The sequence below is a fragment of the Haliotis cracherodii genome, unplaced genomic scaffold (genome assembly GCF_022045235.1).
Source record: "Haliotis cracherodii isolate W230 unplaced genomic scaffold, xgHalCrac1.p SCAF_16, whole genome shotgun sequence".
In the NCBI taxonomy this organism is placed as follows: Eukaryota; Metazoa; Mollusca; class Gastropoda; order Lepetellida; family Haliotidae; genus Haliotis; species Haliotis cracherodii.
The window spans coordinates 576978-720473 of record NW_027266271.1 but is presented as its reverse complement, the minus strand read 5'-3'; the positions used below and the strand labels follow the sequence as shown (position 1 = coordinate 720473).

Genomic DNA, 143496 nt, shown 5'->3' with positions numbered 1-143496 from the left:
CCACGGGCTAATACAAAAACTTTAAAAAAGGACTAAAAGGCCAAATAATAAACTTCATCCAAGATTTCCTAAACAATCGCAAAATAACCGTGGGTATAGACCACACGCTATCGGACCAGTGTCCCCTAGAAAATGGCACTCCCCAGGGCAGCATCCTCAGCCCAACCTCTTCAATATAATGATAAACGATCTATTTGAGGGCTTATCCCCTAAACTAAACACTTCAAAATTCGCGGATGACGAAGCCCTATGGATCCGCACTAAAAGCATTAAAAAGGCAGAAAACTTATACCAAAAATCTCTAAATAAAAGACAACAATGGGCAGACAAACGGGGCTTCTCCCTTCACTCAGATAAAACAACAGGAGTAGTATTCAAACATAAAAACATGAAACCTGCCTTCCCAATCCCCCAGCTAAACAATCAAACAATCAAATTCCAAAAACAAACCAAATTCTTAGGACTCATTTTCGATCAACACTTCACCTGGGAGGCTCATGTCCCAAACCTAAAAACTAAATGTAGCAAAAACCTTAACACACTAAGATGTCTCACCGGCTCTAACTGGGGAGCCTCCAATGCAAAGATACCCTCCTCTCACTCTATACAGCACTAATTAGATCAAAACTAGACTACGGCTGCGCCATATACAATACCCTAAACAACTCTCTATCTAAAAAACTTGACTCAATACAATACCAAGCCCTTAAACTAATTACACGCACCCAACATGGCACCTCTCACACCTCACTTCAGGCACTTACAGGGAAAATGCAACTAAATCTACGCAGGGAACATCTAAGCCTTAATTTCTGGGCCGCGCCCCAAACAAACCCTCTCATCCAAAACTTAATTAACCAAAACATTAGCCCAAGAAACCAAGCTCTAGCTCGTAAACACCCCTTACTCACCCCAATATCCCAAAGAATAACTAACTACCTCAATGAACACCAAACTCAAAAATCTTAAACAAAACTGCAAAAAATCAAATATCTTCACCCCTAAACTCAAAATACCCAAAATAGACACAACGCTAGCAAACCAAATAAATAAACAAACCGACCCAAACACAGCTAAAACCACCACACTCGCATACATACACGAAAATTGGCCAAATTGGTGTCACATATACACTGACGGATCTTCAGACCCGATCTCCAACCACACAGGCTTCGGAGTCCATACCACACAACCAGTTATATCCACACAATCTTACCGACTCCCTAACAACCAATCTATATTCACGACCGAACTTATGGGCATGGCCTCAGCCCTGCATAACCAGCAATCTAAAAACAACAATAAAATCCTAATTCTCACCGATTCCCTTAGTGGACTACAAGCCCTCCAAAACAAAAATACCAAAAAAAACGACCTAAATTAATAAACCAAATACTTAAAAGCTCCAACGACCTAACAAAAGCAGGCAAACAAATAACCTTCTTGTGGATCCCCGCCCACGTAGGAATTTACGGCAACGAAAGCGCCGATAAAGCAGCTAAATTATCTCTCAAAATACCAGAAGTAAGCCTAAACCTACCCATCTCAAAATCAGAAATTAAAAGTGTTAACAAACAAAAAATAACCAAAAAATGGCATAATCAATATCAAAACACAAATAGCCAAATCAAAAAACTGCTCAGAAAACCACTAGCCAAACCTAAAATCCTACACCCCTCAAAAAAAATTTGACAGATCAATTACAAAACTCCAAACAGGACACACTAACCTAAATAACCTCCTAAAAAAACTTAAAAGGCACACCACAGACAACTGGCCCCACTGCAAACAACCCGAAACCACAGAACACGCACTCATCCACTGCACCCACTACAAAACACACAGAACCACACTACAAACCACCCTCAATCTAAATAAGGTTCCTACTTTAGATGAAATACTAAACCCTCAAAATAAACTAGAAAACTTCAAGGCCCTAGGCGTATTCCTAATCAAAACAGACCTAATTAAGCGCATCTAAAAACTAATTAATCTACCAATCCAAAATCCAATAAACATACAAACACCCACCTCTTAGTTCCCTCCTCCACCCACCTCGGCATTTATTCCAAATTTAAAAATTCCAAAAAATTCAGTATAATTAAGCAACCCCTAAAAGCCCCCTCTTGGCTTGCACATACCACTTTCACCCTTTTCGGAATACACTAAATGGTCTGGCCAGGCCCGTGTGCGAAATAAGCTACAGTCGGAAAGCGCACGTTAAATCTTCTATATCAGTCAGTCAGTCAGTCAAAGATTGAATGATACATAACTGTTGTTGTTGTTGCATTAGGTGTTTAAGAGGTCGCCTTCTGCCTAGGCAATTTCGGCTGACCTGTCCCTCTTTGGGACTCCTGTGTGTGAGAAGGGTTCACATATCTATTGTGAGTTCGGTGTTCACATCATTTCTGTCTTTGCATTGATATGATTTCTTTTTTCTTATATTGATATGATTTCATTTTTATCCGTGGCTGCTCTGTTTATATACGTTCGAGTAGCTGGCCATCTCTCAGAAATGGAGTTAGTTTGGCCTTCGCTATTGCATCTCTTGGCTTTAGGAGATCTATGACAGATAGCGGATCTAACTGCAATTCTTGTTTTAACCTAGCCCGGGCTGGGGCATGGTCTTGACATTCTAGTAACAGGTGGTCAATGGTTTCAGCCTGATTGCAAGATGAACAAACCTTGTCATAGTGCTTTTTGTGACCAAGTCTGAGGCGTGAGATAGCAGTTTCAATTTTCCTTTCATTTGAGTATGAGTTTGGCTTTTGTTGGACCTTGGGTTGAATTTTGTATAGCCATCTGCCGATCTTACTTGCGTCCCATTGGGCTTGCCATCTTTTTGCTATGGAGGCTTTGATTTTGCTTTTTATCTCTAGTTTACTAAAGGGAATAGGCTCTATATCCGCTTTGTCTAGAGCTAGCTTCGCCAGTGAGTCTGCTTTTTCATTTCCATGAATATCTACGTGAGAGGGGATCCAACACAGCTCCACCTGTTGCCCTTGGTCCGATAGTTTTGTATATTCGTATAGAATATTGTTGACTGTGTTTGGCCTGGAGTTTGAGTTTCTCCCACTGATGGCCTGAAGTGCACTTAGCGAGTCTGATAGGACGACTGCCTTTGCTTCCGGGAGTTCCGGTATGAGTTTGAGTGCATGATGAATTGCCTCCAATTCAGCCGTGAATACTGACTGACCATCAGGCAAGAGAACTGAATGTGCTTGGGGTTTGGAGCTGTGGATATGGATCCCGTAACCAGCACTGTTGTTGATAGGATTCTTGGATCCATCAGTGTATATATGGGCCCAGCTGTCCCAGGTAGTTTGAATTTTAGTGATAGCTACTGATCGTAGTAGGGTTGGGTTTTCTCTTTTAGTGACTTCTGATGTTAAAGCAGTGTCAACTTTGGGAGTTTGTAAAGTCCAGGGAGGGTGTAACCCTTTGTAATGACTTTCTGGAGGCTGAATGTCATCGCAATTGTGACTTCAAATGAGTTCACGCACTAATATCCCAGATGGCTTTAGTGAGGGATTTTTTCGAGCTAGGGCTTCATCTCGAGCGTTTTTGTCTTGCCATATCTTTTTAACCAAAGGGTTTGATGTTCGTCCCCAGAACGATAATATTGCCTGCTCTCTTCTTAGTTTCAATGGGAGTTCTCCCGTTTCTACTTGTAGTGCTTCTAGTGAGGTGCCTGTCGCTGCGCCTGTGGCCAGCATTAGGGCTTTGTATTGTATTCTGTCTAGGCGCCTCAAGACAGTATTTGATGCTGAGTGAAAAGCCTCACAACCATAGTCAATTTTTGATCTGATAAGAGCTTTGTAGAGGTCCAGCTGAGTGTCCCTCGATGTGCCCCAAGATGTGCCTGAAATTGCCCGTAATACGTTCAGGTCTTTTTGACATATGTTTTCCACATATTCTATATGCTTGCGCCAAGTGAGGTGTTGATCAAGGATAACTCCAAGAAATATTGCAGATTTTTCGAATTTGATGGGTTTGCATTTTATGGAGGCACGGGGTATCATAGCATCTTTCCCCCGGCGTTTGAATAGAACTCCAACCGTTTTTTCACTTGAAAGGGTAAATCCCCATTTATTGCACCATTGATCTACTCCGTCCAGGGCTGACTGGAGTTTTTTTCTGATTTGTGAGATATCTCTGTGCTTTACCCATATTGCTCTGTCATCAGCGAACTTAGAAGTTTGGGTAGGAGAGTTGACATGGTCAAAAAGATCATTGATCATGATATTAAACAGGGTTGGGCTTATGATGCTGCCTTGTGGCGTGCCATTGTCCAGTGCCATAGGATCTGATCGATTGTTCCCTATTTTAACTGATAGCGACCTGTCTTGCAGGAAGCTGTCTATGAAGTTTGCCATGTTCCCTTCAACTCCATTTTGTGATAGTTTTGAGAGGAGTCCGTCATGCCATACCATATCGAAGGCTTTGCTGAAGTCCAGAAATACTGCGGCTAGGTATTGTCTGTTTAATTGGGCTTTTTTTATTTCATTTTCTAGTCTTAGAATATGATCTAGACACGAGTGTCCCTTCCTGAAGCCACTTTGGTCAGGTTTTATGTGATTGCCAGTTTCAAGATGATGCATGAGCCTTTTTGTAACCATGGCTTCCATGGCTTTGCACATGTTTGAGGTGAGTGAGATCGGTCGATAGGAGTTTGGTAGGGCTTCTTCTTTCCCTTGCTTTAGCAGCGGGATAACCGCAGCATGTTTCCATGCTTTTGGGACTTCTCCTTCGGACCATATCGTGTTATACAACTCAGTGAGTAAGCCTTTGGTTTGATCAGGTAGGTTTTTCAATATCTCGTAGCTGGTTGTGTCAAGACCAGGTGCTGTGCCTTTTCTATGTTGTAGTATCGCATCATCAAACTCTGTCACCGTAAATGGTATATTGTATACCAGATGCTTTGCGGCCGTTTTGAGATCTTAGGCATAAGCATTTTTTCCTGTTTGAATTCTTCGCTGCAATTTGTGTTGCTGCTGACAGATGAGAAGTGCTCAGCTAGAATGTTGGCCTTTTCTTTGACTGTATGGGCGTTGGCTAACTTGGGAATTTTTGTGGGTTTCCGCTTACCCCTGATTGCGTGTATTTTGCTCCAGACTGTTTTAGCATTTGTTTTCTCATTAAGGGATTTGCAGAAGGTCTGCCAAGACTCTTTCTTAGAATCGTCTATGAGTTGTCTTACTTTCGTCCTGGCTGCTCGGACTTGGGCAAAGGCTGATTTATCCCTTTTTGACCTATTTAGGGCTTTCTTTCTCACTCTCCTAGCTTTTGCTATTTCCCTGTTCCACCATGGTACCGGCGTTTTGCCAGTTTTGTGGGTTTTTTTTTGGAATTGATTTTTCAGCTGCGGCAATAATTGCTGAGGTGAGATTTTGGCAAAAAAGATCAGGATCATCCGAGGCAATTTCTGAGGACTTGAATGATATACATTCCTTCCTGAATTTAGGCCAGTCAGCCTTTGCATAGTCCCATGTGGGCTGAGGATCAGGCTGTTCCTCTAATTGTGGTGGGCTACCTATGTAGGTGAGTATAGGAAGGTGATCGCTTCCCCAAGTGTCGTCATGGACTTGCCATTGGCAATGTGAGGCGAGGTGTTTGGTGGCAATTGTAAGATCAATTGAACTCCATGTGTTGTGGACTTGGTCATAACGTGTGTGACTGCCGTTGTTCAGAGTTAAGAGATTGTCGTCCTCAACCCATTAGTCTTTTTCTGTCTTTTCTATATTGGGTGTACCCAGGTAGTGTGAATTTGGCTTTTTCACTGAGTTTAGTCTCCTGTATTAGAATGACATGAGGCTTGATCACCTTTTTTTTGACGAGTGCAGTCAGTTACTTACTTACTTACTTACTTACTTTGGAGATTTAACGTGCGCTTTCCGACTGACGCGTATTTCGCACACGGGCCCGGCCAGGCCATTTAATGTGTTTCCGAAAGGGGCGAGGGTGGTCTGTGCAACCCAAGAGGGGGCTTTAGGGGTTGCTTATATAGAATTTGGGAATTTTGAGATTTGGAATAGATGCCGATGGGGTTGGGGAGGAGAACTAAGGGAGCTGGGTATGGTGGATGATTGTTTGTTTTTGTGATTTTGATTTGGTAGGTTATTATGGTTTTAGATGCGTTTTATTAGTTCCGTTTTTATTAAGAATACGCCTAAGGCCTTGAAGTTTTCTAGTTTATTTTGTGGGTTTAGTATTGCTTCTAGAGTGAGAGCCTTGTTTAGATTGAGGGTGGTTTGTAATGCGGTTCGATGTGTTAGGTAGTGTGTGCAGTGGATGAGTGCGTGTTCTGGGGTTTCTGGTTGTTTGCAGTGTGGGCAGTTACCTGTAGTGTGTTTTTTAATTTTTTTTAGGTGGTTATTTAGGTTGGTGTGTCCTGTTTGGAGTTTAGTGATTACTCTGTCGATTTTTTTGGATGGATGGAGAATTTTTGGTTTGGTTAGTGGTTTGCTGAGCACTCTTTTGATTTGGCTATTTGAGTTTAGATATAGGTTATGCCATTTTTTTGTGATTTTTTGTTTGTTTACACTTTTAATTTCTGATTTTGAGATGGGTAAGTTTAAGCTTATTTCTGGGATTTTGAGGGATAGTTTAGCTGCTTTATCGGCGTTTTCATTACCGTATATTCCTACGTGGGCGGGTATCCACAAGAAGGTTATTTGTTTGCCTGCTTTTGTTAGGTCGTTGGAGCTTTTAAGTATTTGATTTATTAATTTAGGTCGGTTTTTGGTATTTTTGTTTTGGAGGGCTTGCAGTCCACTTAGGGAGTCGGTAAGTATTAGGATTTTTTGGTTGTTTTTGGATTCTTGATTGTGGAGGGCTGAGGCCATGCCCATTAGTTCTGCCGTGAATATTGATTGGTTATTTGGGAGTCGGAAGGATTGTGTGGTTTTAGTTGGTTGTGTGGTATGGACTCCGAAACCTGTGTGTTTGGAGGTCGGATCTGAGGATCCGTCCGTGTAAATGTGACACCAATTTGGCCAATTTTTGTGTATGTATGCTAGTGTGGTAGTTTTAGCTATGTTTGGGTCGGTTTGTTTATTTATTTGGCTAGCTAGTGTTGTGTCTATTTTGGGTATTTTAAGTTTAGGGGTGAAGATATTTGATTGTTTGCAGTTTTGTTTAAGATTTTTAATTTGGTGTTCATTTAGGTAGTTTGTTATTCTTTGGGATATTGGGGTAAGTAAGGGGTGTTTACGAGCTAGAGCTTGGTTTTTAGGGCTGATGTTTTGGTTTATTAAGTTTTGGATGAGAGGGTTTGATTGGGACGCGGCCCAGAAATTTAAGCTTAGCTGTTCCCTGCGTAGACTTAGTGGCATTTCTCCTGTTAAGGCCTGAAGTGAGGTGTAGGAGGTGCCATGTTGGGTGCGTGTAATGAGTTTGAGAGCAGTCAGTTCATTGCCGTGGCTCTTAAGGCCATTTGCGTTCCACTGTAGTAAAAGCAAGTCCATGATAATTTATAGATGAGCGCTTATTGAGTTTTAGGGCATACCCTATTTAGGAACTGTTTCTTTGTTCCTTTGTATTTCATTATTTTGGAAGCCAGTTTGAGGATGCAGGTGGCTTTGGCTTTGACACTCATTTTTCTGCTTGTAATTTGGATCAATGCCGTTGCAATGAACTCTACAACTTTGTTTGTGTTCTGAGCCTTTTGTTTACCATGAGCTGGTGTTTTCTTTGCCTGACTGATTCGTTTGCTGTGTTCCTCAGTTTGAGGATTAGAAGGCATGGGGTTTGATTGGGGAGCTTGGGTCTTTTTCCCCTTGCGTTTGGCAGTGGCTTTGTGCCTGTGAGCAGGCGGATCAGTGCTCACAGATTCGATTGTTTGCTCAGTGCCCACAGATTCGATTGTTTGCTCAGTAGAGTGATCAGTAGTCGCTTGGGTTTTTTCGACCTCAATGGGTTGAATAGATTTGGATTCAGATTGCTGAGTAGATATTTTATTTATACGTTTGCTGATGAGCAAGCGTTTAGGACATTTCGGCGCCAAGGATGAATGACCCTCTTTCCTGCAGTTTGTACACCATGTGTTGCAGTTTTCTTTGCAAGAAACTCGGGAACAGTTTTTGCACTTGGGAGGCTGGTTACATGATGTTTTCGTATGTCCATAGAGCATACAGTTTGTGCATTGGGTTGGCCTTTTCCTGTATGGCATTGTTTCTATGTCCTTACCACCTAGATTAAGGTGGCCGGGGACTGACTGTCCAAGTAATGTGAGTATTACTACTCGTGTGTTGTTTGTGCCCATTGATTTGATCCTGAATGCCGACAGGATTGTAGGTTGGGTGACTTTCTTTTGAGCTTGACAGACAATTTGATAAAGCTCGTCGTCATTAATTTTTTTGTCAAGATGAACCGCACATCTGACATTGCTAAGCCACTTTGGGGTATCCCATTTTAGTTTGATCCCGTTTATGCTTTTGGGCATATCAATTGACTCTGTGAGGTTGTCCCCGACAACAACATACCCTCTTCCACACTTATTTATTCGAATAATATTTTTGTGCTTCAGCTCTTTGGCAATATCTTGAGCTGTTAGGATCTTATTAAGATCTTGGGAGAAGTCTGCGCTAAAGACTACTTTTTCCCATTTGGTTTGTGGTCTTCTATTTTGTTGTGTCTTTGATTCTGATGAGACCATTTTTTGTCTTTTCTGTACCATTTTAGCCTTAGGTGGGCTAGATTGAGGCTGTTTGTGTTTAAGCATGCCTTGAGCCCATAGGGCACTATAATCAATATTTTCTTTGTTTTTAGTTCCTGAGAACGTGAATCTGTCCTGAAAACGGTCAGGGACATTTAGCGCGGCTTGACTATAAGTCAAGTTGGCTGTTTTTTTGGCAGTTTTTCTGGTGACCAGAGTGAAGGGATTCCCTTCATTTGGGTTGGGCTGATCCTTTCGAGAACTGGGCTGGTTCTCTTGAGAGTTGGGCGAACTCTCAACAATTGTAATTTCTGGACATAAGTCCGCCATCTCCATTTCCAAGTTCATATTTGTCAGTCCCAGGGGCCTGGGTGATTGACAACCGTGCAGTTTAAGCTGGTGAGCGAACCGAGCTTGGTAGGCGCGGAGGGTTGTGTACAGTACGGGACCTGTGACACAACTCAACACAAGAGAGAGAGATATTTGGAGATTTTACGAGCGCTTCAGCCTCTGGCTATTTCGCACTCGGGGCAGACGGTTCTTATAAAATATGGAATAGTGGGAATAAATGTAAACGTCTAGCCCAAAAAACTGTAAGTGAAGGGGGATAAAGTAATGAGAAGAGCGGTTGGGGTTTTAGTGGCCATAGAGAGCCGAAGAGGTATAAAAGTTCTACGTTAGCCAGGTTTATTTGGGGTATGATAACTAGGATAGATAGAGTGATAGAAGTAATCAGTTAAGCTGATGTATAACTACTACTAATAAACGTATTAATTTATTAAGGGAAAAAGATAATGGATAATGTAGGTAACCTAAGTTAAAAACAGGGGCCTAGCGCGGGGGGTGGGTGGTAGGGGCAAGGCTGTGTGTCAGCGTGATTGGTGGTAAGCTTGTTTTGTCGGCTATGGGTGGATGGCTGGTTAAACGGCTATAAAGGTACTATGTATGGATATGTGGGTTTGAAGCGCGGACGTCGGAGTAGACAATCCGCGCTTCGGGTTGAGTGCGCGGACGTCACTGGGGACAACCCGCTATAGAATTTTGAGGCGCGGACGTCGTAGAAGACAGCCCGCGCTGAGAATTTCGATCCCGATCCGAATCTAGAGTTTTGCTATTAATGTTAGAGTTACCAGCTGAGTTTGTTTGGGAGGGTCTAAATTTTTTCTATTAAGTTGGTGTCCTTGAGAAAGGTGGCTATTTGTAGGTAAATGGGTGGTGGATTGTCGGGTTTGAATAGCATAGTGATATTGTTGTTGTATTTGGGTGGGAGTGAGTTATATAGTGTTAGCTGTTGTTGTTTATATTTAATGCAGGTGGTGAATATGTGTTTTATGTCTTCTATAGTGTTGCAGTGGATGCAGTTTGGGCTTGTGTGTCTGTTTTGCTTAAATAGTGTTACGTTTAAATTGGTTTGATTACTTTGTATTCTGTTTATTACTTTGTCTGCTAAAATGGAGTTTGTGTAGTTTTTGTTTTTTGTTGTTGGTTTAGTGAATAGTATTTTGATCCATTGAGACTTACATTTTTGGATGTTAATGTTAAAGTTTTGTTGTATTATATTGTGTTTTATTAATGTTTTTGTTTCGGTTTTGCTTTTGTGAAATTGTAAAGTGGGTATTTGGTCAGTTGTAGCTATTTTTGCTGTTTGGTCTGCAATTTGGTTACCTGGTATGCCTGTATGACTGGGTATCCATACTAATATTATTGTTTTGTTTGCTGTTTTGAGTTTTTTGTGGGTATTTATTATTTGTTTGATTAAGTCGGGTCTGCATTTGGAGGATTTGTCAGCTATTTGTTTTATTGAGTTTAGTGAGTCAGATATGATGATGTTTTTGTTGTGGTCTGATGTTTCTGTTTGTTTATAAGCTTGGAGAATGGCTAGCAGCTCTGCTGTGTTTGTATGTGTATAGTTTGCATATTGGTATTTCTTTGTACTTTGTGTGGGCTGTGTTGTATGGATACCCAGCCCTGTTTTTTGGTTTTTATTGTTGTATGATGCATCTGTATAGATGTGTGTATGTTCCGGCCAGTTGTCTTGGATATAATTAAGTGATATTGTTCCCTTTTCTATGTTTGTGAGTTTGTTATGCTTGTTGAATATTTTGGTTAGTGATGTGTCTGTTTCGGGGGGGGGGGGGGAGGTAAAAAATGTATGAGTTGTCTGGGGGTGAGTGAGTTATGTGTTCTAGATGATGTGTTTTAATGAGATTTTGTAGGTGGGTTATGAAGGGTGCTATGTTTGTCTTGTTTTTGAACTTTTTAAGGGTAGCTGGTCTTGAGTTTTGGTATTTATGGAGTATTTCGTTGTAAATGGGGTTTTGTTGTGCCCCAGCCCAGTAATTAAGTATAGATTGATGTCGTCTAAGTTGTATCGATGTAGTGCCTGTCATGATTTGGAGTGTATTGAGGGGGGTGCCATTTCTAGTCCCCAGGGCTATCTTGAGGGCCTTATATTGTAGTGAATTGAGCTTTTTTTCCAGTTTATCTGTTAAAGAGTGGAGAACCGGAGCGGCATAATCTATTTTTGCTTGAATAAGAGTTTTGTATATGTTTAATAGTGTTTGTTTGTCAGCTCCCCAGTGAGTGCCGCTGATGGCTCTCATTAGATTTATATCTTTTTGGCAGGAGTTGACCACGTTATTTATGTGGGGAGCCCATGTGAGATGTTGGTCAAATGTGACTCCTAGGAATTTTGCTTCTTTTTGGAATTTAATGTTTTCTTTAAGGAGTGTGAGTTTGGGTGTTAAATTTGGCATATAGGGTTTTTTGAAAACAATTCCGATGGTTTTCTTGGTATTAATTTTGAATCCCCATTGGGAAGCCCAGTTTTCTAATTTCAAAAGAGTTGGTTTTATTCTGTTTTCAATTTGTTTTATGGATGTTGATGACGACCAAAATGATATATCATCAGCGAATTTTGCTGTGGTGGTATTTTTAGGGGTAGATGGGAATATGTCGTCAATCATTAGATTAAATAGGGTGGGGGACAGGATACTTCCCAGGGGGGTGCCGTTCTCAAGGGTGTGAGGGTCTGATAGGGTGTTGCTTGATTTTACTGTTATGTTTCTGTTATTTAAGAAAGAGTGAATGAAATTTAGGATTCTCCCATCAATTGCTTTATCTTTTAATTTTTGAATTAGGCCTTGATGCCAAACCATATCAAATGCTTTAGAAAAATCTATAAAAATGGCCACAGTGTATTGTTTTTGTGCTTGAGCTGTCCTAACATCATGTTCCAAATTTAAAATATGATCTAGAGTCTGTCTGTTTGCTGTGAAGCCACTCTGGTCCTCTTTTATAAGGCTATTGTTTTGTATTTTATGCTTTAGTCTGTTGTTTATTACTGTTTCCATTATTTTACATAGATGAGATGTGAGAGAGATGGGGCGATAGGAGTCAGGGTCATTTGGAGATTTCCCTGGTTTTAGGATTGGCACCACTAAAGCATTTTTCCATGTTTTGGGGAGGTGGCCAGAAGTCCAAATTTGATTGTATAGTTGAAGTATTAATTTTTGAATTTTGATGGGGACATGATTGAGAATTTTGTAGCTTATATTGTCTAGTCCAGTGGCTGGGGCACAACGGGCCGTGCCTGCATTATATAGCCTGCAAGAATCGTCACTGTAAACTAATAGAGGATTAATTTCAATTTTACAGAATATTCAACTGCTAAGTATATGATAAAGTGTTGAAGTAGCATTGGATATGTTTGAGATTACAGTTTTCAATTGAGAGAGTCAGTGTCTGTAGAGCGGGCTTGGTCTAATTGGTATTCAGTCCCTGGGACACACATATTGTTTACTAGCATTGTATTGTGAGCAGCCGGATGCGTAAATAATATATATGTAATATATTTCCGTATTATATTTTATAGTACTTGTTGTTTTAATATTGTTAACAACAAAGAAAACGAAGATTTTTTGAAAAACCACAACAGCATGCATATGTTCTAGCAAAAGGAAACTTGATAAATATTCATTTTGTTTAATTTCTACTTTGGAAAACTTATTTGGCGCTCTGAAAGCTTGACGCTGTATAATTTGGCACGCGCATGGTTGGATGCAAACCAAATGTTTAATTCTCGCAAATTAAGACACCAGCGGCGGTATAGGAGCATATATCTGATGTCATTCAATACAGAATGATACATCAAGATGACAGTTTCAATGTTAAGATTAAGTATTTCTAAAGATATGGAAATTAAATCTTGATAGCTGTTTTTAATCTTTGATCTTTTGGGAAAATAATAGTGGAACTGGTTGAGTGACTGACGTATTCTACATTAAAAGTGACAGATACGTGAGTTACATCATGAAAATTTAAAGTGATACAGTGATACAATTATAAGTGAGGGTTGTCATTTATTTAGGAACGAAGTCAGTATTTGGGGATTTAACTTGCGCTTTCCGACATTATGCGTATCTCGCACACGATTAAGAAAATAATTTACTTCATTTATTTATACGAAGTACAAATGCATCAATCCTAAATCACCAGACTAAGTACATAGTTTGTTGAATGTTATTTCGTGAATACACAAATTGCATAACACATTCCCTGAGGACAAACCCAAATGGCCCGTCCCTTTGTGACAGGTGTTAATTAGAGAATGTATTGCCACCACATTATGTCCCGGCACTTTTATGACATGTAATGAACCTAGTCGGTCCCTTGGTCTGTAACAACATTGGTCTTATAAAATCAAAGTAGCATAAATGTTACGTAATTCGTATTCAAAAATTGACTGGAAAAATATAACATGAATGTAATTGCCCTTTTGGGGATAATATAATATTGGGAAAATATAATTAAAAGTACATGATTTAAGAATTTCAGAATCAACTGTTTCTTGTATTTATGACCGACTTCACACAAACTGAATAATCAAACATATGTTTATATAGCTATAATTACATGCATGACACCTACATTGTCCTGAAATAATAATGTTGGTCATGTTTGTTAATTTGTACATTTCGTTGTTATTGGTATCCTGAGGATGTATACACGTGTTCTGATCTTATTTGACGTAGAATACATGAACTTGTTGAGTGACTTTCGTCTATCAGTGTGAAAGGATTTCCCACACATAAACCCTTATATATCCTTTGTCAAACAGAAAGAAGTCATATAGATATCATATCTAACTGGTACTAAAAGTTCGCTATCAATCTCCTCTGATAACAAACTGTTACATTTAATATCCCCAAGCACCCATACCCAGTATGCTCAAGGAGTAATTATCACAAACCCGGATAATATCCTGTCTACATGGTCACACCCGGAGATGGTTAAGACATTCAGACAATATGGCAGTCTGTATTCATTTCTTATATCCCAAAAGTCCCCACCAAGCTTCCTATATACAAATTGTATTAAATAATACATATATACATTAAAACAGAACAAAAACGATTGGTCAACAGTTTGGTGCGGTCGATGGAAAGGTGTTCAATTACTAAGAAAAGCTATTTAACTGTTTAATACTTAATACGTGTAAAATATGAATTAATTCTTAAGTTATAACATTAGTGCAAATTCACCCGAACATAGGATGTACATGGACTGATTTCAAAATAGCTAAATTGACAAATTGTTTCCCATAAACCACTGAATATAAACCCACTTAGCCTTTGGAATAGAAAGGCGAATCGTTTCTTAATATATTGTCTTTTAAGCCGATGGAAGTTTAAATCACTACAACCGAGTCCGAGGCGATAAAGGATTATGTGACAAAATCTGGTATCATGGCTTAACTGTATATAAGTAACACTGTCCAAGTTTAATAATCCTCTATATCAGATGACTATTCCAATTATTAATGTTATCAGGTACGAATAACTTGGCATAGCATTCTGTTCTACAACATATAGCCTGTATATTGGTTCGATTTCTATAAATATAATTACTAACAGCAAAGATATTTTCCATCTTGTAAAAAGGTGTAATGGCTGTATTAGTTTTTCTATAAATTTTCTCGTGGCCTGTACCCCTTATCGCCCCACAAATAGTCCGTATAGTCCGTATTGAGTGAGTGAGTTAAAATTTAACGTCTCATCGGCATTATTTCAGCGTCCGAAATGAATCTTAGTGTAAACATTCTAGGATTAATTCTTGTTCTTGGTACAATTATCCCAAATATGGGCATTATATGCTTGTTCATAACTTCTAACGATTTATGTGAAAGGAGTTATTTAACTGAATGAGTGAGTATGGTTCCTCATTTCCTTTCCTTTCATTTTAAGATTAGGGTTTGCACTAGGGAAGACTTTAATTTAACGTGAAATAGAAAAGTTTCTCTTTTCTCTGGATTCAATTTTTACTTGCTTTCATCCGTTTGGTAATTTTCTCCAAATCAGCATTAATATTTTACGCAGTAGTGTTTGGAATTGTCCATTTGGGGAACTGTCTGGACCCCACCACAAACACAGTAAACAGAATTTCCAATGTGAATAATATGTACAATAGTTTGTTGGCTCGACATGCAAGACTCCATAATTTTAGTTATAATGTAAAAGTCATAGTAATATTAAATTATATCTAAAACAAATCATTAATGTATTTGACATGGAACACGAAGCGACACACATTGTATTTTATAATAATGCACAATTTTGAATGCTTTAAACCTGTTGCATTAAACAAATACTGGATTTGATGTTGTCATATAGTGAATCCATATGTGTCTAGTCTTCCAAATGTTCTATTGCGAACACATATAGTGTCAGCGCTCATGATCGCCATATCTATGAATGAATGAAAATATCATCATTAATAAACTCACCTGAGCTCACTGTGTGTTCTGAAGACAAATCGCTGTTAGGCATCCTGCACGGCTTCGTTCACGTTCACCCTCAAATGTACGATAGAAATCTGCGATTGTCTTACTTACTTACTTACTTTGGAGATTTAACGTGCGCTTTCCGACTGATGGGTATTTCGCACACAGGCCCGGCCAGGCCATTTAATGTGTTTCCGAAAGGGGCGAAAGTGGTCTATGCAACCCAAGAGGGGGGTTTAGGGGTTGCTTATATAGAATTTGGGAATTTTGAGATTTGGAATAGATGCCGATGGGGTTGGGGAGGAGAACTAAGGGAGCTGGGTATGGTGGATGTTTGTTTGTTTATTTGATTTTGATTTGGTATGTTATTGTGTTTTTAGATGCGTTTTATTAGTTCCGTTTTTATTAAGAATACGCCTAAGGCCTTGAAGTTTTCTAGTTTATTTTGTGGGTTTAGTATTGCTTCTAGAGTGAGAGCCTTGTTTAGATTGAGGGTGGTTTGTAATGCGGTTCGATGTGTTAGGTGTTCGATGTGTGCAGTGGATGAGTGCGTGTTCTGGGGTTTCTGGTCGTTTGCAGTGTGGGCAGTTACCTGTAGTGTGTTTTTTAATTTTTTTAAGATGGTTATTTAGGTTGGTGTGTCCTGTTTGGAGTTTAGTGATTACTCTGTCGATTTTTTTTGATGGATGGAGAATTTTTGGTTTGGTTAGTGGTTTGCTGAGCACTTTTTTGATTTGGCTATTTGAGTTTAGATATAGGTTATGCCATTTTTTGTGATTTTTTGCTTGTTTACACTTTTAATTTCTGATTTTGAGATGGGTAAGTTTAAGCTTATTTCTGGGATTTTGAGGGATAGTTTAGCTGCTTTATCGGCGTTTTCATTACCGTATATTCCTACGTGGGCGGGTATCCACAAGAAGGTTATTTGTTTTCCTGCCTTAGTTATGTCGTTGGAGCTTTTAAGTATTTGATTTATTAATTTAGGTCGGTTTTTGGTATTTTTGTTTTGGAGGGCTTGCAGTCCACTTAGGGAGTCGGTAAGTATTAGGATTTTTTGTGTGTGTTTTTTGGATTCTTGATTATGGAGGGCTGAGGCCATGCCCATTAGTTCTGCCGTGAATATTGATTGGTTGTTTGGGAGTCGGAAGGATTGTGTGGTTTTAGTTGCTTGTGTGGTATGGACTCCAAAACCTGTGTGTTTGGAGGTCGGATCTGAGGATCCGTCCGTGTAAATGTGACACCAATTTGGCCAATTTTCGTGTATGTATGCTAGTGTTGTGGTTTTAGCTATGTTTGGGTCGGTTTGTTTATTTATTTGGCTAGCTAGTGTTGTGTCTATTTTGGGTATTTTAAGTTTAGGGGTGAAGATATTTGATTGTTTGCAGTTTTGTTTAAGATTTTTAATTTGGTGTTCATTTAGGTAGTTTGTTATTCTTTGGGATATTGGGGTAAGTAAGGTGTGTTTGCGAGCTAGGGCTTGGTTTTTGGGGCTGATGTTTCGGTTTATTCAGTTTTGGATGAGAGGGTTTGATTGGGACGCGGCCCAGAAATTTAAGCTTAGCTGTTCCCTGCGTAGACTTAGTGGCATTTCTCCTGTTAAGGCCTGAAGTGAGGTGTAGGAGGTGCCATGTTGGATGCGTGTAATTAGTTTGAGAGCCTGATATTGTATTGAGTCAAGTTTTTTAGATAGAGAGTTGTTTAGGGTGTTGTATATGGCGCAGCCGTAGTCTAGTTTTGATCTAATTAGTGATATGTAGAGAGAGGAGGGTATCTTTGGAGGCTCCCCAGTTAGAGCCAGTTAGGCATCTTAGTGTGTTTAGGTCTTTACTGCATTTAGTTGTTAGGTTTTGGATGTGAGCATCCCAGGTGAGATGTTTATCGAAAATAAGTCCTAAGAATTTGGTTTGTTTTTGAAATTTGATTGGTTGATTGTTTAGCTAGAGGATTGGGGAGGCGGGTTTCATGTTTTTATGTTTGAATACTATTCCTGTTGTTTTTTTCTGAGTTAAGGGAGAAGCCCCATTTGTCAGTCCATTGTTGTATTTTATTAAGAGATTTTTGGAGTAAATTTTGGACCATTTTCATGCTTTTAGTGCGGATCCAGATGGCTCCATCATCCGCGAATTTTGATGTGTTTACTTTAGGGGATAGGTCCTCGAATAGATCGTTTATCATTATATTGAAGAGGGTGGGGCTGAGGATACTGCCCCGTGGAGTGCCATTTTCTAGGGGACATTGGTCCGATAGAGTTTGGTCTATACCCACGGTTATTTTACGATTGTTTAGGAAGTCCTGGATGTAGTTTATTATCTGACCTTTGAGTCCTATTTTTTAAAGTTTTTGTAATCTATTTTTAGCCATTGATTCCATTACTTTACATAAGTTTGAAGTTATATTGGTCTATATGAGTTAGCTTGATTAGCTGGTTTATTAGGTTTAGGGATTGGCATGACTAGGGCCTGTTTCCAGGGAGTAGGAACCTGTCCGTTTAGGTAGATGAGATTGTATAGTTTGAGTAGTGCCTGGAGTAGTTTTAGGGGGAGTTTTTTAATTATTTGGTAAGAAGTGCCCTTTTTCCTGTTTTGGATTACGTACAGGAGCTCCTCCATTGTGTAGGGTTGATTTATTTCTAGATTGTTATTGTTTGGTTCTTTTGTGGGTTTGTTTTCTGTTTTAAGTTTATCTTGGAATTTTTGACTGAAGTTGGTGTTACTGCTAACGGCCGAAAAGTGGTTGGCGAGATTATTTGCTTTTTGGGCGGGGTTGGTTGAGTTGTCAATGCTAGGTGTTTTTTATGTCGTTTTAAACCTCTGATGGCGTGGATTTTGCGCCAGACCATTCTGGCATCTGTACGGTTATTTATACCTTCGCAGAATTTTTTCCAGTCTCTACTTTTGGCTATTTGGACTAGTTTTTGAACCTGGTGGTTTAGTTCGTGGGCTATGTTTAAATATTTGTAGTCGCGTTTTGCTTTATTGAAAGCTGATTTACGTTTTCGTGTAGTCTGTTCTATTTCCTCATTCCACCATGGTACGTTCGGTTTGCCTGTCTTAGATGTTTTGAAGGGGATGGAGGTTTTGGCTGCGTTTATTATATAGTCTGTTAGGTTTTTACAATAGGTTTCTGGATCATTATTTTCTATTTCGTTTAAGTTAGCTTCGTTGCAGATATCTTGGAATTGGTCCCAGTTAGCTTTATTGTAATGGAATTTTGGTTCTTGGTTTTCTGTTTGGATTGGTACGTTTGTATTTCCTATGGTTATATTTATTGGGAAGTGGTCACTACCTAGCGGGACGTCGTGCACTTCCCATTGGGTACTTTGAGCTAGATCTGCGGTGCATATGGTTAAGTCGATAGCCGACATTTTTTGGTTTATCTTATCGTACCTCGTGGGTTGGTTGCTATTTAGGAGTACTAGATCGTTTGTTTCTATCCATTCGGAGATTAATTTGCCATGATTATCTATTTTATCATCTATGCTCCATGTAGGATGGTGAGCGTTAAAGTCTCCTAGGAATATAGTAGATTTATCGCTTATTTGGAGTAGTTTGTTTAGATCCTCAGGTTGGACTTTTTGTTCCGTCCAGTGGTAAATATTTATAATGTTTATGTTTCGGTTATTTAATGTGATTTTAATGCCGTTGGCTTCTAGGTTTGGCGTGTCTATTTTTATTTCTTCGTCATTTATATCTTCCCTGATATATATGATTAGTCCTCCTGCGGCTCTTCTTGTTTTCGGTTTAGCTCTGTCAGTTCTAACTGAGTTGTAGTTAGGTAGTGTGAAATTGGATTTTTTTGAGAATTTGGTTTCCTGTATACAAGCAATGTGAGGGCTTTTATTAAGTTTAAATTTAGTTTTTAGTTCATGGCCGTGGGAGGTGAGTCCGTTGGCTTTCCACTGAAAAATATTTAGTCCTTCCATTATTGGGTTCGGGTGATTGGTGATTTAGTTTTTAGTTTTTAGTTTATTCGGTGACTTCTTTTAGACGGAGGTTAAAGAGGAAGAAGGGTAGATTGGTTAAGTTTAGATTGAAAGCTACTTTGTGGAATGATTTCATGCTAACTTTTGGGGAGTTTTGACTATGCATGTATGCTAGGAGTAAGGTGAGGTTATTTAGGTTTTGGGTGTTGTCTTGCTGGGAAGTTTGGTTTGTTTTAGTTGGAGTAGTTTCTATTGTTTCCTCAGTAGTGGAGAAATCTTCGTCATCGGTTAGATTAGGTTTAGCTGATTGAGTTTCCATGGGGGAGGCATGTGATGTGGAGGATTGTGAAGGTGTTTGCGGGATGGGTGTATCCTCAGCCCCACCCTCTTCAATATAATGATAAACGATCTATTCGAGGGCCAATCCCCTAAAGTAAACACATCGAAATTCGCGGATGACGGAGCCCTCTGGATCCGCACTAAAAGCATTAAAATGGTCCAAAATTTACTCCAAAAATCTCTTAATAAAATACAACAATGGGCTGACAAATGGGGCTTCTCCCTTAACTCAGAAAAAAACAACAGGAATAGTATTCAAACATAAAAACATGAAACCTGCCTCCCCAATCCTCCAGCTAAACAACCAAACAATCGAACAATCAAAAACAAACCAAATTCTTAGGACTTATTTTCGATGAACATCTCACCTGGGATGCTCACATCCAAAACCTAACAACTAAATGCAGTAAAGACCTAAACACACTAAGATGCCTAACTAGCTCTAACTGGGGAGCCTCCAAAGATACCCTCCTCTCTCTCTACATATCACTAATTAGATCAAAACTAGACTACGGCTGCGCCATATACAACACCCTAAACAACTCTCTATCTAAAAAACTTGACTCAATACAATATCAGGCTCTCAAACTAATTACACGCACCCAACATGGCACCTCCTACGCGTCCCAATCAAACCCTCTCATCCAAAACTGAATAAACCGAAACATCAGCCCCAAAAACCAAGCCCTAGCTCGTAAACACCCCTTACTTACCCCAATATCCCAAAGAATAACAAACTACCTAAATGAACACCATATTAAAAATCTTAAACAAAACTGCAAACAATCAAATATCTTCACCCCTAAACTTAAAATACCCAAAATAGACACAACACTAGATAGCCAAATAAATAAACAAACCGACCCAAACATAGCTAAAACCACCACACTAGCATACATACACGAAAATTGGCCAAACTGGTGTCACATTTACACGGACGGATCCTCAGATCCGACCTCCAAACACACAGGTTTCGGAGTCCATACCACACAAGCAACTAAAACCACACAATCCTTCTGACTCCCAAACAACCAATCAATATTCACGGCAGAACTAATGGGCATGGCCTCAGCCCTCCATAATCAAGAATAAAAAACACACACAAAAAATCCTAATACTTACCGACTCCCTAAGTGGACTGCAAGCCCTCCAAAACAAAAATACCAAAAACCGACCTGAATTAATAAATCAATTACTTAAAAGCTCCAACGACCTGACTAAGGCAGGAAAACAAATAACCTTCTTGTGGATACCCGCCCACGTAGGAATATACGGTAATGAAAACGCCGATAAAGCAGCTAAACTATCCCTCAAAATCCCAGAAATAAGCTTAAACTTACCCATCTCAAAATCAGAAATTAAAAGCGTAAACAAGCAAAAAATGGCATAACCTTTATCTAAACTCAAATAGCCAAATCAAAAATGTACTCAGCAAACCACTAACCAAACCAAAAATTCTCCATCCATCAAAAAAAATCGACAGAGTAATCACTAAACTCCAAACAGGACACACCAACCTAAATAACCATTTAATTTTTTTTAAAAAACATACTACAGGTAACTGCCCACACTGCAAACAACCAGAAACCCCAGAACACGCACTCACCCACTGCACACACTACCTAACACATCGAACCGCATTACAAACCACCCTCAATCTAAACAAGGCTCTCACTCTAGAAGCAATACTAAACCCACAAAATAAACTAGAAAACTTCAAGGCCTTAGGCGTATTCTTAATAAAAACGGAACTAATAAAACGCATCTAAAAACACTATAATCTACCAAATAAAAATTACATAAACAAACAAACATCCACCATACCCAGCTCCCTTAGTTCTCCTCCCCAACCCCATCGGCATCTATTCCAAATCTCAAAATTCCCAAATTCTATATAAGCAACCCCTAAACCCCCCTCTTGGGTTGCACACACCACTTTCGCCCCTTTCGAAAACACATTAAATGGCCTGGCCGGGCCTGTGTGCGAAATACCCATCAGTCGGAAAGCGCACGTTAAATCTTCAAAGTAAGTAAGTGAGTGAGTGAGTGAGTGAGTGAGTGAGTGAGTGAGTGAGTGAGTGAGTGAGTGAGTGAGTGAGTGAGTGAGTGAGTGAGTGAGTGAGTAAGTAAGTAAGTAAGTAAGTAAGTAAGTAAGTAAGTCGCTTTTCACAGTATTAAAGAAGTTGTTATCCATAAAAATTGTGTCTATATTGTCTTCCGTCAACTTCTAAGTAATGCCTATCAAACAATGTGAAATGTCATTGTTCTTCTTTCATCTTTGTGGCCTCATTGTAGTTTGAGTGAATATGCTGCATGTTTCCCATATTGACTGCCTGTCCAAATAACAATCAGCTTCTGTTCCTTAAATCATCCAGTTGCTTGTACCTTGTAGTAAAACAAGTAACAGAAGCTTTTGTTGTTGAGTATTTGTTTAGTCCTGCTACTGAATAAAGATGTACCAAATTCCGATACGTTTACATGGCTGCCGTGACAGCTATATTGAAAATAAAATTCGAACATCTTGAACTAATTTCATAATTCTGGAGACATGTATGTGAGGTTAAATGGTTTTCGACTAGATGATGTTTACAGTATAATGTAGTTTGAATCTAAGTGCGTGAGGTAAAAGTTTACATAGTATCGGCAAAATTACAACCATGTAGCGCTAGAATTTAATCAAATGTTTATTGTATGATAGGCCATATAGACCCAAATACATGAAGTGAATACAATACAGTTAGGATAATTTTACAAATAGAATCACATGTTTTATTTCTGTACATGTCTTGAAGGCATATTTGAATTATAACATAACCGATTTTAAATCTTGATGATTTTACGTTGCCATAAGGCGAATTAATTGTTGGTCTGACGGTCGAATTACATATTTATTTGGTATGTATTGCTTTTAAGGATGGACATATAAGAGCATAGTCAAAGTACAAAGGTGAAATCAAAGACAACACTTAATTTAACACACACAAAAACGGAAAATATGTGTTCAGCCCGACTACTGACTACTATAAATAAAAGACATAATAACATTTTTAGTAAATATGGCTGAGTAACAGGCATAAAGTGGATTGCAATATGGCTCTTGTGGCGGTCATATTGAAAATCGGATTGGATCCTCTTTAACAAATTCAGGTGTCATCATTAGTTAGAATAAGCATGTGAAGTATTATCTTATGTGGTACAGTGGTTTCCTGAGGAGATGATATGTACAGTGTGAGGAAATGCATTTGGACTTCAAGACATGGTCAAAGCATAAATGTTAAATCTAGTCAAATTTCAATTTCAAAACTTGCCGAAAGGGGAACATGTGTATTAAGCCCGCCTAATATCAATTCATATATACAGCTCACAGTTTCAAAAGAAGAAAAGGCTGTAATACTTAATTTGAACTAAGTGAATTGGTGCTGCATCGTCAAACACCAGTGTTATATAGTCCTCAGAATGTCCATATTATTACAGTTATGAAAAAATGAGGGTTTAACGTCGCATGAAATAATTAGGGAACAAAAGAAGAGAAACACATATTACACTTTGTACTTTGTAACATATACTTTTACAGAAACTCACGTGAAACTTTCGAGGATCTAAATTATTTCATGTTTCACTGCTTTGTGAACAATAAACCTGCATGGTACTTTTTACTGATAAAAGTATCACAAAACGCTTTTATTGTTTTTGATAGAGTATGACCTTTGACATTTGCATGAGATCGTTTTATTGGTTACAGCAATACTTTAGACTGACAAGGGAAAAGTTGCCTAGGCCAGCCGTACGGATCACCCGCTACATGTGCCGATTGAAACTAGCCGCATCCTCTTCCGGAAGGGCTTTGTAGAGGTGACTTGTATTTCACTGTTAACAAGACAAATACAGAGAAAGAGGCTTTTACTTTCACATATTGCATTGAATGCAATGTTGAAATTAAATGTAACAATACCTCTGAATTGAGGAATAAGAACCAATTGTGAACAAAATAATGATTTTTCGCAATTTACCTGCCACTTAGGTTACCAAAACACATATGCACTATTAGAATCGCTCCCAATATTTATCATATTTTGTGATCAAACCGCACCGCACATGTAACCGGAGTAGCAACAGTACCCGATAAAAGGAATCTTATGGTAAGATCTTAATCCCTTTCGTGAAACCCACAAACATAGATCAAACCCAAAATAATTAGGACGAATCTGGAATCGAACTCACGAGCATATGATTTTGGCTCGTCGAAGGCCGAAACTTTACACAGCGAATTTTGGTGGTGCCTTAGACGACCAGCTGGTATTCAACCTGTTGAGCTAACATTATGTATGGACAACAGAATAAGGCACTGGAAACAGGACATCGTAATGGTATATTTAGCAGTGCAAATGTGGTATTTGCCTGTCTAGACATGGATTTCAATCTTGTAAAGGGCTCAACAGCAAAAGTAGAACATGATTGAAATATGATACTGTGAAAAACAAGATGGCTTAAAGAAAGGTGATATGTTGGGGAGAATCATTCAAACCCTAGGAACCGGCTTAGGTGCCACACCATGATGTTGTTGTCATAGCCCACGCTGTAGATAGCGCCACGGGAAACCTGCAATACAAAGTTCATATCATGGTTTACAGTCAGATAACAGCAAATGTATTTACTTCAATTCATTCTTTTCAAACATGGTACAAACACAACTGACAGTGTGTGGTAGGTCCAGTGGTTTGCTGCAAAGCTTGTCAGTTTTCGTAGCAGGAATAGTGGATTGCGAATCTGAAAATTGGTGTCATTACGATTCTTAGTTTTGTCAGCAGAATACTTGTGGTCTTGATATGTGTCCCGCATAAAACCAAGCTATGAGTTAACTGAAACACTGTCCCAGCAGCATTAAACGTTTACACACATTTTTAAAGTCGTATTCAAAAGGTCAATATACCTACTACATAAATTGGGATGTCCTGGAACTGTTTATTGTGAATGCATATATTATTCCCAATTTACAGCGTGGAAATGTTTTACAAATTGATTCCATACCCATGGAAGGTTCAAGAATTTCCAAAACGAAACGCCAAACCTGTTGTCCTTTGCTGTCTTAATCATGTCAATGTTGAGTGTTATTGATAAGCAAGCCTTCATAGTCTATAAGGTTTGTTTACAACATATCTTATTCCCACGACTTCGACAATACAAAAGTGACACACTCCTGAACAAACTATGGTTTATTTCTCCTGACCTTAATATGTTGCATCTTACCGAAGCAAGGGAGTTAATTGACCACCATTGCCGAACTAGCCTAGAGTTTTGTGGCTCGGTCGTTGCGTCACTAGTGGCTATTACGAGTTATGTCCCTTCTATGTACCTCCTATTGACCAATCAGATCCCAACTATCATATGGCAGCACCCACTCATGACAATCTGATCAATAATTAAGATATTTTTTTTTGCAATATAACGGGTCTTACCCCGAGAAGTGATATTCTGCTAATTATATAAAAAATCATTTATTTTGTACAAAACATATGAATCAAAATTTATGCAACAGTTCTATTTCCTTTAAAAACCAATAATTTAACGAGAATTATTATTATTAAAAAGACCCTGAATAGAGGATGATTTGAAATATTGATCCCTTGTGATGGAAAAATCAACACAGTCAGACAGGACATGCCTGACCGCGATTCTTTCATCACAATGGATACAGAATAGAATGGAAGATCTTCACCAGTCAATAAATATTCATGAGTGTAGCGTGAATGGCCAATACGACATCGTCGCCTTATGACCTCTTAAAATATGGACTGACAACTCCAGTAGGTGTAACCGATAGTTAGTTTCATTTCATGTAACTTATTGATACCTACTTGGGTGTCCCACTTCTTTTGCATTAGAGGTAACGAATGTAACATCTAATTACAGGTTTATAAACCCAAGGATAAGAAGTGGCGTCACTGATTTGCTGAGTGCTGTTTTTGCAGCATTAGTCATTGTGTTATCAATGATACCAACACGGCTGGGTAGTCAACGAAAGACGATAACATATTGCCCAGTAGCAAGATCATTAAATAAATTTAGAATTTCGATTAAAAGAGGATGTTTATATGACATATTTTTAATAGTCTGCAGGCACGTAAAGGAATCTGAAAAAATAATGATTTGTTTATGATTAGATTGGTTGTAAATATATTTTAATCTGTTAAAATGGCATTTGCTACTGCTGTGAATATTGAACTGTTATCTGGTAATCTTGAAGGTGAGGATGAAATTGGGTTAAACGTCGCGTCCAAAATTATTGCACTTATATAGCGACGTGCATGCACACGTGTGTGTGGCTGCTTGTCCGGACTGCAGTTTTACAGTCACAATCCTTGTTTTAGCCCCTTAATGCCGAGCCACAGACAGTGTTACAAGTACCATCTTTTAACGTCTTTTGGTATGACGTGGCCGTGGATCGAGCCCCGGACGTTCTGCTGCCCGAGCAGACGCTCTACCACTAGACCACGGAGGCGGTAGGTAATCTTGAAGATATTGTTCTGGATCCAAAGATAGTGGCACTAGCAACTGCGCCACCATCCTTTGTTCCATCTGTAGATATAGACTTAGAAGTGATTGTATACTTGTGGGTAAATTAGTTGGTTAGTCATCTGATTTCTTTAGTGTTGATAATGTAAGTTCTGCTTCTGACCATTTGCCAAGGAGGCGATGAAAAACGTTGATAGTAAATGTTTTAGTTTCTGATAAGTATCTGCACCTGTACCATAACCTTGCCCTAAAGCGGTATGCAACTCATGAATGGGAACGATTCCATTATTATCCTCACCAATGTTTTTCCTCTTTTCTTTTTATTCTTTAAATCTATGATATTTCTGTGTTCACGTTATAGAGGAGAAATGTTTTGCAATAGTTTCACTTCATTTGCGATGACAATCCAAACAGAAACGTTACTACAAGGATGACAAACGTCGAAGGTATTTTTCATCACATTAAACGATGTTATATACACACGGCTGTGCAGCAAGGGAGATATGTCCAGTTGAATTATTTTTTTTGTTTTCGCAACCATCAAATGTATTCTTACATATGATTATGTACACATAGTGTATGGGTGTATGATGCGTCGTCTACGTGATGAACACATGTGGACGAATGGCAGGCTCCAAACTGAGAGAACTAAGCGAGATGCAGCCAATATGTGCAATGTGTCTCAATCTGTGATTTGCAGACTTTGGACTGGCATTTGCACACTAAACATGTCAATGATCGGCCCCACACCAGTTGACTTAAGTTAACTACACAAGCCCAGAAACCAAGCTTTAAGAAATCGAGCTCAAAACCGATCAAACTGCTGTTCACTTGCACATAGTCACCCTAGTTAGAAATCGTCCGCGTGCAGTTAATCTGCAAGATCGGAGACCAGGTGTTGTACCACCATTAACAGACGACACATTGTAGACTGACGCCAATGAAGGTTAGAGCGTAGAAACGGGATAGAATAGCCGATGTTCTTGTGTAATGTTGTCAGATAAGTCCAGATTGACTCTGGGCAAGGCTTTCCCTATGGGGCTAAATGTTACCTCATATATTGACCCTGATGTTGACCCCGATTCCATCACAGGGGGAATCACCCCGTCTAAGCATGCATAAACTAGGTCGGCGAATACTCTTCAAAATGTTACATACAGGGATACACATACATTCATTCTCATACTAAAAGTAGGAGATAGTAGTATCCGGAAATAACTTTTAAAAATTCAAAATTGTAAGAGCTATTAGTTTCCAATAATAGTTGTATTATAATAGTATGAACAAATTACAAACACAGTTCAACCGGAAGTGAAGTATGACAGTAGATGTTATGACAACGTACGATTTTGAAGAACGATAGGTGTAAGATGTGAAATTTTTGAATCACGATTTGTTAAACATCCATTCACTCGACGAGGCATACTGTGGATGAGTCTCCCAATGGCAATTTGAGTGAGTCCTCCTCTAGCAGCGCCTGGCCAAGTTCAGGCACCGTGGTCGGTGGCCTATGACGTTGACACACACGTCTCCCTTTCATGCCCCAGACGTATTCAGTGGGGAAAAGGTATGGCTCATTGACGGCCATGGCAGTCTATGGATATTGTGCTGCTGTGGGTGAGCATTCACGATTCGTACACGATGAGCATGGGCGTTGGGATCCTGCAAGACAATAGTCAATTCATACACTTTGCAGACCAGACATCAAAGCGTGTCAGTAGGTTGTCCCGATAGTACTGCCCAGTGATCCATCCTTCCTTGCAGATGAAGTTGGGTTCAGTCATAGCGATGCAAACCCACACCATAACCGATCAACCGCCAAATCTGTCACGAGGTCTCAGTTTGACATTGGCTTGACCTTTATTTCGACGTTGCCAGACACGACTACGCCCATCACGTTAGACACGTGTCCAGCGACGATGACCCCAGCTTCGACGTGTACACCATTGACATCTGTCGGCAAAATGACGATTTCTAATGGCGGTCAGACTCGCTGACTTGATTGATGCATGTTATCGTATCCCAATTGAGTGGTTCGATTTTCATGACATCAATCATTGGATTGTCTGGTGTAGACTCGATTATTTACAGCCAGGAATATTGACGATTGTGGCGTTAACAAACCAACCAACTAACCAGCAAACACACATTTGTAAGGGGCGGCACAATACGTGGCCGATGAGCACGGAGATGAGCTGCATGTAGACGATTTCTGATCATCTGACCCGTAACTCGTTCTCCAGTAGCCTGATGCGTGCTTGCAATTTGATTCGCCGTTTCTGCTCGATGTCTTCGAGCCTGGTTTTGGTTCAATCGATCCTGTACTTATGTCATTGACCTGGGATGCACTGAACAGGGTCGATCATCAACATTTTGGGTTTGTTGGTACCTGGCCATAGTCTGCTAATCACAGACCGTGAAACATTGAAGCTGATGGCCACTGCACGCTGACTTACGCCAGGTTCCAACTAGCCAATAGGCCAAAGACGCTGTATCGCTAGTTTATACACAAACAATGAATGAAATAAAATAATGGTCCACTGAGACCTTACCACATGGTAAGTGTGGTAGCAATTCCCATGGCATTGGGTCCTGCTTTCGTGGTAATGGGGTCCAACAGACCCCACACAAGCCCAACCGATCATTCCTGGACAGCAAACCAGTCACCAAGAAAGTTAAATTCAATGGCCCACTCCCCCGTAGGAGTCAAAGGAATGGCTATACCAAAAAGCTAAGGTCAATTCAAAAGATGCAAATTAGTTGTTAGTAGGTTTAAGACACCCTCTACGAAACTTGCAATCAGCCACCCAGCTAGACCATGTGGATGAACCTAACAAAAGCTACAAAAAGATTTGGATGTGGGGCCCCTTTGAGGATATCCCACTGGACAACCTCCAAGTATCTCAAAAAGCCTGGTGCCAAAGAAACATCCAGGCCACTTTTAACATAAAGGTAAGCATGGTGATGATCTCCATCTTATTCATTCATTTATCTTTTCCAAGGGCAAATCTGTTAACGACAATATATACCTGCTCAGTTTTGTATGACAGATTTGATGAAGCTATTCATATGGTTCAACAACTGCGAAAGTGGCATTACTAGTAAAATTCAACTTTAAGTTGCCCTTTAGAATTTTAACAGTTCATCCTTTCCACTTGGAGCTACTAGGCATTTGAAGGGTTCTATTTTGATAAATGTTTATCATTCGGCTGCTCCATATCTTGTGCCATATTTGAAACATTTAGAACCTTCATGCAATGGTGCATGCAATCCCACCTCCCAACGTGCCAGATTTTGCATTACCTGGACCACTTCCTAACGAAGGGTCACGTTGGGCACTAACCAGTGCATAGACAACCTCAATGGGTGTGTAGATACATTGGAACAATTTGTGGTCACTATTGCACACAACAAGACCTGCCTCATTACGCAACTGACTTTCTTCGGGTTGGAGATGAACACCAACCATATGCATATCAGAATCACAGAGTCCAAGATCATGGAGGTGACAGCACAAATCCAAGACATCCTGTCGACAGGTAACGCAAAAGTGACTAAAAGGGCCATTCAGTCCCTCATAGGCAAGCTTAACGCTATGTGCACAGCGATACCAATGGCAAGCGATTTCAGGCGTAGGCTTATCGACCTGCTAAGCAAAGGTAAGCAACCATTTCACCACATTAGGATTTCCACCTGTGTCCAGGAATATCCAATTTTGGGGCAAGTAACCCGCTAAGAAAAAGGTCCTCTTGTACTGCAAAAATCAAGACGTGTTTGCAATCATCAACAAAGCATCTACCAAGCCCCCCAGAGTGATGAGTCTACTCAGCCACTAAATCTAGCAGCACCTCCGGTATAATATTTTGCTTACGTCAAATTATGTTTGTCCACTGCTAACACTTTTGCAATTGATCTCCTGAGGTTGCAGCTCTAACGCTTCCGGTTGGCAGCAACAGACGTGCATCAGAATCCCATACCTAACCCGTGCAATGTATGGCTGATCTGAGGCCGAAAGCTGGTATACTCCTACCACAATTTCTTTCTGTGAACACATGATCCACACACCAAACATGTATCAATGCCTTACAACAGTCCCTGTCCACACATCATCTACAGGGTGTCTGGCCTGTTCCCCTGGATCAGGATGTAAACTTTATTGATTACCTGTCAGTCACACACCATTCCCCTAAGTCAAGACTATCATTTCAGTGCTGTCCTCACAACACAAATTCCGTGAGCTCACCAATTGTACAAATCATTTCCTGGTTGGTGAGCTATTAACAGACTTACACAAATAGGCGGGCCGACCAGAGAGCGAAAACCTCTTGGTCTGCTTCAGGTAGTAACCAACAATCTGCCAAACGTATGTTCGTCTGCATATGGAGCCACCATTCACATTGTAAGTTTCTCTGGAAAACCCCAACAGCTATAAATCCGTCTCCCATGCTCAAAGCATGATCAGTACAACACAGGGGTAACAGTTACAATATCACCTACACTAGTTAATCCATAATGTCCATAGTCGCCATCAAGCACTATCTTGGTCCCCCCTGGTCTGCAACAGGTTCGGTTTTCGTCTAGTACACACCGTATATAATCACCCGCCCCTCTCCTCCTTCCACAATTCACCCTGCATTTGTGCATTTCATTTTCAATTATTTTATTTTTTTCTTCAGTGAGCGTTTATTTCAGGTACCACCAGAGCAGCTTCTACATATGCCATTAAAATGGTTTCAACAATGCTAGTATATATGTGAATGAATATGTCTTAATGATGTTAATATATATATGTGAAGGCCTGTCTAAAAAATAAACAATGCCGAGGTGTGCGTGGTTCTTGTAGGCTACCCTGCTGGTACCAAAGTTACTTGCTTCCAAATTACTACTCGTGTTTAAGGCTACCTGTTTTGGGGTTCAGCCTTTCTGGGGTTACCTGCTTGTTTTGAAATTTAGGTAAAGAAATATAATTTTGGATGTTGATTTGCAGCATATGTTGAAAACAAAAGTGAGTAGAATTAACAAAAGTGTTAATTGTTATAACAGGGACTAAAATTATATACAGGGAATATATGTATTAATATTAATGTTAGTCATATAAAAACAAAGAAGGTCGGAAAGGTTGAAATATATTAAGGACATTGAAAAGGACCCGGGGTAGAATTGTTGCATCCCCGTGTTGGAGGACGGCTCAGGGCACAGCTATAGTGTTCCTGTCCCGAATACCTACTTCGACCCCTCCTGTACCCATAATGGTTGAAGGATGACCCTATCTACGTGGGTTTTTGACTAAAGTGGTTAACGTCTAAATAATGCATCATTTTGGGCTTTCCTCCCGCATTAGGCTGACATGCCGGGATATAACTTTAATTCTGTTACAATTAGAAATAAACCCATCTCGCTCACTCCACCACTTGTCATTCGCATCCCACCTCATATCAAATACTTATTAAAATCTTTCTGTTAATACCGAGTTTAAAATAACACCATAGCCTCCCTGGCACCTACTCTTTCATTTGTAGTTATGGTGTCTTTAGTTGATGTATACAGTCATACAAAGTTAGCAGAAAAATATTAGGCCCATTCCATTTTTATGCTCACACCTTATACGTCAACTAAAGACACCATAACGAATTTTGTGTTATCCCTATCCGGCTGACTTCAAGGTTCAAAGAGAGACTACTGTTCAATCCTTAGAGGCCAACCTTGTTGAACTTTTTAACTATAATCTTTATCAACAAAGTCACGGACGTGATTTTCCATGTGAAATATGGGAGGTGGGTGTTGCAAAATCCAAGATGGCTGTTACTGACAGTATATGGTCTCATATTAGGTCAGTAACAACCATCTTGGAATTTTTACTGACCATACGTGGGCTCATATGGGGTTAGTAGTTCTGCTCTATGATTTGTCAATCTCACCGTGAGGCAAAATATAACCTGATGCAACCTGAAGCTAAAACAATTTAAGGTGCCATATCAGTTTATCCTAAGCGTGAAAAAGATATAGATTTGGTGGCTGCCCGCTTAGGTAGTATGGGAATCAACATTGGCAACAAAGTTTGAATACACAGGTTTTTAGTAAGCTGTATACCATCAAGCCACTACTATCTGTGAATTAACTAATTGAATTGTTAGTTAAATACTAGCTGGCAATGACGAAACTTGTATTTGCCCCCATCATATCCCTTGATGACAGAACAATTTCACGACAAACGTGTGTCGCCAGCAGGATTTGAAACTGTGAAGTCCGCACAGAAGTCTTCTGCCACGCCGACATGAACGAAATGCTATTAAATTACCAACTAAATATTTACTTTCATAAGGACAAATAGTTTATCCGTTTATGAGCCGTGAAATATGAGTTTTACATGCAGTTCGTTTATAATGTTACTGAATGCATTGTACGTAGGAGTTAGTTGGTAGCATTTCGTTTAAAGAAACGAACAGATAGAAAACAAATTACTCTTATCGCGATCAGGACTGTTTTCTTGACCCAGGAACGTGGCAACGTAATTTTCAACTGATGGATACAAATGCTCAAGTTGGTCCTATATGAATTGAGTACTTGGCCTGGCACATGCATTTCACAACATAACATAAACAAAACCTGTGCTAATCAATCAGTTCATAGTTCTTTATTCAAATCGGAAACCCACTCATAACTTTGGACTCAACCAATGACGAATCATTTTCTATCTTTGCTGACACCGTATGTTTAGTTTTATTTTGGAATGGGACAACGGCGAACTGCTTTAATTTGTCAATTATTCTGCGCACTTGATTTCAAATTCCTTGAAGCGCGGTTAAATCCTCATTTAGCACACCTCTACATTGGAAACACAGAATGTTTATCCAACCAAATGTTTCTCCATACCTGGAATGCTGTGACCGGTCCCTCATGCGCCACTTCTTTCACAAGTTTACACCCATCGTCCTCAAAACACCGGATTGAGTCATCTCCACTGGCTGTGATTACTACAATAACATATATGAATATTTTAGCAATACTGCACATAAATTATGGACTATTTGACTTATAATGTTCATGTAGTTCTTTATCTTTATCTATAAAGTAGTGGAGGCCATAGGCCCATTCCACAGTTGCTTGAGAGAGTAACAGCATATATACATTGGTACATTGATATACATTGTTCATCCAAATGATTGTCTTAGTTGCACTGATTTATATACAAACGTTGCAAGTACTTTAACTGTTTCTGGATTGTTTGAAGACATTAGTAAGTTAAATTTATGTAATGTTGGATATAAGTAGTATTTGGGAGGTACATGCAAACTCCTGAGAGTGCTTGCATGCCCACCCTGTTAGTAGGATGATTTCAATCTATATACAAACTCAGATATTAATCTAGATACATTATGTATATGTTCATGTTGCCAGGCATATTCGAAACCAAACCTGTATGAAATATCTTTAATTTGTAAGCCCAGTTAGTCCTTCCATCCACACAATCTTGTGACAGTTATGTGAATATTCATGTATATTAAATGCATGTTTCTTATCTTCAATATAAAAGCATATCGCGAAACTGGAAAGGTGTTGCCTCATGAAGCATTTTAACTTTACAACAGGTGACAGTTGACAAAACACATTCGGATGCCCTACTGTCAGTCCTCTATTTCCAGATGAACCAAGCTGGGTGACACAGTTACTGCTGAATCCCCACTTTAAACGGTCAAACGTCAAATTGTGTGCATCTGTTGAATTTGATTGTTGGTTTGTTGTTTGACGCCGCACTCAGCAATATTCCAGCTATATGACGTCGGTCTGTAAATAATCGAGTCTGGGCCAGACAATCCAGTGCTTGACATCACGAGCATCGATCTTCCCAATTGGGATACGATAACATGCACCAATCAAGTCAGCGAGTCTGACCACCCGATCGCGTTACTCGCCTCTTACGAATTCTAACCCGTAGTCTTCATGGGACACATCTGTTGAAATAGCAAACGACAATATTGCGTGAAGGCATGTTTAATTATCAGAGACATGATAATATACCTTAGCTGCTGCAGCTAGTTTTTCAATTGCTACTTAACACTTTCAATATCCTTGCGGTCCATAGTAAATCCTTACGAATATTTCCATCTAGAATAAATGTTCACATAACTGTATCAACATGAACAATTACAAACCAACAAAAGAAGAACTTGAAAAGCTAACTAAGTATTTATGCTCCAAGATGAAATTATCAAATGACGAGAATTACCACAAGGCGTATCTCTTATCATGGATGTCAACAAATCCAAATATAGTAATCAATTGTTTCTTTCCAATTGCCAAGAAGAGTTTCATCCACACATGACGATCATCGGATCGTCATCACATAATTCACATACATTTAAGACCCCCACAGAAGCACTGTTAGGACCTGGGCCTCGTCCAGGGGGAGTGGCTACAGCACAATCAGTCTTTGAAATTAAATGTTCATTCATACAAAGACTGTCCCAAATCGGTCGCTATGACACTTGTAATGGAGATAGATGACTACTGGTATTTCATATATTCCACCAGAGTATTCACCATATTACGAAACATTTTCAAAATCCCATGTAAGTTATCAGTAGATTGCGACAATAATATTTTTATCATTGGTGACCTCAATGCTAGGACACGTACCACGTCCGATTTCATATCAACGAAGATATATTCCCTAATGATTTGGTTGATTATATGAATGACTAAAATATGGTAATACATTGTCGGAAAGTCAAGTCAGGTTTTGGGGAATCAAATCTCACATGGTTATAAGCTAGTTGATTTATATAAAACCAATAATAAATACATTGTCAATGACCGAGTTGGACATGGCAAAGGTGTTGGCAAAGTTACATGTGAAGGAGTTAGCTTGGTTGAATATGCTGATTGACTATGTTGACCATGATTACACCCGGCTGTGGAAAAAAAAAAAAAAAAAAAAGACTTTCGAAGAAATTTAGAATCATATTCCGAATCGTGGAGTACTTAAAAGAAAAACTGTCCTCCATGATACCATAGTAGTTTACAAAAACGTATTCGGCAAAGAAACCGACAACATACAATTGCTAAGCAAAGAAATGTACCTTTTCTTTTGGCGAAATTGCGCCAGTTAAGAAATAAAGTGATTGCCCCTGTTCATCTGGTTAAAGAGCTTTATATACAAAACAAACCCAACCCCAGGGATGAAATTGTGGTGTCAACTTGTTAAATATCACCTAAAAGAAAAAAAAATCAAAATATAACGTTTCCTACAATTCTGTACAATTTATCAGTTAATAACATGTCACCCTCCTTTAGTGAACAAACATTTGGAGCCTTTACCTTTTTATCATTTGCCATATTCCAAATCTAAGACAAAAGTGTTGGTGAATTTATTTTAGAAACATAGTTTTGCCAATATGGGAGTTTATTTTGTTTCAGATTACGTCGAGCTTTTGCATTTAACATTATAAATTTAAGTTATAGGCAGTTGAGTGGAAGCAGACATATTTTTCTGCCTCTCCCCTAGCTTTATAATTTTCTAGCTAGTTTTCACTCAGTGTTTTACATGTTGATTTGAAGGGGACTTCGGTTTATATTTATAAAAGATTTAATTCGTCTGGAAAAACTGAATAGGATCAGCAACATTACTGAGACATTCGGATTAAAATTTATGTGTGCAAAGGTTTGAAATAAAGACCAGTTTGCCTTTGTAAAATCCCAACTTGTTGAAGGTTGAATATCAGACGCATTTACTGTTGAAAGATAGGAAATGGCCACTTCCATTCCAAACAGGTTGCGCAATTTGGCCGTCTCTTACGACCAGCAATGGGGTGCTGCGTACACATTCTACCGCAAGGCCTAAACACATTCTGAATAGCTTATGGACAAAATTATATGAGTGGACCATTGAAAATCAATGATAAACCAGGTATTCGCAAAAAGGGTAAACATATCCTGCCCTACCGGTAGCACTTGTCATCCACAAAATGTGCCTAAAGAGTAAGTAATTGACAATCCTTAGCTGTACCAGTCTCTGCTGCTATTGAGTTCCTGTTATATAACTGAAATACTTTTTGCCGTGGGTTCCAGTTTCAGACTGACTGATCAATTGCTAACACAAATGCGGCAATGAATATATCCACTGTTCTGAACTGACAACCATTGCATGAGCTCAAATAAGAAAATGTTTCAGAAGGAAATAGTCATAATAGCCATGATATTTGATTTTCTGTACTCACCGAACTTTTCGTCACCGTATCGGATGACCTTAAGAGAACTTAAAGATCTCGTTGTTTCACCATCGTATCTGCCTATTTCACGACCTTTGTGGACACTCCATTTTCGTGTAGTGCAGTCCGCACTTCCGGTGTACAACGTTGAACCCACGACCTGCATTTGATCCGCAGAATTAGTAACATTTCACAACAGGTTTATTTTCTTCTGTTTTGTTTTGTATCACCACGTGAAGACAACTATACATGCCCATGTCAACAACATTGAAATACAATGAACACAGTGATTGAGTGAATGAGTTCAAATTTAAAGTCACATCGGCAGTATTAGAACATTTTACACATTAACTATAATTAAAGCCTGTCAACGATGGAAAGTAATACAAATTTACGAATGGAAAAAGAAGAGATGTTCATTAGGAGGAGGGAGGAGGAGGTGGTGGGTTCTTTGTTTTGGTGTTTTTCTCTGGGGTGTGCATGGCGATTCCCATCCTAAAAAAAAGACAACGCAACACTTATTTTTTCGGTTCAACTTTTTAATCCCCCGCTCACATGAACCAACACAACAAAACAAACGCCACAGGATTAGGGGCGTCCCTGTGATTTTGGTGAACATGAACGTATGTACACGTATGTGAACGTATGTACACTCCTAAAATGCAGTGAACAGGAACTTTTGCCACTTTGATAGTGAACGTATGTACATTCCTAAAACGCAGTGAACGTATGTGTCAGGTCAATAAGGGCAGAAAGGTTGGTTCTTTTGATGTAGGGTATGCGTCTGGGCACTCAGTCGAAAAGCAGGCATCTGATCCACAGGAACGGAGGTAGACACTTTGGTATGAAACCATGCTAATACGGTGGCATCATTCTTGGCGGTGTCCTTCCAGTCCAACGTATCTCACACGCGATAGGTCAGCATGTAGAGACAGTACTGTATCCATGTTGTAAGGGGTGTGTATTCCATCATTGTTACATTACCTTTCCTTGATCTCGATACTAGATGATAATACAACCTTTCCTTGATCTCGATACTAGATAATAATATGGACCACCCCAACGGTCCGGGACGTCAACTCCGCGTTGTATAGCTTGTTGTAATGCTGCAATAGCCTCAGACTTGTTCTTAAACCAATGTGGGCTCTGCGATAGGATCGTCTCCAATTCACCCCGTGGGTAGGGCACTATTGTCACGAATAGACTTTACTCATCCACGGACATTGTTGACTGTTGTTCTGACATGTCATACAGCTGTATCGAGATGACATGGTTGATCTCTCCTTCACTGCTACGACTGTGATGGTGTGCATGGCTTCGCTCATGAAGCCCACCATGTTGCAAGACCATGGCGTACGCGCCCGCCTGTTTTCGAGATCCGAATCACCCCTCGTGTATGTGCCGATCTTATGAGATGTAGAAACTTTCATAAAAGCAGGTGAACCCCCAGACCTTCCTTCTGTTGGCCTACATCCATCATGGGGCAAAGACGGAAACAGGTTCATCCTACGAAGGGAAAGAACAAAGACAAAGAGATGATGAATGATGTCTATGACAGTATGGTCTCCCCCTCATCGCTACAGGGACTTGTGACCTCTGTATTTCACAAGACTCTTTCACCACCAGGATCGTCTCCCTCTTCAATGGTACCCATGAACATGCATCGTCAGCAGCAGCCACCACCATGTCCTTCAACATCATCAGCACCCTTGCCACCACATGATCTTCAATGCTTTCAACCTCTGCAGCAGCAGCAGCAGCAGCAGCAGCAGCAGAAGTCCATGACAGGCCGGTCTTACTCCTCGCTGGTACCCTTGAACAAGCATCGTCAGGAACAATGCCCTTCTTCATAAGCACCCTTGCCACCACTCGATCTTCAACGCTTTCAATGTCTGCAGCAGCAGAAGTCCCCATGAAAGAAGAAAAAAGACAAGAGAGCGTCTATTTTTCCGACAAGGGATGCGACAACCCTTGCCCTCAAAGGAAGAAATCGGCTTTTGCAGTGGTTTGCGATTGTCATGTGGAACCTGAGATCAGCACACATCCCATTGAAAGCTCAACATAAGACGTGGTTGCAGAGACATAATGATACCCTGACTAAAATTGTCCATCCTATGGATGAATGTCTTGGCTACCTGATGCAACGCAGTGGTAGTGGAACACTTGCAGGGGTCTTGACACGCATTCTGTTGCAATGGCAACATTATCTTCAAGCACCAATCCTCAAACACCAGGCGCCACCGACATACAACAACAACAACAACGATGACTACCAAGCCAAAAGTAAAGGCTCATGAAAATGTCATGAAAGCGTATCAAGCTGATGCTCTCAGACGATTGGCGCACATGCGGACCCAAAGAAAGTCCAAGAAGACAGATCAACATTTACAACTCCCTCCTGCCACTGCCTGATAAAAGAGAGAAGCTGCAGATCAGGTGCCTCATTCAGGCTAACACCTCCATGCAGGAAAGATGTCTCGGTGCCTCAGGAAACAGAAACATGCTCTGTGTCATTTGTGTGCTGCCGCTTCAGCGATGCGTAAAGCCATACTCAAACATGCTCCTACCGATCTCATCCGTGCCCTTTGTGAATGTGTGGTGAACTTGTATGCAGGCAATATTCCCATGACCATGACTCAACCTCAAAACTTGCAACGACATGGTAAAGTCTTGAATACGCTCATGAAAAAACAAGTACCTCTAAGCAAGAAACGTAAACTTCTACAACATGGAGGAGGATTATTAGGAGGACTCATTCCTCTCATTGGTTCTGCCCTAGCCACTTTGTTTGGAGGAAAGTAATAAATGGTCTGACACCAGGAAGGTTGGGTTCACTGTGTGGTGTGCCACCATGAAGTACGCAGGCAAGATGGTGTTGGTGCCTGAAGACACATGGCAAAGTCTACAGGCCACCAAACAATGTCATCGTCAGACACTTCACACCCCTCTCATGGCAAAGAAACGTCTCAAAAATTTGGAAGAGATGGACGCGTTGATGCAGAGGTCACAGCAGCCTTTTCACATGTGGGAACAAGAATACAACCAACTGTTGCAAGGCATGCTAGAGTTGCAACGCCAAATCAAGCTTTGGTTGCAAACCCAAAGTACCTACACCTTGCACAAACCAGCCAGACATTCCTTTCCGAGAGACCACTATCGTGTGGGAGGCGTCGAGCAAGCAGACTTGAGTGACATGATTGCCTTTCAAGACGACAACCAAGGATTCAAATATCTGTGGTGCGTGATCGATGTGTTTTCAAAGATGGCATGGGTGCAACCCCTGAAGGCCAAGAGCAGTTCTGCTTTGACCGAAGGTTTTCAAACCTTGCTGATGCAACAAGCCAAATGCCGACTTCCTGCTCAATTGCAAACAGACAAAGGCATAGAATTTGTCAACCGCCCTTTCCAGGCTCTCATGACCGAAGCATGGCATTCATTTCTACACCAGTCAAAATCCTGAAATGAAAGCAGCCGTGGTGGACCGGTTTCAAAGGACTCTGAAAAATAAAATGTGGCGATACTTTACACAGCATGGGACCAGACACTATTTGAAAGTCTTACCCCAGTTGGTCAAGTCGTACAACCATCGTCTGCATCAGACCATTGGTCAGCGTCGTGTGGATGTTCTTCCAGGAGATCCCCTGTCAGAAATTCGGGTGTTAGACTACATGGAGGAACAAAAACAACTGCAGCAGCGCAAAAAGAAAATAACAACACAAAGACTGTCGTTCCCCAAGACGAGATCCCCCTCTCTTTTAATGCCGGGCACCCGTGTACGCCTGAACAAAACCAAAGGCAACTTTGAGAAAGGTTATCTCCCCAACTGGACCACTGAACTGTTTACGGTGGACCGATTGGTGACAGGGAGAACACCTCCTGTGTATTGGATCAAAGATGATCATGGTGAAGTCCTCCAAGGAACCTTTTACCCTGAAGAAATACAACCCATCTTGAAAACAGACGATGTGTATGCCATGGATTGCGTGCTGTAAAGACGTCCAGGACCAAAAACAGGGTCAAGAAGAGGTCTTGGTGAAATGGACTGGGTACCCTGCCAGTTTTAATTCATGGATCCCTGCAGATCATTTTCAGATAAAATAAGGAGCATGCTGTCACTCAGACTCATTCAGAGGGTGGACACACGCGATGACAGAACCGCCACCACCACTGCCACCCCTGCAGAGAAGCCTCTCAGCATACGTGGGTACCAATGAACCTCCCCTTGCTGCTGCACCACGTCATCACCAGCGCCGACACTCACCTTGGTGTTGTTTTGGCATGACTTTACCACGCAGTGAAGTCGTGTTTTTTGATCAGATCATTGTGATATATGGTGTGATCATCATGAGCATGGTACAGTTGTCCTTGGATCACGGAGAGAAACAGTTGTGGCCCTGCTTTCCAGTTTGGGATACATATTTCCACCACCCACCTTGGCCGCCTCACCAGGAATACCCACGAGACTTCAACTTGATACCTCATCCACCCAGTGATGCCTTGATGGACATCTATCCAAACAACACTGTCATGGCATATGAAATCAAGTTGCCTTATCCTCTGCATTTGGATCGCCAACAGTGGGAGGTGGGCGTCAGCGAAATTCACTTTCTGATGACATGGTACAACGTCGCCCCATCCTTTGACTGGTTTGCGCTGAACCTCAAACTGAAAAAAGACACCTTTGTTTATGAAAGTGCAGGGAGCGCTATACCACAGCCACAGTATGGTGTCGTCCATTACGAAAGCAAGAAGATTCCTATCGAGAAAGGCATCTATTCATCTGAAGATTTGGTGAAATCCCTCTTCCGTTTGATTCAGGAACATATTACAGGTGCCTTGAAACAACAGACCTCAGACAGAGTCCAAAGTGATGGCAGACGGTTTGTCGTTGATGTCAAGTATCCCCAAGATAGTCGTCGATTTGACATGATTGAAGATGGAAAGGTGCGATTCCAAGCCCCTGAAGAAGTAGCAATCAATCATCCTCTCATGGGAAAAATTGGTGGACCACTCTATTCCACAGAAGTGATAATGCCAAGTCCACTCTCGAGAATGCTCGGATTTGTTCAACTACCACTCCTCGGTGAGGAGGACTATAAAACCTACACAGAGACGCCTGTTCCTTTGAGTGCCTTGGCCAAGTGGCAAGCGGGTGTTTCTACTCCCCTGGTAGGTGGCTATGTGGGACACAATCATTTGGAGATCACACCCTCCATGGGCACTTACCTTTACAGAGCCTACTTGGAAACCCTTCTGAGTTATGGTACAGGAGCCAAAACATCTCACCTTTGATGTCCTGGATGGTTTGACGACGATGCTGGTAAAGTGGACGCCTTCAATCCTGATGCAGATGCAAACGTAAGAAACACAGGCGTAAGAACGTGACGTGATCTTATTGTGCCCACCAAAGAAGTGGAACTGACAGGACGTCTACACTGTGACCTGTTTCTTCAAGATCGTTATCTGCTGGATGGCGTCCCTATGAAACTGGAATTGCTACGAAGTCCCGATGAGTTCTTCTTCATGTGTGCTGCTGATGGCGTTTACAAACTAGCCCTGACCAAAGCCAAATTTTATGTCCGTCATCTCAACATCGATCCCGATTATGACGAACCACTTCAAGCCATCTATCGAGGCACCCTGGCCAGAGATGACTTTGCCAGACTGGGATGGCAACAGGATGACCCCTTTTACCCCAAAGTCTACGTGTTCAACACAGATTCAAGCGATCAACCTGGCGCACACTGGGTCAGCATCTATCGTCCAGCTCCTGGATCCGTGGAAATGATGGATAGCTATGGACTGTATTCATTACCCCTGATTAAAGAGACTTTGAATCGCATGGGTCAGATTCAACAACGATGGAATACACACCCCTTACAACGTGGATACAGCACATTGTGTGGCTTGTACTGTCTCTACATGCTGACCTATCGCGTGCGTGGGTGGACTTTTAATCAAGTGTTAGATACGTTGGACTGGAAGGACACCGCCAAGAATGATGCCATGGTATTAGCATGGTTTCATACCAAAGTGTCTACCTCCGCTGTGCGCAGACGCATACCCTACATCAAAAGAACCAACCTTTCTGCCCTTATTGACCTGACACTTGTTCACTGAACCTACGATCACCTGACTGTCAACGTTCCTGTTTGAGGAGTGTACATACGTTCACTGCGTTTTAGGAATGTACATACGTTCACTATCAAAGTGGCAAAAGTTCCTGTTCACTGCATTTTAGGAGTGTACATACGTTCACATACGTGAACATACGTTCATGCTCACCAAAATCACAGGGACGCCCCTAATCCTGTGGCGTTTGTTTTGTTGTGTTGGTTCATGTGAGCAGGGGATTAAAAAGTTGAACAAAAAAAATAAGTGTTGTGTTGTCTTTTTTAGGATGGAAATCGCCATGCACGCCCCAGAGAAAAACGCTAAAACAAAGAACCCATGCCACCACCTCTTCCTCCCTCCCCCTCCGCCGCCGCCGCTGCCGCCGCCCTCCCCTACCCCTCCGCCGCCGAAGCGTCCCTCCCCTCCCCCTCCCCCTCCGCCGCCGTCGCCGCCGCCACCGCCGCCGCCACCCCCCTCCACCACCACCACCACCACCACCACCACCCCTTCTTTTTTCTTTAAAAAAATAAATAAAAAAAATAAATAAATATCAAGGATTTTACACGCGCTTCTTTCAATTTTGATCTTTTCATATTGTACGAACGCTTCTTAGGGTTCTCCATCCTCCCCGGAAACGGATGTCCCGTCCTTTTTGAAGTGCGCATGCCTCCCGGGAACGGACGTGGCTCCATCTTGGATGCGCATGCCACCGGAAACGGATGTTTAGCCATATTGGATGCACAGAACCCAAAGTGGTCCTATAGTACCGTCCACAACTACTCGGGGTACATGGCATGGGTTTTATTTTTTTAACTTTTTACAATTTCTGGAGAAATAAAATAAACAGTTTAATATCCCGTGATCACAATATTGAAAACAGAATGAACCCATTGATTATATAATGCAAAACGAGAGGAATAATTCGTAAATTGTTTGTGGCTTACAAGCACCTGGCGAATCGTTAGATATCATTGTTCTGCGTTTTAAACGACATAAAAAACAATTCCAAGACCAAGACAATTCTTTCAGGATTTGCGTGCATATATTTTAACGAAAAATATTATCCTTTTTGTTAATGTAATATATTCAGTTTTAGTTATAAAATAAAATGGAACGGCTATTCGTGGGACATTGGTTATATGAACTTATAATATTGACTATTACACATCCCCAGAAATACGTACATACTGCACTTTACATTTACATTTCATCTTGTAACACATGTCCAAGGAAAGGAATACAGTATTCGACCCTATAAACCTATCAATTGTTATGTAAACAATGTTCAAACAAACAGGATATTATCAAAGGTTCAGTCATACATGTTGTGTCCTATATTTAGGGTATGATATCATTTTGAACATTGACAAATATCCAAAGTGAAATTAATATTGTGAAAAAATGTATAAAAGATATGCAAAATCTACATCATAACTGAAATGATACAATGATCGTGTGTACTTTCATTCAAGGACCTTCACCTCAAAGAAATTACCAAATATGTACAACAATGTTGACGTATGACATCACTACCAGTGACCGACTTTTACAAAATGGCGTGTTCACTGTCAACAGTACGCGGGATTTTACGAGGGACTTTCGTTGATTCAGAGATCGTATATACATAAATGTGACATGTAAGTGTAGTAGTACGTAATTATGTACATATCATCAAGTGTATTTTAAGGTCACCTCTTATTTTAATACCTAAGTTTTAGTCTACCCTTCAATCTAACCTGCTTCACTAATACAATACCACCTAACTGCACATGTATGAATGTATGTCTGTATGATGAGGTGAGAGATTAAAATATATATTTTAGGGTTATTGTATATATCTAAGGCTGTAAACATATAGATATAATATGTTACACTGTAATCATGTTATATATATATATATATATTTATGTTCAGGTGTGTCCCGGTAAAGCAAATGTCTGATGTTGTGACATCATAGGGCACAGTGCCATACATCTGGTGAGGACATTTATATGTTGTATGTATTTATAGTGATATGTACTGAAATTGTGTGTTATGTATTAATGCATTTATCATTATTCTCCAATTATTGATAAACTATGTTTGTCAATTTATTATATGATAAATCTCCTGTAATATTTAGAGTATAGTAAGATAAAACTAATCATGCTAATTACGATGGATCATAACAATGTATATGATCATATATAAGATTCTAATATTTGTTAATAAGTTATAATGAAATGATTTATTTGTATGTGTAGGTATTGTGCATATTTTAACTCTGAGTATTTATTTTCACAGGGCCTCTGTTTATTTATGTATTAAACAACTGGCATCCACAAATCAACCTGCGTTTAGTGATTCATTCACATAAACCACTCCGGTTACATTGGCGTCGTCGGCAGGATTGTTACAAGTGACAAGTGACAACGATTGACACTTACCGTCCATGGATGAACGTGACAGAGATCTGTGTGCTCCAGGACCGGTGATGTGCAAGTAATGTAACATCACATAATGTATCAGTTACTTTGTGCCATCATCTTTTCATGAGCTTGCCTCTCAGTGTATAGACAGCGATAAACTTGTATTGTGCAAGAGCTTGATTGACACTTTCGTTACATTGTATTGGGCGTTCTGTGAATGACAATTATTCATGTGAAGAGAATAGGATACCACTGCTGTGATCATGTATAACAGACATTTGTCTTTTCTGTATGTTTATATATAATGGGTTGTCTGTTGTATATTTGACATTTACATAAAATATTTACTGCATAGATTTGTACAGTGCACTTGGTAGTCTTAATCATACCGGTCATTCGTTAGTTAGGACATAAGTTAGTTAGATCATTAGTTAGTTATGACATTAGTTAGTTAGATCATTAGTTAATCATTCCTTTAGTTGCTATACAGAGTTGGGTCCCTTGGGCACACAAGAAACCTATGATTATGGGTTCGAATCTCGGCTCGCCCCACTTGTTTCTAGATTTGGCAGCACCATGCCAGTGCTTGAGAGTTTAACCAGCGTCGTAGGTGTCTAAGATCTGCCTCACTTCCGGATTTTCTCCCACTTTGAGCTGACATGCCGTGATATGACTGGAATATTGTTCAATGCGGCGTGAAACCCTCACTTACTCACTCGTTTACTTAGTTAATTAGTCTACTGATTTTTTTATTTTATGATTAATTTGTTAGTTTCTTAGTTAAGTAGTTAGTTAATTATTGTTATTAGTTTAACCTGTATCATATTAGTACCCTTTATCTTGTTATGTAATATATCTGTGTTCGTGTGAAAGAAGTATGACTGTTTAGCACTTACATATTACTCAAACACTATTATAAGCAATAAAATCATAACATAATTTAATAATAAAGCATTTAAATCAGCTTTTATATAATAGATAGGTCATAGTTGCGTTTGGTTACATTCAGTTGGTCATAGAGTTTATTGGTGTTGAGAGGGGAGGCAGCCAGAGTTGCTATGCGATTAGGTTCCCCAGCTTCTCTTTCATCGCTTTTAGATAAGCTAAGGTGTGTTTATGACACAAGTGATTCTACCGTTAACTTATTGGCAGCCTTCTACACAGCATGGCAGCGGGACGATGAGGACGTCAACACTTGGTGTTGTCGTCTAGAAGACCTACTTAGTAAGGCTGTAGACGCTGGTGAAGTTATCTATCAAGACACCAACAAGCTCCTTCGTTCCATGCTTTGGACAGGACTCAAGCCATCAATCAAGCATTTCAGCTGACACAAATTTGATTTATTCTCCGATTTTGATGTTTTGCGAAGAGAACTGCGGCAGATTGGGCGGGAACACAATCAACGCAGAGTCTGCAACAGTCTGCAACAAGTATGGCGGCTGTAACTGAGACAACCAGAGTTGAAGGGACTTCGAGGAATGATCAAGAGCCTTACTTCTGAAGTTGCCTCTATCAAGAAACAACAGCAACAGCCACCACAGGATCACTATCAACAGCCTACAGAACAAGCTCGATTAGAGTCGAAGTCTTATGATCAAACAGACAGGAGCAACACTGGATAGCATCCTCAATCTTCTTTCCAGACGCAACGGTATGACCAGTCACAATATAGAGGCAGATCTAGAGGACGACCATTTGAGAGCGATGTACAGTGCTTTCGCTGTGGACAGTTTGGACACATAGCTTCAGGATGCTGGGTCATGATGGACCATAGTCGTCAGCATTTAAACGGGAGATGGCCTATGCGAAGGGGTGGCCCATAGGTCTAAAAAAAATCCAGACCGATACTCAGAGATATGATACCACAGCTCTTGTAGGAAATGCCAATGAAGTCGATGTCTGTATTCAAGGAATCAAGACAAGAGCTTTATTAGACACAGGAGCTACAGTCTCCACGATGAGTCAGGCATTTTATGATCAATATCTCTCTAGTATTCCTATCACCCCCATTACAAGTGTTTTGGATGTTGAATGTGCTGATGGACAGTCCCTTCCATATTCAGGTTACATTCAGGTTGACCTTGAGGTCAACGGTATTGATGCTGTACCTCAGTCATGTCTTTTACTTGTAGTTCCTACTAGTAACTATAATTACAAGGTACCAGTTCTACATAGCACCAATATATTATCTGTTTACTTGGGAACTTGCAGACATAAGCATGGGGAAAAGTTTCTTCAAGATGCGAACCTTCACATGCCTTGGTATTTAGCTTTTAGGTGTATGGTGCTACAGGAACGCGATCTTGTAAGAAGAAATTTTCAGCTGGGATTAGTCAAGTGCGCAGGAGTTAAGAAGGTTATCATCCCACCCAACTCAGACGTCACTAACTCGGGCTATATTGACAAGGCGCTTCCCTAATCGCAGTACATGTGCTATATTGCAAAGTACTGGCCGTTCAGCTATCCCCGATGACCTTGACATCTCACCCAGTTTGATCACTTACAGAGAGAAAGGATTCGTGGAAGTCAACATTTCCAACATTACCACAAGGACAGTAGTCATTCAACCTCATGCTCTTCTTTGTGAGATCCAGCCTGTATTTGTTGAAGAACAGCCTACCTTGGAAGACAATTCTCAGGACAGCACTTCTCTCATTAATAAGATGGACATAGAATCTTCAAGAATTTCAACCACTCAGCATGAAGAGGGATTGAAAGTCATCTCAGACTATTTAGACATTTTCTTTCATGGTGACCTTGACCTTGGACACACTTGTACAGTGAAACATAGGATCGACCTCATTGATGAACGACCTTTCAAACAACGACATAGGAGAATTCCACCATCCATGCATAACGAAGTAAGAGATCATCTACACCAACTATTAGCTATTGGAGTCATTCGTCGATCACGATCACATTGGTCTTCTAATGTAGTGTTAGTACGCAAGAGGAATGGATCTTTAAGGATGTGCATTGATTTTAGACAGTTGAATCAAAGGACAGTTAAAGATTCATACGCTCTGCCATGGATTGAAGAGATGTTTGACACCCTCAGAGGATCCAGATTCTACTCCACAATGGATATGAAGAGTGGATATCACCATGTCGAATTAGAAGAACATCACAAAGAGAGAACAGCTTTTTCTGTGGGACCCCTTGGATTCTATGAATTCAACCGGATGCCCTTTGGTTTATGCAACAGTCCTGCTACTTATCAACGCCTCATGAATGACTGTTTTGAAGATATGCATCTCAAGATATGCCTTATCTACATGGATGATATCATCATCTTTGCTGATACCTTTGAAGAACATCTTGACAGGTTGAAGAAGGTATTTTAGGGACTCAAAGACTGTGGATTCAAGCTTGCTCCAGATAAATGTAGTTTCTTCAAGGACAAGATCAAGTTTTTAGGTCATATCATTTTGGAACCAGGCATTGAACCAGATCCAGCTAAAGTTGAAAAGATAAAGTCATGGCCCCCACCAAAGAATCCAAACGAAGTGAGACAGTTTCTTGGATTTGCAGGGTATTATCGGAGATTTGTGCAGAACTTTGCTGCAATCACCAAGCCCCTGTCAAGTCTTATGCCTCCACCAACACAGACAAGGAGAACAAGAAAGAAATTGAGTCAACAACCATGGACATAGGGACCTGAGCAAGACAAGGCATTCCATTACTTGAAAGAACTTCTGGTGCCACCTCCTATTCGGGCTTATGCAGATTACAGTCTACCATTTGAGCTCCATACAGATGCCAGCACACAGGGACTTGGCGCTGTTCTGTATCAAGAGCAGGGTGGACAGAGACGAGTGATTGCGTATGCTAGTAGAGGACTGAACAAAGCTGAGAAGAACTATTCTGCACATCGTCTAGAGTTTCTAGCTTTGAAAGTGGGCAATTACTGAAAAGTTCAACGATTACATCTATGGTACCAAGTTCAGAGTTTATACAGGTAACAACCCGTTGACCTACATTCTCACTTCAGCAAAGCTTGATGCAACAGGACATCGGTGGTTAGCAGATTTGGCAGCCTATGACTTTGACATCAAGTACCGCCCAGGGATTAACAATGCAGATGCAGATCGTATGTCACGTTTACCAGGAATAACGACAAGTGGAGACCAGGAGGATATGTTGGGCGAATCGGTAAAGGCTGTATGTAACATCATTCATGCCCAAACTTATGTGGAGAGTTTATGTATGCAGGCGGACGTTACCCACGAAGAGAACCTCGGCACTATTGGTGTTCCTCTAGCAAGGATGTCACATAGGAACTGGAGGAAAGCGCAGTACCAAGATCCTATCTTACGACAATGGACAAGATGTTTACAGTCTGGCAACAAACCAAGGAGACATGATTTCTGTGATTCCACAGTTCATTCAGCTTTGCTCAAGATCTCAATTAACCTCCATCTTCAGCGGGGAATTATCTACAGAGAAGTAATAATCAACGGACAAACTAGACAACAGTTGGTATTACCGGCAGACTACATTCAAGATGCATTAGAAGGTCTTCATAACAACGTGGGTCATCCAGGAAGAGACAAAACCTTGGCATTCTTGAGAGAAAGATTCTTCTGGCCAGGTATGTCTAAGGATGTTGATGACAGGATTAAGAATTGCAGAAGATGCATCTGTCGGAAGACTCCAACCAACCAGAGAGTTCCACTCACTGGAATCGAGACTACTCAGCCACTAGAGCTGGTGTCCATGGATTTCTTGGACCTTGAACCATGCAAGGGAGGGAAACACAATGTGTTAGTTGTTACTGACCACTTCACTAGATATGCACAGTCATATGTTACCAACAACATGACAGCCAAAGCCACCGCTAAAGCCTTCTTTGACAACTTCATCGTTCATTATTGGATTCCACTGCGGATACACTCTGATCAAGGTGCTAACTTTGATGGGAATCTCATAAAGGAATTGTGCTTACTTACTGGCATGAAGAAGTCCAGAACCACACTGTACCATCCCATGGGCAATGGCATGTGTGGGAGGTTCAATCTCACTTTATGTGACATGTTGGGAACCTTATCACCTGACCAGAAGAGTGATTGGAAATCACATATTGGGCCTCTTGTACATGCCTATAATTGCACAAGGCACGAGTCAACTGGACAGTCACCATTCTTTTTAATGTTTGGTAAAGAGCCACGTCTTCCTTTAGATCTTGCTTTTGGGCTAGAACTTGGTTTGACACAGTCACTTGCAGAGTACACCAGATAACTCAGAGAAAGATTGAAGAAATCTTATGAACTGGCTGTGGCCTCAGCTAAAACACCACAGACTGAAGACCGCGTTCTAGTGAAAATATTGGCATTTGATGGTAAACACAAGCTCTCAGATAAGTGGGAAGAAGATCCTTACATCATTCTGCAACAACCCAGTCAAGATGTGCCCGTCTTTGTAGTGCAGAAAGAGAATTGTGAAGGTCGACAGAGGACTTTACATAGGAATCTTCTCTTGCCCATTGGTGCTCTTCATGACCCTGGAGAGATTGAAACATCACATGAATCAGAGCCTATATCATCCAGACCTGTACCAAGGCCAAAACGGTCTAAGCCACAACCAAAGCTAGAGACACTCCCAGATGAAGACATTAGTCAGGAAGACATCATTGTAGAGATCCACACCCCAAATAGAGATGCTGCAGCTGCTGGTATCCCCACAGATACCAATCAGGATGTTCCTGCAGATGTGGATACTGCTGCTCAGGCAAGTAGTGACGATCATGAGGCTGAGGCAGCAGTGGAGAACATTTCTGGTGACGACGGTCACATCCCAGGAGAGGGAGAAACAGAGGTGAATCCTACTGATGATGAATTGGATGAAGATGCTGGTGCTACTACTCCAGATCTACACCAAGATGATGTCATTCCTGAAGCTGAAGATGAAACTAAAGGTGATGATACTGTTCTGGATCAAGTTCCTTCAGCTGAAGCAGAACATGTTGACGAGATGGATGTTCCAGATACAGATGGAGCTGATGTTGTTCCACGAAGGTCAACACGTGAGCGACACAATCCAAGTTGGGTGCGTTCAGGGCAGTATGCGCTTAGTCATGCAGCAGTAGAGCCAGATTGGATGGTTAGGGTTCGTTACCTGGAGCATTTAACGAGCGCTGGAACATTGGAACAGACTACACCGGACATCACGAAAGCATTTATATCTATTTTAACTCGCCAAAACTCAGAATGACGAAGACGTCATTTCCTTGGGGAGGAAAATGTAGTAGTATGTAATTATGTACATATCATCAAGTGTATTTTAAGGTCACCTCTTATTTTAATACCTAAGTTTTAGTCTACCCTTCAATCTAACCTGCTTCACTAATACAATAGCACAGTCACCCATGCGCTTGCCTTCTCTATTGTTTCTCTGGTCTCTATTGTCTAGCCCCAGCCCCTTACTTTCAGTGACAGGGTGCATTATGGGACTGATCAGTTTAAATTCACACTTGTATTTGACTGTGTATGGAGACAAGTTGTCGGTTCATCTCTGAAATAATTGAGTCAATTGTCACAGGTTAGTTTGTTTGAATTGTATATTTATGTGTTCTTTGAAGGGTTTGTTATTAAGGTGCATATGAATGGTTTCTTAACTTCTTTTAATAATGATTATATTGTTAAGTGTGGTAAATATATATGATATCAGTCATCGTATTCAATGAATTGTAGTTAGGCTAAATTTACTTAAATACTTTAAGTATGTAAGTATGTTTGTAATAGATAATCTTAACTAGCATTGCCATGTTGATATTACTTAACTTATTGTGTAACTAACCATAATGAGTACATTTATTGATAGACTGGAGCTATTTACCTGTAAATTAAAGTTCTGCACCTAACTGCACATGTATGAATGTATGTCTGTATGATGAGGTGAGAGATTAGAATATATATTTTAGGGTTATTGTATATACCTAAGGCTGTAAACATATTGATATAATATGTTACACTTTAATTATGTTATATATATTTATGTTCAGGTGTGTCCCGGTAAAGCAAATGTCTGATGTTGTGACATCATAGGGCACAGTGCCATACATCTGGTGAGGACATTTATATGTTGTATGTATTTATAGTGATATGTACTGAAATTGTGTGTTATGTATTAATGCATTTATCATTATTCTCCAATTATTGATAAACTATGTTTGTCAATTTATTATATGATAAATCTCCTGTAATATTTAGAGTACAGTAAGATAAAACTAATCATGCTAATTACGATGGATCATAACAATGTATATGATCATATATAAGATTCTAATATTTGTTAATAAGTTATAATGAAATGATTTATTTGTATGTGTAGGTATTGTGCATATTTTAACTCTGTGTATTTATTTTCACAGGGCCACTGTTTATTTATGTATTAAACAACTGGCATCCACAAATCAACCTGCGTTTAGTGATACATTCACATAAACCACTCCGGTCACATAAGTAATCACAAACATTCTGACAATCTATGTAATATTTTTCATTGAAACAAACCGAAATAAGTCAGAAATTCCGATAAATACCGTTGTTTTTCTACGTGATTTTGCGTCACTCAAGGCGTCACACAGGACGGACGGTGACAATTTCTGTTGAAAATATCAAAATATTGCAAAGTATCTATTTCAAATTCCCTGATGCTTCCAACGATTCTATTCCTATGCGTATTCTGACAAGGTTGAGTCAATATTTTGAACGAATAGACGATGTATAGTTCTAAATTGGAGAAAATGCTACACTGTGTAAAATCTGAATTTTGCTTTGTTTACATTTCAAACAAGTGCAGTTTTTCGAGCACAGCGTTCGTTTTCACATCTAACTTTTGTTTGATTTTATCTAGGCAATTTTGTATTGGTGACAAAGACCATTAGTCATTTGATTCTAAAATTTATAAGGAATTCAAGGATGTAAGTATCGCAGCTAAGTTTAAAATATACCTGATGTTACAGGCGTCTCATAAACGGTGTACGTAAAACGTGATTTTGTAAACACTATCCAATATGGCGGAAAGTTCACTTAGGCGTTCGTGTTTGCGTATTTTCCAAAACATTCTAAACGGTTCTAGGGTTATCGGCGACGTTTTGGAATGATAATTGGTGATTTCATAAAAGAAAAATGTGAAAAATGGCGACATTTACGATGTACCTAATTTTCAGAGGTCATTTTCAGTTCTTTTGCTTGGCCTAAAATGCCAATGGATCTCAAAAATCTGATTTCCAGAAGAGTACAACCAGGGAAATGAGACGCCATGGTCAGGACCCAGTTCAGTACCAAGTCATAGATGAGACGAGTATAGAGCACATAACGATGGGCAGATTCCTATCACATGACAAGACCAAAGCAGATTTGACTGAGGACTCTGGACTACAGCAAAAGTTCCTCCAAGCTTGTCATCACTTCAGCATTTGGTACAACCAAGAGCAGCAAGGATCTCGGGAATTTTGATCCAAACAACCATGAGGAAGCTGACACCTTGATGATATGTCTTGCAGTCTCTGCAGCAAGGTGAAACTCAGGAGACGTACAACTAACATTTTTTTCACCTGACACTGAAGTTCTGATCCTGGCCACAGCCAACTATGATTTCGGGATGTTCTAGGTCCAGAAAAGGCGAAAACTTTACCTGCATTCCATGCTTTCTCAGGCGCAGACAACAGTGGGAAGTTTGCAAGAGTTGGCAAAGTTACTTGGTTCAAGATCTTCCTTGAAGCTGATGATGACATAATTAAATCTTTTAGGATGCTTTCATATGACGCCAAACTATCAGAAGAGCTGATGACATGTTTGGCTAGGTTTGTGTGATCTATTTATTGTCTGAAGGAATCCAAATTAGCAACATTCTAGAGCTGCAATGGCACTTATTCTGCAAGGACATGGCGGACAGTGATAAACTGCCACCCACAATCGGTGCCCTTAAACAGCACATAAATGAGGGTACATGTACAGGCTCCAGTTTGGGGCCATTCAACAGCAGGTTCTACAGGATCCGATGCAGTATGGCTACCACAAGGACGACGGAGGTCAGCTTAGACCGACTACCACTGATGTTCTTATGCACCAAAGGCCATTATCGAGATGCTTCTGATAACAATGCAAAGGAGATTGGTCCTCACAAAGGTGTTCTTGCAGGTCAAAAAGCTTAAAGTGCTTATGCACCACCCAGTGTGAAATTGATAAAGATTCACGTACTTCGGATGTCAGTGATGAAGAAAACGATGACTGATACATTATGATGACAATCATAAACTGTGCCCATAATTGATGTTGATATGAAGATTGTTTCATAGAAGTGTCAAGATGTTAATCGCAAGCAGAGACACTATTTCAGTATATTTGTTTAAAATTTTAATATTTTTGTGGTTAATAAATGGTTTTTCATATTAAATATCTTACTTTACATTATACTCGGATGGTTGTTGTTAGTCTGAGTGGATTCCTGATTACTTAAATCATATGTTTTTTCATCAATACTTACAATATGTGTGGCCTAGAGGCAGAGTTATCGAGCAAGTTCTGTTTTTTGCTCGCCATTTTGAAAAGCCAAGATGGCCTCCCAAACGACCCTGAAAAAAATGGGAAATCAGTTTTCCTATTCCCTATATCCTAACAATTCTAAAAATATATAGTTTAGCAAATCTAAAAAAAAAATCTACGAAAATACACGAGGAACTGGTCCAGCTGGACAAACCGGCTGGCAAGTAGCCAATGCACTTCAAGTCTACGTAAAGACCATATACAGGCGCCAGCAACGTTACCTGACCACAACACTACAGATGACCGACCAAGTAGTGGAAGACCAAGGCAGACCACCCGATGTCAGCATCGTCAGACTGTGGGACAACATCTTCAAGATCTCTTTGTTACTGCTGCGGAAAGTGCAGTGGCACACCAGCGACACATTAGTGCGGACACCGTGCGGAACATTCGGTCTGACCTCAATAGGCATCTCAGAGTTAATGGAAGAGATTGTGACACTGTGAAAGATAAGGCATTCCACAAGGCTAATGTTTTGTTGAATGGTCAACTGAAACAAAATGTCAGAGCTGGCTTGTCCGAACCAACGAAGCACAAGCCGATCATTGACAAGGGAGATATCGTTAAAATCAGAGAATATCTTAATCACGATACCCCAACATATGTTTTGCAGAAAGTTTGGTTTGACGTAGACATTCATTACGTCACTAGAGGCCTTGAGTTTCACTCTCAGTTGTCCAAAAGTTCGTTCACCTTTAAAGTTGACGACGAAGGCAGAGAATTTGCAACTCTTACCCATGACCTAAGGTGGATGGATATGTAAATAGGAAGTCACTGGAGGTCCTCCGTGTACTCGTATGAACGTAAAACAATGTTAATAGATTGTTGCAATAAGAGGTATGTGTACCGTAGCACTTCAAAAGAAAAATTAAAAGAATTGACCTTCACATTGTGTGAGTTCATTGGAGTATGAACCTTCATAGAGTGACGGTCAAACACTGTAAGCTCCGACGTTCATACAGTTTGACCCTCACTCTATGAAGGTTCATACTCCAATGAATTCACACAAAGTGAAGGTCATTTCTTAATTAAGATATACACTTAAAAAAAGGAACTATACATCAGGATTGCAACTGGGTTTATTTTTCGAGTTTAGATTTCATAAATATTATAAATAGTGGAATGTATATGTAAATTATTGCTGTACCATATGCATTTAACAAAATCAGGTGCAAAGACGTCCAAGGTAGGTGGAAAGTCAGTAACGATTATGGCCTCCTCGAGCTGCTATCACCTCACGGCAGCGACTGCACATAGATCGAAGTCCGAATAACAGCCCGGGGGATGTTCTGCCATTCCTGCTATAGCGTAACAAACAGTTCCCGAGGTGTATGTGGCGGTGGTTGACGTTGACGAACACGACGATCCAGCACGTCCCACAGATGTTCAACAGTGGAAAGTCTGGCGAGCGGACAGGCCAGTGTAGCTTAGGCACGTTGTTCTGATGCCGAAACTCTGTGCAAACACGTGCGCCTTTGGGTCTGGCGTTGTCCTGCTGAAGGAATCCGCCATTGGCGTTGATAAAGGAGACAACGTGGCGCTGCAGATTCTCGTCTCGGTAGCGTTCACCATTCAGAGCACCATCCACTCTCACAAGTGCTGTCTGGCCTCAGTGATGAATGCCTCCCCACACCATGACGCTTCCACCTCCAAAACGATCCACTTTTCAGTGTAACGTTTGTTACGACGTCGGTAGACACGGGCATATCTATCACCACGTCTCCGCAGAAAACGGGACTTGGCTGTGAACAGAGCACGTCGCCATCTTGCTTTAGGCCATGTGACTCTCTGACGACACCACTGTAGATGTTCACGGAGGGGATGAGGGGAGGGGATGTTATGCCGCACGGGTTTCCTGGTGTTGTTGTAGCGTCTCCACAAGTCACATCCCTGACGTAACATCCCCGCATGATCTCGCAAATTACCATTAACAATGATGAGTTGTGTTCTCTCATGCGTTGTAATACCACCCCATACCACTACAATTCCACCCCCAAACTGCGTTGAGTAACGCAAGCGTCGCTAAAGCCTTCTGCCTTTGTACCTTTGCTCGACCGTCATTGATGTAACCTGGACAGTATACCAGTGAACACTATACTGACCCAATCTTTCGCACGTCAGATGTTGTCTACATCAAGCTATACCTGCCTGACGGTGACTTGAAAGCAAAATTCGGTGTATCGCTGGACATCGGGGGAGGATGTTGGGCTCCCTCCACTGGTTGCGTACGATTCTGCCTCTAATTGGTCTCAACCGAGGAATTGTCCGACCTGTTAATGTGTCAGTTTGGTGTCAATGTCGTACATGCACCAACCGAATATTATTGTCTTGTTGAAATGACTTCACTCGTGGACGACCGGCCTGTCCAAAATCATGAGTGTTGCCCTTCTGTAACGTCTCCAAAGAGATGATATTGTTTATCGATGCACATTAAAATGTTTTTCAACTTCGTTTTGCGCCATTCCTGTTTGCAGCAAACCCATGTTGATTTTCAGTGGCATAACGTAAGCCTTATTAACGGTTAACAAAGTTGTTTTTATCAGCACATGAAAGCCAAACAATAATAAAACCCCGCATTTATGAGTTTCTTGCTTTTAAAATTGCACGTGCAAATTGTGAATCACGACCTTAAATTCGATATGTCTTCATGAATATGTTTTGGAAGATGCATTATTTTAAGTCAGAATAACTTAATTTTGTTGACCTTTATATGAAGCAAAGTTACAATTTCCCGATAGTTTATATTCTGAAAACCACATTTTAAACTCCAGGTTTATTGATCTGAACAGCTGTAGTGTCTGTTAAATGTGCTAACATAATTCCAATCCACATGTAAATATGGTTGCCATTTAAATCTATATTGACCATGTCATTTTTTTCCATTTTCCAGTATTTACCTACAGTTCAGTGTTTACTCAAAACCTATCATTATGAAGGCATAGATTATTGTTCATGTGATCAGGTGTTGTGACCTCCCAGATTGTCTGTTGTCTTTACATGAAGATGTAGATTTTGTTGTTGTGATCAGGTTTTGTGACCTTCCAGTTTGCGACTTGTCTTCAGATGAAGATGTAGATTATTGCGCATGTGAGCAGGTGCTGTGACCTTCCAGATTTTGTGTTGTCTTTCCACCGATTTGCGTGGTCCAGATTCAAATATTAGTCACTCATTGCTATTGAACAAGAAGGAACTTGGCATCAATTGAGTGCACATGTAACAAAGTGCTATATAACAGACTCGTCGCTAAAGCGATCAAATGTAAATGTTGTCTTAGGACTGTCTTTGAATTGTATGTAATTCGTCGGGTTTGGCTACATTGCGCTGAGATAATAAACGTTAACTACACAAGATGAAGTTATATGTAGAGACCCGCAATGCCGACACAGCGGAACTCAAATCACCACACAATAGACCATGTCAAGTTGATCTATTGATAATGATATTATTTTATGTTCGCTTTTCCCAGCCATGTTGGCATGAAAGGTAACACAAAAGCAAAAGTTCATCCTGATTGTAAGCCTGCTATTAGGCAATATATTAATCATTGTTGGCATTCGAATTGGGATAAACAAACAAACCAGCTGCATAATATTCAGCCAATTATTCACATTTTACTCTTGCTTTTCTTTTAAAGTAAGAAAATGCTCCACATTAATTCCTTGTCAATGCCACGTTTTCATGAAGCACGTTCTATTAGACCTTGTACAGATTTCATACGTCATATGTATTTCAATATTTGTATTGTGTACACTTTTACTAAAGTCCATAACAATAAGTGTGTAGCATTCTTTAAAAAACAAAATATGACAAGCTATAGAATTGAGTCAAAATCGTAGTTGTCTGGTTTTTCTGTAATGTGTGACATACTTATATCACCATTTCATAATTGTTCCCTATATGAACATGCCCCATTTTTATCAACAAGTAATTACGCTTAAATCAATATTTATTCATTTATTTATTTAGCCATTAGATGCTTGACTGTAATATTGATTAATAAAAGTTACTTCTATCGAATGTAATCCTTAGTTACAGAAAGTATGCAGCACAAAAAGCGCTCATTTACTCACCTGAATACAGGTTATGACACCCCCGTGACCCTTGAAGACTTTATGCTGCCCACCATCATGTAGATACCAGGTTCTCACTGTGTGATCAATGCTTCCAGTGAAAAGGATGTCGCCTGGACCATCCAATGCCAGGCATGTGATCTGCTCCGTGTGACCATACTTGCCACCAAAAACGTTAAGAGGTTTGCCAGTACTTATATCCCAGGAAATAGCAGTGTTGTCAGCAGACCCGGTAACAAGTATGTCAGGATCTTCATCATATTCTTGTTGGAACATCTCATCGCCCGGTCGGAACAGTAATGGGTAAACGCCCCTGGTATGTCCTCGGAATACGCGTAGAGGTTCCCCATTGTCAAAATCCCAGCAGCGTGCAGTGTGGTCGTATGAGCTTGAGAAGATGAAATCTCCAGCGCAGATGATGCGTTGGATGATCGACGTGTGACCCTGAATTACCAAGAGGCAGTCTAAACTCTCACAATGCCATTTTCGTATTGTGGTGTCGGCACTTCCGGTGAGAACATATTTGTCTTCGAATGATACACAGTTTATTCTTTCCGTATGACCAACTAGTTCGCCATAACAGCCAGGGTCTTCGAGACTGGTACTCCAGAGAATTGCAGTTGTGTCCTCGCTGCCGGTCACTAAGATAGTTCCTTCGTCGTTAATTGCCATACAATTGATACCTGCACGGTGACCTTTAAGTACGTGAAGCAGACATTCGTCGCCGTGTTGGTTTTTCGGCGCACTGAAGATAAAGCCCATGGCTGAATAATCGGTAAACGTAGCGGTCGCGGATAGTGTTCGAAATGCACAGATCGATATCGCAATCCTTCTGTATCTACAGTCTTTTGTTTACACCTCGACTAGTTTATTGATTATCTTCGTGCAAACAAATTGAAGGGATCTCAACAAATCAATAGATAGCAATAGCCGCACTTGCATTGCAGAACACTGACGATATTTGACTGATGAGATGTTCTCGTCACTTGAATTTTCTTGAAGTGATCTGAAATGCAATGTAATCAATCAATTTAGGTACAGAGGTTATGTTAAAAATATATTCTTTTTGTTCTGGACAAGGAGGCAGTTATATAGAGACCACAAGAGCGAATCGGTTCATTAATTGTTTTGTTTACATTAAAAGATAACACCTTGTTCAATCAACCGCTGCCTTAAACGGACATACGGGCAGTTGTAGGGAACTGAATGTTTAACCAGACGTTCACTGTAACACAGTTTCAGCATGTGATTAAATAACAATACAAGCTTCACACATTGTGTTGGCGATTTAAAATTGAAAGTCACATCTGCAGTATTTTAGCCACATCAATTATATCACAGTTATGTATGCTGAACCGCAAAAGAAACGACACCCCAAGTAACACTGCATGTCATTTAAATATCTGGGTAATGTTTGTCAAAGTTCTAAAATTTAACATAACCTTGTCCGGAAAAATGAAATTTGATGATAAAAAACAAAGTAGATGACAATAAAACCGATCGCCCAAACGTATCAAGGCAACGGCCATGGTAACCCGATGCACACGAGTTCCGTGCAAATTGATATGCACATGCGTTCCCCCATTACTTGCCCTATAAAAATCCAACCAGATCGGATAACATTCATTCGTTATTGAATTGCTACCACATGTCAAGATTAACAAGAAATCAGCCACACCAAGCCCTTGGACGATTGCAAGCTGGACAAACCGCCCAGCAAGTAGCCAATGCATTTCAAGTCCATCGAAGGACCATATACAGACTCCAGCAACGATACCAGACCACCAACACTATAGAAGACCAAGGCCCACCACCCGACGTCAGGATCGTTAGATTGTGCGACAGCATCTTCAAGATCTCTTTGTTACTGCTGAGGAAAGTACTCGACAAACCATTGGCGCCACCAGCGGTGGAGAAGAGTCCTTCTCAGACGAGAGCCGTTACTGTATCACAACAGCAGATGGCAGAGAGTGAGTCTGGCGACGCCGTGGGGAACTTTATTCGGATGCCTGTGTTGTTGAGAGAGTTGTTGACTCGTGGGGTGGTCCGAGCATCATGGTGTTGGGTGGAATTGGTCTTGCACAGAGGGTCGGCCCTGTGGTCGTCCATAATATCGGTCCCGGGAAAGGCAATGGTGTCACAGCAGCTCGGTACATTGATCAAGTCTTGAGACCACACGCCATACCTCATTTGGTACGTCGCCGCAACCACGAGTTTTAGCATGATAACGCCCGTGCCCACACTGCCCACACAGAGCAGCAAGAGACTTCCTCCAGCATAATGGCATCAGAACCATGCAGTCGCCTGCCCTCAGTCCCGATTTAAATCCCATTGAGCATCTGTGGGACGATATTCAAAGACGGCTGAATGACGTCCGATCAAGGCCGATAACTGCAGCTGAACTGCGTCACGCGTACATCGGAGTGTGGGCTCAATTGCCTATGGCCTTCATCAACCGCCTCATCCATTCCATGTATTGATGTTGCACGACAGTAATCGATGCACACAGCCGACACACGAGATACTGACTTGTGATGCCATTTTTTCTCAGAGACTAGTGTTGTGTTTCACTTTAAGAACATTTGGCACTTGAATTTCATCCTTGATGATCAGTATTGCCAAGTTTCATCTTTTTAATATGTCTCAAAGTATGTTTAGAGTGTTTGGACAAATAAGGTTTCTCATATATATATCCATGGTGACTTTTCTTTTGCGGTTCAGTATATTTAAACTAGTATGTGAACATGTAAAATGATACGACAATACAATGATAATACAATATAAACCACAGGAAGATATGTGACAATGTATCTTGAACATAACATGTTCTAGTAACTAGTATTCATTCAAATCTGCGATGCCTTTATGCGAAGTCATTGGTCACAGTAACCTGACTAATTGTTTGCACGATCACAACTAGTCGTGAATCCTTGTTCATGATATTCGTGACTTGTGGAGAGTTGCATCCCTTAGGCGTTTCAAAAACCTATAATCGTGGATTCGTAACCCAGGTTTGCCATGGCTGTTTATTGGATTTCCTCACTTATCCGACTGACATATATTTTGCCATGTTGATCAAAACAAAGTAAAACACAAATCACTCACTCTCCATCTCAGATTATGCACCAGTACGCATACGAACACAAATCCATTTTAGTTTAAATTGTGTAATTCTAAGGGTTAAATTAGAGAAGTGTCAATGTGGACGTAAATGTGTCAAATTTCATAAAATCCATTGCATCATGCAGTACTAATGGCTGAACTAGAAAGGTGCTTACTAGTATCTGTAAACAGAAGTAGACCTTTCACCACAATCTCGGGATAGTCACATAAATCAATACAGACCACCATGTATAGAGAGTCTGATACCTTCAGTTTAGTGAAGTATTTGCAACTACCACATCAAAGAACATAACCTTGACACACTGTGCATAAATACCTTGCCACTCTAATAACATGCCTTCCAGTCTGGTGAGCTGTTTTCTGGTTTGGGAAACATGACCAACCAGTACGGTTTTAAATCAGAACGACCTATGACTCGAGCTGCTCTAATAGGAAATGTATAAAAAAAATAAAACCGACTAAACCCTTTCCATACAGAAATATCTGTCAAATTGTCGACTGTACGATTCCTACTATATCTTGAGCATATGTATATGAATTACTATAAAATAGTGATGGTACCATGTGTTCGCGAAAGGATAGGTGTAACCTGCCCAACCGGTGGCACTCTTCAAACACACATACAAAGGCAAGTCACCTGAAAACACACTGAACGTCTGGTACAAGGCAAAATAGGGAATTGTCTCTGACATAACTTATCTCACTGATGCTGCGAATTTGGAAATGTCTTCAACATTTCTAGCATGAAACCTTTTGGAAGCCTTACTTGAATCGCATGGCGCTCTTTGAAATCTTGGTAGAAAGAGCATGCTCGATTGTAATCTGAAAAGTTGTGAAATGTTGATACCAAGGACAAGAGCTGCAGGAATATTGCTCGACATAAATGGAAAGATGACTATTGGAAAGTTGAAGTTATCCCTCGTGTCATACAGTTTTGTGGAGAGTCTTTTGTCACCCAGAATCTGTATGCAGAGATATAAATATGAAACACATTTTGTTGTCTTTCTTGTCTCCTTTATTTCTAGTTCAGGTGGGTAAATTAGTGAAAGAGAATTGGCCATTTGATGGCTAATTAACGATTTTAGATCATCGATATGCAGAAGCTTTAGTTAAACATCTTGGCCAAATTATTGTGTTTTGACTTTGCAAATCGATTTGAAATTCCGATTCATGTGCATGACGAAACAGATAACAGATGGTGCCCATAGGGATGCCCACGTGTTACCTAAATGTCTTAGCCTCTAGTTTGTTGCCCTTTCAGTTTGAAGACATCACTTCCGTTGGGGAAACATGTCTTATGCAAAACAACGAGTCCTATGCCTTTATCTAGCTTCATAAGCACTTCCGGTTCAATTACAATGACCACAAATTTTAGCGAATCACATGTAGATTGTTTTCAGTAGGAAACATAGGCCCCGCCCTTACCAAATGTCATACCTGCCATGTAAATCCTGTTTGGCAACCGTCCTTTATCGACAGGTTTTATATATGCGAAATGTACTTATACAATGATAATAGCATTTTCTTGTCACTGTAGGACTGAAATACTACTGACTACTGACTACTGTTCACTCATTCACATTTCCAATAGGGGTCACGCCCTAAAGATTACTTGTGCAAAGTTTCTATGCTCATTGAAGTTGTTCTTTTCAAACCATGACTTTTGGGATAACTTTGAAATGATCTTAACCTCGAAATGACTGCTATACGTCTGAAGAAAAATACCCAGTGCTGTAGAGGAGATATATTTGCTATGAAGCCTGCGGTGTCCATGCACCGCATGGTTTCAAAAAGAAATTCTGTCGCTGTCTTTACATGAAGAGTATTGAACATTTGTACATTTTCACGCAGACCCGAGAGAAAGCTTTTGTAGGACAGCTGTTCAGAGTCGTAATTGAATGGTGTTTCTGTCTGTAACCAGAGCTGCACCGTAGCTACCGCAATGTAGTTTTAACCCAGTCTGAATCCATTTGCTCCATAGCCCATCCAGGATCTGCATGGGGTTGGAATCCCAAATTCTCTATAGTTATGAAGTTAAGTCAACACCACATCCATACACGTGGCTTTCACCCAAGTTGTACACGTCTTCGACCTGTGGCACCTTCAGCCTCCAACATAATACGAACACCATATCTAAAATACTGACCAACTAAAGTCACTGTGTTGCAATTGGTAGCAGAAATAAAGCAGCTCTTCGAACATTAATGATAAGAAGACACCATGAGTTCAAGGAATCATTGTCCATTGACGAGTTCTTTCGACTGATAAAGTGCTTTGACGAAAAAAGACACACTCGTTTCGCTCTAATTTGTTTTTACTTTGCCATTTAAGGAATCAAAGATCGCTTAGCTCTGATGCTTTTTTGTTGTCACTGGCATTTACTTTAAACCACAAGTTGAACTACAGTGATATAACTGAAATCATGCTCAAAGCGGGGTTAATCAAAATCAGTTACTCTTCAGTTTTATCACTGAGCCGTGATCGACAATTATTTCCATTACTTAAGCGTCTCCTTGTATTTTCACATTACATAATGCCAAACATTTCCAATTACAATATAAATTTGTCTGTTCATCAAATATGACACATGGCGAGTGAGGGAACGAACAACTTAAAGTCAGGCAACTTTTCACAATGTAACGTTCATCAAATCCTAATCCACCGTTTCACATTTATATTCTAAATACTATCTTACAGTAGTGGCAGCCATCCATCGTCAATGTTTCAGTTTGAGTAGAATTACATTACATGTTACTTTACACGCTATTTGCTGCGAAAAATATGAACAAAACATATCATTCATAAGTAAAACTCACAGTCACTGATATGGATGTTGAAATACCCCGAAAGAACAGAATCCTTACTTTTGGATGAATGCTTGTTACTCTCTGGCTGATGTTTGTGTCTTTACTGTGATCTTGGAAACCATCTACGTCAAAGCCCGAATAAGATTATCTTGTTCTGTGCCGCCTTTACTACATATATAAACATGCAAAGGGACATAACCCGAGGTAAATCGAATCCTTTGTTTACTCATCGATCCAGTTCATAAATTAATCATAGACAAACTTACATCTTTTGTTTCAGACAAAGGCGCCCTGGTTTCTTCGTCGTAAGCATTGAGCCAGACTCACAAGGTGATCTCTGTCGTCATGACATCGTATATTGAGGGAATTCATTCACAGAGAAGCACTGAAGACTGGTTTAAGTCATACAGAGTACGATATCGATTCATTATGAACTATTTGCGTTCGGCCATGTTCAGAACACTGACAGTGTTCACACAGCCGCGTTAGTTGCTGTTGTCAAGGTCTTGAAGTAACAATCACAAAACAAACAGGCTCCGCTATGACAATCAATGTTAGATTAGATAGCATATTGACACCCCATAACTTAATTCTATTTATCACGTTTAATAAGGTTTGTAGGTTCCTAACATGTGTTGAATGAGTTCTTTTCCATCAATATCACATCCGTGGGGACACGGGAGAGAATGCGTCCCCGGCCTTATGCACTTTTACATTCATTTGCTCAATCACTTGACTTGTAAAATTCAAAATTTGCCAAGACGCTAGTGCCAGAGGACCTTGGCTTATTGGCCAAATTGATGGGTCTTTCTGCTCGTGTATAGCACTTCAATATACCTGTTATCTGTCCGAGATCCCCCTCCCCTCAAACAAAAGAAGAACAATAAGAAAAATATACATATAACGTCAGCTTGGCAATGATCGTGTTAACGATGAACAACAAATCGATTGAATATAGGCCACCTTTCCTTGTTATTGAGGCTGAACAACTGAACTGACACACAGTCTCTATATCTGAGTGTGTGTATGGCAGAGCAGATGAGGTTAAAAACATTACATGCTTGCGAACAGGCTCCCTTTTAATCGAAGGTAATAGAAAATATCGCGTAACCTGATGTCTAAAGGTATGTTTGTCGAAGTACCTTTTTCTGTTTTTCCTCCAAAGTCAATCAAAGTATGTTATTGTCATATCCATGTCGAAATCTACATTTTAATCACTTTGAGATGTTTCAAATGTAAAAATACGACCATTGTGTAAATTCTTCCACAAAATCCTTGCATGTGCTCACTGTGGTAAGAAAGTACTGAAATCTGGTTTCTTGCTTAAATCAAATATTGCTACCAAGCCGTGTTACTTTTAACATGCAACTAAGAAAAAAATGAGGTACATGTGGCACAATAACTTTATGTAAACTTCCAATAGTTTCTGTAAAGAAATTTACAAGATATGTAAAATTTCTGTCCGCAACTAAAAAATATATCTAAAAACGGCTATTAACGATGGATGTGTTATGTGTAGAGACAATTCTCAGAACGTTTGGAAGAATTTCATATAGTGGATTCAGAATTGTGAAGACAGGTGTACCAAAAATACACTGTGAAAACCTTGAATTCAACATTGCTGCCAAACCACGCGACCAATGACCAAAGTCAAAGAACAAACACTGTCAAGCACCTAAAGGAGCAGACACAGACAAAGTAATTGGACAAGCGATTGAGGAGCAATAGGGCGAAATAAATCTTAAAATTTTCGTAGTTTTTTAGTTATCTTCCTTTGGTTCTACAGCCTTTCGTCTTGGAGCCCTAATAAAGGGCTTGATGATGTACGCCTCTCCGTGGTGGGCCTAGACAGTGAGGATGTATACCCCTGAACTAAACGAGTAAATGGCAAATTATTGAATTGAAACTCAATCATTTGTAACCTGGTAACGTACATATTGTGAAGAAACGGAGCATGGTATCGATCGAGTTGCACAGGACCAGGATCGTGTCGTTCTCTCACCTGAAGGGCACCCGGCAAATCAAGCTCAGTATTGTTACGTGCTCAGCGTACACACCAGGATCGCATATGCTACTGGGATGCCTTTTGTGCACTTTTCTACTGACAATTCAGGTACTGTGTTCATTTGGCACAATCAACATTCTGGACAATAAACTAATTTCATACCAGCAGAAAACATTTTTCAAGTTGTTGTTGTATGTGACGTCATCAGTACAGACAAGTCCTTGTGTCAACGACTGCGCGCTTTTCCCCTGCACCAGGTTTATGTTAATTCGGGGGACACCCTATGCCAGCCGGTGTTGTATCAGATTTTGTACTTTGCCCTGGTGATTTTGAACTCGATAGGCAAGAGGCGTTCAGCGACAATATTATTTTCTCTTGAGTGTCCGAAACGCCGGAAGAGACGTCATTATTATGCAGTGAAAAGAACATATTACTTCTCAATGATAGCGTACAGACTAAAACATGAGAGAAATTAGACGTAATTCGTGCTCACCGCCTGGGAATCCAGCGTGACAATCCCAGTAAACCCCGAATCTTTAAAGTGAAATATCGGGACTCTCAGGATAAAGTCGATACTTTAAAAGCCGGGCTTGTACTGAAGGATGGCGTCTCCAACTATCTCACCTTTCGCCAACGTGACCGTCTAAAGGAAATCGAGAGAAAAGGATTCAAAGTGTATTTCAAGCAGGGGGATATCAGTGCGAAACCAGCGTATGAACAAGGCTGAACAGACATCCAGCACATAGGAAACGGGACCATTGACCTCCAGGCGTTCGTTTGTACCTGCCAGTTGTCGAATTGACAGATGGCGAACCGGCAGCACATCAACCATCTAGGAGAACGCTAAGAACAGGGGTGATCCTTTTCCCGAGGATAAGACGTATTTGATGCGTTTGACTTCTGTCTTATGAAGGGTCGAATACAGGTTGACATTAATGGAGAATGTACGTACGTCAGTAGCAGTGTTGTTATAGCGCGTAAACTTGTCGGCGGTCAGTCTAAAATGCCGCCGGCTCAACTAAACGCCAGCCTTTGTTTTTTTATTACCTTTATCCAATATAGGTAGACATTAGTTAGGTAATCTATGAGAATATTGTATCAACCCGGAACAACACATGAAATAACAAAGGAAGTAATGGTGACAATGAATTAAAATAATGTTTTCAAAACTAAACCAATCAGAGTTTGCTATGCGTCCCTCCACTTTATAAGTAGGTGCGGTTTGACTACCAAGTCACACTGCACCTGAATAAATCTTGGAACGCTAGCAACTCTGATGTCATCATTTATTCTCAATTCTTCTATTCTATTTGCCCACGTAGGAATATACGGTAATGTAAACGCCGTTAAAGCAGCTAAACAAACTCCCAGAAATAAGCTTCAACTTACCCATCTCAAAATCAGAAATTAAAAGTGTAAACAAGCAAAAAATCACCAAAAAATGGCATAACTTACATCTAAACTCAAATAGCACTCATCCACTGCACACACTACCTAACACATCGAAACGCATTACAAACCACCCTCAATCTAAACAAGGCTCTCACTCTAGAAGCAATACTAAACCCACAAAATAAACTAGAAAACTTCAAGGCCTTAGGCGTATTCTTAATCAAAACGGAACTAATAAAACGCATCTAAAAACAAAATAATCTACCAAATCAAAATCACATAAACAAACAAACATCCACCATACCCAGCTCCCTTAGTTCTCCTCCCCAACCCCATCGGCATCTATTCCAAATCTCAAAATTCCCAAATTCTATATAAGCAACCCCTAAAGCCACCTCTTGGGTTGCACACACCACTTTCGCCCCTTTCGGAAACACATTAAATGGCCTGGCCGGGCCTGTGTGCGAAATACGCATCAGTCGGAAAGCGCACGTTAAATCTCCAAAGTAAGTAAGTAAGTAAGACTACCAAGTCACACTGCACCTGAATAAATCTTGGAACACTAGCAACTCTGATGTCATCATTTATTCTCAATTCTTCCATTCTATTTTAAGGTAAGACATTTTCATGCGTTGTTTCAATGGTTGTTTTTCCATTTATGTTGAATGTGTATTATGATTATTGTCTCAGATTGTTTCAATTGTTGTTTTCAAATATGTTGAATGTATTTCATGATTATTGTCTTAGATTTCTTGAACATTGTATATTTTCAACCACATGCGTTGGTTCATTGTTAAGTTATTGTTTAATGTATTTTGAATCTTCGATAACGATTAGGAATGTTTTCAATGCACATATGCCACTATATAGGTATCACTTATGTAGGTTGTAATCACTTATGTAGGTTGTAGTAATTTCGATCACCAAAATATGAAATTAATTATTCCTGATCAGACCTTGATAACCGTTGGATAAATAAGAAATCTAGTACAAGTATCAACAACATCATAAAGTAAAATATGTCATGTCGTCAATATGTGTAGATTCATTGCTAGCAGTAATGCTGGACTTAGTTAATAGTCAGTCAGCTTTGTTCTTGAAAGGAAATGAAATACCTGATTATTTGATATGTTATAAGATTGAAGCGAAATACTTATTGATTTATATTCTGAGTAGTTATGTCATAAGAAACCACGACGTTATGACAATTATTTGTAATGATTAATTGAATTGAAATGTTTTTTAAACACACTGCACCTGAATAAATTGTCATAGCGACTGATTTACGACATCCATTGTCTGAAGAACATTTGATTGCAAAGGCTCATTACCCCGGAGCCATGACATCTATATGCCTTGAAACACTTAATTGCTGTTATTTATTAGATGCTAATCCTATTTGTTAATCCCCATTTTTGTGTACATCGACCGTCTGCCATCCTGAACAGGATGTGCAAGTATGTCACTGATGATTTAATGTTTACATTTATATTTATTACTTACTAAACGTCAGGTGACCTTGGCTATATAAGCCTTGGTCCAGAGAGGAGAAAAGGAGAAAAGAAAGGTCTTACCCTTAGCCTAGCTAGGGTTAGGTTGGGTGCTCCAGGGCACCTAGACAACAACCACTACCACTATGTGCTGACCAGGCACATAGTGTCTTTTGTATGTATATATCAACATGTATAAAGTAGAACTGTATATACCGCAAGCCATCGTCTCCAAGTTGTCACTTCCTACAGAAACCATACGTTGGCCTCTTGCATATACGAGTATGCAATTTTTTTATTAATCGACGTCGACACCGCCACGCGTTGTTAATTTGGTGGAGCTATCGGGTATGACAGACTTCTTAGTCTGTCCTTTCCTGTACCTCTTTGCAGCACGGCATATGGTTCACAATACTGTAGGAAGTGACAGTCTCTTATTGAAAGGTTATACTTTTCCTGAAGGCCAATAACCAAGAACGAAGAAATGGCCTTTAACAAGATTGAAGAAAGAACAAGAACCTCTCCGATCAAGAACAAGTTCTCCGATCCCAAACCTTCCCTGCTCGAATATCTTAGCAACACTGCTAAGACTTCCCCTTCAAGATGTCGTTCCTGCACATGACCTAAGAAAAGAAGTAAACACGCCTATCCCACAGAGACCCGACCACATCCATCTTCATGCAGACCCTGCACAATACAGAAACCGCCTCACGGGCACCTACAAGATGGACACTGTGTACAAGATATCTCACTGGGACTTACTAATTTGTGTTTACTTACATGGACTCAATCAAGGATATATATTGTGTGACTGTTGAATAGTGCAACCAGGTATGTTTAATCAAAGCCAGTATATTAATGCCAAAATGTGTCTTTCCAAAATTCAGTTTTGTATATGTGCAATATACTCCAAATTACATCTTTAGTCAGCTAGATCTTTGAAGTTATTGTGTAGGGAATCTTTGAAATGTCTCCAGGCCACGCCAGACATATAGTTGCAGCTAGGGCCCAGACAAACCTAAGCCGCAGGGTTATCGAGTCACACCTCTAAGCTCGAGTCGTAATTTCAAAAATCTAAACTACAAATTTTGTCATTTGTTACAAGTAATTAATGTGCACAGTTCGGTACAAAATTGAATGTATTGTCTAGGACTTTGAATTCAGATTAGGGATATTCTTGGGTGAGCCACCCCTACACATGTTTATCGTATGTCAGTATTAAGTAATTAACAGCACAGCAGTATTCAGCATTTCAGAATTTTGATGTCAGAATTAAGGATTTTTTTTATTGGGCATCGCACCCACAATATCTGGGCAAGCTCCATCAAAGACACGGGAAGAGCACCCATTGTACTTAAAAGGGCAATAGTACCCACAAGTACCGTTTGAGTCACGCGGTAAAGCTAGACTCCTGGTTTCAAATTTCTTTATGCAAAATATTTGCTGAGATGTTTAATTTGTACTTTTTATGACATTACTTATTATCACTATTCGGTACTGAGTCGTACCGCCAAGCCAGACTCCTGAATTCAAAGAACCTTCAGTGATATATTTATTGAATCTGTGCAAAGCAGTAATTACCTTGTAGTGAAATTGCACATTATAAAGATCACTTGGTTAGTTTTCAAACTGGCACTAATTCAAATTGGCTAGATGATCACTTTCATACTGTCATTGCATAGATATATTTGTTGCATAAGGATTTCATATAACTGATTTTGATCACATTTGCATGGTTGTTTTCCTTGGTGAAAAAGTTCACACGTATCAATTTGGACTCATGAAAGCTTGGGGTCCAAGCTTCACGTAACGGAGGGAAGTTGTCATAGCGACTGATTTACGACATCCATTGTCTGAAGAACATTTGATTGCAAAGGCTCATTACCCCGGAGCCATGACATCTATATGCCTTGAAACACTTAATTGCTGTTATTTATTAGATGCTAATCCTATTTGTTAATCCCCATTTTTGTGTACATCGACCGTCTGCCATCCTGAACAGGATGTGCAAGTATGTCACTGATGATTTACTGTTTACATTTATATTTATTACTTACTAAATGTCAGGTGACCTTGGCTATATAAGCCTTGGTCCAGAGAGGAGAAAAGGAGAAAAGAAAGGTCTTACCCTTAGCCTAGCTAGGGTTAGGCTGGGTGCTCCAGGGCACCTAGACAACAACCACTACCACTATGTGCTGACCAGGCACATAGTGTCTTTTGTATGTATATATCAACATGTATAAAGTAGAACTGTATATACCGCAAGCCATCGTCACCAAGTTGTCACTTCCTACTGAGAACCATATGTCGGCCCCTTGCATATACGAGTATGCAAATTGTTCATTAATCAACGTCGGACCGACACGCGTTGTTAAAATCTTGGAACGCTAGCAACTCCGATGTCATCATTTATTATCAATACTTCCATTCTATTTTAAGGAAAAATTACCGTGAGACGACACGTTCTCAGCAAAAAGTGTGCCAATTCCTTGGATTAGCAAATTACTATCGGAAATTTGTTCCAAAGTATTCAAAAATTTCTGTTCCTCTCACACTGCTGTTACAAAAAGAATCAAAATTTGATTGGACCCACGCTTGTCAGAAAGCATTTGACCAATTAAAATCAGCTTTAACTAGTACACCAATACTTGCCTACCCTGACTTTACCAAGTCCTTTATCCTCACCACCGATGCAAGCGGTGAAGCTCTTTGTTATATTCTTGGTCAGCTTAATGATGCTGGTCAAGAACAAGTCATAGCATATGGAGGTAGATCGTTACATCCATGTGAAAGAAATGGTCAGTTACTGAGCAAGAATGTCTTGCTATGATAGAAGGCATAAGAACTTTCAGACCATACTTAGCTGACAGTAAGTTAAAAATCTATACAGGCCACAAAGCTCTAGCCTACATTCAGACGTGCAAGCACAATGGAACAGGTCGTCTTGCACGTTGGTCTCTGATTCTCCAGGAATATGACTCTGAAGTTTTTCATCGTGCAGGTAAGTCAAATCAAAATGCTGATGCTCTCTCTAGAAGACAATATCCAGAACAAAAGAAACCAGCAAATACTGATGAATTTCCATGTATAGTCTCAGCAAATCAGCAAACTTCATTAATTGAAGACAGCCCCACCAAAGTAGGTGAGTATTTAGTAGTAACATTTAGCTACCTGGACAAAATGCCTTGCGTAGCAGCGGTCCACAGTCAGGAAGATCCAGTTCCACTATACCATATCTATCACCCCAAACACAGAGGCGCTAAACCTGGCAGACCACCTTCAGTGACACAGCTAGCAGTTCCAGATCAAGACCGGAAAGAACTTCTAGTTGCATACCATGACTCACAAGTAGGAGGATGCCATCTTGGCAGAGACTCCACAAGACAAGCAATCCAGCGGAAGTACTACTGGCCAAGTATGTACCAAGATATAGAGGATATATCAAGACTTGTGACATCTGCCAGAGATGCAAGCCATTGCAGCACAAAAGAACAGCACCCATGATACCAATGCCTATTGAGGGAACTTTTGAACACCTCCTTGTTGACATCCTTGGACCAATGCCAACAACCAAGAACGGTAACAGGTACATTCTTCTGGCCATTGATTCCTATACAAAATGGACAGAGAGTTTCCCAATGAAGACGCTGGAAACTACTGAAGATGCAGACTTGTTGGTGAAAGAGGTCTTTACAAGGTACGGTGCTCCAAGAAGTTTGGTAACAGACAGAGGAAGACAGTTCACTTCCAAGTTAGTCAATGCCATCTGTGAATTGTATGAGGTGAAACACCACTACACATCACCCTACCACCCTCAGACCAATGGAGTGTGCGAAAGAAGAAATAAGGACATTGCACAAATCCTGAAGGTCTATGCCAGCCCCAAACAGGACAACTGGGATGAGGTATTACCATTTGTCATGATGGGAATCCGAAGCTCTCCTTGCCAGTCAACAGGTTATATACCACATTATCTTCTCTTCGGGCGAGAAATGCTCTTACCCTGTGACACCAACATCCTACCAAAGGAATCCATGAGAAAAGATATGACTGAGCACTTAAAGGAACTTCTGGATAACCTCAAGGTCACCAAGAACATTGCAAGGCAGAACATTGAAGCCAGTCAAGAACTGTCCAAGAACAGGTATGACCAAAAAGCTAGTCATCCCAAATTCATTGTAGATAACATAGTCCTCCTTCACTCTCCAGCAGTCAAGAAAGGTCACAGTAGTAAGCTGACCCAGAAATTCATTGGACCCTTTACAATCCAAGAAATAGGTCCTAACCACACCTACAAACTTCAGGATTGTACAACAATGAAAGTATGGAAATCAGTAGTTAATCATAATCGTCTAAAGATGTATCATCAGAGACAGCCAGCAGATGAAATCACCCCACCCCGCCAACATCTGGAGATTATCCAACATCACCAAAACCAGGATCAAGGTCTAACAGACCAACAGGACACACCCATGACAGACAACACTAGTCAAGATCAACTGGATCAAGCAGACCCAAGGGATGATAACCAAACCTTTAACTTCACAAAGATCATGAAGAGAAGATGGAAAAACAACAACATTGAATATCTTGTAAAATGGGTTGGATCAAGACCAACATGGGACCCGGAAGATAACATTGACATAGAGCACAGAAACACCTTCAATGCCAAATACTACGCTGATGGTCGAAGGAGGCGCAAGAAGAAGACGTTCTTCAGTAGAGACTAAGCATCATTCTATCTCATTGAGCCTTTCTAACTCTCAACTCTAGCTTTCTACTAACAACTGCATTATTATTATGGGATGAGATAGGCCTTAACTTAGACACGTAAGTGTTATTATTAGTGCTAGGAGATAGAGACGGCCGCTCTACTTCACCCCAGACTTATCTCACCCCATCATATCTTTTTCTCACAGGTAATCTGATGACCTGGAACCTTCTTTATTGGTTTATGCTGCTTACTCCTGCTACTCTTGCTTCCAATGACAACATCATTCAGCGTATTAACTATGGTGTTATTTTCAAACCAATTTCTCAAATCCAGTTCGCTAGTGAATATTGGCGTCATACGTATCAACTTGACATCCCTTCCACTTTTCATATCCCCTCGATCAGCGGATGTTATCATGACAATACAACTTGTCGTTTAGTCAAATTAATTCGTACGCAACTAAATTCAATCAAGATGAGATGTTCAGCAATGCTGAACGAAACAGTATTTCAAATAAATCAAATACAACCAATCTCATCATTCCCCGAAGGACAAAGATCCAAGCGGGCACTATTAGGTTTTATTGGTCAACTGTCAAAGTCATTGTTTGGCACTGCAACAACTAATGATGTCAACATATTAGCCAAACACATCAATGCACTAACAAAGCATGCATCTCTAATAGGCAATGCACTAACAGAGCATGAGCACAAATTAACATCAATCATGGCAAATGAAGATACTCGATTTTCAAATGCTCTTAAAGGCAAAAAATCAATCATGAAGCAATCAGATATACTACAGCCAGCATTAAAGCTTCATATGATAATCTTCAAAATGCTTATGTGTCCCTATCGTCAGTTTTGCTTCACCAGATTCAACAAGCTGCACTTATTGAGCACAAATTGCAGGAATTTTAACTGGGAACTTTAGACCTACTAAAAGGCAAACTTTCACCACTTTTAATCTCCCCTGCAATCCTTAGCAAAACGATCAATCATGTTCAGCATCTTCTTAAAAGTAAATACAATGGTTTTAATTTGTTACATACTGATGTACAATTCTATTACAACAATGCTAAATTTCTATATGCAAGGACTAAATCAAGCAAACTATATGTAACTGTTAAGTTCCCTTTGGCTCCATCAAATGCTACCTTCAAATTGTACAAAATCATTTCAATGCCAGTTCCTGTAAATGAGTCTACTAGCCACTCCAAACACCTATTAAATCTGCCACCCTTTTTAGCCACATCGCTTAACCAGCAATACTCTACAACTCTCGGTATGGACCAACTTTCTGAATGACTTACATTAGCAACCAGAACACATACTTCATGTGAAATGGCATTATATGGCAATAATAAAGCAGAAATTAAAGTACAGTGTAATGTTAGGTTCCTTATGCAAAAACAAAAGTCACAACTAATTGAAATCACCACTTCAAAATTACTTGTATATAACTCTACATTACTAACCCTCACTTGCCCTGATGGACAAAGAATCATCACGGGTTGTTCCTTTTGCATGATAAAACTACCATGCTTGTGTTCTATCTCAACACAAGACCTCATATTTCCTGCACATCTGGGAACATGTCAAAACCTTACCAACCAGGATATCACCTACCTACATCCTGTAAACTTAGCTTTATTACACCATTTTTTTAAGACTCTACTTTAGATACGGTTGCTGGTAATACCAGTTAATGTCAAGATTCCTGATTTTCATTTTCATACACACCAGTTTGCTAAAGTTATTGCTAATGACCACAAGGATCACCTTAGTTTTAAATGTATGGCTACAAGTGTTAAAAAGAATGAGGTTATCTTTCAGAGTCTAACAGACTCCCTTTTGGATGGTAAAATTAATGTTAAATCCCCCTGGTTTGATCGTAGCTCCATCATTCCTTTAAGTGCGGCAGTTCAATCAGTCCTAGCTATAGCTGCAATTATTTGGATGTTCTTTAAGATAAGAGCTTAAACTGCCACTATCATCATCCTTCAAGCTACTGTTTCAGTAAAATCCACTCCTATCCCATCGTTCGAATATCATGGTCCCACTCCACCACCACCCAGTAATGTCTATACTATTCTTAATACTATGTATGACCACATTCCAATGATAGTTATTTCCATATCATTCGTACTGCTTTTGGTTATCCTATATAAAGTATTCACTAAGAAATCAAACCATACTTTGATCTTGTTAGAACTTACTACTGGTTCTTTATGCGAACTAGTGCCAATAATGTCTCTATCATTATGTCCATCATATTGGGACATTCAGCCACCATCCATTGTCAAAAATGTGTACATATCAAGCTACCTTAGACCTACTCTCAACGTAACCTGGCCCAAATTCAGAATTTCTAACAAGCTTGCCCAGCAATCGTTAAAGATTCCGCTTTCAGTTAGAATCTCACCATTTATGGCAAGACGTATAAACGTCATACTCTCTCAACCTTTTGCCACAAACATCCTCATCTCTCATCATAGTTTGTATGAGGTCCTTCCTATGGAAGACTACCTTCATCATTAATATGATTCAATATGTTCCTTGTATTTGTAATTTTTACATGTGAGAACCTCATCAAGATGGTTGAAGACAATAATTGTATCTTTATATGTATTTTTGTGAACAATATTCTCATAGATCATTATTTTTGCTTTTGAGGACAAAAGCTTCTCGAGGCAGAGGGGTATGGTTATAGTGCGCAAACTTGCTTAATAATTCATATCAAAATATAAAAATAATATTCAAAATTTATAAACTAAACTAACGTATCTGTACAGTCAAACCTCGGACATCTCACATAAATGGCAGTAACTCACTTAGGTTGTAAAAACATGCCGCGAGACATAATTTAGACAATAGATGTCCGTTCGCATTACAGTCACCGGCTGCGTGTCAATTCCAGATTGACACGCTGACCAATAACAGTAATCCCCTTGACAAGTCGGCGGTCAGTCTAAAATGCCGCCGGATTAACTAATCGCCAGCCTTTGTTTATATATTACCATAATCCACTATAGGTAGACATTAGTTAGGTGTTACGGCCAAAATGATAAAATTATTATTTGGTATTTATGTGTTCTAGATAGATTTCGGAGAATTGCTATGATTAACCCTAGTGCAAATAGCAGTAATTTAGTGTCAAGTTTGTATTTTAGCGGGTTGCAATTTTCGTGGTTACAAAGGGGGATAACTGCTGGTAGGTTTTAATTGTGAAGTATGTCGCTGGCCTGCCTGCCATCATTGCCATGTGGGTTATTCTTTTGGAAAAATAGATGGTCTACAAACGGTATGAATTACTTTATTACCAGTCTTTGCTTGGAAGCATTTTGTGTTAATATTATTAACTAATCAGCAGCACTTTCTATAGTATTCAGTCACGTTATTTAGTCTGTATTTTTACATGGCTTTCGAAGCTGTTTGCTGCATTCAAAACTCGCTCGCTTTGCACGAGGTGTTAAAAATAGATTTTGCAACAGGTTGGGCAACAATGCAGTTTACCGGGCCCGAGCTCTACCATCCGCTCAATTACCGCGCTACAGTGCCACCGCTGTCTCGTTATACCGTTACCGTGCCTCACGCTCTGGTGACTCTCGCTTCACGATCCAACACCCGTTTTCGGTCTTAGGGAAACTTACACATCTTCACAATCAAACACCCGTTCTCGGTCTTAGGGAAACTTACACATCTTTACGATCAAACACCCGTTCTAGGTCTTAGGGAAACTTACACAACTTTACGATCCAACACCCGTTTTTCGGTCTTAGGGAAACTTACACGTCTTTAGGATCCAACACCCGTTTTTCGGTCTTAGGGAAACTTACACGTCTTTACGATCCAAAACCCCTTTTCGGTCATTAGGGTCAGCTGGCTTTGGGCAAGGGTTAGCCATAAATTCTTACCTTTTCAAGCGTTAATCCAGTTAATCCCATTGGTCGGTCATGTTGTCATAAACAATTGCGGGTGTGGTTTCATAAAAAGACGAATGGGAGAGCGGGTAGTGACGTCACACGCATGCGCAATTCATTGTTTATTGAATTGCGCATGCATGTCAATGAGGATTCTAATGACCTGTTAAACGAGCACTGATTACTTGTAGAGCGTCGGCTAATTAACGCATTAATTAGCAGAACCGGTGAGCCGGCGAAGCGTGTTCGAGCCCCCTCAGCGCTAATTGGATCTGAAAAAGTGCGCCCGGTAAAGTGCACTACTCCCACAGGTTGTTTTGCGAGGGCTTTTCAAACTTATTATTCAACAGTAAATGCTTATTTATAGAAATATTGTTTATATAAAGTGACTGACATGTTTCGGTTCTCCAGAATTTCAAAGTTGTAGACTTTGTAAAAATATATCTTTATTGGTGAAGTTTGTTACATAAGGTTGTAATAGTATCACAATGTAAAATAGCATTATGTCATGCTATATTTTCTTATTTATTGCAGTCAATCTGTCACAAGTGAGACTTCAACACGCTATGTGTTGTGTTGCGTTGACACGAAGACTAGGGTTCGTTTGAGTACGATTTATTGACCGGAGTTACATGCGACAACCAGCATGGCGTCCACTCGAGTCCCCACCCACAACTCATGACGTCACCTCATGACGTAATACACAAACATAGGGGAGTTAACTCTAACTAACCTAGACTGGGTATTTTACCCTGAACAGCAATAACACTACATCCCCCTTTCCTTTGAGAACTTTCATTAATTAAAGTTCAGAGTCACCTTTAAAGTCAATTTGGCACAACGCGAATTAGAATTAAACATTAACCATTTAACCGTGGCACACTTGAATTTCACTGAAAACTTTCCCATGAATTTTGGGACTTGAAACATTCAAACTTTAAAGTCTCCTTTGAACTTGTACTCAACAGTACATGAAGAAATGTTAACACATTAATGTCACAAGTCAAGTCTATTTGCAGGCACCACACGTCTTCCAGATCTTGTGGTAGAAGTCACACCGGTAGATGATGTTGTAGTTGTTGATGATGGTGAAACAGGTATATCTACTGGAAGAAGTGCCGCTGGCGAATCTGGACGTGCTGATACTGGCATTGGTGCCAGTTGTTGCCGGTTTCTACGGTAACTGCCTGAAAGAGTCTCAACAATGTAAGACCTTGGAAAGTCTGTTTGTCTTGCAACAACAGCTTGACCTAAGGACTTAGACCAGACTGTCTGTCCTGGTTCAAGTTTACATAGGTCTCTAGCCTTATGTTTATGATCGTAATTTCTCTTCAGAGTTGATTTGCTTTGCTGTTCTTTGTCCCTGAGTAGACAAGGGTCGGGTAGTTCAGGATTCAGCAATTCTGGTAGCACTGGAACTGTTGTTCTAAGGCGTCGTCCCATCAGAAGTTCAGCTGGGCTGTACCCATTCTGCAGTGGTGTGGTACGATACGATAAGAGAGCCAGGTAAGGATCTTTCTCCTTCTTGAGCAATAATTTGACTGTTTTAACTGCTCTCTCAGATTCCCCGTTGCTTTGAGGAAATATAGGGCTACTTGTGACATGGTCGAAACCAAACTCTCTTGAAAAGTCTTGGAATGTGAAGCTGGAGAATTGTGGTCCATTGTCTGACATCACTGTCTCAGGGATACCGTGTCTGGAGAAGATGGACTTTAAGTGGTTGACGACATCCACGCTTGTGGTTTGTGATAGCTTCGCTATTTCAATGTATCTGGAAAAGTAGTCTATGACTAGCAGATAGTTGGTACTCTGTAACATGAACAGATCCATTCCTACTTTTTGCCATGGACGGTCAGGTAGAATGGAAGGAATAAGAGGCTCAGCAGGATTCACTCTTTCCTTTATGCACTCTGTACACTTCTCTACAAGTGTACTCAACTGTTTTGACAATCCTGGCCACCAAACGGATTGTTTAGCTCGTTCACGGCATTTCACAATACCCTGATGTCCTTTATGCAATCTGTCAAGCATCTCCAGTCGCATTGACATGGGAATAACTAGTCTATTCCCTCTGAGCAAAAGTCCATTCTCTTCGCTTAGTTCATCCCTGAAAGCGTAGTATGGCTTTATGGCTCCATTCAGTCTTGGTCTGTCAGGCCATCCTTCTTGGCAAAGTCTTTTCAGTTCTCTGCATACTTCGTCATCTTCGATTTAAGTGCAAAGATCATCCAGACGTTTTTCTGACGGTGGCATATTTTGTATGACACTGTTGACATACATATCTGTCCCTTGTCCCAGTTCCTGTTCTGACTGCAAGATGATAGGTGCACGGGAGAGAGTGTCTGCGACTACAAGATTCTTTCCTGAAACATAGTTGACGGAGTAGTGGTATCTCATTAATCTCATGCGAAATCTCTGAACTCTGGGAGGGAGCAAGTCAAGTTCTTTGGATCCAAGCAAAGACACTAATGGCTTATGGTCAGTCTCTATGGTGAACTGTAGTCCAATCAGATATGTTGAGAATTTCTCACATGCCCATGTCGTCGCTAAGGCTTCCTTCTCAACCTGTGCATACCTCTGTTCCGTTGTAGTCAGTGATCTAGATGCATAAGCAACTGGTCTCCAGTCTTTTCCATGTAGTTGAAGGAGTACTGCCCCCAGCCCGTAAGAAGATGCATCCGCTGAAACTGTAGTAGCTTTGGATGTATCGTAGTGAGCTAGCACCTGCGTAGAGCTTATCTCTTTCTTCATATCTCTGAATGCGTCCTGTTTGGGTTTATCCCAACACCATGCCGAGTCTTCTCTGAGAAGATCTCTGATTGGCTTGGATTTCTCTGCTAAATTTGGTGAGAATTTGCTAAGGAAATTGACCATTCCGAAGAAGCGTCGGACATCCGAGATAGAGGTAGGTTCTGGCATGTTCTGTATGGCTTGGACCTTTTCTGGGTCGGCTTTGATTCCTGATTCATCAATGATGAAACCTAGGAACTTGATGCATGTTTGTGCAAATACACATTTGTCAAAGATTAATGTCACTCCTGCTTCCTGTACTTTTTCCAGTACTTCTTTGAGTCGAGCATCATGCTCCTCAATTGTTTTGCCAGCAACTAATATGTCATCCATCTGACATGGCACACCTTGAATTCCATCTAGGATTTGGGTCATTTGTCTTTGAAATACCTCTGGAGCCGATGATATTCCAAATGGAAGCCTGTTGAAACAATAGCGCCCGAAGGGTGTTATGAAGGTGGTTAGGTGAGAAGATTCCTTAGCGAGAGGTATCTGGTAGAATCCTGAGTTTGCATCAAGCTTTGTAAAGTACTTTGCTCCTGCAAGTTGTTCCAGTGTCTGCTCAATTGACGGCAAGGGGTGATTCTCTCGGCGAACATTCTTGTTCAGTTTTGTAAGGTCTACACAAATCCTAACCTTATTTCCAGGCTTAGGTATGACAACCATTCCTGCGCATCACTCTGTAGGCTCTGTAACTGGTGATATAACACCAAGACGTTCCATTCTGGCAAGCTCCTCTTGGATCTGCTTCCTGAGAGGCAGTGCAATTTTCCTTGGAGTAGACAAAGCAAATGGTTTTGCATCGGGTTTCAACTGGATCTTATACGTACGCTGAGTATTTCCAAATCCACTGAAAAGTTTTGGATACTGTTCCTTGTAAACATTCTGTTTCTTCAAGGAGACTGCATGAAGTCTAGCATCCTTAGTGATGATTTCCATGGCTTCAATTGCAGGTCTTCCCAGCAGGGGCTCATGTAGTTCCGTGTCCTTGACTACGTAAACGTTTTGTGTGACCTGTTTGTCCTGCCATTTTAATGTGGTCATAAACTGTCCACAAACCTTGAGTTTGTACTCGCCAACTCCTGAGAGTTTTCTATCAGGCGATTCATACTCAATGTCAGAATTACTTGCAATTTCTGCAAAGTTTTTCTCTGGAATCAAAGTCACATCAGCGCCTGTGTCAATCTTGAACTTCACATAATGATTTTCAACCTTCACCTTGATCATCCATGGTTTGCTGGTCTCATCACGGACTGATTCTAACGTTGCATTAGTAACTGGATCCACGATGACTGAACCTAAGAATGTTTCCTCTTCAGGTTCATTATCACTAATTACTTCATGCACGTTTCTGCTTGAAGACCTACACACTTTTGTCCAATGTCCTTTCTTTTTGCATAAGTTGCAATTTGAATCTCTAGCAGGGCATCTTGACTTGAAGTGCATGTTGCCCCCACAGCGTAGACAATTTTCTGAGGTCTATCTACTATAGAGAAGAACATTAGGTAATCTATGAGAATATTGTATCAACCCGGAACACATGAAATAACAAAGGAAGTAATGGTGACAATAAATTAAAATGTTTTCAAAACTAAACCAATCAGAGTTTGCTATGCGTCCCTCCGCTATATAAGTAGGTGCAGTTTGACTACCAACTAGAAACGGAAAAATGGTCCCAACCTCCATTGTCATAATCAACTTAAAAAACCCCGCTAAATTCCCTGAAGCCCCAAAACACATATCCTTCGGAGCAGGGGTCCGGAAAATTTAAAATCCCAATTGGACATTTGCATTTAGGCCACGCCCCCTTCAAATAGCGTATTTTAGTACGATTTTTCACACACATTACAAGTTGTTACGTATTCATAATATAATGAATTATGAATTGTTTCAATTTAAATTGTTTAATTCACCGGACAATTAATAACAAATAATATCATTTTAGATGTACATGGAAGACATACGTTTGTTTCTGTTATAATAACGATCTGTTAACATAGTGAACGGTCTAATTAATATTCATGAGTTATATTCATGAGTCTGCTCAAGTGTATGCGTTGTAACATTTGGATCGAGACTATTATCCCATATTTGGTTATCACGTGACCTCACAGGAAAAGGTTTTTTTTAAACTAAAGATTATTTAAAAACAAGACAGATAATATAATCACAAATTCTAAAATATCGTTGATAGCAATAGTTATTTGAATACTTTTTTAATCTGTACTTAATTATGGACCATAAAAAAAATTGATATCGATCGTCACAGAAAGCAAAATGGCGGTCAATCAAGATTCAATATACGACTAGCTACTGAAAACAATAAAATCTGCAAATCCTCATTGTATGTCAACCAAGTGAAAGTCGTTAGCCACGACTTACAAAATGATCGTCCAGACTTTGAGGGTTTGGCAGATCCGCTCGACTGATCTGCATCGGTCGACTGGCTGTCGTCAGGCTTTCGCTTCTTGTCTGAGGTTACGTATCGTAGCATTGTGAGGATAATGATGTACGTCGATGATGCAAGGATTTATGTACAGTTGTAAACACCTTTCACTCAAATTAACAAGATGTTTCTCAGTAATTAATCCTTGATTAATCAGTGTTAACTCAGTTTATTGCCTATTACAGTGATTGACCGATTGGACTATTTTGAGGTACGATGTATTTACAGCAATCAAAACAAACAAAGCTTGTCAGTGTAGATAATCTTCATTGTGTTATAACTGCAGACAGAAACTGCTCAGTCCTAACTGTTGATCATGTCCGGTCAAAATTTAAGAATGTCCGGACAATACTTTTTAAAATGTCCGGTCAGGAAAATTTAAATGTCTGGTAAGCAATATTTTAAACCGGACATTTGAGATTCCCAATCAGACATGTCCGCCGCATATGGCGGTTTCCGGACCCCTGCATCGGAGCCCACACCAACTTAGAAGTCAAACTCTATATAAAGCAGGTTAAACAATGTTCAAAGTGCCTCAAATACAATCACACTGCCTCCCAATGCACATACCCTAAAACTAAATGTAAAAAATGCGCACAAACAGACTGCCCAGGCACATGCACATGCACACCCTGGTGCATCCAATGCAAATCCATCCAACACACTTCACTTTCAAACCAATGCCCACACAGACACACACTCACCCAGCAGGCCAACAAACACATAAACATAGACACGGCAAAATCCAAACACAAAAATTTGCTACACCAGCATCCAAACCACTCCTCCCTACACAACACCCAAACTCCATCCCACAAACAAACACCACACCCATAACAGACAGCTCTGTCTGGGGCCCCTACCGAGAAACCGCACCCACCTCACACACACAAGCAGCCACTCAACCAACCATGAACCCTCCCACATCTCACATAGCCAAAACATCAACCCCCGCATGCAAAACAAACGACAAAACGACCGCCACAAGAAGACCCTCATCCAAGCACCCTACAGCCCACATGGCAACAACACTCCCCCACAAGCAAGCACAACAACAAAACACAAACACTAAGAAATCCACAGCTACACCCATCCCGCAAACACCTACACAACCCTCCACATCACATGCCTCCCCTATGGAAACTCAAACTGCTAAACCTAATCTAAACGTTGACGAAGATTTTTCCACTACTGAGGAAACAATAGACACTACTCCAACTAAAACAAACCAAACTTCCCTCTCAGCCCCAAAAAGGAAAAAAAAACTAAACCGCAAAACTCCCCAACCAGCCAACACCCAAAACCTAAATAACCTCACCTTACTCCTAGAATACATGCATAGTCAAAACTCATCAATTGCTAGCATGAAATCCTTCTACAAAGTAGCTTTCAATCTAAAATTAACCATCTTCCCTTCTTCCTCTTTAACCTCCATCTAAAAGAAGTCGCCGAAAAAACTAAAAAGTAAATCACCAATCACCCGAACCCAATAATGGAAGGTCAGGATTAAATATTTTTCAGTGGAACGCCAACGGACTAACCTCCCACGGCCATGAACTAAAAACTAAATTTAAACTAAATAAAGGCCCTCACATTGCTTGTATCCAGGAAACCAAATTCTTAAAAAAATTCAGAACTGACAGAGCTAAACCAAAAACAAGAAGAGCCGCAGGAGGACTAATCATATTTATCAGGGAAGATATAAATGACGAAAAAATAAAAATAGACATGCCAAACCTAGAAGCCAACTGCACTAAAATCACATTAAATAACCGAAACATAAACATCATAAATATATACCACTGGGCGGAACAAAAAGTCCAACCTGAGGATCTAAACAAACTACTCCAAATAATTGATAAATCTACTATATTCCTAAGAGACTTTAACGCTCACCATCCTACATGGAGCATAGATGATAAAATAGATAATCATGGCAAATTAATCTCCGAATGGATAGAAACAAACGACCTAGTATTCCTAAATAACAACCAACCCACGAGGTACGATAAGATAAACCAAAAAATGTCGGCTATCGACCTAACCATATGCACCGCAGATCTAGCTCAAAGTACTCAATGGGAAGTGCACGACGTAGCTATAGGTAGTGACAAACGTAGAAATACAAACGTACCAATCCAAACAGAAAACCAAGAACCAAAATTCCATTACAATAAAGCTAACTGGGACCAATTCCAAGATATCTGCAACGAAGCTAACTTAAACGAAATAGAAAATAATGATCCAGAAACCTATTGTAAAAACCTAACAGACTATATAATAAACGCAGCCAAAACCTCCATCCCCTTCAAAACATCTAAGACAGGCAAAGCCACGGTACCATGGTGGAATGAGGAAATAGAACAGACTAGATGAAAACGTAGATCAGCCTTCAATAAAGCAAAACGCGACTACAAACATCTAAACATAGCCCATGAACTAAACCACCAGGTTCAAAAACTAGTCCAAATAGCCAAAAGTAGAGACTGGAAATTTTGTTGCGAAGGTATAAATAACCGTACAGATGCCAGAACGGTCTGGCGCAAAATCCACGCCATTAGAGGCTTAAAACGACATAAAAAAACCCTAACATTACCAACTCAACCAACCCCGCCCAAAAAGCAAATAATCTCGCCAACCACTTTTTGGCCGTTAGCAGTAACACCAACTTCAGCCAAAAATCTCAAGATAAACTTAAAACAGAAAACAAACCCACAAAAGAACCAAACAATAACAATCTAGAAATAAACCAACACTACACTATGGAGGAGCTCCTGTACGTAATCCAAAACAGGAAAAAGGGCACAGCCCCAGGATTAGACCTAACTTCTTACCAAATAATTAAAAAACTCCCCCTAAAACTACTCCAGGCACTACTCAAAATATACAATCTCATCTACCTAAACGGACAGGTTCCTACTCCCTGGAAACAGGCCCTAGTCATGCCAATCCCTAGACCTAATAAACCAGCTAATCAAGCTAACTCATATAGACCAATATCCCTAACTTCAAACTTATGCAAAGTAATGGAATCAATGGCTAAAAATAGATTACAACATTACCTAACCCAAAATAACATCATAAACCCAGATCAAAGCGGTTTCACTCCTGGCCACTCAACCCTAGATAACCTCGACCGACTAGAGCAAGATATTAAGACAGGACAACTAAATAAACAATATACTACAGGCATCTTCTTAGACTTCTCTAAAGCTTTCAACATGATATGGGCAGACGGGCTAATACAAAAACTTAAAAAATAGGACTCAAAGGTCAGTTAATAAACTACATCCAGGACTTCCTAAACAATCGTAAAATAACCATGGGTATAGACCAAACACTATCGGACCAATGTCCCCTAGAAAATGGCACTCCCCAGGGCAGTATCCTCAGCCCCACCCTCTTCAATATAGTGATAAACGATCTATTCAAGGGCCTATCCCCTAAAGTAAACACATCAAAATTCGCGGATGATGGAGCCATCTGGATCCGCACTAAAAGCATTAAAATGGCCCAAAATTTACTCCAAAAATCTCTAAAAAAAATACAACAATGGACTGACAAATGGAGCTTCTCCCTTTACTCAGAAAAAACAACAGGAATAGTATTCAAACATAGAAAAAACGTGAAATCCGCCTCCCCAATCCTCCAGCTAAACAACCAAACAATCAAATTTAAAAAACAAACCAAATTCTTAGGACTTATTTTCGATGAACATCTCACCTGGGATGCTCACATCCAAAACCTAACAACTAAATGCAGTAAAGACCTAAACACGCTAAGATGCCTAACTGGCTCTAGCTGGGGAGCCTCCAAAGATACCCTCCTCTCTCTCTACATATCACTAATTAGATCAAAACTAGACTACCGCTGCGCCATATACAACACCCTAAACAACTTGACTCAATACAATATCAGGCTCTCAAACTAATTACACGCAACAAACATGGCACCTCCTACACTTCACATCAGGTCCGAACAGGAGAAATGCCATTAAGTCTACACAGGGAACAGCTAAGCTTAAATTTCTGGGCTGCGTCCCAATCAAACCCTCTCATCCAAAACTTAATAAACCAAAACATCAGCCCCAAAAACCAAGCTCTAGCTCGTAAACACCCCTTACTTACCCCAATATGCCAAAGAATAACAAACTACCTAAATGAACACCAAATTAAAAATCTTAAACAAAACTGCAAACAATCAAATATCTTCACCCCTAAACTTAAAATACCCAAAATAGACACAACACTAGCTAGCCAAATAAATAATAAACATAATTAAAACCACCACACTAGCATACATACATGACAATTGGCCAAATTGGTGTCACCTTTACACCAACAGATCTTCAGATCCGACCTCCAAACACACAGGTTTCGGAGTCCATACCACACAAGCAACTAAAACCACACAATCCTTCCGACTCCCAAACAACCAATCAATATTCACGGCAGAACTAATGGGCATGGCATCAGCCCTCCATAATCAAGAATCCAAAAACCACCAAAAAAATCCTAATACTTACCGACTCCCTAAGTGTACTGCAAGCCCTCCAAAACAAAAATACCAAAAACCGTCCTTAATAAATCAAATACTTAAAAGCTCCAACGACCTAACTAAGGCAGGCAAACAAATAACATTCTTATGGATCCCCGCCCACGTAGGAATATAAGGTAATGTAAACGCCGATAAAGCAGCTAAACTATCCCTCAAAATCCCAGAAATAAGCTTCAACTTGCCCATCTCAAAATCAGAAATTAAACGTGTAAACAAGCAAAAAATCACCAAAAAATGGCATAACCTATATCTAAACTCAAATCGCCAAATCAAAAAAGTACTCAGCAAACCACTAACCAAACCAAAAATTCTCCATCCATCAAAATAAATCGAGAGTAATCACTAAACTCCTATCATGGAACTGTTCTGGGTGATGACGTGCTGGTTTTCTTGGGGAATTAGTCAGCAAAGAGTCACAGGAGACTAATCACAATTTTATTTACAAGAACAATTAACAATTTACAATATACTTAGAAAATATCTGAGGGTGCCACAGAGAGTCGGTACACACTCTGGGCTGTGGGAGAGAGGTCGGCTTGATTGGTTGTGTCCTAAGCTAACTGGATGGCTAGACAGAGGGGAATACTAAATTCTGTTTATCCTGTTGGACTGGCACTAATCTTGTTGACATATTTACTGGATACCTTGAAAGAGATTAGGGTGTCACTATAGATGAGCTTGTGTGGGGGCTAATCCTTAATGCCCTGTAGACGAGCTTGTGTGGGGGCTAATCCTTAATGCACTATAGACGAGCTTGTATGGGGGCTAATCCTTAATGAGTCTTAATTGAAGTAATGTTATTCTAATATACCCGGTAGGTGATGACAGATATACTTAGATAAATATCCTTTGTCTGGGAGATGGAATCTTGATACCTTAGGCTAGCATTTATCTAAAAGCTTCAAATCAATTAAACTATGTAGACGTAACCCTTGTCTTATTGAATAGTATGTCTAGAAGATGCGCTCCCATTACCTTAGGCTAGCAACCATCTAAAAAGCTATAACTGAAACTACTGATATTTTATATATGCATTTTACCTAATGATAATTATTACTTGCTAAACTATAATTATATGAAATGATGTATAAATATTACACCATGATAACTCATAAAAGCACTTGCTGTAGATCTAATTATTATAAGATAACTTAGTATAAATGTAAACCATGATAACTTCCCCTCTGTCTGAAAAAGTTTGGACCCCAAACGTGTATAAATAAAAATAATGAAAGCTTAGATGGACAATGTATAAAGTTAAACTGGTAGTAGTGAATAATAATTATTATAGAGTCTCTTTGATATAAGGAAACATAATATAAAAATGCTGTCATCAGGGAATCTTGATGTGGAGCTGGCTTGTCTTGGCACTCTGTACTGGTGGTTTTATGGGTGATGAAGGAGGCCTTGAGTTCCACATCCTGGATTGGGGTTGTAAGATAGTTGGCTGTGTCCATTAGGGGTTTTACATGGAAACAAAGAAAAGAGAGTTAGCATGTTCATATAATATGTCATATATAAATACTTCCTCCGTTTGTCTGTAATAACTAGAAAATAAAACAAATATGATAATTACGATGTGAAAGATCAGTACATAAGTATTACTAAATGGTGTCATGGCCAGGAAGAATGTATTGGCGGCAAATTACAAAAGTATATCATGAGAAAAGAAAAAAAAATATTAATAAAATATCCTTCTATTTTTGGATACAGTCATTAGACGCATTATATATACATGTATGTGCATGTGCATATAACAAGTGCATTGATTTATTACACTCATAAGGTATACAAAAGGTGTTAGAACTTATGTATATCCTTTTTAGAATTATTTGTTAGTTTTCGTAACTATTTGGTTTGCTTTTTCTTTGATTTTTGTTCGGTTCAATGCGATAGGGTTTGGTTTATTTTGCTTCAGTACGGTTTGCTTCGCTTCGGTACGGTTTCGGTTCGATTTGCAGTGTGGTTTGCTTCGCTTCGGTACGGTTTCGGTTCGTGTCATTTCACTTCGCTTTTGAGATTGGTTGATCAGGTCAATGCTCAAAATTTGTTGTGATACAAATAACTCAGATGATCAGGCTGATGACATTTGTTCTCAACTGGCGACCCATAGTGAAAAGACTGGACACAAGAAAACATAACAAGATACAGCTAATAGCTGTTTCGTGATTTGCACCATTTATTCAGGAGATTTTGTATTTTGATCAAGAATATGTTCAATTGGCATCTTTCGGTATGTATGGCGAGTTGATCCTGGTATGGTCCATGGGGACTATTGTCTGTGAGTGAAATACGGTAGTAAAAGGTGTTGATGTTTCCAAAGTCTTCATGTGGAAAAATAACCCTTTTGGATTTATAAATTGGTGCTTCCTCTGGATCATATCGAGGATTATCTTCTAGACAGGACCATTTACGGAGATCCTTCCAGCTATCATCAAGGTAGCGCTGTATGAGGTGGGGAGGAACACTTTCAAAATAGCATGTGAATTGATTAGGATTTTCTTTATATGAGACCTTCACATAGCAGTCTCCTTGAATAATTTCAATGCCCAGAACTCTTTCTATTTTATGATCGACTTTTCGTAGGTGTTTTGGAAAAAACGGATATGATTTGACATCTAATTCTATGCATGGTTTGGTGTTCCCTTGCCTGACATTCCCTGACATTGTATTCCCTGACAGAACATTGACTGATTTATTGTCTTGAGCTGATTCCTTTTGGTCGAAAAACTTATGATTCTTCAGTGGACGTTTTCGTCGTTTTCCTGACATACTTCTTTTGAGGTGAAATTCTCTCCGAATGGAGTCTGGAATGCTGCTGCCATACTCCCATGTGTTTCCCCTTTCTGGATCCTTCAATTTTACTCTGTAGTAGATTTTGCCATTTGCTCTCTTAGAACTTACAATTGAGTGGATGTCCTCTGGATTGAAAAAAGGAGGGATATCCTTGGTTTGATTACCTGATGTTGGACTTGGAGGTTGTACCTGGCTGTCGTCAGGTTGTTTTCTGGATTTGGGCTGGTGATGCTTACTATTCACTCCTCTTTTCCCTTTGTTTACCTTTTCATTTACCTTGGTTGGAGCACTAGGACCTGGTGTGGCATGATTTTCCTCCATTGTTGTCGTTCTGGAACCTGCAGGTTTTGCTGTTGTATTTGGAGCAGGGTTTTTCTTCTTTGTTGGGGTCTTTTGCTTCGAACTCTTGTTGCTGGAAGTGCCTGCCTTTGTTTTGGAATTGACCTTGTTACCTTTCTGTTGTGGAGGTGATTGATCAGCGGTTTGGTAAGTTGAACTTGTTGATGGGGAATTGTTGCTGTCAGGCTGTGAATCACTGACTGGTTCCTCATTGTTATCCATGACTCCTGAATCTATGTTACTGGTGTCATTGAGGTATGGTTCTGGAGGATACTGAAGACGATCAGCAGGATCAAAATATGGCTTCAGACGGTTGGCATGGACCAGTGGTTTGTGTATTTTGTCGTCAGAACTTCGGCGTAGTTTGTAGGTATAATTTGGACCTGTATGGACTACCATACCACTTTTTGGTTAATTTGTTGGAAAGGCCTTTTTCAACTTTTTGACAATAAAGCCAAACTCTTTGACCTGGAGCAAATTCTGGTTCTTTAGCCTTTCTATTATATTGTTCTGAATACACCTCCTTAGCCCGAGCAGTGTTTTCAGCTGCGATTGTTCTAGTGATTTCAAGCTCCTCAAGCAAATTGGAAAGATAACTTTTGTTATTGTGGCCTAAATTCTCTTTTGGAATTAATGCTACATCTTGTGGAGCTCTCATTTCTCGGCCAAAAAGCATAACATATGGGGATTTTTGTGTTGATGAATTTGGGGCCATCCGATAGGCCATCATGATGCCAGGAATAAAACGGGGCCAATCATTTTGAGACTTGTTACAATAGGCTCTTAGTGACTGATTGATATAAGAGTTGAGCCTTTCTACGCAGCTGTTAGTTTGAGGATGGTATGGGCTGGTATGGGTAAATTTAATTGCCAAAAGTTCACAAATTGCTTTGATAAGTTTGGACATGAAGTTCTGACCTCTGTCTTAAATTAAGGTCCTTGGTGCGCCATACCGACAAAATATTTCTCTGACGAGAACATCTGCTACTTCTTTGGCTTCTTGGGTCCGAAGTGGAAAGGCTTCACACCATCTGGATGATGCATCTGTGATAACCAAAATGTACTTGTACTTATCTGGTGTTGTTGGCAGGGGACCGAGAATGTCAACGTGCCATCGGGTGAAGACCTCTTCTACAGGTAGTGGACGAAGTGGTGCCTTCTTGCCATGGTAGTGCCTCTTGGTCTGTTGACATACCTCACATGTCTGGACATAAGTAGCAATATCGCTGTACATTTTGGGCCAGTAGTACTTAGGTCTCATGGTGTTGTGCATCCTTTCTTTCCCATGGTGGCAACCGCCAAACTCTGAGTCATGATAGGATTGCAGGACTTGATTTCTGAGGGTTCTTGGGACTGCCAGCTGTTTAATGAACTTGTCTGCATGGCCTTTCTGTCTTTGTGGAACAAATCTGTATAGGATGCCTTTATCAATTTCAAAAGTATTGGCTTCAGTAAGAATCTTTTGACGATCCTTTTCATTTTGTGGAAGGACATCATCCTCTTTGTACTCAAAGATTTGGATGAAATTTGGATAAATCCTTTGTAGGTGATGTAAATTTGGATGTTCTTTTATACTTACTTCAACCAATGTGTCTTGGGTAACATCAGCATTTGTAGCATGTAATACTGCGACAACAGTAACTGGTACTGACTGATAATCCTCTTCATATTCAAAGGTGACTGACCAATGTGTTGTCTGTGTGTCTGATTCTAAGTGATTGACAATAGGTGTGCAAATATCCTCAGTCTGAGTTGTCTGTGTGACCTGTGTGGATGAATGGGTGTTTGGCAAGATTGTGGTACTGCTAGTTGATTTGCTTTGCTGAGTTGAAGTTACTGAGAAGACTGTTTTCTCAGCATCTTCTTCTGTCTGATCATTACAGTTAATATTTTCCTCATATTCCCTACGTGAGAGTGCATCGGCATTCCCATTGTCTTTGCCGCTGCGGTGAACAATGTCAAAAATGTAGATAGAAAGTTCCAAAGACCATCGCCCTAACCTACCTGTGGCATCCTTGATGGATTTCAGGCATTTCAATGCAATATGATCAGTGTAGACTGTGAATTTGGAATTTGCAAGGTATGGACGAAAGGATCTAATGGCTTCAACTAGAGCTAAGCCTTCCTTTTCTGTAATGCTCCAGTTCTTTTCGCTGCCATGAAGAGCTCTACCACCAAAAGCTATTGGATGTTCATTATTTTTCTCGTCTTTTTGACTCAAAACAAAACCTATACTCATATCACTGGCATCAGTTGCAAGAAGAAATTCTTTGTCAAAATTTGGATACGCCAGAACAGGTGTATTACTCATGGCATGTTTGAGTGTGTTGAATGCCTGATCACACTCAAGTGACCATTGGAACTTTGGTTTCTTTCCTACTTCTGCCTCCGATTGCTTCTTTAGCAAGACATTCAGTGGAAGCGCTATGTGAGCATAATTTTTCACATACTTCCTGTAGAAACCTAAGAAGGAGCGGATCTGCTTTTGTGATTTGGGCACTGGAAAGGTTCTAATTGCTTCAGTCTTTTTGTCATCAACTTGAACACCTCCACATGATAAAACTTGACCCAGAAAAGAAACTTTGTCCGTTGCCAAATTGCATTTGGATGGTTTTAGTGTTAATTTTGCCTGTTTGAGATAGTAGAATACTTGTTCCAAATATTGGAGATGCTCTTCAAAGTTTTTGCTGTAAATTATCAAATCATCAATGTAAATCAGCGCAACCTTAAAAAGCAATTTTCTTAGCACCTTGCTCATGAGCTGTTGAAAACAAAGTGGAGAATTTGTCAAACCTTGGGGTAAACGTTTGAACTGATAAAGGCCTTGATGGGTGACGAAAGCAGTTTTATGCTTTGAATCTTCATGTAATGGCACTTGGAAGAAGCCATTAGCAAGGTCTAAAGTAGAGAAGATCTTAGCTTGTGCATTGGCGATGTTATCAACAACATCATCAAAAACAGGAAGAGGCCATGACATTGGTAAAGTGACAGAATTAAACTTTCTGTAGTCACAAACAAATCTATATGAGCCATCGCGTTTCTTGACTAGGATAATGGGAGCTGAATACATAGAAGTAGACTCCTCGATCAAATCATACTTCAGAAAATCATCTATAAGTTCTTCAGTGACCTTTTGGAGATGAGGAGATTGGCGATATGGTCTACACTTAACGGGTGGGTGGTCGCCAGTGTCAATGATATGTTGGTGCATGTCAGTCTTTCCTAAATCTGCAAGACTCGTTGAAAACATGTCTCTATTTTGTCCCAAAAATCTAAGTAGTCTGTCTCTCTTCTCATTGTCGGTGTTAACGGTACTGATGAATGGTTGGTCAGAGTCGATTGCATAAACAGAGTCTTGGTCAATGTAACTAAATTTGCCTACAACTGTACCCTTGTCACCTTTTCTTCTTGGGAGGGATTCATAAGCCTAAATGTAGCAGTTTTGCTTTTCACTTTGGAAAGAGTTCTACCACCTTCTACTTCAGAATGAGCAGTGAGGGAAGCAATGGGTTCAATGAGGATGAGGGAATCCTCTTTGGTCTCTGATAGTCTGACCTTGAAATGAATTTCACTCTCGGGGGGGATGTAAATCTGATCTATTGTTTTTGCTAATCCACTAATCTCTGGCACTGAATTGGCTATGAAACTGATATATTGCCTATCTGAGGTGCTGTTGTTGAGTATCAAGGAATGACAGCTATAATCTAAGACTGCATCATTGTCATCAAGGAAGTTCTCACCTAGTATCACTGCTTCTGGTAGTGTAGGCAGAACATAGAATCTTTGAGAAAATTCCTGATCTTAATGACAAAATCTAACACAACTGAACCTAACACTTTATGCAATTCGCCGCCAACACCTTTAACTTGTGGAAAGGGTGAGTTTCCAAGAGTAAGGTTTTCAAAAGCTGTGCTCAGAAAAGCAGACGAAATACAAGAAATGGATGCCCCTGTATCTACTAAACAATTTGTTGTTTTTGTGCCAAATTTTGCCTGAATTACACTGTTGGCAAGGGGCGTAAATAAAGACACTGTTGGAATTTCACTTTCGAAGTTACTTTCCATACCAGACTCCATATTTGCCATGACGCCTATTAGTATGTACCGTACTAAATTAAAGGAAGACAAGTAATCAACAATGTAGTACTTACAATATTTGAAGACTTTTTCTTCCTTTGTTGGTGTCTTTGGAGGAGTTGGTTGTCTTTAATCCAGTGTTGAGGTCAGAGGTGGATGCAGCTTGCTTGTTATTCCATCAGATGATCATGGTTGGACATGTCCTCCAATGGGTTCTTGTAGCTGGTCGTAGTTAGTTCCTGGACTCCGTGGTTCCGAAAACGATGATTCTCCGCCAAATTATCATGGAACTGTTCTGGGTGAACAATACCTTCCAAATGACGTGCTGGTTTTCTTGGGGAATTAGTCAGCAAAGAGCCAGAGTCACAGGAGACTAATCACAATTTTATTTACAAGAACAATTAACAATTTACAATATACTTAGAAAATATCTGAGGGTGCCACAGAGAGTCGGTACACACTCTGGGCTGTGGGAGAGAGGTCTGCTTGGTAAGAGAGTCAAACCCCTTCTCTGCTTAAAACCTGCCTACAGTATGCATTTAACAGAAATTTGAACAATACAAAGGAATGTGATTGGTTGATACACGATTGGTTGTGTCCTAAGCTAAATGGATGGCTAGACAGAGGGGAATACTAAATTCTGTTAACCTGTTGGACTGGCACTAATCTTGTTGACATATTTACTGGATGCTTTGACAGAGATTAGGGTGTCACTATAGATGAGCTTGTGTGGGGGCTAATCCTTAATGCCCTGTAGACGAGCTTGTGTGGGGGCTAATCCTTAATGCACTATAGACGAGCTTGTATGGGGGCTAATCCTTAATGAGTCTTAATTGTAGTAATGTTATTCTAATATACCCGGTAGGTGATGACAGATATACTTAGATAAATATCCTTTGTCTGGGAGATGGAATCTTGATACCTTAGGCTAGCATTTATCTAAAAGCTTCAAATCAATTTAACTATGTAGACGTAACCCTTGTCTTATTGAATAGTATGTCTAGAAGATGCGCTCCCATTACCTTAGGCTAGCAACCATCTAAAAAGCTATAACTGAAACTACTGATATTTTATATATGCATTTTACCTAATGATAATTATTACTTGCTAAACTATAATTATATGAAATGATGTATAAATATTACACCATGATAACTCATAAAAGCACTTGCTGTAGATCTAATTATTATAAGATAACTTAGTATAAATGTTAACCATGATACTCCAAACAGGACACACCAACCTAAACCACCTAATTTTTTTTAAAAACACACTACAGGTAACTGCCCACACTGCAAACAACTAGACACCCTAGATCACGCACTCATCCACTGCACACACTACCTAACACATCAAACCGCATTACAAACCACCCTCAATCTAAACAAGGAGTAGTATAGGTAATGATGGTTCTGGACCACTTCCACTGGAGCCAGATTTTTATACCTTTACCACCACTACAGATGGAATTTTTTATGCCAAAATGATTATGTGATTCAACGATAGTCATAAGTCGTATTAAAAGAAATATCAATATTAATTAATAATGAATAAAATTTACTATAGCCCACGAGGATATTGGAAAGGTATAGGAGCAATAAAAAAATTAGCCACCGCGGCTAAGGTATCTAAAGATGTAGCCAAGGATTGGTTAAAGAAACAAGCGTTGTGGCAAATATATTTACCGGCACCCCGTTATATACCAAGGAAGAAGTTTGATATATTTACAACGAATGAAGTTCATCAGGCTGACCTCTTGTTTCTTCCCCAGGATAAGGTAAAACGCAAAACATATAAATATGCTTTAACAGTAATGGATGTGGCTAGTCGATACAAAGAGGCTGAGCCATTAACTTCGAAAGATTCAACAGAAGTAGCTAATGCACTGAGCCGCATATATAAACGCGAACCACTAAAATGGCCTAAGCTATTTCAATTAGATCCCGGTCGCGAGTTTTTGGGATCGATAACTAAACTGTTAACAAAGCATGATGTTGAAATCAGGCGTGGTGAAAGAGAGGCCCACCGCAGTCAAGCTATCGTTGAAAGATTTAACCGGACATTAGCGGAACGTTTGTTTGGCTATCAGTATGGGATCGAAATGAGATCCGAGCGATTGAGATCAACCGAATGGGTGACATGATTATCAGCTGTTGTATCAGCGCTGAATTATGAAGTAACGAGATTAATAGGGAAGAAACCATCCGATGCTATTAAAATGAAATCCGTGACTTCCGAATCTTCAGCACCGAGGAGAGGCAAAGAACGAAAACTTCCGGATAGAGTAAGGGTAAGATATTTATACCAGCCCGGTGAACTCGAAGGAGGCCTACGTCGCACAACAGATCCCATATGGTCCCTTAAGACATATAACATTAGTCGATTGGTTATGAAAGAAGGAGAGCCTATTCTTTATCATCTTCAAGATGGACCGGGCAGGGCATTTGTACGAGAAGAGTTGTTCATAGTCCCCAACGGTACGGTATTACCACCATAACCATAAGCATAGGTAGTTACACCATCATTATCAATCCATCTCTTTGTATCTAAGGGGGATAATGATGTCTTGTTCATTCTTAATCTATATATCCTATGATTGTTACTTCTTAAAGAGTTCATCTCGTGTTTGAACGTTCTACCGTTGAATAATGATTCTTTATACTGTTCGTGTTTGATGTGCTTTATTACCACATACTTCTTAAAGCCCTTAGCTTTTCTTATCTCTCCATTATCAGACTTTTTTTTATAGAATACATCTTAGGTCTTAATCCTACATACTCCGCTATAGGGGTCCCAGCATCCTTCATCTTACCTAACACCTTTTTATTTACTACGCTGTGCAGTGGATTATCTTTTGGGTAATCGCTCGTGTCGTACATATCTATTTTTTCTGCCATATCTTTATATACATCCTCGGTTTGTATTTCCATCAACAAAGAATCTGTGTCGGTATATAACACCTAGCATCTATCGCTGTATTGCTTCTTAAGTTCGTTGTAATAAAAGTCATACATTAAGTGTTTTGACAAGTCGAGAATACTCATACAGACGTACACCGGTCTGTTGAATTTTATGTTACTCTTCTGCATATGTAACGCGGCTAAGTCGTTATCGAATATCTTGCTTCTGTTAAAAGGCGGACTGGCTATAAGTTTCCTGAGTCTTTCTTCCTCATTAGATCTGACTAATTTAACATCAACACGCTGCCTTAGATTCTCCATAGTTTTACCAAATACTGAGTTATTCATGAGCTTATACCGATTCTTTTCGAAATCGCTGGTAGCTATCTTTCTTAAATCTGTGTTCAACCTTATATAGTGCTCCATACAAGGACTTTGATCAAACTTTAGAACTCTGTGTATTTTCTTAAGTTTCATACCTAACGATAGATACAACTGGAGATTTCTGTAGTGAACTATATATTTTGTCTTATCCATCAAATTTGGTACAAGTTTTTCTACGTTAGCTAACCTTGTGTTACCCATCAAGGAGTGTTGATATTCCGACATCCAATCTTTATTAACCATTAATCTTTCGGGAGCTAGCGGATAACTGTTATGGTCTTTATGTAACGAACTTGGATATTCCAAGTCAACTTCTAGTATGTACCCTTTATTCGCATCATTCACATTGATATCATTCACTTCGATATCATCGACCCACTCAAAACCACCCGTGGGTAAAGGTTGACTCATAGCCCATCCATACAAATTGTTAGCGTCGAGATATAATATATGCGTGTCGGGTTTACTCGGATCGTATCCTTCCACTAATTTATTATTAGCCTTAGAATACCTTTTTGCTGCCATCGATATACCAACTCTTAACTCTTTCAACACCGTAAGCCTGTTATCCGGCCAAGAAGCATCGAGTCCCCAGACACCGCAGGCGGGTTATCCGGCCAAGCCGTAGTCACGTCAAAATAGTATATATTTTTATGGACGTGCCTGTAATGTCATTCATTTATTAAATCTATTGCATTTCACAATGTCTGAAATACATATTCCATTTCAATTTAACATTTTTTATCTTTAAATTAAAAAATTATTCACTATTTCCCGCGATGTTATTGAAAATAAAATTCTCGGACACACATTTCGACAACGGGTCCACATCGAACACGTCAAAGAGGAAAATAAAGACGTTTTAAACAAATCTTTAAATATATTATACAAAGTAATAAATAAAATCAACAAAAATATGTCTAAAAGTAATCAAACTTACATCTAAGTTATTATTTCCATCTTTTCGTGCGATCGCGTGTAATGTAAGTCAAATGACATCTCGGCTTTCGTCGCCTTGAATTCCCGGCTCAGACACGATGTTTAATGCAAAAATATATGCATGAAAAATCTTTGTCACAGCTCGTAATCTAGCACGATACATTCACGAAGTTCCATATTTTTAATATAAATCGTGATTTCCTGCTCAAAACGTTCAGAATAACACGATTTAACAAAATTCTTTCGCAAACTTCTGTAATTTATCGAAAACGAGCTTGGTATCACAGCTGTAATTTGATTGGCTGCCTTAGGTCACGTGCTCAAAATTGACTAATCACAAAACTTGTAGCAGATTTCGGCAAGAAAGCGTCATTAGAAACCAATTTTAATCCAATGAAATTGCCTGTATAACTACGGAAAAAAACCAGTCGATGTTACGAGCGTGTAGATAAAGGAATAAGCTTTCCAGCGATGTGTCATATGCCATTCTTCGACGAACGTGTTATTCATACGAAACCTCGAAAACGGGGGTATTTCTTCATTTTACTGAGCAGACAGTCGCTGTTATCGGGAAATGGGTGATGACAGAAACTATTTATAATTCTTTTTAAAATGATTTTCCAATTACGTAAACAATGAAAATAAAACAGAAATAGGTACGTGGATATTATGAAATCATATATTTGCCGAAAATCGTCAAGTTTTCGCTTCCTTGGTCCTTAATCTGTATGTTAACAACGTGTTAGCGTACATTTTTTTATTTACAACAAATTTAATTAAGTTGTAAATGCATTATTTTAAATAATGTGAAAAATATAACTTTCATATTTATAAACCATAGGATCAGACCTTTCAAATGGTGTATAACATGTAGTAGCAAATATATTTTACAAGCAGGTATTTTCTTTGATAAATGTTGGCTTCATCTATCACACAAGAGTCTCTGGGAACTCGGTGTCCCAGCAGTAAACACTTCTGGTTGACTGGTGTTGAAAGAGTTAATCCTTTCTCAATAAACAAGTGCATATCGTAATCTGTTAGTAGTTTTAGTTCTACGCCAGTCTTCTTCAACAATGCATCCCACGATAGTCCGGGACTGGAATAGTACCATGCCGAGTCCAAGCCATATTGTTTTAAGCATGTCTTTCTAAATATCTCGAATATATCGGCGAGTAACAGTACATCGGGTTTTAAGTACAGATCGTGATAATCGCCTACATTCTTACAACCTAATTTATCCCACACCGTCAGAGCGTGTTCATAATCGGCATCTGTTATTTTAGCTTCAGTTAAGTTACTATAGAATGATTCAAGGGGTGGTAATTCAGTTTCTTCGAATCTAGACCAATCATCCATATATTCGTAAGGATATACACCTTTTCTCAGCAACAAATAACAAGTTATCTTATCGGTATATTGATTTGTTATCGCAAAGTCATCAGGATTGTTCGCATTAGCTAAATTGTCCAGGGAAGATAACAGAAACTGTACGGAGTCTATGAATCTAAGCCCATTACTTTGCTTTATTCTAGATTTCCGATCCTTGTCCCTATAATGTATAGGTTTAGTCAACGAGAACGATATGTATTTTTCCATATTATTAGTAATGCACGTTAAGCCACCGTCGGTCTTTGAGATAGCTTGCATAATGAGATGTAAATCGTATCCTCTAAGGTTGTGAAACACAACGGGGATGGGTATTGTTTGAGAATTCATTTTTAGTTTCAAGTTACACTCGTTATTAGCGGCTCCCCGATAATTACCCGTGATGTGGCAATGATCTCTTACGGAATCCCCATTCAGGGGTTTGTTACAAACATGACAACTCGTTGACTTCTTATAGGCCCTCCAATCATCCCTCGTCATACACATGGGTTTCTTACGCGATAATGTTTCCCTGATTATTCTCTCTTTGTTTTGTAGATATTCTAGGAACTTTCCCGCTGCATCGGGACCTGTAAATCACGGGCTGGTTTGTTTTCCCATCATACCTTACAACTATATATCCAAACCCACAAGGAATATGTTCTTGAGTTTTGTACGTAAAACTACTATCTTGATTATTATCTTGGTTGGTATTTTCTATGGGTTTGATAAGCGCTTCGAAGTCGGCGTAAGTTATGTACGGTACTGGCATTTGATTACAATAATGTTCAAATTTTAATATATTTTTTCCCTCTTTAGGCATATCGATCCTGATAGCGGTCTGTCCAACACCTCTACAGTCTTCTTTATGCGCTTCTAATAGATCTTGTCTGCTGTACCCATGTAGGCATCTTTCGCAGAAATATTTCTTTCTAGCATGTTTTGTTTGATCGTATAATAGCCTGTTTAAACTCTTTATCCATGTATAATGATATTTTCCATCTTTTTCAATCAGAAATGAATTGATTCTGGGAATATGTTCCGGAGCGGAGCTTATCCTGTGTACAACAATTCCTTTAGAATGTCCAAAAACATTTATAGCTAAATTAATTTGCTTTTCCACCTTATCAATTTGTGATATTGGTGTAGGTTCGTCTATACCATCAAGGTTTAGTCCATTGTTTTGGGGATAGCTAGAAGGTGTATCCAGATGCTTGTCTACAGGGAACAATGCAGATTTTATCATCATTCTTAAACAATTATCGGATTTATTGTTTACGTTAATTATGGCTTTTTACTTCTTATAATACGGGGGTAAATCTATATAAGATCCACCTTTGAAGGGCATATAATTTGCTATATCCAAATATAAACTATCGATTATATCCACATGCCAACCCGAACCTCTATTATTTCAGCGTTCTAAAGTTTCCTGTATTCTCTGAATTGATGTATCTAATGATGCGTTTATAGTATCGGATTTGGTTATAACTTCTTGATTGCTACAGAAATATGGTTCGGAATATTCGGTGCTATCGTCTGCGCTACTTTTACCTCAATAACATTTTAATCGTCAGCTGGTATTTTATACTATGTAAATCATCTAACTCCTCGTTAATTTTACTCGATATGATGGGCTTAATATCGTTAACATCCATGTTGGAATTAATATCCATCTTCCAACCTCTTAGATATTTACCAACGCAGGCCGATGTGGGTACAAATATTAATTGTTGTTGTTTTTTATCAACATCGTCATGTTGTTGTTGATTATTATCAACATCATTATGTTCAACATCATTATTATCTAGTAAAGCGATCAATTCAGCTCTTCTTATTCGAGAATAACATCTCAGCTCAGTTTCTCGCTTGAGCTTTGAGTTCTCTAACAGTCTGGGGTTTGTTGAATTCCAAACCGAGTAAATCGATCAATTCAGTTTTTCTCATTCGAGAACATCCATGTAGACCATGTTGTTTTGCTAAAGCCTTCAACTCTCTGACAAAAACCATTGTGGTTGAATGGTATATGCAAAATGAGTCAAATGTTTAATTGGTTGTTTTTCATATATCTAAATACGTATTCTCCCCAACCTATTCCTCTCATTGATGTAATCTCTCTTCCTAGCATAAATAATCTTGTTCCTGACCCTATCAGCACCGTGTTCCTTACATAAACAATAACGACCTTTGACCCCGATCCCACATACAGAACACGTATAGTTAATGTTTCTGCGCCTGATGTAATAATTGTTTATGCCGCAGTAATTATCAACACAGCATCGGTTACATAGAGTCGGCTTACCCATGAGTGTAAATCTGCACTGATCCATGGTTTATACATCTATCATATCATTTGTCTAAATGCAAATCACATCTACACTAGTGAGAGGCATTCAGCCAACACTATTTATAGATTAACTGTCGCTCTAACTAGGTCATGGTATAGCTGAAAATCAATACAGCTGATAACCCGATTATCACAAATATGACCTCGCGGTTTTTCTGAGCCTCTGACGGTGTATCAAACTGACTCATTGTTGGTCTCGGTATTGGGTCAAGTTTTTTCCCATAAACAAAGTATTCGTGCATGGCAGATTAGACATCCTTAAACGTTTGAATTGAATGTCCTTCCTTACGCAGTTCTTCATGATTAAAATCTAATCTCTTCATTCTCTGCCGCGCCCATTGTGACTGGGCTGCTTCAAGTTGTTCTAAAGCTTTATTATGTCTTTTCTGCTCCGAACCTCTCATACTAGAAAATAAAAAATTACTCCCCGAAAAAGCTAGAGCATTAACAATAGCTCCACCGACCATCATCGCAATTGATGCCATAGTATATGAATATAAAATATTCAAATGTTTAATTAATTACTTCATTATGTCTTCCGGGATAAGCCCTTGTTTGCCATAGACAATCCAATATCCAGAATCATCATACAGATATCATATCCATTAAAATCTAGCTTGGGAGGTGTGGCTTTAGTAATCATTTTAGCCATACGAGCATAGCCAATGGCCAAGCCGGTGACCACCGCTGAATGAAACGTTGCGTTTACCAACATTTTACCGTCTGTAGCTGGAGTAGTCATGCTTCTTCAAGCATTATATGGGGGCTAACCTCTAATTGAACTTGTTGTTGCATTGGGGGGGGACGTTTTCTCTTCTCCGGTCTTATAAAACAACCATACAGCCGCTATACCAGTAACTCCTACTAGTGCCCATGTTTTAATCGGATCAATATTTGAATTATCTATTAATTTCGCTTTCCTCGCGAGTCCTCCCATTCTTCCTGCGGCTATTTTTGGGGGGTTCTTAGCAACTCTGGATTTTAGTATTTTCTCATTCACAATCGCTGGTGGTGGTTCCTCATTCACTCGTTGTTCCGCAATCTGTTGTGGTTGTGCAGTTATTTCCTCGTTCACATTCTGTTGTGGTGTCACCTGTTGAGTCTCCATTATTATTAAGTGGGCACGTATGTTTAAATTGACAATACCTAGCCGTTATTAAAGCTGTGGTGAATGGAGCTAAGAACATTCCGTATCTATGATAAAACTCACAGCTCACTGAGCTTAGACCCATTCATCGAACACGCTTTTTCTCGAGAGATTCGCATAAATACATGCGATGTTCTGCCGGGATAGGGAGAAACGTACTAGCTACAACTGTGTATAGTTGTAATATAGCAGTCTAGACCTGTAACACGCGTACAGTTTTATAAATTCTTCGTCGGTCATGTTATCAATTTTTTCGATGGTATAATTTCCCCCGAAATATTGGGAACATTTTCCACCGGCTACCAAAGCCGCGAGTCTCTCTCTATGTTTATCTAAAGATTTATCTGTAACTATTGATCAGGCTCATCTTTGAGCATTTGTTCGATGAGTTTGTCGCATTCCATAATGTAATACCTAAGGAGATATTTAAGTCTAACATAATATAATATGGCATATCCAATACATCCCGTAATAATGAACTGTTGCGAAAGAATGAGGGTTTCAAACCACATTATGTCATATTAACCACTAATGTTCAATTTATCGTATTTTTTCTATAATTTTGCCACATTTTGCTACATTTGCTATAATTTTTCTTTAATTTTGCTACATTTGCTATAATTTTTCTATAATTTTGCTACATTTGCTATAATTTTGCCACATTTTTGCCACATTTTTGCCACATTTTGCCACATTTTGCCACATTTTTGCTAAGCAATTGCATAAGCAGCTGGTTGATCGGTATCTGTATAGTGACACCCTCGCTAGCATTTTCTATTCTCCTCCCACTGTCGTGTAGTTGGTCATCTTCCGTTGTTCGCATGTCGAGCCATAGCGCGTACTTCGTGGTGAGGTATTCACCCATCGATACACTCCCGAAAGACAGATCTTTCACGACCGCGATAACTTCCGGGCTTCGTTTTATAGAAGGAAGTTTTTTAATCTCATCCCACTGGTGATACGCTAGCATTCCTTTGTTATATAGTTGATTAGGAACGCCCTCTATAGTCAATTCTACTTTTGTAATCTTGGGATTGTAGAACTTCTCGGTATTTCTTACATCATATCTTTTTTGTCCCTCGTGATCTTTCGGTGTCGCAGCACGCGATCGTACAAAATGGCTAAACTTCCGGTATACTGGTTACGAATTTGTCTGGCTAATTCGGGATCTGTTATCATATCGTACTCCAACGAAATATTGTCAATGGAATAGCTACACTACTGCCTAAAAGTTCATTCCCCTAACACGCGTTGAGAACGCGTGTAACACGCATGTGACACGGGTGCTCAACGGGTTGCACACGGGGTGAGCACCCGTTGGACACGGGTGTGCAACGGGTGTGCGTCGCGTGTGCAACCCGTGTGCCACGCGTGTAACACGGGACCGGGTTCCAATTGAAGTTGACAAATTTATCAAATGAATAGTGAGATAAAACAAAACAGTAAGATGAGAAATTTGAGTTAATGAGCGGCCATTGAGCTGTGCTCACCAGACCGTAAATACAAGGTCGGCCCATCTTAATTAGTGTTCGGTTGCTAGACTTTTATGGCATGAACCATTCCACTAGGGTCCAGTCTAGCCATTGTGGCTAGCCGACAGTAGAACAGTAGTGAATTTAGATGCGAGTTTATTGCTAGGGGAACCCCCGTGTTGACACGATTGTCGCGGGTTGGTAAATGTTCGCCATTAATAAAATGATTGTTTGTGGATTGCGAACATATTCATTTGCCCACACGAGTCATTCCATTTGATTGCAAATATAACGTTTTTCGTTCGCCAAATTTATGCTTTAGACAGTACAATTATGATATAGCCGTCACCACTACTAATGTCTCATTATTTCACGTAGGAATATGTCCCATTTCCCCACACCCCACTTTCTGTGTTGTGTTTTGAAAGAATAAATAAAAGAAGGTTTTGTGTGGGACACTTTTATACTAATTATAAGAGGATGTTGTAAATGAATATGAACAGCCATGCTGTCTGACAGTTGATAGAATTAAGGATTCTTCACAATCACCGGGTGTGACCATGTTGACAGAATCTCGTTAGGGTTTGTGATTTTTACATTTGCCCAGTGACCATGGTGAGTATTGCTGGGGATACCAAACGTAACAGTTTATTATTAGAGGTTGTGAGTACCTATACCACGTAGATAGGATATCTTTAGGATTTTAATCCTTCTTTGAGAGGCATTTAGAAGTTGGAGTACTACGTTAGGAGAAGATTTATGGGTGACTTTAATCCTTTCTTTCTCTGTGGGTAATCCTTTCATGTTGATTGGAGGAAGTCACTCATGATCAACCAGGTCATGACAGGTCGTGAGTTTACTCACTAACTACTGTGAGCGTTTTTGGCATGACATCTTTTCTTGTATAAACATAGAAACGATGCTCACTCACTCACTGTTAATCTTCTGCAGTTTGCTGGCAAAGTGGGGAAAAACCTCAGTGTCAAAGACGATCAAATTTAGTTCGAATCCTTGTTTATATGTGACATCTCCCAAATGGGGACATTTTCATAAACTTGGCAAGTGATGATGAATTTTAATATTAATATTATTATAGTTTATGAAATTGTTAATAAAACTTTAATAAAATTGTGCTTCACTCTCACGAAAAATATATTGTCTGTGAGTAAATTTATATGTCAAGTTACATCGGCATTTTTCAGTGATATTGGGACTACATGAAACATGGCTGGTTTTACATTTCTGATACAGGTGCTTGACTGAGGGAGTAGTTCATGATCAATAAGATGTGTTTAAATCAGTCAAGTTTGCAACAATAGATGAATAAGTTGATACATTTGGACCGCAGTTACCGATTACCAACTTAAGACATAGAGACAGGGAGGAGATATATAACCAAACCTATGATCCTGTTGAGACAGTTGACAGTTAGAACGTTGGATTAAATGACAGTAACTAATTTGAACATTCCCCAGTTATATCATAAAATACATCATAACTCATAACAGTCCGAGAGACAGCTTCCAGACTTATACAAGTATTGAAGGGACAATAGTTTTTGACAGTTTAAAAGTAAACTCACCTTAAGGTGCTTGGCAAGTCAAAACTTACCTCGCTGTATATGTTTTTTAGGTTTGACAGCAACTATGCTTGTAGATTTCATAGATAGACATGATTGGTTAGCTAGATGTTATTACAATAAGCGAAAATGTCTTAAAAGTCCACAGTTTGTTTAAAAGTACAAAAAGTGTGTTATAGATCTATCAACGTTTTCTTTTATTGAACATAATATTTGCACTATATTGCTGTAAGCTGTAAATAATCTAGCCTCCCCATGTACGTAACTTTCATATATTTATGTATGACCAGAACAGCAAATAAAGTTCTGGTAGATAGGTACCTCGGAGATTTAACGTGCGCTTTCCGACTTTAGCCTATCTCGCACACGGGGAAGCACTTATACTATTAGGGTAAAAAAGCGTAATGATTAAATAAAGAAGTGCAAACACCCAACCCCCCCCCCCCAAAAAAAAAAAAAAAAATTAAGTTTAGTCCTTGTAGTAGTCTCTTGGTCAGCTTCTCATCCTGGGGGTCGGGATTCTGGTAGAGACTCTTGGCAAAGAGGGCGGCGGTATTGGCGACGAAGTGGTTTGAGGTCGGTACGCCACTACTCTGGAAGCCGGGGCTTGTAGTGGTTGATCGGAATGTCTGATTTTTCCACTAGTAAATAAAGTTCTTTGGTATGACCTCTTTTATCCCTGCTGACGTTATCCTAATGTTCAATTTCAGTCTGCCTCACCAAGCGTAAGAAAGCATTGTACATGATAAACCACACTGATGCAATTTTCTAAATATATATTTGTAGATATGAAGCATTCTAGTTAATTGTGGATACACTGGGCAGACAGAATTGTGTTTATTTCCAGGCCATCCTGATCGTCGTTTACTACTATAAGGTGTATGGTTGGAGGCAAGATCAAAGGCGCCGCACAGCATTTATTAGATAACAGACGGGGTCGTCCGTTTCGCTTTGAACAACCACCCCACCTGTCTGTAGGAGTTATATAATCAGTGCGCAAATAACTGTGTCAAGTCCACTGCCGGGCTGATGCGGTGTCAGTGTCAGCGATGAACATGAATGCCCAAATCATAGACCTGTAGCACTCACAAGTTGCTTAGCCAAAATATTTGAAAAGTGTATATTCAATTCTCTGATAACAGCAAATATAACCTTAGAAAAAGATTCAACATACAAACAATCAAATGTAGAACACAGACCTATGCTTATTATCATTTCTTCTGGATATGATCAACCTGCGGAACCCTCTATCCGATGAAGTAACTAATGCTCGCTCATTAAAAGAAATCAAATCCTTAATTAATCGTTCTGATGCAATTATTAACAATTTTGACTTCAAATATTTTCATAGATCATGCCAAATTGTCCACTGTCGCCTTAGGCTCGGCTGCAGTGACTTAAACGCTGATAAGTTTAGACGACATGTATCAGACATACCAGACTGCACTTGTGGATATCACCTTGAAGATGCAATTCACTTTTTCTATAACTGTTAAAAAATACGATAATATCAGAAACACTGTGTATTTCTACACACATGGGTATGGTCTAAACATGATATTACATGGCAGTAGTTAAGCAGTTCTACAAACATGACTCTTCTTAAATCAGTTCATGACATCATTGTCAAAAGCAAAAGGTTTGAGTAGCTTAATTTTATGCATGTAGTAAAGGAAAACTGCATTACCTTATTTCACAGACACCACTTGCTTCAGTGTACTGGCTTCGTGTATTTCATTTGTGCATTTTGTATGTTTATGTTCATCACTCTCTTATATATATATATCCAGCTGTTGTTAAGTTGTTACTGGAGAGGTATTACATAAGCAAGTTTTGCTTGTTTACCGATCCAGATTTCTTTTGAAATAAAAATACGTTTAAGCCAACACAGCTAACCCTAAAACACATGATTGTAAACTATTCAAAAAGGAGCACTAATCTCTGGCTTCTTCTCGGGTGTCGAACTCAAACTCAAACTCATTTATTCTTAGAATAACATGACATACAATTATCTACAATTTTTATTATGTACAATTTAACAAAAATAATAAAAATAGGATACGTGGATACTAATACAATTTACCAATTGTATTGTACACATTGTTAAGGAATTTAGATAGGTCTTTTAGATTTCTTACACTGTTAGTGGTCATAATTTTCTTAAATGTTTGGAAACTTAAGATATTGCTTATTTAAGAGTTCATATCGCCGTAGGTGTAAAGCTTCACATCGGAATGAATAATGCAATTCATCTCCCACAGCGATAGAATCACAGAGTGGACACTGGCTGTCTTCCCTGGGAATGTTCAGCCATCGACCAGTTTCAACTGGTAATCCTTGGTTAGAAAGTTCTGAATTTTAGTATTGGGAGAAATATTGATTTTAAGAGCAGTAGATGTTTCGCAAATGAAGGTTGATTCTTCATATCGCCGTAGGTGTAAAGCTTCACATCGGAATGAATAATGCAATTCATCTCCCACAGCGATAGAATCACAGAGTGGACACTGGCTGTCTTCCCTGGGAATGTTCAGCCATCGACCAGTTTCAACTGGTAATCCTTGGTTAGAAAGTTCTGAATTTTAGTATTGGGAGAAATATTGATTTTAAGAGCAGTAGATGTTTCGCAAATGAAGGTTGATTCTTCAGGTAATACGACCTTTGGATTTCCGCTTGGGCTTACTAGCTGCCGTGAGTCAATTTGATCGTTAACGCAACCGAGCGTGACAAGAGACTGGGCTACCAGTCGTCTGCAAGGACAGCTAAATAAACTTACGCATTTTTGAAAACTGATTGGTTACCCGTGATCTATGAAGATTTCAACAAAGGGCGCATGGTAATTAATTTCTTCAGCCTAAACAAACAGACAAATAACGGCGAAAGCTCATCGGATGTCGTTATTTGGAAATACCCCTGATTGTTACAGTTTGATAATAAAAAAAGTATCGCTGAGTGAAAACATTTGCGGATTTCGGATTGCGTGGATGATACAATTACTACTCCCTTGTTGTCATCCACATTTTCTGGTATAACCCTACACTTCTGTATTTGTCGTAATTCACATGCTGCTCAGTTAATGAATTTATATTATGTATACTCAGTTGTAGCACCACTCAGATTACCGGATAAAGGTTCAAATTTGGTCTTTCTTGTACCTGGGGTAATTATTTAATCTAAATTCAGGTTTGAAGTGAGGTGGAATGTAAATTATGCACGTGGCAGCCCAGCAAGAGATGTATGATCAGTTGATTTACTTTTTTTGTAAATCAACTGATCATTCCCAGACATCAAAGGATCAACAGGAAATACGTTGATTGATTAATTACTGTTATCTTGCACAGTGGATATGTCAAAAGTAAGTGTTTACATGTGAAGGTAGGGTTACTAAACCTAGGGAATACACTCATATCATGGCGTGAAGTACAGATGTAAAAACAACATACTTTGTTCAAAGGGTAACCGATAATACACTGACTGGTTGTTCATTGTTATCTAACTCAATGTATGTTTTTAAGAACAGTGGACATTATAAAAATAGTTGTCACGTGGGCTTTCTCAGCTAACTTGGCACCTATGTGAAACAATTGAAACAAACTAAGTGATCAGTTAAGAAACAGACACGGGTTATAATATTCGATACATTTAAATAACGTTTAAAAACGATATATTTAAATATTTTAATATATTTCATATATATTCCAAATATTGTTTCCAAATAATTATTATTAAAGTATTTGATTCTCACATAGGCATTTAACATCGAATAAGTATTTTTGTACAGCTGCAGACGCAATGGATATTGTTCCTTTATGTTGATATTCCCGGATACATTATATCTTTGGTAGGTAGGTTGTAATAATGATATTTGCATTTTGTTTTCATTCATTCGCTGCAGCTTTGAACAGAATCATTCTTGTTCCTTTCCGTTTGGTTGGGAAGTTTTTCGATGCGCGATAGACGTTTTTTTCACAAGTATTTTCTTTTGTAGCCGTGTATATGTTACAGTCAATGTGTAAAATATGATTCACTCAGGCAATTTATTAAATATCTAAATATTTCAGTCATTTTACAAATTGACTGAATAGTCAATTCATTTATTTAACCGACTGACTAAAAATGATAAAGACGACCAAAAGAGCTTAAACACATCACAATATATTAATTATGCTAAGAAAAGAAGCCAAACAATACAGAACTGTACTTGGTGATGATATTAAACATAAACAAATATTTGGAATTCGTTATCATATTAATAAAGATGGACATATTTTTCAGTTAATTTGTAAAATAAACTGAATATTTAGGCGTTTAATACATTTCCTTAGTGAAATCTGTTTACATTTTGAATGTAAACATATACACACGGTAAAATAAGCAATGTGCAGATGAAATATTTTCTTTGTGTTGCAAGTCAAAATAGTGTACACGAAGATCGCACAATTACCAAGCAAGTGACTTATCAAAACTGCATCACCATTACCGATGCTCCCCACAAATATACCTACATTTCAAAAACTGTATTTCATTTTTGTTGATCAGTGTGACCATATGTCCTTCTACTTTCAATAAAAATGCGCTTACGAATGGCGAGCACAGGTCGCGAACAAGTCTAGATTTGTGCTATATCATCCGGGTACTCACTGAGAAAATACAGTAATGCACAGGTAACAACTACTCCCGCGGAATTGCTTTAGATCAGTGCTCTTTTGTACGTTGAAATACTATATATTGTGAATGCCAAAATGATGTATCAAGGATCAAGTAGAAGATACATTGACCGTTGCACTGGGAGTTTATTCAACAGACCGTGAAAATAACACTGCTGTATCTTATTATTTATTTTAGATGACGCAGTCAAAGCTCACTTCTCCTGGCGGCCATTATCGAACGGCCAGCTAAAACACAACCCCGCGCTTACGTCTACAGGTCTCTTCCTGTAGTATGGTAATTAGTATTCTCTCCCTCAAGTGTATCCTCAATGATATAACCCACCCTCATTAATTACATGCTGCTCTTTTCCAGCCTCACGGCTATGGAGCTGTGATAAAGAGTCCAAGTCGTCACAAAGTAATTAGGGTCCAATAAAAACAATGCGCCGCCAAACCTCATACATATTATCACTGAAAGTCGTACTACAGACGGTTAATGTCAAATCACAATAAAAGCATTTCAATTGCAATAACATGTTCCAGGACCATGTATTCTCTTAACACCATCGGATTTAGAAGCAATGGTCGTATAAAACAAAACACATCTATTTGATCACAACAGTATTCATGTTATTCCCACAAAATCACATAAAGAAAGGAGACATTAGGAAATACATGTGCATTATCATTTTTCGTCAGGATAACAAAATTTTCTCTCCTTGTTACCACCTCCAGGTTCAGCTTAAGACGGGTCCTCCTTTGGTCAAAAGTTTGTTCCCCCTCTAATGAGTGTGTCACGCGTTGCACACGAGTGGCGGACGGGGTGCACACCCGTGTGCAACGCGTTGCACACGGGTATCACACGCGTGACCAACCCGATGCACACTGGTTGCGTAACGCGTTGCCCATGCGTGTAAGGGGAATGAACTTCTAGGCAGTAGTGTAGCATCTTCACCACCGGTTTTGATTACTCTACCGTAGTCAGTAAAAGTGAGTTCGTATTCTAACCTATCGCCTAGGGATGCTTGATAAAAGGGCATGTGGGAATCTTGTAATTCAAAGTCAAGCGGAATATAGAATCGGTAACCTAATGCGTCGGCAACGGTCTGATCTTTTACGACGGTACTATCACCACTAGAAGCATCTACGCGCAGTCTCAATGTGTTCCAATTACAAATACCTTGGTACTGTAAGTTTTCCCGCTCTTTATCCGTTCTCCAGAGATCCATGTAACAATAGTATACATCGCTATCGTCAATACTCAAAACCTCATAACCGCTAATTTTAATGGCGATTTTCTTAACGATAGCACGACCTATGTTCTGAACGGGCTCCCTGTTTACGTCGGTAGAAGTCAAAATAATCGTAAATGCTAGTCAGACAGTTCCCGGAACTAACACATTGTGTGCGCCGAGATTAGGAATGCGAACCAGAAGCGTTTGATTCTGATCGATGGTACTAGGGTTATTAGTTATAGTTACAGACTGACGAATTGCTTTGACCACTAATGGATCTCGAAGTCTACGTTGCGGGTTTAACTTGCGTCCGTATTGAGAAGACATTGTTATATTGAAATTATGTAACCAAAAACTCTCAAAACATTTAAGCAAGACCAATTAAAGACTATTATATGACCGTAATATACACTATGGGTTTATATCCAGCGCTCGATGAAGCATTTGAAAAGATGGATACTGTTGATGGATTTCGATTACATCAAATAAGCGACATAAAACATCGAGTAGGATAGGGAGTTGAGATTTGGATTGTATAAAAGTATCAGAAAGCCGTGAATGCTCTGGACGGAGTTGACACCGTGCTTGTAGCAGCTGGCATGGGACTCGGTGTAGCAGGTTTTAGTTTATTATCAACTATAATCGCCGCGCCTATCGTGCTCGGCATGGAAATAGCTGCCGGAGTCTCGGGACTGGCAGGAATAGCGATAAAATTCATTTCTCGTAGGTTGCAAAAGAAAGCATTTAAACACGATAATATTCAGATACTCGCAGAAACAAAGTTGAACAGCATTTAGAATCATATTTCGACAGCAATGGCCGATTGTAAGATATCCGAGGATGAGTTTCGTTTAGTGCTGTCAGAACTCACCAAATACAACGTAATGAAGCAGGAAATTCGATCAAAATATCGTAAGACCAGTGGTATTAGCGAAGACGAGAAAAAAAAGTTCATAGAACAGGGGAGGCAAGAAGCGCGTCAATTATTCCGTGCCAAAACCAAAGAACTGGTTGGAGATAAAAAATAGATTGCTTACTATCGTTAGATCACATTAAGACAAATGCTTACATAAATATATAATAATGGAGAATTACAACACAACAATCAAAAAAGCTATTAAATGGAGAGAATTACCACAAGGTTTTTATAACATCAGTGATGTCAAACCAACCAAATACGGTTATCAATTGTTTCTTATCAATTTCCAAGAAGAGTGTAGTTATATAGTCTGGTCTCCTAGTAAAATGAACGAAGAACTTAATAAAAATGTTGAATATCGCTTTATTGATAAAAATAATAAAGAATATTTTCATTACCATTTAGGCTCATCTAAAGCATTGATTGGCCTCAGGTGGTGGTGAGCTAGACCCAATTTAACTTAATCTCATGACTATCGATGAATTGCATAATCATTTTGGCATAAAAAATTCCCTCTGTAGTGGCAATATAGGTATGTAAATCTGGCTCCAGTGGAAGTGGTCCAGAACCATCATCACCTATAAAAATTGATATTATAGACTCCAGGTGGTGGTGAGCTAGAGTCAATTTAACTTAATCTTATGACTATCGTTGAATCGCATAATCATTTTGGCATAAAAAATGCCACCTGTAGTAGCAGTATAGGTATATAAATCCGGCTCCAGTGGAAGTGGTCCAGAACCATCATTACCTATACTACTCAAGGCTCTCACTCTAGAAGCAATACTAAACGCACAAAATAAACTAGAAAACTTCAAGGCCTTAAGGCGTATTCTTAATCAAAACGGAACTAATAAAACGCATCTAAAAACAAAATAATCTACCAAATCAAAATCACATAAACAAACATCCACCATACCCAGCTCCCTTAGTTCTCCTCCCCAACCCCATCGGCATCTATTCCAAATCTCAAAATTCCCAAATTCTATATAAGCAACTCCTAAAGCCTCCTCTTGGGTTGCACACACCACTTTCGCCCCTTTCGGAAACACATTAAATGGCCTGGCCGGGCCCGTGTGCGAAATACGTATCAGTCGGAAAACGCACGTTAAATCTCCAAAGTAAGTAAGTAAGTAAGACTACCAAGTCACACTGCACCTGAATAAATCTTGGAACACTAGCAACTCTGATGTCATCATTTATTCTCAATTCTTCCATTCTATTTTAAGGTAAGACATTTTCATGCGTTGTTTCAATGGTTGTTTTTCCATTTATGTTGAATGTGTATTATGATTATTGTCTCAGATTGTTTCAATTGTTGTTTTCAAATATGTTGAATGTATTTCATGATTATTGTCTTAGATTTCTTGAACATTGTATATTTTCACAAGACCAAATAGCGTCCATTCCAATTTGGAATGAACGTTGGAATGCTTTGGAAAGATCGATCATTCCAAACTTTCCAAAGCTTGGAAAGATCGAACTTTCCAAAAAATCCAAAATTGGAATGGCAACATTTCCAAACATATTTCCAACATTGGAAATGTTTGAAATGACTTGGAATTGTTTGGAATGGTTTGGAATTGTTTGGAAATATGGTTAGAAGGAACAAGTTAAAATATGTTTTATCAGTAATTTGAACAATAAAAAGACTATGAATTAGGGGCTTTAGGGGTTGCTTATATAGAAATTTTGAAATTTTGAGATTTGGAAAGAATGCCAAGAGTGGGTGGGGGACGAACTAAGGGAGCTGTGTGTGTTGGGTGGTTGTAAGATAAGGTAGTTTTGGTTTTATGATTTTATTTGGGGTTTAAATGCGACTAATTAGTCCTGTTTTAATTAGGTATAAACCTAAGGCTTTGAATTTTTCTGATTTATTTTGTGGATTTAGGATTGATTCTAGTGTAATTCCGGTTTTAAGATTTAGGGTGGTCTGTAGTGTTGTTCGGTGTGTTTGGTAGCGTGTGCAGTGAATGAGTACGTGTTCTGGTGTTTCTTGTTGTTTGCAATGTGGGCAGTTTCCTGTTGTGTGTAGATTAGCTATTTTACGGTGATTATTTAGTTTGGTGTGGCCTGTTTGTAGTTTAGTAATTATTCTGTCTATTTTTTTGGATGGGTGTAGTATTTTTGGTTTAATTAGATTTTTTTTTAGTACTTTCCTGATTTGGCTATTTAAGTTTTGGTATATATTTTGCCATTTTTTGTTGATTTTTTGTTTAGTGAGACTTTTGATTTCTGATTTTGAGCTTGGTAAGTTTAAGCTTATTTCTGGGAGTTAAAGGGATAATTTTGCTGCTTTATCTGCCTTTTCATTTCCAAAGATACCTACGTGGGCGGGGGTCCAAATGAACTCTATTTGTTTACCTGCCCTAGTTAAGTTGTTTGAGCTATTGAGTATTTGATTTATTAGTTTGGGGTGGTTTTTAGTGTTTTTATTTTTGAGGTTTATTTAGGTGGTTATTTAGGTTCGTGTGTCCTGTTTGGAGTTTTGTAATTAATCTGTCAATTTTTTTAGAGGGGTGTAGGATTTTAGGTTTGGCTAGTGGTTTTCTGAGCACTTTTTTGATGTGGCTATTTGAGTTTTGATATTGATTACCCCATTTTTGGTTATTTTTTGTTTGTTTACACTTTTAATTTCTGATTTTGAGATGGGTAGGTTTAGGCTTATTTCTGGTATTTTAAGAGATAATTTAGCTGCTTTATATTATCGGCGCTTTCGTTGCCGTAAATTCCTACGTGGGCGGGGATCCACATGAAGGTTATTTGTTTGCCTGCTTTTGTTAGGTCGTTGGAGCTTTTAAGTATTTGGTTTATTAATTTAGGTCGTTTGGGGGTATTTTAGTTTTGGAGGGCTTGTAGTCCACTAAGGGAGTCGGTGAGAATTAGGATTTTATTGTTGTTTTTAGATTGTTGGTTATGCAGGGCGGAGGCCATGTCCATAAGTTCGGCCGTGAATATAGATTGGTTGTTAGGGGGTCGGTAAGATTGTGTGGATATAACTGGTTGTGTGGTATGGACTCCGAAGCCTGTGTGGTTGGAGATCGGGTCTGAAGATCCGTCAGTGTATATGTGACACCCATTTGGCCAATTTTCGTGTATGTATGCAACTGTGGTGGTTTTAGCTATGTTTGGGTCGGTTTGTTTATTTATTTGGTTAGATAGCGTTGTATCTATTTTGGGTATTTTGAGTTTAGGGGTGAAGATATTTGATTTTTTGCAGTTTTGTTTAAGATTTGAGTTTGGTGTTCATTGAGGTAGTTAGTTATTCTTTGGGATATTGGGGTGAGTAAGGGGTGTTTGCGAGCTAGAGTTTGGTTTCTTGGGCTAATGTTTTGGTTAATTATGAGACAACTAATAGGTCTCAAGATTAAGTATTCGGCTGGATGACAGCTGCCATTTAATTACAAAACAGACAGTCGTCTAGATGGCTCACATGTAACTGCGCTGACATGTGCCTAAGATCATAGAATGGACAATCTTTGGTAACATCTAATTTATTGTTGTCTCACGCCAGAGCTGTGAATAATTCTGTTCATTGAACAATTGGAATTCAGGAAGTTATCAATAATTGTTTTACTTAACATAAGATAAGATAAGTTGTTTACAACATAATATTATGATGTCAGGACGTACTACAGTCAAAACCATATATTTTAAAATCAATTTAATGACAGACTATGATTTCCAAGTCCCGATTAGCAAATCAATGAGGTATCAGTTTCACCACATGTGCACAGACCGCCTATACTTATTTATATATATTTCATAACTATTCTCCAGTTAAAGTCCTCTCCTCTTATAAAAAAATCTGTGAGAGTGATCATCATTAACGAAACTCATTCGCGTCAAAGAATATAGAACAAATGAAGAATCAGATTCATACATTTATTGCCATGCTTCACGAAGTAGATTTATATACATTTGTGAATAGCACTTAAACTGTGATAATGAATTTTACCATTGTCCATATTATATTATAAATATTAACCATAATATGGATATCCGAATACATAAACGACTCCAAACGTTGATATTTCAGACAAAAACAAAGTCAGCTGTCTTTTAACGTTCAGGGGAAAAGGGTTTGCTTTCACAATTGAACATTTGTTTTTACCAAAGGACAATCAAATCAAGCCCAAAACAGTAAAAATACACATATATGGTTAGCGACCGTCATTATACAGCGAGGGGGGAAATTCGTCTGCTCTAAGTGCCTTCACAAAAACATTCCAGCCCTTAATTACCGAGGCAGCTGTGACGTAGTAGCATTACATTCGCTGCGTTTGCAGCATATAAGATGTGTAATCTGTGGAGTGACTAAAGTAATATTACGGCTGAAATCTTACTTGCATGGTTGTTTTAATAGAAAACTTACGGTTTAAAAACACAATTGATCTTATATAACGTTTTTAGGTTTGGTTTATAAATACAAGAGAAGATTTTTTATACATAAAACACTGGTCGAAAATACAGCTGAACAATAGAAAAATAAAAATAGGAGTTGTGAATAGTGACAAATTTTAATTACATCACCGTGTCAATAATTATTGATTGATTCCGTCAAACAACTGTCAAACCATTTATTGCCATGTACGTACATGTACACAGGAAGTCGGTGCTGTCGGAGGCTCCAGGTAAATAAACATCGTGGTTTAATGACGGGAGATCAGACGAACCGTGAATCAGGGGCACGCGACGTAATTACACCTAAAGGTGGTAGAACCAGGGTATTGTCTCTTGGACTGGCTAAATGACCGTCCGTATAATTTGTAAATATATTCGTTTTGACACCCGTGTTTCATGCGCATCCCGGCTCATAAGCAGAATACAGTGATCAGCGGAGCGTGAACAACATGGATGCCGCCTTTTGGCCGTACCGAACAGTCAAGCTGCGATCTCGGAACTAAATCCAACTGCAAGCGGAGACAAGATTACTTCCCTTACCCAAACATGATCGTTGCTCAGAAATGTTCAAATCTATCTTCAGTAAATCATGAAATTAATGCGAGCTTGACATTTATGCGAAAAATGCGATCGTCAGTCCCTCTGATTATTTTAATATGTTTCATTTCATCATGATAAAAAAGTTAGTCACTTATAAGGTTACCACGTTGAAAATGGAAACGATCGTTAACAAAAACAACAAAATGTATTCTCTCATCACTCAGCCTAACAGTGATATAACTGCAAATTAAACAATCAAGTACGCTAAAGTATTACACATGGTGGGTGGAGGACCAGGGGCACGTTGAGTTTGATAGGTGTCATCAACTGGTCAAGTAACATCACGGTGTGTATATTCACGTTGATTGGACAGTCTAGACTGGCGCCAACTAATCATGACGGCGTCTTCAGAACAGAACAGAACTTTATTTCTCCCAGGTTTAGGCTTACGTGGATAACGGAAAATTTTGTTTAAGTGATAGCACATTTGTAATTCAATCTAATATACTTTCCTTGTTGATTATATGGCTGCGGTCGTAGATCCAGATGTATCTAAATATGCTCAGTATATATACAGGGTTAATTGTTATACTATTAGGATTAATAGATACAATTAAGTATTTATACCCTTGATCATACAGTTAGTCACTACTTTCACACTTTGATTTGTATGATTTGGGTTATGATTAAATTGACAAAATAAGAAATCATTCCGTGTATATGTGTATTATATATTGTACCCCAATACGTAATTAAATTGTGTATAAATAAGGGCACTAGGTTAATTACTGTAATTGATTATTTGATAAACATATTCACATTTAGTTGTGTGATATGTCACAGAGGTAAAGCTAATTCATAACAACTAATTGTACCATTTATTTGGTTTCTATCTTTTATATGAAACAAATGTTATAACATGGGGTGATAAACTTCATTGGCAATAGACGTAGCATATAACTGTCCACATGAACAGTCTACTCTGTTCCAGATATGTTTATTCATTTTGTCAGCATTTAAATCGTTGCATTCCTGGCTCAATGATTCATTTGACGAAATCTTGTTCCCTGTTTTGAATTACCGTCACATAGTTCCAGAGCAATTATAAAATTTTCAGCCCTGTGTGTTGCGCATCATTCCGAGATAATTAGAAGTTCATATTCTTGTACGAACACTTATCAAAATTCATTTATACCTAGTACTATTATGTAAATATGTATATTAGTTCAAATTATAATAATGAGGCCCTCTATATTCTCGAAACGGTCTTTGTTCTACAACAACCGTAAGTCGGTATGGGAAAACAAAATATTTGTTTAATTGTTCATAGTCAATGTCATATGATTATAGACAAGGAAGATAAGAAATTAAATATAAAGAGTAGCCACTTTCAATGACAGAATTTCTTTTAGTTAAATGTGCTCATGATTTGGTCTTTTCGTGGTACATAGTGCCAAAATACTCTTAATTATTTACTTTCATGTCATTACTAATCTCACATAAGGTCAAAAGTTGTACAACTTTTAACAGATATGATTATGACGTTGTATCAAACATTTCCAAACATTTCCAAACAAATCCAAACAAATCCAAGCTTGGAAATATGACCTTTCCAAATATTGGAATGGTCATATTTCCAATTGGAATGGTGGTATTTCCAAGTTTTGGATTTTTTGGAATGGATGATATTTTGTCCAGTGTTTCAACCACATGCGTTGGTTCATTGTTAAGTTACTGTTTAATGTATTTTGAATCTTCGATAACGATTAGGAATGTTTTCAATGCACATATGCCACTATATAGGTATCACTTATGTAGGTTGTAATCACTTATGTAGGTTGTAGTAATTTCGATCACCAAAATATGAAATTAATTATTCCTGATCAACATCTTGATAACCATTTGATAAATAAGAAATCTAGTACAAGTATCAACAACATCATAAAGTAAAATATGTCATGTCGTCAATATGTGTAGATTCATTGCTAGCAGTAATGCTGGACTTAGTTAATAGTCAGTCAGCTTTGTTCTTGATAGGAAATGAAATACCTGTAACTTGATGTTAATAGTTGAATGCACAATGCTAGTATGCGAGCTCTGCATAAAGTAGCTAAATAACACTTGTATTAGAAGAACTACGGTAATGCGCGAAACTGCATTACCGTAATACATCTACAAATACGTCTATCATTAATGTTGCATTATTTCAGCTGACATTGGCATTGTGAATCATATGTGTTGTCTTTGTTATTGTGCCGTTATTTAAGTTCCATCCTCACCTGATCTATTTGTGTATAATGTAATGGTGATTATTTGATATGCTATAAGATTGAAGCGAAATGCTTATTGATTTATATTCTGAGTAGTTATGTCATAAGAAACCACGACGTTATGACAATTATTTGTAATGATATAAATTATGATTATTAGATATGATTATGTGATAAATTGAATTGAAATGTTTATTAAACACACTGCACCTGAATAAATCTTGGAACGCTAGCAACTCTGATGTCATCATTTATTCTCAATTCTTCCATTCTATTTTAAGGAAATATTACCGTGAGACGACACGTTCTCAGTGTTAACGATAACTTCATCTGCGAAGGGTTAGATTTTGATAATTTTCCTCTGGAACTAAGTCGTATAAATGGTGATGACGCAGAAGACAAGCAGCGGGGAATTTGTAATGTACACTATGAATGATGACATTTGGAATGATAACTTCAGTGTTCAGTTTACGTTCTACTCTGTTATTAGATGTGTGTTGCTAGATGTTGCTAGATGTTGATGTGAATAAAGATAAGGCTCTGAACAACTTTATACAAATTATTTTAGAATCTGCAGATTGTACGATAAAGTAAGTCGGAAGAGAAAAATAATTTAATAAAACAAGAGATGCTGTTTAAAACTGATGGCAAACTGTTTTATAGGAAATTAGATGCAACCAATGGCATTGATGAGGAAAGACCCAACATGGACTCCAGTGAAAGGTGTGGAACCTGTTGTGGTCCATACCCGGCAACTGCAACCTCCAGGAACCATTGCCAATACATGCCAAAATACGGTCACCATTGTTGTTTTATTTTAACCAATTGCCTGGAAAATGTAATTAAAAAGTCCAAATCTGATACGGCGCCAGGGCTTGATGTTATTGTTAACCGGTATTGGGAACTGTTCCCCTGTGTCTAAACACCATTAGTTCACTGTTTAAATTCTCTTGTGGATACATGAGATGTTCCGCCTTGGTTGTGCTAACTTCTCCCAAAGACAACAGAACCCACCACCATCGCTCTTCCCTCAATAACTTATATTAACCAATTATCACGGGAGGACGTGGTTTGATTAACATTAAGGCTCTTCATGATAAAATTGTATTTGGGCACTTTTGCACACATTTTTTTGTCTGATGATCCTCTTTTGAAGCATGTCAAGACTCATGACGAAAACAAGACATCCACAATTTTCGTGAACGAGCCAAGGATGTGGGACATAATCTCAATGTTGAAGGGTCTGCACTGCTGGTACAGAAATGAGTGTCAACCAAGTGAAGTGCCATATCAAATCGGCCCAGACTCAGTTTTTCAAGGAGAGGCTATCTGAATGACAACTGCATCGAGTTTATGTGCAGTGTGTTGAGAAGATCAGCAACCCTGCAGTCCTTTTGCTTGGATGAGGTCGGCTAGTCTGAAAAGTAAAACAGAAGGCTTTTCTGTTTGCTGCTCAGGACCAGTCACTTCCCACTCGAAACCGTCAATGTGCGATTTTGCATCAAAATGTAAGTATGAAATGTACATCATGCAATGGATTTAATAAGACTGTTCAACCCATTGTCAGTGGATGCCCTGCCTGCCCTGCTTTGGCACAAACCCAGTATCTGATGGAGTGACTTGATCCATTTATTACAGTCTTCACCATACTTGCGGGTTTGATACAGAGGTCCATCCATGGTACGACCCAGAATATGTCGAGGGCGTCATGAAAAATGATAAATACAAATTCTTTGGAATAAGCCTTCTACAACCTTGACCTATTATCCAGGCCAACAAACCCGAGCTTGTCCTTTTTGATAAATAGGATGAAATCATTTATATCATTGAATTCTCAGTCCATTTTGACACTGATATGATTGGCAAGGATCAAAAGAAACATGGCAAATATGCCGACCTCGCTTTCGAAATGTCACGCTTGCATCTAAAGAACGATTCCCCATTGTTCTCGGTGCCTTAGGTTTGGTACCTCCCAATCTGATAACTGACATTGGGAGAGTACCCGGGTTTGCATACAGCCCTTCTGAAAATCTTGGTAATGCAGAGGGCTGCAATGTTGGGGAGTCTTCACATTCTGGATGGGTTTGATTAGACAGCGATTCCTGGGAGAAGTCCCATTCACTGTCTGGGCTGCGTGTAGAGGGGGCAATGGCCATGAGCTGATGATGAACCTAACCAGTCTGACTGTGCCAGGATACCCAAACCCTCTTTGCTGCATTTTAAAAATATTTTAATGTGTACATGATAATAATAATAATAATAATAATAATAATAATAAGCAATGGCAGGCTCCACGTAACACTGCGCACAAACATCCATGTTCGATTCCTCAAAGGGTTTCCTTGTACCAAATCCATCAAATGTAGGAACCACTTGCAGGGTATCACCGCTATGAAAATGATGCGTGCCGGGGTGTCTAAGTCTGTTCTAAGCACATTTACAACCTCGACCATGTTCGAATCCTCAAAGGGTTTGCTTGTACCAACTCCGTCAAAAAGCCACTACGAAATTGGCATGTTCTAGGGGTGTCCCAAATATTAATCAAATATTACCACTATGCGGTGTTACTTTTAGCATGCAACCAAGAAACAAAATGAAATGCTAACTTCTATGTAAACTTGCAAAAGTTTCTATCAACAACCTTACAAGATATGATCTTTAAAGTCATATTTTGGTGAAAAAAATCATCAAAATCACAATCCAATATGGCTGCAATTAAAGAGATATCCAAAATCGGTTAAGACAATTTATTCTGTTGTGTACGGAGACAACTCTCAGAACGTTTGAATGCATTTCATGCAATGGATTCAGAGGAGATGGGATTTGAAGACAGGTACCCAAAAGACACTGTGAAAACCTTAAATCCAATATATCTGCCAAACCATGTGACCAATGATCCAAATCAAAGAGCAAAAAATGTCAAGTAACTGAAGCAGCAGATACATACAAGTTCTGAAAGTAATCTGCCCTTGGCTCTAGTGCAAAAATCGGTGGAATAATAATAATATTAGATCGAATGATTACAATAGGCTCTTCAGCCTTTCACCTTGGTGACTCTTCATCAGGCTGTAACTTCTTTGTCAATTGAGCTCCAGTCAAACGGAGTAGCGTTTTGAGTTCGTCAGGACCCCCGGTATCTGTTGCATTGCTTAGATAAAGTGTTTCCGACCTCTTCCACATTCAAAGCCCCAAATGGTTTGTTTGTACCAGAATCCCAGAATGTCCCGGGATGTTCTAAACCCATTTCAGACGTCATCCATATTCGAATCCGTGTATCGTTTGCTTGTTCCAACGCCTTCAAATGTAAGTTTACTGGTTGCTGCCATCGCTTCTACGACATTTGCATGTGCCAGAGTGAACCTGAGTGTTCTAAACCCATTTCCGACCTAGACCATGTTCGAATCCTCATATTTGTCATATTTCAAACCAAAACGGTTGCAATAAGACTCAAACATAGCATGTATCAACAGAGAGCTAAGAATCAAATGCTGAGAGTAAAAGTGACAATTTTTTGTTCAATTTCTTTTCATCCCTTTTATAGCAATATATGTCTCGATTGAATATGTTTTGAAGTAGTTTTAAAAGTATGTCTATTTTCTGTTTTGTTCATTAGATTCCGCTAACATAAATATGCCTTTTTCCCAATAAAAGTAAAAGATTGATTAAAGTATTAGAGTAGTTAGAACCAAACCAAATAAGATATTTTGTCAATTTAATTTATTTTGTGAAAGATAAGTGTTAAGCCAAAGTTCAAGATCATTCCCAAATTGTTTAGTTTCATTACATTCCCATGACAAAAGCTACAAACACTGTTGTCTACAAGATTCAGTGTTAATAGTTCCTTCTTTGTGTAGATAATTCCATGTAGAAATCTGTACTGAAAATCTAAAAGTTTTACATCCTTCAGTTTACACCTATAAACAGTAACATGTTTCTTTCAATTAAAAACACAGTGAATAATTGATTGCCTTTTATCACAAACTTGAAGATTATTTTCATTTGATATTAATTTATCATAAAAGTTTCTAGCGCCTTCATCAGGTCACTTAAGCAACTGTTTATATACAAATTCTGTAAAATTATTTTTCTAATAAAATTGTTTTCCTTGATTGTTGTTTTCCTTGATTTCGGTATATTGAAAATTAAATATCTATAGTATAATATTGTTCCTTTTATCGGATATTTTTGTTTCAGTTCTTCAAATGACATCAATCCATTTTCATTGCATATATCATTGAGTAAATTCCATGATTAGCCAATTGCTTTATGCGGTATGCTGCTTGTTTAAAGTTGTGATTAAGCTATAATTGTTGGGACAAGATTTCTTCTAAATTATCAACATTAAGAAATGTTTTTTACAAAAGTTGTTGCAAGCTTTCCAATAGTTTTTTTTTACATGAGATTGCTCGTCAACATTAGCACCCAAAGAGTGGGATCTTTAATTGGGATATTACAAGGGTTACTATGTGTTCTTTTTTTTAACACCATAATCTGAGCGTAGAGAGTTTTAGTGTGTCAACAAAGGCTCCAATATTAATCATGCTTTTGTCTTTTTTTATTGTTCCAGATAAAATTATAGAATATTTTGTCAATTGATAAGACAAAGTCCTCAGGAGGGTTTGGAAGTGTCCAAAATATGTGAATTAGTTTTGACAATGTTAAAATGTTTATGACTGTAATTGTTAGAACCTACACCGAAACGTTGCTCCTAATTGTAATAAAGCAGTTGTTCATCCATATATCATATCCTTACTAAGTACTTCATCTTTCTCCAGAACATTTCAGTCGTTTGACTGTACAGCAGATTCAATCTCGTGTACGACAGATATTTTAAAAGCTTTCTTTTCATAACACTATTTATACTCAAAAACCCTTAGACCCGAGAACGTCCAGTTCATTTGTGGCAAAAATTACAGACAATGAAAATTGTTGTTTAGGCCCGCACAAAAGGCGGACAAATTTATTACAAGGTATATACGCCTAAGCGTACAATTCGCCAATCCGAAATTGTATGAAATAAGCCACAAAGGTGGGGGAATCGACGCATACACGCACATGACTAAGAAAAAGGAACATAACTAGAGAGATAGAGAGGAGGAGGCTTGGTAGGAGGTGGTTTTAAGTTGCTAAAATGAGACGGGGCAAAACACGTCTGGAGCGGGCGGCTATCCAAGCGGAGATGCGCGTTAATCAGAAAGCTAACATGGATGACGTCACCGTTTACGTCATATCTTTTAAGTGACGTATTGATTCCCGCCATGAGGTGTAACCGGGCAGCGCACATGAAGCGCAACTGGGTTTTTTCCCATAAAACAATTTTTTTGAAAATTTTTGCATTTATACTCAAAAACCCTTAGACCCGAGAACGTCCAGTTCATTTGTGGCAAAAATTACAGACAATGAAAATTGTTGTTTAGGCCCGCACAAAAGGCGGACAAATTTATTACAAGGTATATACGCCTAAGTGTACAATTCGCCAATCCGAAATTGTATGAAATCCAAAATAGTGGGACACTATGCCCCCACCCGACGATGGTCCCGGGACGAGTTTTAGAAACGTATCAATAAAATTTAAAGCAGCTTCCTCCTCCCTAACTCTATGCACGAAATATGATATATACAAGCTATTAAATCACGTATGGAATGTTTGTGAAAGTTTATTGTTCACTGCCTTACAAGGCCCGCAAAGGGTCCTGCAACTTTGATCAAGAATGTTTCCGGATTCAAGGAAAATGTTCCATGTAACTCGATCTGCATTGATTGAGTTTCTTTGATACAAACACACAAACATAGCACAGAGTTCCAGGTCCATAGAAAGTGTTATGTATTGACCGGTTCGCCCGAGTCTCTTCACTTCCACCTGGGGATTCGTCTTCGGTATCGTCTGTTGCCTACAAACGTAAATCCTGGTGGCAGTATCTCTTATCTAGCTCATCATAAAATATTTTGTATCATGACGTACTATATAGTCCTACATTTCGTTAACAATGTAATCTAAAACAGTTGTAGTTAATTATTGGTGCGGACCAATACTTAAGATAGCCCGCACGAAATGGAAATCGTAAAAGATTCCTTGATGGAACATGAAATTATTAACATTAATAATTATTAGAATTAAATAACGAAACTCATTGAGCAAATTGCCTGACCCTGAGGCATAGTGTCTGCTCATGCTCATTATTACAAGGGTAAGGTAGAAAATGCAACCATACAACACTCAACTCTACTATGTAATTCATAAAGGCCCCTAGTTGGGACGTGTAAATATTTACTTAAAAATTTAAAAAAATAATTAAATAGTTGACTTTTATTGAACAAACTCGCCTGACCATGAAGCATAGTGTCTGCCCATGCCAAACACCACACTCCCTGTCTTGGCATAATGAACCATAACAAGTTAACACACATCATAACATAGTAAGAACAACAGACTCTACTCTGTAATCGCAGCTGTATGAGTAGATCAATAACAATCGCATTTTCCCTATATTTAAGTGATAAATAAAACTCTAGATAGCCAAACTGCCCTTACTGGTCCTATTCAGCGAATAGGCTCTTTTTCCGCTGAGCTACGCTACCGACAACAACCCTTATTCTCTACAGCTGAACACGAATGTATGCTTTAAACGCATCTGAATTCCACCGGCCTCCTTTGCAGAATTTTTGCGTCAGACCAGCCTTTCTTTGCTGCCGAGCATGCTGCACCTATACGGAAACTGTGTCCTTTGTATCTAGTAGAATCTAACCTTAAGAAGTTAAATACAACTCTGAGTGCCTCGTTAAAGGAGGATCTTGCTACCGGTTTAAATCATCTGTCACTAAACAGAGGGCCTGGGAAGAGAGACCTTTGTCGTAGGTAACGTTTGAGCGCAGCAACTGGACAAAGGTTACTGTCTAACTTGTCTAGTGTGACGATCTTGCTAGCTTTACCGCTGTTGTGTTTATACATCGATATGTTAAGATAGGCCGCGGAGCTGGAAAGTGAAACGTCCTGCACCTGCAAGGCCGCTTCCTGATCCGATCTACGCACCGTCAGTTCACCAATCCGAAAAAATCCGTGAAAGGCAACTAAAAACATTGTCTCATAAAGTAGTCTGATTGAAGGGTTGGAAAACACCACAGGTAATGAGTCAATCATCCTGCCCAGTATGTCCTCTGTGATTGGTAGACGCTGGTCTACTGAACAGTTTAGACACTTAGCCCCATGTAACAACTTCTGAACTTGAAAAGAATTTGATTTGTCCTCTAAACCGCAAATTTTATGAATGTAACCTTATGCTGAAATGTAGGTCCTCATTGTTGAAGGTGCTATCTTTAAATAGAACATATACGCCAAAAATAGTGCCCAGTTAGGCGACATTTTTTTTATTTCTTGGTTTACGGATGCGCGGCTCTTTCAAAGTCCTTATGTTAAAAAAAAATAAAAATGAAAATTACCCTTTTATATTACCGCCGATCTTTTCGACCAAAAGTTCAAACAAAAAAAGATTTCTTTTCCTCGTCGAGCGTTAAGCAAAGGGAAGTCACTCTGATATTTCTTGCTGGGATCCTTCTCTAATACCATCAAAGCTTGTCAACGCAAAGCGCAGTGGTGACCAGTTTAACTTTTTCAACACTGTTGGCCGTTCAAAGCCACAAGTCACACCGCACGGTAGACCGTCCAATCCCAACAAAATAGTTTATATTTATATTAACCTACTTGTCATATCATTCATTAATTAAATCTATCACATTTCACAATGTCTGAAATACGTATTCCATTTGATTTTATCAATTTTTTATCTATAGATTAAAAATGTTTTCACTTGACACTATTTCCCGCAATGTTGTTGAAAATAAAATTCTCGGACACACTTCGACAACGGGTCCTCATCGAACATGTCAAATAGCAAAATAAAGACGTTTCACGCGCTGAAACATCTTTATTTACAAAGTAATAAAATCATCAAATATATATCTATAAAAGTTGCCATACTGACATCTTAGTTATTATTTCCAACTTTTCATGCGATCGCATATCGTAAGTCAAATGACATCTCGGCTTTCGTCGCCTCTATTTCTCAGCTCGGACACGATGTCTTAATGCCAAAATATATGCATAAGAAATCTTTGTCACAGCTCCTAACCTAGCTCTATGCATCCATAAAGTTCCATATTTTTTATATAGATCGCGATTTCATGCTAAAACGTTCAGAATAACATGATTTAACCCAAACCTTTCGCCAAAGTCTGAAAATTATCGTTGTTGTAATTTGATTAGCTGCCTTAGGTCACATGCTTAAATTTGACCAATCACGAACCTTGTAGCAGATTTTGTCGGTGAAACAATATAAGTTTTTTTAATGTATACTGACATGGCAGGACGTATGTGTTATTCATACGAAGCTTTGAAAACCGAGGTATTTCCTCATGTTAGTGAGCGGACAGCCACTATCATCGGGAAATGGGTGATGACAGATATTATTTGAAATTCTTTTTAAAATAATGTTCCAACAACGTAAACAAATGAAAATTAAAAAGAAATAGGTAAAGGGATTTTATGAATTCTTATATTTGTCGAAAAAATTGTTAGATTTGCGCTTAATTTGGAAGTTATGAATGTTTTAGCTTACATTATTATTTATTTAAAACGAACTTTATTTAGTTGTTCATGAATTATTTGAATAATGAAATGCACATAACTTTCATATTTATAAACAATAGGATTAATTAGACCTTTCAAATAGTGTATGGCAAAACATGTAGTAGCAAAGATGTTAATTTCAGCAGATAATTCCTTGATAAATGTTGGTTTCATCTATCACACAACAGTCTCTGGGAACTTGGTATCACAGCAGTAATCTTCTGGTTGGCTGGTGTTGAAAGAGTTAAACGTTGCCCATGCTGCCAAAATAGCAGCGTCTTTCATGCATTTCCACCCATGACATGAATATTGTTATGTTGCCATCCTTACACAAGCTGAGTGCCAGGGATATAATAAAATGTTCTTGAAAAATTGAGTTATTTTACTTTTATTACGCCAGGATATTTTTTTTCATACCTACGTAACTTTTTAGGAAAAAATTCAGGTAAAAAAAATGTGAGGCTTTTTTTTTTTTTTTTAAATTGGCCTGCCTCACTTTTGAAATGAGTTTGAAATCCGTAAACCAAGAAATAAAAAAAGTGTCGCCTTAGGTGTTGCTATCGGTAGCGCCGGCGAAATACCTAGACAATCCCGGGAGAATTCATTGTACAAATCCCACGCTCTGGTATATGTAGCCTGACTATTCTTACATAGAGCTGCCCCTAATAAAGTATCTAAGTGAACAGATAATTCTCGGGTAGTAGGAGTGGAGGAATCCGCGTTTCCTGCTTGTCTGCCCATGGTGCCTGACTGAGAAATTTTGATATCTGTAAACGAGAAAGTAGGTCTGCCGACTTATTATGTCTTCCCAGTATGTTTTCCGCTCTGAAAATTATATCCTGTTTCAAACACAAAAGAACAAGGTCCCTCACCAAGGACATCAACTTGACTTCTTTAGACGTTTGCTTGTTGATAACGGACACTAAAGCTATGTTGTCTGTATGAAACAGAATACATTTTCCTCTTAGCTCTTCAGCCCATAATCTAATTGCCAACACAATGGGAAAAAACTCTAAGACAGTTATGTTAAACAACTTCCAACAGCCTGGCCAAACTCCATACGCCCATTTGCTTCTAAAAACAATTCCATACCCTAACGACGCTGCAGCGTTGGTAAAGAGATGAAGCGCACTATTCGACAACCACACCTGTTTCTGCAATACGGATATCCCGTTATACTGACCTAGAAATTGCAGCCACAATTTAAGATCCTCCCGAGCTTGCTTATTTAACCGTATCCGATGATGGGGTCTCTGGGTACCGACAGTTAAATCATACAATCTCCTAAGAAAAGCCCTACCTGGTACCACAACTTTACAAGTGAAATTAAGGTAGCCTAATAAGGATTGCAGCTCACTAAGTCTAACCTTCTTCTTGCACATATCAGCGGTCAAGCTTCTAGCCTTAACTAATTTGTCTGAAGGTAACCTGGCTTCCATGGCAATAGTATCTATTTCGATTCCTAGAAACTGGAGACAGTTGGCAGACCCTACTGTTTTTTCCGGCGCAAAAGGAATCCCAATATCTCCGCATATGTCTAAAAATGCTTCAAGTTCTCCACGACACTTGCCCCTGCCCTGAGAAATAATGAGGAAGTCGTCTAAAATATGCAGCATATGTCCTATCCCGAGCTTGTTAATTGCAATCCAGTTCAACGCAGTGCTAAACGTCTCGAAAATTTTGCATGCTGTCGAACAACCCATTAGCGAGCACTTATCGAAATAATATTCTCCTTTCCAGGTGAAACCAAGTAGGTGATAATAGTGAGGGTGAATAGGTACAATTCTGAAAGCTGATTCAATGTCGCACTTCGCCATATAAGACCCCAAGCCCATCCTAACAATAATGTCAATTGCTTCATCTAAGGAAGCATAATGTACATTGCTCGCCTTTTCAGGTATACCATCGTTGACAGAGTTACCGTAAGGATAAGAAAGGTGATGGATCATTCTAAATTGACCTGGGACTTTTTGGGGGCATACCCCTAGGGGAGATAGATGAAAATCCTTTAGTGGGAACTGTTTATAGGGGCCTGATATCCTACCTAGTCTTAGTTCTTTGCTTATTTTGTTTTGGACCACGTCTATGTAATCTGAAGCACTTTTTAAGTTGTGACAATCTCCTGATTTTAAATTACCCTCGTATCCAATGTGAAACCCAAACTTGAAACCCTCTAATAGATAATCAGTGATTTCTTCATCATAACCTTCAAGCCAATGTTCTAGCTTATGCACGTTTATAGGGGTTGGGAGGGCATTGCATTCCCGTCAGAGATGAAAGCTGAAGCAGAAACAGTTTGGGATGGCAGATTTGGCAGACCCTGAGGTCTTTGCCTTAAATTGCCTTTGGTTTGAGGGACGAAAATTCTGCAAATTTGAAGTAATTGCACTAAACCATAATTCCCAGTGTACTGTTCCCCAATCCAAATTGTTTTCTGACCTCAACTTCCGAAATTTAGTATCATAGGCATACCAGTTACCCCCTTTCTGGGATAGCTCTCTGAATGTACTAACATACTTTAACATAGCCTGAACATCCTCAGGATATTTCTGAATGTGAACCGACATAAAAATGTGGAATGCAGAAACCCATTTGTCAATAGACAAAAACCTTTTCTTTGATGAATCGGAGACATTGACAGATTGACCATTTACATTAATTGTAAGATTTTGGTCGTGAGTATCACCTGACAAAAGTGAGGATATTTCAACGAATTTGTTTTGCCAAATTTTAGCTTTAAGTTTGTCTCCTACCCCAAAGCCTAAGGGTATGGACGTAGATTTGAATTCTTGCATTTCAGTCTGGTTTATACTATTGGACGCAAAAAGATTAAGGACTGCCTCACCCTCTCCAATATTGATGTCATTGATAGCTGAGGTATTAGTCCTTTCTTCCGGATGCTCGGTCATCTCCGCCCGCCCGCTCCGCCGCTGACGATTAGTGGGTCTCTTGGAAGAACTGACACCTGCAAGGTCATCCAGGCAGAGGTCCACGTAGCTGACCCTGTTGTTTGGAGTCTGACTGGAACGTTTCGGACTTCTAGCGGATAGTGGCATCTCAGACCAGAATGGACCTTGGAATGAAGTACAAAAACCAGCAAAGGTTTGCACAAAAGAACTAATACTGTGAGTTACTTTATTAACTCACTATTATAAAGAGAACGCTTAGCTAATCGCCCACAACGAAGTAACTCTGACTTATTGTAACTTGAGACCTTTTAACTAATTATGTTTTACAACGTGAATGTGATCAAAGGCATTTAAGAGTTGCTACCCTGTATATTACAATTTAGCAAAATCCTTGACAGACAACGTAAACCTGTAGACTGAAGTAGGAAACTAGAATAATATTGCCACCACAGGGCAGAAAATTGCATCAACCGCAGAGTAGCATTCTAGCGAAGGACAACACTTCTGCTACCCCCAGCGAACACTAAATAGATTGTCATTCAACACTCTCGACCGCGAGAGCAAAAATATACCCACTGCCACTACAGCACAGATTAAAAAACAACAACAAAACAATGCCCCCACAGGGCAGAAAAATGCATCAACCGCAGAGTAGCATTAGCGAAGGACAACACTTCTGCTATCCCCAACGAACACTAAATAGATTGTCATTCAACAATCTAACCGCGAGAGCAAAAATAATACACACTGCCACTACAGGACAGATTAAAAAACAATGCCACCACAGGGCAGAAAATGCATCAACCGCAGAGTAGCGTTCTAGCGAAGGACAACACTTCTGTTATCCCCCGCAAACACTAAATAGATTATCTTTCAACATTTCAACAAGCCATGGTTAAATAGTAAAAAATACAGGTATGCTTACTTCTGCTAGTACAGATTCATTGCCAAATACATCTATGAGCCGTGCTCTTTCAGTAAAAATTGTTAACTGTTAAAAGGAAACTTATCAAATTTGTCTTACAAATATACAAATATCGCGACTTCAGCTTTTATAGCCATACTTAGCAAAAACCCTTCAGATCCGAATATGCAATTATGCAACCGCGCAAACTTCTATACAACTTGTAATTGCAATCATCAGTCAAGTGTACCCCATCCTTCCAGAAAATAGACAAGGAAGAATGAAAAATGTTCTTATGTTTCCAAAAACACATGCCTCTCTCCGGTAGCATAACGCTTAAGTACTGGTTAAATTGCAGGCGTTTTCTCTCATACCCAACTACAACAGCGTTATCGGAAGACCTAGGGAATTCTTTGCAGATGACAAGCTTGATTTTTCTATTTTGATTTTATCTCTTGAAAAAAATCCTCAAACTCCCTAGCGAGTCTTAGAGGGTCAACGTCCGAACGACACAAATCATTGCCACCCAGTTGAATTACAAGAATTTCTGGGTTGTAGTGATACAATCTCTCCTCGAAATCACGCAAATAAATGGTTTTCAGACGATTCAGTGTCAATCCCCCGATCCCAAACCAATACACACTACTTTGCCCTGTCAATCCAAAATCATATCTAAAAGGATCATGTCCCCAAGCAATATGCTTTTTCAGCCTAGCAATGAAAGAATGTCCTACAATCAAAATACGTTCTAACCCAGGCATTCTATGTTGCTGAAGTTTTGACACATCCATGATAACAATCCAACAAGACTAAGACGCTAGAAAGGATCGTACTTACGATTTGATTTGAAAAGTTAAAGTTGATTTTAAGTTGCTAAAATGAGACAGGGCAAAACACGTCTGGAGCGGGCAGCTATCCAAGCGGAGATGCGCGTTAATCAGAAAGCTAACGTGGATGACGTCACCGTTTACGTCATATCTTTTTAGTGACGTATTGATTCCCGCCATGAGGTGTAACCGGGCAGCGCACATGAAGCGCAACTGGTTTTTTTCACATAAAACAATTTTTTTGAAAATTTTTGCATTTATGGTATATCTTCGTTGCTGTCGGGTAATTTTCTCCAGATCTGAAGTTCCTTAGAAAATTTAAACTTATATATTTCTTTCTCTTGCCACATAAACATTCTGAGTCAAACCAAGGAGGTTGTCTTACTCTATCATATGATCTACTTCTATTTATAACTTTAAAGTGGTCGCCAGTATATTGGAGTAATTCGACAATTTTAGCAGTCGCTGCATTTACATTGGTATGTACATCATGAAAGTCATTAACTATATGACTGCTCATATCAGTGTTTAATCGACTTTTAATCATGCCATTTGAACTTGAGTATTGTTTCAGAATCAAGATCAGCCTGCCTGTGACATTGCGCACTATGGGAAATGCATGGAAGTTTTAGCTGACATGAAACTAGTAGATGATCAGAATCCGGTCTAGAGTGAACAGCTAGATCTATGATATATTGGAACATGTTTGATGATGCGATAAAGTAGTCTACCAAGCTAGTACCCCTAGTACTGGTACATGTAAAACTTCCCTATTTGTCACTAACTGATCTCCCATTGACAATATGTATACAGAAGCTTTTACATAATTCCAGAAGTAACAACCCATAGCTGTTTACAGTACTGTCTTGCGTAGGCCTTTGTTGACAAAAGTCGTCGCATACATAGGTATCACCAAGTGGAATATATTCCGAGCCCGTTTCGTCCTCCACTATAAAATCATCGTTATTTCCTAATCTGGCATTAAAACCTCCACACGGCAGTATATCTACATTTTACGAGTCATCAATACCATTATTATCATTATCCGACCAAAGCCTCTGTGAGGACATATACAGAGCCTAAGATTAACCTTTTACTGGGTGTGTTTATGCATATAAAGACAGAATTTGTCCAGGCTGGATGAATTTGTTCAGCATAATTTAGCAGTGAGTTTCTCACATACACAGCCACTCCGCCTTTAAATCTTACAGAGTTTTTACATCTCCTAGCAGGTGATGCAAAACAAATAAAATCTGGGAAAATATTTCTAATTCTGTCAGTGAAAGGTTGCATGGTCTCTATCAGGCCATATATATTATATTTGTGGCAAAAGTTTAAAATGTCTGTGTCTTGAGTTTGTGAATTAATGTCTAAGCGCAGACATTTATGTTAAATGTCGATCTCAGGGGCGTTGTCTGTTGACGTGACTCGGGCTAGTCTGAAGGAGAAGAAAGAGAAGGGCGAGAAGAAGGGCTTTCGGCACTTCTCCCTTCACCCCTCCCCTGGGGGCCGGGTTGGCTATCCACTCTGTCCGCAGGAGAGTAATGACGGGGTCTGCTATGGGTTGATGAGTTTTTACCACGTTTACTACCCAACCGTTGTAATCAGTAGGCTGTCTTGTCTTCACCTCTGGCGTCCAGCATGTGGTGGATGATTCTGGCTCTAGTCTGTCATGTCTTCGATGTGTAGCCTTCTCGTAGGGTCTCATTCTTCTTCAACTTATCTCTAGCACTTTAAATTTGCATAGGTTTTAATTAATTTTTGCTTTTTAACCGCTGTGCGCATTCAATAGGCATTGAACCTGCATATGCATCCTCGATGACTAAATCATCCTTCAAAAAAGTTCTCACTAATTCCTCAGTCTTATCCCAAGTTTCACCCGGAGACCCCTCAGTGTCATGGATTATAATGTTATTGCGTCTACTCTGAGCTTCAGCCTAGTAGTATAGCTAATGGGGGTTCTGGACCACTTCAACTGGAGCCAGATTTATATACCTATACTGCTACTACAGATGGAATTTTTTATGTGTTAATGATGATGCGATTTAACGATAGTCATAACATTAAACTAAATTGTAATGAAAATATTCTCTATTATTTTTATTCATACATATACCATTATTTTTAACGAAGTGATATTCAACATTTTTACTAAGTTCTTCGTTCATTTTACTAGGAGACCAGACTATATACTCTTCTTGGTAATTGGAAAGAAACAATTGATGACCGTATTTGGTTGGTTTGACATCACTGATATAATATATACCTTGTGGTAATTCTCTCCATTTGATAATTTTGTCCCTTAAAATAAATGCTTCGATAGCTTTTTCGAGTTCTTCCTTTGTTGGTTTGTAATTCTCCATTATTATATACTTACGTAAGCATTCTTCTTAATGTGATCTGATGATAATAAGCAATCTATTTTTAATCTCCAACCAGTTCTTTGGTTTTGGCACGGAATAATTGACGCGCTTGTTGTCTCCCCTGTTCTATGAACTTTTTTTTCTATCTTCGCTAATACCACTGGTCTTATGAGAATTGGATCGAATCTCCTGCTTCATTACGACAGCACTAAACGAAACTCCTCCTCGGATATCTTACAATCAGCCATTGCCGTTGAAATATGATCCTCAATGCTGTTCAACTTTGCTTCGGTGAGTATCCGAATATTATCATGTTTTAATTCTTTCTTTTGCAACCTACGAGAAATGAATTTTATTGCTATTCCTGCCAGTCCTGAGACTCCGGCGGCCATTTCCATGCCAAGTACGATAGGCGCGGCAATTATAGTTGATAATAAACCAACACCGGCTACACCGAGTCCCATGCCAGCTGTTACAAGCACGGTGTCAACTCCGTCGAGAGCATTCACGGCTCTGCGATACTTTTTATACAATCCAAGTCTAAACTCCCTCTCCATGTAATCGAAATCCATCAACAGTATCCATCTTTTCATCGAGCGCCGGATATAAACCCATTGTGTATATTATTATATCATATAATAGTCTTTAATTGGTCTTGCTTAAATGTTTTGAGAGTATATATCAACCTTATCAAATGTATGTTATACGGCATGAATATCCTAGTAAGAGAAATGCTGTCACTTTTGATAATTTGGACCCCCTCAAGGGTGTGATGCTCCAATGTGAATAATACTGCAACGTCGACGCTCATGTTTCTTTAGCGATTTAATCGATAGACCTAGTAATATTTCGAAGGCATCTACCGGTGCATCTCCGAACAAGACTTCAATAATAAGTGTAGAAATATTAGGTATTGCACTCAAGTTCTGTTTAATATCATTGAATTCAGTAACCAAATTTAAAGTAACTTTTTATACTGCCGGACGACTATATAACATATGACCTGGGTTTTCTGGCAGGGGAGAGACTAACACACTTTTTCGTTTTGATGGGATATAAGCCCCGAGTTACGATCCCACTATTTATTATCTTAGTTAAATTATGTGCCTTAACCATCATCACATATGGTGGGGTAATGACGATATTCAGTAGCCACTTGATGTTTGCTTCGACCATAGTCCATTTATTATCATCGTTAAGAGTAAGAGTATACGAAGTGTTTTTATGGAGTCTACTAACAACGTCAACATCGGTTAAATCTCCTAGATTACCTGTGAATGTAACTTCTTTCCGCTTGTATACATTATCTTGTAAGTGTAAAGCGTATAACTTACCATCAGTACCGGGTTTACCGAATCCTTCTGTGTCTCCGAGATCGGAAAGCGCAATTGTATTACATTGTCTGAGCGTTCCAGGGCCTGATGAATTAACCATTATTTATAATATGGAGTGTTACACTCAAGTATCCTATATGTGCAGGTTAATGTTTTACATCTAATACAGAAATTTTGAGGTCTGAAATAATACCACGCTTTAATTTTTTATATTCTAATGATGAGAAAGATTCCATTCTACCGCTATTGTATTTTTCATCTTTTACTGGAATAGCTTTCAGTAGAGTTGAAGGACTTTCGAGTTGAATATTATTGTTGTACTGATCTGATCAAGATGGATTCACAACTCTTTATAGGGAACTAAATCGGGTAATTTAACTCCATGCACTATATCGTTGGGTGTTATTAATCCTACAATATTAATAAGTCCAAGTGTATCTGCTAAGCCCGATCCCAAAAGTATTTCCTTTTCTCGAGTGCTTTAAACTCAGTATCCCATTCGACTCATTTTGTGTAAGACTAATCCCATTAGGCTTAAAAAATTCATCATTGAGTGAGCAAACGCTGTAATAGCCATCACGTATAATAACGTGAATGTGATCAATACCTATTTCACCCATTAATAACCTATTATTTTCTCTCACATCATTTATATTGGTCCACTGCGGGTAATACGTTACATCGCAGAGAGCGACTTCAAGTTGTCCATCCGATTTATCGATAGTATGAAGCAGTTCAATAGACTGACCATTTGTTATTCCCGGGAGTGTAACATACATAATTCTTGTGAATACCTCACCTCTATCACATCAGTGCCATAAATTCCTGTTTATGCTGAGAACCACACTATAAATTTTTATAAATTTTCATCAGACGTCCACTACACTGCCAACGTATCCATAGTTGTGAGGGAAACCCTATCCCTTGCCAGAGGTGCCACTGCGCATGTGCAAGGCGGGAATCTAGTCACTTCTTTCCTGTGTGTCCAGATGACAACAAGGAAAATATTTTGTTGCACATCCGTACACGTGATTGAGTTCCACACTTACAAAGCACATTAGATCTTCTCAAGCTTCACAGGACTACAAGCAGTGAGCAGTTCTACAAGCAGAGAACAGGGGTATAAGAAGATCGGAAGTTCTAGTAAGTAATTAGTTAGAAACGTTTTGTGGGATGAGATCTTCATCTCAAGGACAGACACCCGTCTATTCAGGCTGTGGGCAACACCAGATACCTGGTGACCCTCACCCTAGATGTCTATCATGCAAGCAACTGCACACAAAAACAAGGTGCAGCTATTGCGAGCCTCTGTCAAAGGAGAAAATTGACAAGCTCTACAAGGCATGTATCAACAATCCTGATTACAAAGATTACTAGAGCATCAAGTAAAAACAAGTGATTAAGCCATTGGTGGCCATATTAATCACGTGGGTTACAAGTGAGTGTCGCGCGAGGGCGCCGTCTCACCTTATGAGGAGAAGAGAACGCGTCGCTCATCCCACTCTCCCAAAAGTTGAGGAGCAGATGCATTTACCGGTCAAAAGGAAAGTACCTCTAAATTGCATCCGGCAACGTATGGTACGGTCGATCATCGAGTTTGGCCAGAAACTAACGATCTTCACCCTCTGCCGCGTTCCCCCTTTTAACTAAATTGAGTTCGGAATTCAATGTCTGTAATGATGTATAAAGCGTAAAAGCGCGAGTGTGCCGTCTCACCTTATGAGGAGAAGAGACCCCGTCGCTCATCCCACTCTCCCAATAATGTTGAGGAGCAGACGCATTTTACCGGTCAAACAGAAAGCCTCTAACTTGCATCCGACAACGTCCTCGTACAGTCGATCATCGAGTTTGGACAGAAACTAACGATTTTCACCCTCTGCCGCGTTCCCTCTTTAACATAAATGAGTTCACGGAAAGAATAACAAATTCAATGTCTGTTATGATTGACACACGCATGCAATCTATGACCCCGGCTTGGCCATACAGGGGTCGATCAGATTGATAAAAGCGCATGCAATCAATGTCTCAGAAAATCTCATATCTTAAAGAATCTGTCGCACAACCTCGGCTTGGCCATACAGGGGTCGATCAGATTGATAAAAGCGCATGCAATCAATGTCTCAGGAAATCTCATATCCAAAAGAATCTGTCGCACAACCCGGGCTTGGCCAACAGGGGTCGATCATGAGATTCAAGAGATCTAAGGATCTCCCAATAAAGTTGAGGAGCAGATGTACCTCACAGGATTTTAACTAAAGGGATTCGGAGAAATTAACCAACTCAATGTTGTAATAATTGATAAAAGCGCACACAATCAATGGCTCAGGAATCATATCTAAAAGAATTGATTGCACAAACCCGGCATGACCAAACGGGGATTGATAAGCACGAGATTAAGTGAGATCTAAGGCTGAATATGGCAGTACTTCCTCATACAGCAGACAATGCAAGCCTATGCTGTATGTGATTATTATGAGGACACAGGACATAAAAGAGATAGATTACCTCCCTACCACGCGCACCATAGGGCAGATCGTGAATCACGGACATTGCATCGCAGTAGGCTCAGAAATACACACCATTCACCCTCTGGCCATAATATAGACGAACTGACAAAGCTCGTGCTAATCAGGATAGAATTCCTAAGCATGCGCCATCTCATACTGCCACACAGTCCAGTTACACGGGCGGAGAAAGCGAGGGAGATGTTACGTCACTATTACACAGTTACAGAACACGTGATTCCCACATGGCCAGCCGTAGATCAGACGACCGGGATTATGCTACCCTCAGCCATATCACCCAGTCTCAGCACAGCCCGAGTAGGGGGTGCGGATATATTGCTAATACTGGTTTTATACAGTGGGGATTCTACTACGGAGGTTAATTATAGACCAAATAATTATGCCATTAAGATATCATTGCAGAACTCTATAAATTACCCTTCCCTGTTCGTCATATATTTATGACGTCATCAAGAATCGAATATTCATTAAATGCTACATTCGGCACTTAATGTTAGACTGGGTATGCCTGCCATTAATAAGAGTGATTACACGACACAAGTTGCCCCTGCGCACAACAACCGAGCATCGTTGAACTTTTCTACTATCTGGTTAAGAAACTAACTCTAAAATGCACGTTGACATGGCCATAATCAGGGAATTAGATTATGTCAACAAACAGATGATTAATTTCAGTTCATACATTAACTGGATTGCAGCTGCAATCCTCCACGTCATACCCCGAACAATCAGAACGTAGGACTACACTTAGACACCCCACGGAGATGACACTACAGCAGACCGGATTCATCCACAGCTCACTGGAACACATACTGAAGATCTTCAATCAGCACAAGACTGGATATCAGCACAGTAAAAAAAAGTCGTAGACAGGGTACTGAAGAAAATAGAGGAAACGGACTGTGTCATAATCCTCATAGCCCCGGCTTGGCCAAAAGGGCTTGGTTTCCCAGACTTCTACAACTCCTGATAGAAGTACCTCTGAAACTCCCAGTACGTCACGACCTATTGAGACAACCAAAGACAGACATATTTTACGGCCGCCTCGACAACCTCCATCTTCACGCTTGGAAGTTATCTCGCATAAGATGCAAGCAGCCGGTTACTCTAAATCAGCTGCACGAAGAGTGGCTAGCTCATGGAGACCAACCTCATCTGCATTATACAATAAGAGATGGGACAATTTCGTCGAATGGAGAAGAGGAAAACAGTTACATGGAGATATAATGATACCTATAGTAGCCGATTTCTTTCTCCATCTCAGAAATGACAAGAAATTACGACACGGCACTATCGAAGGATATAGATCAGCCCTGTCATCAGTATTACAACACGATGACCTATCTATAGGTACCCATCCAGTACTAAATCGACTTATGAAGTCTTCTGCCCGGGAAGATATAAGAGTACCACGTACTTTTCTTAAATGGGATCTATCTATAGTATTGTCAGCATTGATGAAAGCACCGTATGAACCCATGAGTAGTGCGACATTACTATTAGTCTCCAAGAAAACTGCTTTTCTCTTAGCCATGGCTACGGCGGCTCGCGTGTCAGAACTACCCGCTATTGATATCTCCACTGTAAACCATACCAAAGAATGGAAATCAGTGTCGTTCAGATCGCTCCATGAATTTATTGCCAAAAACCAGTCGTCAACCTTCGACCCACTCGGACATCGGCAATACACAATACAAGCCGTAAGTAGAAGTGTGGACTTCCCAGATAGATTGCTTTGCCCCATAAGAGCCTTGAGATATTTTATCACAGCGACTCAACCCCACAGAAAGCAGAGAAAACGCCTATTTATCTCTTGCAAGCCCTCGTCAGAAAAGGACATCGCAAAGGGCACTGTAGCGGGATGGCTAAAACAGTTATCACAGATAGCTATAAAATGGCGCAAATCTCCACTCCGATTTGGGGTAGCTGCAGACCCCACGAAATCAGAGCACTGGCAACAAGCCTAGCCACATGGAATACTGCATCCATCGAACAAATCGTGGCCAGCTGCCATTGGAAGTCCCACAACACTTTTTCAAACTTTTACTTACGAGACATACAGACCGATCTAAAGGGACTATACACTCTGGGGCCTTAGGTGGCCGACCAGGTGATAGTCACCAAGTAAAGTAACCTGTTCCCTCCCTCTTCCAGGAAAGGGAAAAAAAGAGGGGGGGGGGGGGGGGGGGGGAGTAGATTTCAGAAGTACCTCATGAACTCAGGGTAAGTTGTACTTTGTTACTGGACTGCGCTATTGAGTTAGTAAAACAGGGCAAATGTCAACACTGAAATCAGAGATCAAAGGATTAAGTGATATACGGTAATCTACATGATAGGAATGCCAATGTACTACCACCGGAAGTGACGTCATAGGAGTCATCACACCGGAGAAACGTTTAGATACGTTAAATATCACTATCCAAAAGGGCATAACGGTAAACTACATCATAAGTGATACGGGAGAATAGTGACACCGGAAGTGATATCACAGATGACATCATCACCGGAAGTGATGTCACAGATGACGTCATCACAGGAAACGACGTCACTAAAAAGTCTAAGTATCACAAGGGAATAAACATATACCCTTCACATGACGCCTTGAAAATTCTATACGTCTAAGTCTTGTAAGTAGACTATTAGACACATCCGTTTAAGACCCCTTTTGGCATATAATCCTTGGTTTTACCACTTCACTAGCCAAATATCTATGGGATGCTAGATACCAGAACCCGCCAGTCCCTCTGGTGTATACTGGCACTGATGTGATAGAGGTGAGGTATTCACAAGAATTATCAAACAATAGTTATCATTGTGAATAATTCTAAGAATACCACCTCTATCACAT

At 39.4% G+C, this 143496-nt stretch overlaps 1 protein-coding gene and 4 pseudogenes across 1 annotated transcript; 2 read left to right on the top strand and 3 right to left on the bottom strand.

The window, feature by feature from the left end:
• Positions 1 to 22384: 22384 nt before the first annotated feature.
• On the bottom strand, positions 22385 to 64603 carry LOC139463336 (WD repeat-containing protein 86-like). The gene is made up of 5 exons (XM_071244586.1): positions 64547 to 64603; positions 58560 to 59565; positions 36429 to 36579; positions 33085 to 33185; positions 22385 to 24297 (listed from the first exon to the last, which is right to left on the bottom strand). The coding sequence occupies exons 2-5, from the start codon at positions 59319 to 59321 to the stop codon at positions 24214 to 24216; spliced, it is 1098 nt and encodes a 365-aa protein (XP_071100687.1). The 5' UTR covers positions 59322 to 59565; positions 64547 to 64603; the 3' UTR covers positions 22385 to 24213.
• Positions 41901 to 46764, top strand: LOC139464089 (uncharacterized; annotated as a pseudogene).
• Positions 64604 to 74330: 9727 nt separating the features above from the next.
• On the top strand, positions 74331 to 76072 carry LOC139464123 (uncharacterized; annotated as a pseudogene).
• Positions 76073 to 127760: 51688 nt separating this feature from the next.
• Positions 127761 to 130527, bottom strand: LOC139463881 (uncharacterized; annotated as a pseudogene).
• An 807-nt stretch (positions 130528 to 131334) lies between these two features.
• LOC139464121 (uncharacterized) lies at positions 131335 to 132842 on the bottom strand (annotated as a pseudogene).
• Positions 132843 to 143496: the final 10654 nt, after the last annotated feature.

Bases quoted from the DNA above. Each gene is read 5' to 3' on its own strand.
- LOC139463336 (XM_071244586.1), bottom strand. From the start codon at position 59,321: ATGGGCTTTATCTTCAGTGCGCCGAAAAACCAACACGGCGACGAATGT. The intron at 36,580-58,559 runs GTGAGTAAATGA...GATCAAATGCAG, and splicing joins GTGTCATAACCTGTATTCAG to GTCGTGGGTTCAACGTTGTA. The intron at 33,186-36,428 runs GTGAGTACAGAA...ATGTTATTGTAG, and splicing joins ATACGGTGACGAAAAGTTCG to TAATCACAGCCAGTGGAGAT.